This window comes from Rhinolophus sinicus, linkage group LG05 (assembly GCF_036562045.2).
Source record: "Rhinolophus sinicus isolate RSC01 linkage group LG05, ASM3656204v1, whole genome shotgun sequence".
NCBI classification, from domain to species: domain Eukaryota; kingdom Metazoa; phylum Chordata; class Mammalia; order Chiroptera; family Rhinolophidae; genus Rhinolophus; species Rhinolophus sinicus.
The window spans coordinates 72,297,996-72,442,174 of record NC_133755.1 but is presented as its reverse complement, the minus strand read 5'-3'; the positions used below and the strand labels follow the sequence as shown (position 1 = coordinate 72,442,174).

General features: G+C 38.9%; 1 protein-coding gene across 1 annotated transcript; it reads left to right on the top strand.

Annotated features, from left to right (window-relative positions):
• The first annotated feature begins 41,017 nt into the window (after positions 1–41,017).
• Positions 41,018–104,574, top strand: LOC141571778 (putative elongation factor 1-alpha-like 3). The gene is given in 6 exon segments (XM_074333919.1): positions 41,018–41,094; positions 49,752–49,980; positions 99,472–99,619; positions 103,705–104,184; positions 104,187–104,387; positions 104,390–104,574. Coding segments are annotated over 6 exon segments (1,320 nt in total).
• The last annotated feature ends 39,605 nt before the right edge of the window (positions 104,575–144,179 follow it).

Below are 144,179 nucleotides of genomic sequence, written 5' to 3'. Positions count from 1 at the left end.
ACAATCTCTTCCCAGTCTAAAATGTTGTACCTTTAATATTCTTACCATTCAATTAATAATGCACCAGTATGATTCATATATTTAAAGCAATTTTTTTTAAATTTAGCAACTTCCTTTCTAAAGTGAGGAATAGAAGTGCAGCTACTTGACAAAACCCTTGAGCATTAAAAATAGCTTACCGTCTCTTACGCGCACACACACACACACACACACACACACACACAAATACACACACCAAATTATCACAAGCCAGAGGAATATGTGTTGGGAGGAAAAAATCGACAATCCTTAAGCCAAAATGTAATATCATTTCAGTTCGTTATTTGGCATGAAAACTCATTCCTCAGAATTCAGAGTCATGAGAGGTATTAGAAATGTCAAGTGAGAAATGACAGCATAAAATGCAGATTGATTTAGGTTTTCAACATTGATTAGCAGTTTGGGGCCATGAGAGCAATTTGTGTGGTGTTTTCACTCTACTAGTTGCTAAAATTGATTAGCACTTTTTGAGGAAGGTATAGCAAATTGCTATGCTAATCACGGTAAATTAAATCATGAAACGACTTGATTACTAGACCCTTTGCATGCTCAGCAATGCTTCAATAAAATCGGCTTAGAAAACAGACTTCCATCAAGAGCAGCAGATAAATTTTACTCTTTTCCATTCTTTCCTCTGGAATTTTGGGATTTGTGATAGTGGAGGAAAAATACTTCACGTTTTTCACTTTTATGACTTCTCAGTCTTTCAGAAAAAAAAAAATAAAGCTATCCTTTGAGAAAGTGCAAGTCTCTATACTACGCTACATTGCAAGAAAAAAATTAATGTCTGCATTTTACCACTTTGGTCTTAAATAGCTCTCATTTGGTAAATGGTTTTAACTGTGACTATCTGCCTGGGGCAGCCATATCATTTGTGGATTACAGTCTGGATGTTGAGGTATATCTTCCCCATCAGATTGGAGTCTTGGCATGTCAAAGACTCATGATCTTTTGTGGTTGGCCTGGACACGATTTTGTATTAGCAAGAGTGCATTATTTCTCCCATTCACATTCCTTGTCTTATCCTCTAGTTCCATGTCCTTAGGCTATTTTGAACAGTTAATGGAATATTTAAAGTAAATATCCAACTTAAATCTATTCTCTATAACTAAGCAATTGTAACAGTGTTGGATCTAGTCTGTCAACAATTCAAATCAAGTTAATAATAATAATAATAATAAATAAATAAAACTATCTTGTGTAGGCTTGAGTTCATCTTAGGCCCCATGTATTTTTCAAACTATTGTAGGATGGCTGCCGAAGAATAAATCATTTGTTAGTTATGAGGCTTCTCAGACTTGACTTCCCTTTCATTCCCTGGAGAATTTGGGTTCATTAGATTTGGGTGAAGATCAGAAATCTGGACCGCCAATGAACTTCACGCATCTGACTGATTTAAAAACAACTTTGGGAACTAGTAATTTAGTCCAATCTCCTCATTTAACAGATAACTCAAGTCCAAAGAGATAAAATACAATGCACAGGAGAGGTTGATGGTAGATCATTATGAAAAAACTTAGATCTAGAGGAAGTCATCTCAGAAGACATCATGGAGAAGGTGACACTTACAGGTAGGCCTTGAAAGTTGAATCAAAATTTTTGATGTATCTGTGAATTTAAGGAAGAATTTTGGTGAGAAGTGGAAACTCAAAACCCAAAGCACAGTTGAAGGAGAATCTGAAAAGATTTATTATACTCAGGAAACTAAGTTCAAGGAATGGGGACTTTCTGGTATACCTGGAGAGGCCAGCAATAAGAAAGACATGTGTGCAGTGTGCAGTGGAAGGTGATACTAAAAAGGTGCACTAGCGCAGACCATGAAGGGTTGAAATACCAAGGTGAGAAGCTCAGATTTTTAAAACCTTTGCAGAGGTATGTGGATTTGCATTTAAATCCATCATTATGAAATAAAATGATTTATTATTTGTTAAAGATGTTTCAGATCTTGGAGATCATGTAAGGAAGTTAGTTTGGAACAAAATGTTCTGACAATACCCTGAAGGACATCAACACTTGAGTTAATGATTCTCCAGGTAAAAACTACCTGGCTGCCACACAGGGTCAAGTTGTGATGTTTTAAGAGAGAATTATGTGAAATTACATGAAGAGTGTTTTAAATGACCCCTATCTGCCAAGTGTTGGACTGGGCTAGAGGTTGTCAGGATTGGACATGAGGAAATAATGCAAATGATCTGGAATGAGGGTATTTCTGGCTATTGTAGACGTATGTTTAACTGCCTTCCTAATACCAAAAAGACTGAGATAAAAGAGGCTATTTGTTTCAACCCTTTAGGTCTGTTTGTGCTCTAAAATTCTATGAGCCTGAGTATATTAATTAGTTGTATAATGTCAAAAATGCAAGTGGTTTCAAAATCTGGATAGATGTTTTATTTTAGATTTTGACATTTTAATAAAAGCTATAGATATGTCAACGGTTTGATTACAAAGCTGAAGAAGAGATTTTGTATTACCCAATATTAACTTTCTGTGGAGATACTTCGTTACAAAATCAAGCACTTGTGTTAGATTCGGATGGCCTGGGTTCAAGTCCCTGTCCTGACACTCTTGGGAGACCTCGAATAAGTCACTTTACCACACTGAGCCTCTGTTTTCTTATCCATTAAATAAGAACAGTAATATCTCTGCTCATCTCACTGTCTTGTGGGATTTGCAAGTTAGGCAAATAAACATTCTAAGCCATTGTTTCAATTAAGATGACAATTAACTAGCTGAATATTTCCACCTCAGCTTTGCACAAGAACTAGAGTACACTTTCATGGAGCAGATGTGATAAGCTACCAATTTGAGTATCAGAGTAGATATTTGTACCTTGTGTAAGTCACAAAGTCATTGGGGAAATCCATGATAACACAATGAGATATTGAGTAGGAGACTCTTTCCACTGCAGGGAATAAATGAGGTTTCCAGGGCTCTTAAACCCATGGCTGGCATTATATCTCCCAGTGAGCCATCAACATACCTCTCACTGTTTTTCAGTTGTTGAAGCCCCAGAAAAAGCAACTCTGAAGGAGAGGCCTGAAATACACTTCTCTTCTTTGTTGTCTTTCAATATCACCATTTCTTCCAGGCACAACTGTCAGTCCACCAGCACCCATATCAGGTTGCAAAATAATCTGGAGCACAAATCCTGATTCTGCTGTTGGAAAATGTGTATTAAAAGTATGGTTTTTCCACTGGACCAATCATCACCTTTCTGAGTTTTATGTCCTTAAAAGTAAAATGGGAAAAACAATATCTGCTTCCCATATTTTCAATAATAATTAGGAGTATAACATCATAACATATGTAAAAGTGCTTTAGAGAGGATAAAACTCCTTAAATTTGAGCTACTACTGTAATAGTTAAATTATAGAATGTCTGTTGCTTTAAATATTGTGCTAAGTGATTTGAGATCAAAAAGAATCAAACAAATTAAACGTTCATCGGTCAGGGAAACTGAAAGAGAAAGGAGAAACTTTTTTGTGTATTTTAAATGTATGGAATTTAATATGTGGGATTGGTTACTGTGGGGACAGAGCCCCAGAGAGTAGTTTACAGGCTCTCGGCCTCATGTGAAGGGTGCTGGCTCGGGTGGTGAATGGCCGTTGGCTGTGGCTGATTGGCCGTCGGCTGTGGCCGGTTAGCCAATTGGCGGCTGGTATAACTGCTGCGACTATGGAGGACTGCCGAGGATTGCTGAGGAGCCGAGCAGAGCCGAGCAGAGCCGAAGAGAGCGGAAGAGGAGAGCCGAGAGAGAGGAACAGAGGAGAGAGTGGAGAAGAGTCGTCGGTCGGTCGGTTGGCGGAAAAGCGGACGGCAGGTCACGCGTCCGGTGGGCCCAGCCTCCAGTGAGACCATAGTGGTATGGCTCCCCTACCTATGGCTCCGTGGGTGTTCCTTGTTGGCCTCACCGTATCCTGCGTTCTTATGTGGGGAGCGGGACCAGAGACCCCGCAGGCCGCCCCGCACGACAAATGGCGCAGCAAGCAGGGTCTCCCGCACGACAAATGGCGCAGCGAGCAGGGTATGGTGCCGGCCAAAAACTTACCGAAGCATGGTGGAGCGGTTTGTGCCTGTGAGAGACCAGCTTCAGAACGCCCATGAGGAGCGACACCGGGAACGGGAGGCGCGGTCTGCCTGGGAGACTCAAGCCTGCAGCTGGCACATCACCCTCTTGGCCATGGATGGCATTGCGTTCATTTTGGTAATCTGCTGCGGCCTTAAGCTCCGAGGGTTGTGGACATCTTACACCGAGGCCTCCACCCACTCAGACACCTGGCACGGTGAGCAAGATTCCGACCAGGTAGGAATGGAGTCTGACTCTGGGCAGGAGGACGTGTGGCCCCCGCACAGTGTATGGTGTTCGGTGGCCACTGTTCTCAGGAGTTGGACCCCCAAGGAGGGGTGGGAGGACATGGATGGCTCTCCGGCCAGTGTGAGAGGGCCCTGCAGGCTCTGGCTGAGCAGTTGCCGGAGGAGGAGAAGGCTACAGCTGGCCACGTGGGCTGGATATTCCTCAAGGCCTTGAGTCTCAACACGGAAAATGGGCTTAATGAAATGGCCAAGGTGCCGGACCAGGTGTCCCAGTTGGAAGCGCTGGAAGCTCAGGTCCGCCTGTTAGAACAGGGGCCCCAAGGTGGAGACTCTGAGGCAGAGGCGGAGGAAGCAAGTGGAGACAATGTAGCTCCCAACCCCCAAGCCCGGCCAATCTTAAAGCAAAGGGTAAAACGTGAGCAACCTTTGGGCCCTGGGGGCATTGCTGCCGGCAACCCAGCTGTGACTGAGTTCACAACCTACACCCCATACACTCCCACTGAGTTGCAGGAGCTAGGGAGGCAGTACAGACAGCACCCTGGAGAGCCAGTCTCGACTTGGCTATTACGTTTATGGGATGAGGGAGCAGACAGCATTCTCTGCTCCCCAGGCGAGATGGAAAAGCTAGCCTTCGTGACAGTGCATCCGTCCCTGCGACAAAGGTTACAAAACTGCCATAGATTGGCCAACAACCAGGGCAACCATTCTCTAATGGCGTGGCTCACTGCTGCGGTATGCACCATATGGGAACAGGCTGGCGAGCTGCCAGAAAATGTGAGTCAATGGCAGTCATATACAGAACTTACGCAAATAATCCGTGAAATGGGTATGAGACATCCTATTTTTAACCTCAACATGCAGGGCCCAGATGACGAGCTTTTTACTGCCAGCATGAGAGATCTGGTTTTGGATACTGCACCTGCGAGTGCTTTTGGATCCTTGGTTGCTATTCTTACACCGTATGTAGGGCGACAGATCCATGAAGTTACAACTGCCATGGCCACCCTAGGGGATGTTGAAAGCCGGAGGCGAAGGAAGTTAAGACAGGAGGTCCGCACAGTTGAAACCTGGAAGCCCAAACCAAAGGTAAAGGGGCGAGGTCGCGAGCCTCAGAGAGTAACACGCGCACAGATGTGGCATGATCTCGTGGCAGCAGGGGTCGATAGGAAGAAAATAGACCAACAACCCAATGCACTCCTGCTTGAACTTTGGAAACAGTTGCGTCCGGAACAAAAATTCCGGAGAAGCATAAAGGAGGAGTCTGGGAAAGCGCGACCCGTGTCCCTCCAGGACTTCATGCAGCTGCTTGAGGCTGACCCCTTGCAGCTTGATTAGTGGTGGGGCCAAGGTACCCGGTCAGAGGGGACGAGCAGGGACCGGAGGCCCCACGTGGAACTGTCCATACATTGGTCCGCTTCGAATGTACAGAGGGTTTTGGCTCTAGTTGACACTGGTGCTGACTGCAGTCTCGTTTATGGGAACCCAGAACTGTTCCCTGGACCAGCAGTCTGCATTGATGGCTACGGGGGAAACACTGTGACTGTGAAAGCCGTTTCCTTACCACTGGGTATAGGAAGGCTTCCTCCTCGTACCTACAAGGTTTATGTCTCCCCCGTTCCGGAATATATTCTAGGGGTGGATGTGCTACATGGCCTCAGCTTACAGACGTCGGTAGGAGAGTTCTGTCTCCGGATCCGGGTGGTGAAAGCGGTGACACGCGGGCATGCTCACCACCCTCCTCAAGTGTTGCCACAGCCCTGGCGCGTGGTTACAGTGCGACAGTACCGCCTGCCAGGAGGACAGGAGGAGATTGGTCGTACAATATTGGAATTGGAAAAGGCACATATTGTGAGACCAATGCACAGTCCCTTTAACTCCCAGTGTGGCCTGTCAAGAAGCCAGATGGGACCTGGCGAATGACTGTGGACTATAGGGAGTTAAATAAGGTGACACCACCCTTGCATGCTGCAGTGCCTTCAATTCATGATTTAATGGGAGACTCTGTTAAAGCCAGGCTACGGCAGAAATGGGAACATTTTGCTGCCAGCACCCACATGCTTGAAAGCAGGGGAATGGCAGCAATGGACTTGGCCCTGGCAGGTCAAAAGCCCCCACTGTCGGTGGTTAGGTCTGATAGCCCCATGGGGGGCCAGTTTGACTCATGATTTGCAAGTGACGCCAGGGGTGGTGGCTGAGTGGCCACCGCAAGTGACTGTAGTATACAGAGGTCCCGATACCGGGATGATTTTGCGAGGAAACTATGTGCTCTCACTATGGCCTATTATGGGGTCCCCTGTTCTGTTACATGTTGAAACTATGCAAGGGACCCCAAGTACTGCCATAAAGGTCTGGTACCACAAACCGGGAAAGGTGCCAGTGGCAGCGACCCTCCTTTCCCAGGACAAAAAGCTAGCATGTATCCTCCCAGATGGGAGGGATTTGCCATTGTTGGTTCCTAAGACTACCGTTTCTTTTCGTCCGTAGGTGTCAGTAGGCTAATACGGCACAGGGACCCTCGTGGAAGACGCTTGTCGCATAGATTGTGAGGTGAGACCCTGTAGGGGTGGAGTGTGGGGACAGAGCCCCAGAGAGTAGTTTACAGGCTCTCGGCCTCACGTGAAGGGTGCTGGCTCGGGTGGTGAATGGCCGTTGGCTGTGGCTGATTGGCCGTCGGCTGTGGCTGGTTAGCCAATTGGTGGCTGGTATAACTGCTGCGACTACGGAGGACTGCCAAGGATTGCTGAGGAGCCGAGCAGAGCCGAGCAGAGCCGAAGAGAGTGGAAGAGGAGAGCCGAGAGAGAGGAACAGAGGAGAGAGTGGAGAAGAGTCGTCGGTCGGTCGGTTGGCGGAAAAGCGGACGGCAGGTCACGCGTCCGGTGGGCCCAGCCTCCAGTGAGACCATAGTGGTATGGCTCCCCTACCTATGGCTCCGTGGGTGTTCCTTGTTGGCCTCACCGTATCCTGCGTTCTTATGTGGGGAGCGGGACCAGAGACCCCGCAGGCCGCCCCGCATGACAAATGGCGCAGCGAGCAGGGTCTCCCGCACGACAAATGGCACAGCGAGCAGGGTCTCCCACACAACAGTTACATAGGTGCTGGAAATGCTGCGATGCCCAAAAGAGCTTGAAGCTGCGACCAGAAATCAGCAACAGCAGGACAGCTGCTATGATCCCTAATGCTGGAGTGACAAAGGAAAAGATGGTATTTCTGCAGCCTAGGAGCTGGGATCACCCAGCAGAAGCAAAATCATGGTGGGTCTATCCCATAGGAGTTTGGACGTTGGAGTTTAAGAGCAACTGCAGAGAAGATCCAGCTGCTGCTAAAATAGAAGTACCTCTCTTTAGACCAACCTTCCTGGACACCAGCTGATCAGCAGGCATGGGGAATGTAGCGTGACTCAGCCTTTTTGTAATACGAACAAAGCAGAGAAAGGCGGAGGGAAGTTTCTGGGAAAATCAGGCTACCGACTTACTTATAGTATGTCTTATTGGGGGTACAGAAGTAGTCTGTTTGTCACCTGTGCCTCACAGATTTTACACAGTGAGGTTCTTACTGCAAAATACACCTTCTGTTAATAGATTTCTTCATTTCCAGTAAAGGTAAGGATGAAGAAGATAATGACAGTAGTCAATTATTGAGCCTATTAGGTTATTCTTCTAGGTACTTTTCATAGGCTGGTTTTATGATGTCAATATTGTCCCCAGTTTATAGGAAGAATAAGATTAGAAAAATTAAGTAACTTGCTCAATGTCGGCTAGTAAGAAGCACCATTGGACTGGAACCCTGATCGCTGGTACCAGAGCCTTGGCTCTTTTGTGTACATATCCTGGGATCTGTGTTGCCTTCCATCCTGCTGGTCCTCTCTTGGTCTACTCAAAGGTCTACTCCTTCAAGTCAGACCTTCAGGTATCATTGTCACCTTTTCATATGCCAGACTTCCTTGCTTATTGAAATGGGCATAGAAAACATCTCTTAATTTTAGAAGCTTTGGTTTAAAAAATATATATACTTTAGATATTTGTAGATCTCTTACCTTTATGTATTTTACATGCTCTCTCATTTCCATAATTCTTTATAGAAAATACAAGCCTTTGACAATCTTGTGTTCAGAAAATATTAATAAATTATTAGCATTACAAAAGGTAAATAAGTCTCCTTAGAATTTGACCTGGACTACAATGACGGTCACTGTCACAAAATATGTATATAAACCATGTGAGTTATAGATTGTCCAACCCTGGTGTACTTCAATTCACACTCTATAATAGAGCTGAACACTCTTCTCAAAGACATCCCACTCTAACTGTCCAACCATGCAAATTGCTCTTCAGTTTAGTCTCATGAGACATTGGGAAATGTTATGCAAATTAAGCACACTTCATTGAATTTTACTAAGCTCCATTGTTTTTTCCTCTCATTGATGGCTGCTACTCAGTAACCCTGGATAATCAGATCAGTCAATTTATTTTGATCACTTCACTCTTCCAGGAGGAAAATATTTGGCACATAGTAGTAATTAGGTTGGTCAAAATACAGCGTGACAGGTAAGGGTTTTTGTTTCCCACAATTCTACCCAGTATGTGGTCTTATTTCAGGGCTAACCAGGCCATATTCCATGACATAGCTGAGTTTCAGGTGCAGATCACCTCTGTTTAACCTCTTGGAAGTTTTTTTTTTTTTTTTTTAATTAACTCCAACTACAGGTAAGTTCCAACTACAAGCTCAATTACAGGTAAATTCAGTCTTCACCAGCTTCCTGTCTTCATTCAGATAAGTTAACCAATTAGTTAGTGGCTTTCCTGAAAAAAGACACCTCAACTTCAACTGACTCAGTCAAAATGGGCAAAATAAATTAGAGATTGATTATCTGCATATAAAACAAGTATTTGCTTAATAAAGCAGTTCCCTTGAGCATTCTTTAGTTCTTTTAGATATAGAATGTTTACAATGTACTAGGTACTATTCTAGGGAATACAGTGGTGAACAAAATGAACAGTCTATGTTCTCTTGGAGTTTATATTCTAGTGGAGGAAAACACAATGATCAAATAAATAAACATACATATGTCATGTTTGTTATCATGACAAGTGCTTTGAAGAAAAGTAAAGAGTTACAAAATTACAGGATATGAGGAGCTGTAATAATTAGAATGTGAAGTTTCTCTGAGGTTGTGACCTTTGAGCAGAGAAATGAATGTAATCAGGTAGGGGCAGCTGTGCAAAGATCTGGAGCAAGAGATGGTGGAGGGCAGTGTTGGGCCCTGACTCAGGTCCACAGAAGGGAAGGCAATGTGGCTGAACCACATCTTAGAAAGTACTACCCTATAAAAATCAACAAGGTGTGAAAACAGTTAATTACTGGGGAAAAATAAGTAAAACAAACAAAATGGATTAGAAAACAAAAATGATAAACCAAGAGACCCTAGGACTCTAGTTGTCTATTTATAAGTGGAAAGGAAGAGATTAATGGAGGGAAGTAATTTGTCAGTAAATATTAGTTCTATATTGCACGTGACCACTGTCACTATCTGTTGGTGATAGAGTTGGTGTTTATTTTTTATGCCTTTAGACATGATATATATATAATGAAACTCATCTCTACATATAATTTTTCACTCATTCATTCATTCATTTGGTGGAAGTTTATAGTTTATAGTTGACAAACTCTTGAACAGGAGGTTGGAATTTAAGAGACATCTTTGAGCTGATCACCATTACAAAAACAAATAAACAAACAACAACACAATGAGTTCAGTAAGTCCATGTCACATTGTGCTGTGAAGCAACTACAAACTAGCAGCAGGGACTGCCTACGGTTTTATTTTTGAAGAGAAATGTAGATGTAGTTTGTCCAATAAAAGAGTCAGTGGGAAGATCTGCTAGGGAACATAGGCCCCTGGACTTTTAACTCATGATCTAATCCACCTAAATGATGAAATAAGTTGCTGTTTTGATTATTTTGGTTGCTTTTTGTCTGTGTGATTTCCATGAAAAAGAATATCCATCACTCATGGTTTCTCATGACCTTCAGGAGAAATCTGAACGCTTGATCCCACACAAGTTCTCACACTTCCTTCTTCTATCCTACAGCTCCAATCACGTCTCAGTGTCCTTTCCTGTCCCCTCACCTGCGCTTCTCCCACCTCTGTGCTCTCCTCAATGCTTCCAACTGTGTGAGGTGACTGTCTCCATGTTTCCCATACTGCTGTGAGACAGAGAACACTGATAGGGTTCAGTAGACCTGACTCTCCTGATCACTCACCTTCAATGAAATCACTATCTCTAAGTCACTGTTTTCCCACCTGGTAAGAAGGGGATGGAAAGTAGGATAAAATAGGATTCAGGATAAAGGTCAGACTCCACCTTCTCCAAAATCTTTAATTGCACATCCTAGAGTAGTATTACTATATCACCTTCTGTGTCTGATCCATTTTTGTCTTTGAGATTGATTTAGCAATGGATCACACTGAGGTGTGACACATCCAGCTTCCTCAGGTAAACCAAGCCTGCGTTGCTGTTCCTCAGTCATGGGTATCCCATAATCTGGCTTCTCTCATACCACTCCTTTTTCATCACTGTCCGTAGGTAAATCAGGTTGGTTAGTCCCTGGTAAAATTCCAATCATGTAGGCTCTGATAAAATCATTTCCCTGAGGCCAGGCTTTGTTAAAGAGAACTGCATGCTCTGGGCATATTTCAGAATAGTTACTTATACCTCTCACTGCTGGAAGCAGGAGGGAATTTTTCTCTGATCTTCAGATCTTTACCTTTAGAACCTATTACAGCTCCTACAAGTAAAATTCCCCAAATCTAGCCCCCCACTAAGATTGGACCCCCAGGAGTGTTTATGTCTCAAGCTAGTCCATGCTCAATTTCCAGCAGTTAGTCACTTACACTTTAAATGTTCCTACTAGTTGCTAGCTTCCGCAGCTGCGTTTGCTCCTAGTAAGTGGTGATTCTCTGTGCCTGTCTCTACAGTTTTCAAGGCGATGGTTTGCCCTGAGACCTCAATTCTAATGGATATAAGAAAAGTTTCTTTATCAGTTTGCTCAACATGTCTCTTGGGGTGAGGATTTCTGGGTGGTTAAGGCAGACTGGAAACCTTAAGTCCCTGACTGGCTTTTTTTCTGTAAATAAGTCTAGAAATTTTTGCATGTCATTATATACAAGTCTACTTTGTCAACCTTGACTGCATATTAAGGAGGGCGCAGCTCACAGTGGCCCATGCAGGCATAGAACCGGCAACATTGATACTACCAGCACCACGCTCTATCCAACTGAGCTAACTAACTACCCACTGGGGAGTTTTAACAAAGACCAATACCTGGTTCCAGCTGGAGATTCTGACATAAAAGGGCTTGGCTAGGTAATGGCATGGGCATGGGTTGTTTAAAAGCTCTGGGCTGACACTAATGTGCAAGCAGAGTTGAGAAACTGTTGTAGAATGACTGACCCCACATGGGGTATTATCCATTTGTCATTCAAAATGTAGATTTCTGTTTAACTAAAGATAAAGGACGTGCCCTATTGCTAGAGACCGACTTTCTTCTCCTGACTACATGTCTTGTCCCTTCTCAGGACTGCTTTGGCCCTCAGATCTTTTGTGAGTAGTTCCCAGCTGCTCATCATAGATGGCGGGATGACTGCTTTGTGGTTGAGGTTCCAGACCCTTATGCTGCTAGATCTTGCTTCTTATTTGCTTTGAATATGGAATCTTATTGATTAGTTATTAGGGCCATGATGACTTTTCCATGTGGGGTTGTAGCCCTTTGTTTCTTCACAGAATGTTTTGCAGGATAAATTTCTCTTTCACTTATGGGAAGGCAAGTAGAGTTCCTTCTATGTTGCACTATCATTGGTATGGTTTTGCCATTGCTCAGAAATAAAGACCCACATAATTATTTTAGCACAGCACTGTGAAGCAATATCCTAGAATCTCAACAACTCCTCTTCTCAACAACTAAACTAACAACAGAAACTTGTACACAAAGTGCTCATTATATGTGCTAAATTTTATTTTTACATACTTTAGCTATGGAATAGAGTCCAGTGCTATTTATTATGTGTGTTCAGCACTTTTGCAATGAAGGAAATATTCTATAACTACACTGTTGAATATAACAGCCAGTGGCCAGTATGACTATTGAGCACTTGAAATGTAGCAAACATGACTAAAGATCTCAATTTCGTATTTAATTTACTTTTAATTATTTAAAGTCAAAAATGTCCACAAAATGTATAGTAGTTATACTTGAGATCACAGGGACAGACAGATAATTAAAGTAACCCTCTTCTTCTTCAGTGATCCAAAACTTTTAAGTTTTTCTCTCTCTCTCCCCCTCTGTTTAGGGATGCTCTGTTTTCCTTTATATTCCAATATTTGGGCCCTGGATACCTAGTGGCCATCTTTCACACTGTTCTCTATTATCCCCATCCATCTAGTTTTTCTCATACCAATTTCCTTCTGTCCAGACATAAACGTTCCCTTCTCTCATCTCATTCTTATAGCTTCTCTGGGTGTGGTAATTGAAAAATAGGTGATTTTTTAATATCTAGAGTTGTCAAATAGGTTCAATGAAATACTGAAAATAGTTGTCAAAATTTGTCAGTCAGTTAAACAAAATCTACCTGACACTAGGGAGAGAAATGTATGGCAACCTACATCTCCTTGGGTACATTATATTAGATGGAAAAGTTTTTAAAAATCAATTATGTATTTAAAATAACTACCTTTCACATACAACAGAATAGCATATTTTAACATACATAGGAGAGATGTAATCAAGAGGACAGAGGAGGAGATACCAGCCTCCATCCCCAACAAAGAACCTGCAAAGAGATGGCTATCCTTGAACGAAAACAGCTCTCAGAGAGCTCTTGAGTCCACTTAAGAAAAACAGCAACACAGTGGAACAAAAACTTGAGGATAACTGCACAAAAAGGTAAGGAAAAATGGCTGCCTTGTGTCTGCATCATCTCATGCCCCAAATTGCCATTGTTCAGTGCCAACAGGGGATTCCTGGGTTAGAAAGTGGCTGCCAGAGATGTCATCAAAATGGAGGTGTGAGGTGAGCTTCTGTAAAGCTACCCTGCAATTTACAACTAATTGAACAACAATTCTCCACAAAGGACTCCCTGCACAGCAGACAGGCAAGAAGAAGAGGCCCACTACTGAATTCACCCAAAGGTGGGCGAACAGCGCGAGTGGAGGAGGAGGGAAGGGAGAAGTGCGGAGATGGAGCCCCGCGGGCACAGGACACAGACCTAGCTCAGTGCTCCGAGATGCTGCATCCCAGAACTACCGCAGCTGTGGGAGAGGGAAGAGCTCGGAATGTTAGGGCTCCGCTTATGGCCCACAGGGCTGAGGGGGCAGGATATAACATGGCTGAACACAATGCTCATAAGAGACCTCGGAGAAAAGACTGAGGGAAGAAGGCTGAAAATGGTGGTTTAAGCCCTCAGTGCTGAGCAGAGAACAGAAGCCTTAGACACTGAGACTAGCCGCCCCCCTCCCTACCATCGCAGAGCTCACCCCGCCCACACCTTCCTGGTGCTAGAAGCGGAAGAGTAGCAGTGTCAGATCAAAAGAACAGAATATTTGCTGTTCTGAGAACTGTGGACCACAGACACAGATTCGCAGCCCAACGAATTCCAGCAAAGGGGAGAGAGTTGTAGAAGCAGGACCACCGCCATTGCTCTGGACCATCTCTCTCAACTCACCCTGCCCCTGGCCCCACCTATCTGAGCAGATCCCAGCAGGAGTAAACAGAACTGCTAAAACATATGGGCTCTGAATCTGGTACAGGAAGAGCTTTGGAACTTCAAAAGTTCCCTGCATACTCACACAGACACTGAATTCTGTGACCCAGGTGAACTATTAACAGAGGAGAAGCCTGTCTCCCAGGGAATCCCCCCCATTGTGTGAGACGCTGGAATAGTGCAGAAAAAACAACAGTACCGTGTGAAAGACAAAAAAAAGGCTGCAGTCGGAGAGAAAATAAAACATTCTACCAACAAGTACTGGAAAACAAAAGAAAGACCTCTTCCTATCAACCTGTTGCAGAAGCCACTCCTGTAGATGTCTAGGAAGAGAAATAATAAATCGGTAATTGCCATGAATAACCAATGCAACAAGACAGCTCAGAAAGAAAGTGAAAAGTCTCCAGAAGAGGAACGTAAAGATATGGAAATATGTGACTTAAATGACAGAGAATTCAAGATTGCAGTTCTGAAAAACTCAACAAGATTCAAGAAAACACAGAAAGCCAGTTAAATGAACTCAGAAACACAATCAAAGAACAGCCTGAGCATTTTACGAAAGAGATTGAAATTTTAAAAAAGAACCAAATAGAATTTCTGGAGATTAAGAACTCAATAGAAGAAATTAAGAATGAAATAACCAGCTTAGGTAGTAGAGTTGACCAGATGGAGGAAAGAATCAGTGACATCGAAGATAGAAACCTGGAAATGACACAGATGGAAGAAGAAAGAGACTTGAGACTTAAAAGAAATGAAAGAACTCTACAAGAACTTTCTGACTCCATCAGAAAGAGCAATATAAGAATAATGGGCATACCAGAAGGAGAAGAAAGAAAGAAGGGAACAGAGAATATATTCAAACAAATTGTTGATGAGAACTTCCCAAACTTGTGGACAGAACTGGATCCTCAAATCCAAGAAGCAAATAGAACACCTAATTACCTCAATCCCAACAGGCCTTCTCCAAGGCACATTGTATTGAAGCTGTCTAAAATCAACAACAAAGAAAGAATCCTCAAGGCAGCCAGGGAAAAGAAGACGGTAACCTACAAAAGAAAGCCCATTAGATTATCATCAGATTTTTCAGCAGAAACTCTACAAGCCAGGAGGGAGTGGAACCAAATATTCAAACTATTGAAAGAGAGAAATTATGAGCCAAGAATAATACATCCAGCAAAGATATCATTTAGATAAGAAGGATGAATAAAGACCTTTCCAGACATACAGAAGCTGAGGGAATTTTCTAATACACGACGTGCACTACATGAAATACTAAAGGAGGTTATTCAACCACCATCAACACGGACAATTTGTAGGCAGCCGAAATATAAAAAGGGGGAGAGTAAAGGCCTAAACGAAAATATGGGAATGGAGAAAGTAAACGTGCTGAAGGAAATGGAATACTCTAAATATCAAACTTTCTTTTATATAAACTTAAGGGTAACCACTCAAAAAAAAAAAAATCCAGAACTGAAATATGTACTGTAATAAAGAAGAAACAGAGGGAAACATCATAGAATACCACCACACAGAAATAATAGACAACAACAAAAAGGCAAAGAAACAATGGAGACACAGCCTTACCAGAAAACTAAAGATAGAATGACAGGAAATCCTCACATATCAGTAATCACCCTAAATGTAAATGGACTGAACTCACCAATAAAAAGGTACAGAGTAGCAGATTGGATCAAAAAACTAAACCCAACCATATGCTGTCTCAAAGAGACATCTCAACTACAAGGACAAGCATAGACTCAAAGTGAAAGGGTGGAAATTGACACTCCAAGCACATGGTATCCAGAGAAAATCAGGTGTAGCCATACTGATATCAGAAGAAACGGAATTCGGGGTGAAAAAGGTAACAAGAGACAAAGATGGACATTTAATAATGGTGAAGGGGACTATACAACAAGAAGACATAACAGTCATCAATATTTATGCCCCCAATCAGGGAGCACCAAAATATACCAAGCAACTACTAACAGAACTAAAGGGAGAAATTGACCAAAACACAATTATACTAGGTGACTTAAATACAGCTATGGATAGGTCATCCAAATAGAAAATAAATAACAAAATAGCAGCCCTCGTGAAACATTAGATGAAATGGACATAATTGACATATATAGAGCACTTCATTCTAAAACATCAGACTATACATTCTTTTCTAGTGTACACGGAACATTCTCAAGGATAGACCATATATTGAGACATAAAATCAGCCTCAGCAAATTTAAAAAGATTGAAATCATACCGAGCATATTCTCTGATCATACGACTTTGAAATTGAGCATCAACTGCAAAAAGAAAGCAGGAAAAAACACAAATACATGGAGATTAAACAACATACTTTTAAAGAACGACCGGGTCAAAGACGTAATTAGAGGATAGATCAAAAGATACATAGAAACAAATGACAATGAAAATACATCCTACCAAAATTTTTGGGATGCAGCAAAAGCAGTTTTAAGAGGGAAATTTATCTCATTACAGGCCTATCTCAAGAAACAAGAAAAATCCCAAATAAATAACCTCATGTTACACCTTAAAGAACTAGAAAAAGAAGAACAAGTGAAACCCAAGGTCAGCAGAAGAAAGGAAATAACAAAAATCAGAGCAGAACTAAATGAAATAGAGAACAAAAAGACAATAAAAAAATTAATGTGACAAAGAGCTGGTTCTTTGAAAAGATTAACAAAATTGACAAACCCTTGGCTAGACTCACTAAGATAAAAAGAGAGAAGACACTAATTAACAAAATCAGAAATGAAAAACGGGAAGTTATCACGGACACCACAGAAATACAAAGGATCATCCAAGAATACTATGAAGGACTATATGCCACCAAATTCAATAACCTAGAAGAAATGGACAAGTTCTTAGAAACATATAGCCTTCCTAGGCTGAACCATGAAGAACTGGAAAATCTAAACAGACCGATCACCAGTAAGGAAATTCAATCAGTCATCCAAAACCTTCCCAAAAGCAAAAGTCTGGGACCAGATGGCTTCACTAGTGAATTCTACCAAACCTTCAAAGAGGATCTAATACCAATCCTGCTCAAACTCTTCCAAAAAATTGAAGAAGAGACAGTACTCCCTAACTCATTTTATGAGGCCAACATTACCCTGATACCAAAACCTCGTAAGAACAACATAAAAAAAGAAAACTACAGACCAATATCTCTGATGAATACAGATGCAAAAATCCTAAACCGAATTCTAGCAAATCGAATACAACAATGCATTAAAAAGATTATTCATCACGACCAAGTGGGGTTCATCCCCAGGTCACCAGGATGGTTCAATATTCACAAATCCATCAATGTGATACATCACATAAACAAAATAAAGGACAAAAATCATATGATTATATCAATTGATGCAGAAAAACATTTGACAAGAAACAACATCCATTTATGATTAAAACACTTAATAAAATAGGTATAGAAGGAAAATACCTTAACATAAGAAAGGCCACATAGGAGAAGCCCTCAGCTTATCTCATAATTAATGATGAAAAACTGAAGCCTTTTGCTCTACGTTCAGGAACACGACAGGGCTGTCCCCTATCACCTCTGCTTTTCAACATAGTGTTGGAAGTCCTTGCCAGAGCAATCAGGCAAGAGAAAGAAATAAAAGGCATCCAAATTGGGAATGAAGAAGTTAAATTATCACTCTTTGCAGATGACATGATGCTATATATAGAAAACCCTAAAGACTCCACCAAAAAGCTATTAGAAACAATCAACGAATACAGTAAAGTTGCTGGCTACAAAATCAATGTGCAAAAGTCCATTGATTTACTAACAATGAAATCTCAGAAAAAGAAATACAAAAAACAATTCCTTTTGCAATTGCAGCAAAAAGAATAAAATACCCAGGAATAAACTTAACCAAGGATGTGAAAGACCTATATACTGAAAACTATAAGACATTTTTGAAAGAAATTGAAGAAGACCACAAAGAAATGGAAAGACATTCTGTGCTCATGGATTGGAAGAATCAACATAGTTAAAATGGCCACATTACCCAAAGCAATATACAGATTTAATGCAATCCCCATCAAAATCCCAATGGCATTTTTTAAAGAAATAGAACAAAATAATCATCAGATTTGTTTGGAACCACAAAAGACCCCAAATAGTCAAGGCAATCTTAAGAAAAATGAACAATAATGGAGGTATCACACTTCCTGACTTCAGCTTGTACTACAGGGTTACAATAATCAAAACAGCATGGTATTGGCAGAAAAACAGACACGTAGACCAATGGAATAGAATTGAGAACCCAAAATAAAACCGCACAAATATGGACAGATAATTTTTTACAAAGAAGCAAAAAACATACAATGGAGCAAAGACAGCCTCTTCAATAAATGATGCTGGGAGAATTGGATAGCCACGTGCAAAAGAATGAAACTGGACTGCTATCTGTCACCATGTACCAAAATTAATTCAAAATGGATCAAAGACTTAAGCATAAGACCTGATACAATAAATTGCATAGAAGAAAACTTAGGTACTAAACTTATGGACCTTGGGTTCAAAGAGCATTTTATGAATTTGACTCCAAAGGCAATGGAAGTAAAAGCTAAAATAAACACATGGGACTATATGAAACTCAAAGCTTCTGCACAGCAAAAGAAACCATCAACAAAATAAAGAGGCAACCAACTGAGTGGGAGAAGATTTTTGCAAACAATGCCTCCAATAAGGGGCTAATATCCAAAATATACAAGGAACTCATGCAACTCAACAACAAAAAAACAAACAACCAAATTGAAAAATGGGCAGAGGACCTGAAGAGACATTTCTTCAAAGAGGACATACAAATGGCAAATAGACGTATGAAAAAATGCTCAGCATCACTAATCATCAGAGAAATGCAAATAAAAACCACAATGAGATATCACCTCACCCCAGTCAGAATGGCTATCATCAACAAGACAAATAGTAACAAGTGTTGGAGAGGCTGTGGAGAAAAAGGAACCCTCATACACTATTGGTGGGAATGCAGACTGGTGCAGCCCCTATGGAAGGCAGTGTTCAAAAAATTCATAATTCAAAGATTACGAATAGAATTACCATATGACCCAGCAATCCCTCTCCTGGGTATCTACCCAAAAATTCTGAAAACATTTAGAGATAAAGACACGTGTGCTCCAATGTTCACTGCAGCTTTGTTTACGGTGGCCAAGACATGGAAACAACCAAAATGTCCTTCGATAGATGAATGGATAAAGAATTTGCGGTATATATACACAATGGAATACTATTCGGCAGTAAGAAAAGATGATATAGGAACATTTGTGACAACATGGATGGATCTTGAGAGAGTAAGGCTGAGCGAAATAAGTCAGACTGAAAAAGCAGAGAACCATATGATTTCACTGATATGTGGTATATAAACCAAAAACAACAAAAGAACAAGACAAACAAATGAGAAACAGAAACTCATAGACACAGACAATAGTTTAGTGGTTACCAGAGGGTAAGGGGGATGGGGGTGGGAGATAAGGGTAAAGGGGATCCAATATATGGTGATGAAAGGAGAACTGACTCTGGGTGGTGAACACAGAATGGGATTTATAGATGATGTAATACAGAATTGTACACCTGAAATCTATGTAATTTCACTAACAATTGTCACCCCAATAAAAAAATAAAAAAAGTAAAAAAGAAAGGGGCTGCCTCCCACCACTATATAGTAAAGGAGTTCCCACCAGTAGAAAAGGGAGTAGTCAGTTTCCCTAGCCTTTGGGGGCACCACATGAAGAATGTGCTTCCATTGCACTCCACTCAGAGATGTATAGAGGCAGCTAGGAACAAGGAAGAAAAGCAGGGACCACCAGGATCAGCCATGCAGCCAGAGTGATTACAGTTCCCAGGGACCTGCTCCACAGCCAACCTCAGTAGCTGTCACTGAAGAACACAATGGCCAACACAGCTGCTCAGACACCTTGTAGATTTCACCAGTTTTCACCCCTCAGGTATTCTTAAGATCCCAGCCACCTGAGTTCCAGCCCTTGTGGAGCCGGGACCTGCTCTGGCAGCCAGCCCAAGGCTGTGCAGCTGTGTGACTGCAAGATGTCAGACTAGACCCCTGCAGCTGACCCCACCACCATGTGTGCATTCAGATTTCACCCTTCCAGCCGCCTGGAAGTGCATGTCAATGTCAGAGCCCCCACACCTATTTCTGGGCCTGGATTTGGCCCTATTATCTGTCACTGGCCTGCACTATTGGGCTCACCGATAGTCACACCTCTAACTGTGCACCTGCATACCCCTGCCAGACTCTGGTCAGTGGCCTCCACTACTCTGCACACACCCTTAGAGAGACTATGCAGCTATAGAAGGGCTTGCTGACAGCTAGAGCCACTGCATCACTTGTGGGCCCAGATCTGGCCCCATCTCCTGTTACTGGCCTATACCACCAGGCTCTTTCCATCTGTACACCTGCATACCCCCAGCCTATTTTTTTAACCCAGCCTTCACTGCCATGCACCCATGGTAAGAATCAGCAGACATGGTATTGCATACTGATAGTGAGGGCCTCCACAGCTGTCAGTGTGCCTACGGTTGGCTCCTGACTTTGCTGCTTGCCCTTTTCTCCACCACTCTGTGTGTGTTTGAAACTGGCTCCTGCCACTATCTAGGCACCCGCACTGGCCCCTAGAGCTAAGGGCATTCACACCACCAACTCCAGCCACCACACTGCTGACTGTGGTCCCTAACCATTGGACCTGGAGGTATTGCTGAGGATCCCAACAACCCTCGCATCTTCTGTGGAACCACTGAAGTGCTCATCAAAGACCACAGAGTAATTGATGCTATGGATCCCAGTGGCCTGAGCCAACAAGTCACTATGTTTTTCGGACTTGGGACTGCCATGTGTCCCCTTATTTTGTGATCAGCACCATTAAACCAAGAGTCATAACATGCTCCAGCATGCCACCATCCGCAGGTGAAAGTCTTTCTTACCTAAGTCAGTCTACAAAGTCTGGAAAAGGTGACTGTGTCTTCAAGTGAGCAGAAAGCTACGCAAGGCTGCAGGGATCATGCAGAATCAGGGGAGCATGACTCACTGGAAGAACACAATAAACTTCCAGTAACTGATCCAAAAGAAATGGAGATACAGGAATTTTCCAACAAAAAGTTCAAAATAATTTTCTTAAGATTCTCAGAAACCAACAAGAGGAGAACAGATAAAAATTTAACAGAATCAGGAAACCAGTAAAAGAACAAAATGAAATGCTCAATAGAGATAGAAACATAAAAGATCACCAAATATAAATTTTGAAATGGAAGAACACAATGAATGAACTAAATGGTTCAATTAAGGGCTTCAATATCAGACTCGAGCAAGCCAAAGTAAGATCCAGTGACCTCGAAGATAGATCATTTAAAATTACCTAATCAGAGGAACAAAAACAAAACATGAAAAGAATGAGAAATCATGAAGAAATCTTATGGGACATATGGTATACTATTAAGAGTAACAATCTAAGCAATTTTGGAGTCCCAGAAGGAGAAGAGAGGGAGAAAAGGGTAACAAGCTTATTTAAAGAAACAATGGCTGAGAATTTTCCTAACCTGGGAAGAGATTGGACATTCAAGTTTATGAAGCAAATAGGTCACCCCAAAACTTCAAACCAAAACAATCTTTGACAAAACATATTAAATAATAAAACTTCCTAATATCAAAGACAAAGAGAGAATCTTAAAATCAATGAAAAGAAAAATGATCTCTCATACAAGGAAAACTTCATAAGGTGAGTGAATTTCTCCATACACACCTTGCACGCCAGGAGAGAATAGGATGAAATATTCAGAGTGCTGAAAGAAACAAACTGCCAACATAGAATACTTGACTCAACAAAGATGTCCTTTAAAAATGAAGGCAAAATAGTTTCCCTAACAAACAAAAGCTGAGGGATTTTTATCACCATTAGATCTGAATTAACAGGAATACTGAAAGGAATTCTTCAAGCTGAAATGAGAGATGCTAATGAGTAATTTGTAACATATAAAATTATACAACATACTTTTAAAGGTAAGTAAATAGTCAGATCAGAATATTCTAATACAATAATATGGTCATGTTAACCACTTAACTGTAGTATAAAGATTAAAAGACAAAGGTATTAAAATAGCTATAGCTACAATAATTTGTTAATGGCTACAAAATATAAAAATGTAAACTGTGACATTAAAAAGATGAAATATGGGAGGAGAATAAAAAGGTAGAGTTCTGTATGTGATCAAATTTAAGTTATCAGCTTAAAAGAGACTGTTATTTTTATAAGTTGTCTCAAGTATGCCTCAGGTAAATCTATAGTACACACACAAGATAAAGAAAAAGAAATCAAAGTATACTAATTTGGAAAATGATCAATTCACAAAGAAAGACAGAGAGAAAGAAACAAATAAAAGAACTACAAAACAGTCAGAAAATAATTAACAACATGACAATTTTAAGTCCATATCTATCAATAATTACTTTAAATGTCAGTGAACTTAATTATCCAATCATAAGACATAGAGTGGTGAATGGATAAAAGAACGTGTCTCACCAATATGATTCCTACAAAAGACTCATTTCAGCTTCAAGGACACATGCAGACTGAAACTAAAGGGATAGAAAAAGATATCCAGTACAAATGGAAACCCAAAGAGAACAGAGGAAGCTACACCTATCTCAGAAAAAAAAAAAAATAGAATTTAAGTCAAGAGACAAAGAAAGTTATTATATAATGATTACGGTATAATACATCAAGAGGATAAAACAATTATAAACATGTACCTTACCAAAATTGGAGAACCTAAATATTGAGCAAATACTGGCAGATCTAAAGGAAGTAATAGACAACAGTACAATAACAGTACTGTACTTCAATATCCCACTTTCAATGATAGATCATTTAGACAGGGAATCAATAAGGAAACATTGGATTTGAACTACACTTTAGACTAAATGGACCTAAGAGACATATATAAAACCTTCCATCCAACAGCAACAGAATACACAGTCTTCTCAAGCACACATAGAATATTCTCCAGGATAAAGCATATGTTAGATAGCAAAAGAAATATAAACAAATTTTAAAAATTAAAATCATACCAAGTATCTTTTCTGACAACAATGTTATGAAACTAGAAATATATAACAGAAAGAAAACTGGAAATTTGCAAGTATCTGGAAATTAAACAGTCTCCTGAACAACCAATAGATCAAATATAAAATCAAAAGGGAAATAAAAAATATCTCTAAGCAAATTAAAATGGAAGCACAGCATACCAAAACTTTGGCCTTCCTGCAAAAGCAGTACTAAAAAGAAAGTTTATAGCAGTAATATCAATATTAAGAAAAAAGAAGGATCTCAAATAAACTACCTCACATTACAGCTCAAGAAATTAGAAAAAAAGAGAAAAAAACTAAGCCCAAAGTTTGCAGAGGGAAGGAAATAACAATAATCACAGCAGATAAGTGAAATAGAAAATAGACAAAATTAGAAATGTTAACAAAAATAAGAGCTACTTTTAAGGTAAAAACACAGCTGACAAATCTTTACCTACATTACCAAGACAAAAAATATAGTACTCAAACAAATAAAATTATAAATGAAAAGAGGACACATTACAATTGATATCACCTAAATTCAAAGGAGCTAACAGACTACTATGAAGAACATACCCCAACAAATTAGACAACCTGGAAGAAATTGATGTTTTTAAAAGCATATGATCTACTATGTCTGAATTATGATGACATAGAAATCCTGCACAAACCAAAAAGTCAGGAAATTGAATCAGTAATCAAAACCTCCCAACAAAAAAAAAGCCCAGGGACAGCTGGTTTTATGAGTGAATTTCAATAAACTTTTAAAAGAGAATTAATATCAATTCTTCTCAAACTCTTTCAAACAATTGAAAATAAGGGAATACTCCCAAATTCATTTTACAAGGCCATCATTACACAGATAAAAAGGAAGATAAGGATACCATATATATATATATATATATATATATAAACTACAGGTCAATATCCCTGATGAATATAGATGCAAACATTTTCAACAAAATAATAACAACCTGATTTCAATAGCACATTAAAAGTATCATACGCTATGATCAGGTGGGACTGATCTGTGGGGTATAAGGATCACCCAACATATACAATTCAATAAATGTGATACACCGCATTAATAGAATGAAAGATAAATATCATATGATCGTTTCAATAGATGCAGAAAAAACATTTGACAAAATTCCACATCTGTTCATGACAAAAACTTCCAATAAATTTGGTACAACAGGAGCTTCCCTCAATAGAATAAAGACCACATATGACAAATGCACAGCTAACATCATACTCAATGGTGAATGATTGACAGCTTTCCCTGTTAAGATCAGAAATAAGACAAGGGTGTCCCTTCTCGCCACAACTATTCAGCATAGAACTAAAAGTCCTAACCAGAATAGTTAAGCAAGACAATGAATTTAAAAGGCATCCAAATTGGAAAGGAAGAAGTAAATTTGTTTCTGTTTGCTAAGGGCATGATCTTATATACAGAAATTTGTAAAGCTTCCATGGAAAACCTGTTAGACCTAATAAACAAATTCAATAAAATATCAGGATACAAAATCAACATATAAAAATCAGTTGCATTTGTATACGCTAACAACAAAATATCTGAAAAAAATAAAGAAAACAATTATATTTACAATAGCATCAAAAAGAATAAAATACTTAGGAATAACTTTAACTAAGGAAGTGAAAGATCTATACACCAAAAACTATAAGACATTGATGAAATAAATTGACAATGCCACAAATAAATACTGCGTTTCTCAAAAAATAAGACCTACCCCGAAAATAAGCCCCAGCTAAAATCGTCAGCCAGATGAATGCATTTAGTATGTTATGACGATGTTCCAGAAGAAGATGACATGACTCTATTTGAGTAAATGTAGATTGTTGTACATGAAAAAATAAGACATACCCTGAATATATGCCCTAATGCATCTTCTGGAGCAAAAATTAATATAAGACAGAGTCTTATTTTCAGGGAAACATGGTAGAAAGCCATCCCATTTTTATGGATCTGAAGGTTTTATGTTGTTAAAATTTCCACACTACCTCAAAGTATCTATAGATTCAATGCAATTTCCCATCAAAATTTTAATGGAATTTTTCATTGAAATGGAAAAAGCAAACCTAAAATTTGCATGGAAAAAAAAAAAAAAAAGCAATCTTGAGAAAGAAAAAGCCTGGATGCACCAGGCTTCCTGATTTCAAACTATACTGCAAACTATAGTAGTCAAAGCAGTATGGTACTGGCATAAAACACAGACACATAGAACAATGGAACAGAATAGAGGGCCCAGAAATTAACTTATGTATATGTGATCAACTAGTATTTGACAAGAAAACCAAGAATACTCATTAGGTAAAGGATAGTCTCTTCATGGTGTTAAATAAACGATGTTAAAAATACTAAATATGGACAAGCAAAAAAATTAAATTGGATCCCCATCTTACACCAGTCGCAAAAATAAACTCAAAATAGATTAAGAAAAACATAACCTGAATCTAAAATTCCTAGAAGAAAACATAGGGGAAAATCTTCTTAATGTCAGTCTTGACAATGACTTTTTTGATGTAAAAAAAAGCTCAAGCAACAAAAGCAAAAATCAACAAGGGAGACTATACTAAGTAAAAAGTTTCTGCACATCAAAAAAAACAAAACAAAAAAAACTCAACAAAATGAAAAGGCAACCTACAGAATGGGAGAAAATATTTCCAAACCATATATCTCAGAAGGGATTAATACCTAAAATATATTTAAAAAACTCATACAACTCAATTAAAAAAATAAAAATCTAATTAAAAAATAGGCACAGGACTTGAATTGACATTTTTTCCAAAGAAGACTTACAGATGGTCCACAAATACATGAAAAGTGCTCAATGTCAGTAATCATCAGGGAAATGCAAATTAAAACCACAAGATTATCACCTCGCACCTGTTAGGATGTCTATCAAAAAGAGAAGAGATAATAAGAGTTAGTGAGGTCATAGAGGAAAGGCAACCCTGTGCAGTGGTGGTGGGATATAAATTGGTGCAGCCACTATGGAAAACAATATGGAGGTTCCTCAGAAAATGAAAAATAGGACTACCATATGATCTTGCAATTTCACTTCGGGAATATAGCTGAAAGAAATGAAATGACTATCTCTAAGATATATCTGCACTCTTGTGTTCCACTGTAACATTATTCTCAGTCATCAAGCATGGAAACAACCCAAGTGTCCACTGACTGACAGATGCATAGATAAATATGTGATGCATATAGGAATATTATTCAGTAATAAAAGAAAAGGAATTCCTGCTATTTGTGACAACATGGTTAGACCTCGCTCAGTGAAATAAACCATCCAGAGAAAGAGAAGTACTGCATGCTATCACTTATAGGATGAATCTAAGAATGAAATGTTGAATACATAAAAACAGACTGGAATGGTGGTTGCCAGGAGCTGGGGGTGGGAGAAATGGGAAGATGTCAGTCAAAGTGTACACACTTTCAGTTACAAGATGAATAAGTTCTGGCAATCTAATGTACAACATGTGACTATAGTAAACAATACTGTATTATATATTTGAAAGTTGCTATGAGAGTAGAACTTTAGTGTTCTCATCATAACAGTGACAACAACAAAATGGTAAATGTGTGAGGTGAACAATATGTTAACTAATCTTACAGTAAATATTATTGTAAGTATATGTGTATTGTCCTCACATTTTATACCTTAAACTTGCACATTGTTATGTCAATTACATCTTAATAAAGTTGGGAATAAAAACACATGTAATAACGATGTTTGTAAGAGTATTGTGTATATATATATATGTATATATATACATGTATACTTCAATTCTATTGAACTTTGTGTTTACAGTGTTTTATAGCCATTAGTCCAAAAACTATCACATTCTGACAATTAGCAAATTATGACATTTTATAATGATCAAATTATGACATTAAAATTGTTTCTGTATCAGATCTTGTCACACAAATTAAGATAGAATACCAATCAATTTTAATATGTTGGAATACTATGCATCAGGTTGGAAAGTATAAAATAGAGACATCTTTATTTTTAGGGTAAGGGCCATCATGCTGAAGGCATTGACTTTTTCATAAGGAGAACTTGCACACAGAAGGTATTCTTATTTCTAGGAGGGCAGTAGACTCTACGTTTCAGTAACTTTATTATAAGTAGGGTTTTTCTTAGGTTTAACCAAACACAACACACTCAGAATATCATTTACTGAATTTTAAGAAGGAAATGACATCTTCAGGGTGTGATCTCTTATGACACGTCCGTGCTGTGGCCTCCTCACCACCCAGAACTTCTCCACAGTAATAATGCAGCGCGCATCTTACAGAGACCACCATGGTTGCTTTCAACGAATTAGAACTGAATTATATTTGCCAATCTTTAATTGGGCTGGTAATGGTTAAAATCAACACAAGCACCTTATGTTGCAGTGATGTACATATAAAACTCGTGTAATTGTCCCTAACTGACAAATTGGCAAAACCCTAGTCTTGTCTGAAAGAGTGATTTGAAATACTTACTGACAAGCCACATTGTAACCTGGGAATGATATCCTGCTCTGTGGTTCAAAACTGAACACCTGGAAATCATTTAATGTCTCATTGCAAAAAAGCTCAAAAGAACCCCAGGAGATCTTCTATGCTGTCTAGGAAAACACATGTGAATATTAAACCATTTCCAGTGGCCCCAAATATTGGTTTCTTGTTGTAAATAAAATTGTGGGAAATTCAAGCAGGTTGGCAACTTGGCAGGATGGAAAATATTTCAAATACAGGCAGCTAGAAGTTAACGCTTGAGGTGATCAACCTTCTGACCAACTTGAACCTAAATGTAGGTCCATTGTTCCTTCCCACCCCAAGCCCACCAAATAATAATGAACACCACACAAACACTTCCTATTGAAAGGGAAATCAGACTGAAGCAATCAGCTCTTCACAAGTGCTTACCTCTTCCTCTCCCTTTGCCTTTCCGCCTCCCCTTGTTCCCTTCCTTTCCTCCATGTCACTGAGTTCATCCAGTGTACCAGGCACAGGGCCTCATTTGTCATACTTTTACAGAGAAGAGAGTGGTGAAGTCAAAGTCCAAACTAGGTAATATGTAACAAAACTAAAAGTTGTACCCCAGGTACGACCTTAACCTCAGTCTCCTCACTGGAAAAAATAAATAAAAATTGAGAAAAGCACATGTCCACTAATGCTATTTTTGAGTTTGCATATGCTGTGCCCTCTGCATAGAATGCCCTTTTCTCTTTTCTCTGAAATCTCTCATCCTATTCACCCTTTAAAGACTAGCTGAATTAAGAAACTGTGGTACATTTATACAATGGAGTATTACGCAGCCATAAAGAAGAAAGAAATCTTACCATTTTCAACAACATGGATGGACCTAGAGAACATTATGTTAAGTGAAATAAGTCAGACAGAGAAAGACAAATACCACATGATCTCATTTATATGCGGAATCTAAAGAAAAGAATAAGTGAATGAACTAATCAGAAACAGTTTTGGAGACATAGAGGAAAAACTGAGGGTTGCTAGAGGGGCAGGGGGTGGGGATAAGGGGAAGGTGAGTGGTTTAGAAAATAGTCGGTAACCACAAGATGGCCATGGGGTTTTGAAAATTAATTTGGGGAACGTAATCAATAATGTAATGATTTTGTAGGGTATCCGATGGACACGTGTCCCATTTGGGAGACCACCTCAGGGATGATGTAGATGCCTGATCTCTACACAGTACACCTGAAGCTGAACAATACTGAATGACAAGTATAATTTTATATAAATAAATAAATAAATATAAATATAAATATAAATATATATATATATGTATATTTATATATTTGTATGTACATTGTTACAGGAAGCGGAGTACAGCATTAGGGATAGAGACAGTGGAAATGTATTGGCTCTGTGCGAGGTCAGAGGGATAGTGGATAGGGGGAGGGGGTTCACACAGTGTGAGGGATATAAATGATAAACGTCTAAGTTTTGCTTTGTCTTGTGTACCTGAAACTAATAAAAAAAACAAACAAAAAAAAACGACTAGCTATAGTGTCCCTTCTGAGTCCCATGTGTCAGGAGCAGTCCTCGGTGGGCGCTATGTGAGTGTCCCCATTCTGTGGCACTTACCCAAGTCTGCCTGGCACTGCCTGTTCTCTATGTTGTGAGCTTCCGGAGGCCAGAAGCCATTTCTGACTCATCTTTGTAGCTCCCAACAACTAAACACAGTTTTCAAGGGTGGACACTTGATAAAAGTCAATCCAATTAACTATCAAAGGGAGAAACTGTTCAGATCTTGCAATCATAGCTTCTCAAGTAGTAAGTTAAAATGTACATTTTGTTTGTTTTCTACACACATTCTGTCATCAGTGGTGTCTGCAGTCAGTGTTAAGTGACTCACTAGAATGCTTGTGAAATGTTCCAGAGTTTTGTGAGACCGATGTTCAACACATCCAATACTAAACATTAAATGACAGAAACTTACAATCAAATGCATTTTATTGAAAACAAAGGTAATAAATATTTAAAAGTTGTCACTTCCTAATTAGTTTTCATTTTACTAATAGCTTTGCTCTTGAGATTGTTCATATTTATTGCCTATGTATGGCCGAAATGCTGTACGGTGATGGGTTTCTTGCTTCTCTTCTCAACTCTGCATTCAGCGATGTCAGGCTAGTGCTTGAAATCTGCCATGGTTGGAGTATTTGCCTCGTGAAAATTGGCAAAATTACCACCCGGGGTCCTCCCACCCGGTCAGTAACACACTACTGACTTATTCTGAAATCAGCCCTCCTTTATCCAGATTTAGGACTCTCATTTTCACGTTTTCTAATTAATTAAATATTACAACAGAATTTTTCCTACACACACAGATGGGTAGTATTCAAAAATCTGAAATATAAAAAATGCATTGTAGAACTAAAGAGGCACTTTCTGCCATTATCTTGTAGTACTGCTTTGGAAGTGAGTAGCCTCTTGCAACACCACAAGGTCATGGTGATGGCTTCAGGTTTTATTATACAACCTAGAAAAATAATCTCTGTTATTTGAGCTCTCAGGTTCTCTAGAGTTGAGAAGAACAGGGGTCACCCTTATAATTTTCCATCAGAGTATGAAATGAATAAAATAAAAGGCATTTTCCTGTCAGTTGAATCACTATGTTGAATTATTTTTTAAGAGAAAAATGCTTAAATCCTGCATTTAGTGATTTAATATAGAATCAAGAAGAAGCAATGAAAAGCCAGTATGTTACCTTATGGGATTATTTCTGTACCTGGTTAATTCTCTCTCTTCCCTTCCACATCCTTCTATATCTTCTTTGTTCTCACTTTTTAAGAAAGCCTTTCTCTGAAGTTTTAGACATTGAGCAGTAAAGCAGGTAGGGTTTTAAGAGAAGAAATGATCCACTGGCAGGTTATCTGTTGTAATTCACTTGAAATGTTTGTGAGGAGTTATTTGTGTGAAGTAAAGTATCGATCACTTGTGTACACTGAAGTGTGGCCTTTGAATTGGAAGTTGAGGTCTTCACCAAGAAAAACAAAGTGAGAACAACAACAGCAAACGGTCCTGTCATCTGTCTGAAAGTTGAGAGAAATTGAAGATCCCAAGATTCACTGTTGCCTGTGGTTATTTTTGATCATTTATTCTACTTTTTTCCCTAATTAATTCCCATTTTTGCCTTACCTTGCTATCTTCAACAATAATGTTTTCCTTTTCAAAATCTGCTTACTTACTAAGTAGGATGTGACCCAATTTGGAGTGATAATCTAGATGGGGATTTTATGAACATTGCTTATGAAAATAAAAGACATGGAGAGGAGTATGATTTACATAACTGGCATTTTTTATGAAGGACAGATTAGATTATTTTCTCAAAGATACAGCTGCTCAACCAACTTGGAACTTTGTAATTTTTTTAAAAAAAACCATTGATCAAACGCCTTTTCTCATAGTGGGACAGTGAAGGAAACTTTACTGTAATAAATAAAATTGTTTTTTATTCTAACTTTACAGTTCTCTTTCCAGCATGATATCCATTCATTTTTGTCCCCTATCAGTTTACCATTGAAATATTCAAAGATGCTACAATCCATAGAATTGTCCTTTGAGCAAATTTCTCAAAGATGTATTTTGTCTATGTCCAACACAGGGGTTATTCCTTGACCTTTAAGATAAGTAGGTAGATGATCTGGAGGGAAGAGAATGACACTCAAATAAACTGGGTGTTTTGGGTAAGTCCAACACCAAAGAGAAGCCAGCCGAGCCGTTGTCTCACACCAGACATCCTGTTTTCTAGGGCCTGAGTCTGTTTTGGAAAGTGAGGGCTGGTGGTGGCTTTGGGGGATACAATGCCAAGCAGTGGGATTAGGTTGCTCTACCTTAGGGGTCGCCAGAACGTGAGGAGAAGCCATTTTTCATTGGTTTGGATTGTTGAGCACAAGGGGAATAGTTTGGTGGTTGTATATAGAGAGGGAGGGGTGACTGGCCTTGTCCATGAATATTCCTACAATATTGGTAGTAAGGGCAGACAATAGACAGATACCAATAGCAAGATGGTTTAGATCAAATAGGCAGAGCTTTATTCCCAGCAGTGTGTACTGGCATGAAGAAAACTGCTCTGTTGGAAACAAAACCACCAGAGTTACAGTCTTAAGTCTGTGACCTTCAACAAATCATGTACTCTCTCTAAGCCTCAGTTTCAACATCTGTGATGTGGGGACAACAGCTCTATTACTTATGCTAGAAGCCCTGTGAGAGGAGGTACCTGGAAACTCTTTGTAAACAGGAAATTGCTGTCAAATCATAGGGTGTTCTCAAAAATTTGGAATCCATCTTCTAGAGGTATACCATGGCTAGGGGGTGGAGAGGGGGAATGAAATTGACTTTAGAGGATCAGGAGAGATACTGAATTCCTTCCACGCTTTCTACCAGGTGATTGGATAGGTTACCCTTGGAAGTGGCCATTTTAATCAAACAAGACCAACTAACTGGAAAGTTTTCAGGAGCTTAACAAGCTCAGTAGCCACTGAAATAAATGTCTGACCTTAGAGAACTCTTTCACCATGAAATTACAATGTTGCAATGCATGTAGAGTGTTGATGCCACAAAAGGTGACTTCTGGGTCCACGCTGTGAACTGCACAATAGAGAGGGTCACAATCGTGATAATGAGAATGAGTGCTCCAAAGGACAGTCATTTTCCTCATCTTCCAGGGCAGACAGGTGCAGCGTTCTGAAGAGGTGAGCAGATCTCTACCTTGTACACACCTGAGAAGGGAACTGAAGCCTCTCCTGCACCAGGAATGGATGGGAGTGACCAGGCATTCCCAGGAGCCGCGTTTGGAGGCTTCTCTTTCTGAGATTTAGTTCCAACTCTCTTTCCCCAGTCGGGATCTTGGGAAAGTGAGAGCTAATTACCTTTATATTCATCTTGAGTGGATTTCATCACCCGTTTCTCAGACAGCTTTCAGGGGGAAAAAAGAAGGAAAGAAAGCCATTTGCTGGAAAATTAAAGATGCACACACTCCCTGCTGCAAATGATTTTTGACAGGGAGCTATTTAGATTGAAAAATATCCAGTGCAGTCCGGAGTGACTGGAGGACAAAGTGGCCTCTTTGACCTAAGCTGTGTGTACTGAGTGTCTGGACGGGCTGTGTAATGGCAGTGTCTGTGAGTAAAGCAAAAGTGAGCAAACCAACATTGGCAGCATGGGACCCCGGGAGGACACGGAATCAGCGTTTTCTATGCGGGTTGTTGTCCCTTTTCTCTGAGACAGTGCCCACCAGGGTGGGATCTACCCAGCCCCCAACAGGCTCCCTCCTCCTTACAGCACTGCCTGGGACTCTGGGAAAATCAATTTTCCATTTTTCATTTTTAAATATAACACAACTCCTATTTTCTTGCTCCAAAGCTAAGCTTTATATAAAGTGCTGATGTGGACAACTAGTCTGACTAACTTCATTTCAATAGCTGTAGGTAATGGCCATGGGGAATTCAGCCATAAACACTTTCTATGTTCCCTCTGCCTCTCCTAGTGAATGCTTTCACTGCCAGATTCTTCTGTTAAACCCTGCAAAACTAACTCTGCCCTACCCTTTTTGAACAAGAATACGTGCAGGAGGAAGACACGGTAAAGAAACATCTGCTCATGATTTCTCCAAAATACCAACAAGAGAAGAGCTCATCCATGTCGGGTGTGTTAACTAGACAACAATGAAAAATAAAAAATGGAGGCACTTTGATCCAAGCATATTCAAGGAAAGAGATTTCAGACACACACACACACACACACACACACACACACACACACCCTTCAAACACAGTTTACTAAACCTCAAACTTAACTTTGATTAAAAAAAGAGAGAGAATATAACAGTTGTGAAGTATATGGTGTGATATTTAGGTCAATTCGTAGTGTCTATAACGGTGTCTCTGAATTCTTGCATATGTTGATTTTGTCTTTATTTTTCAAATCACAATTTCTAGTTTCTTGTTCAAACTGAAGAAAGACTGTCATTCTGCTAAGTAGATAAGCCTGCCTGGCTTGCTACAGGCTTTCTCTGTAAAACTGCACTTCTGACATTTGTCCTTCGGTGACCTTCCAAACCATAACAAAAAGCCTTTATTTGGAGCATTGGAGAAGAGGAGAGAGCAAGCATGGATATCACAATCAACCATCCTCCTTCCCTTGGCCGGTCCTTCCTTTTTTCTTGATCTAATGCCACCTAAATTCTGGTAATGTCTCATTCTAAATGAGTTTTGCAGAAATCAAATTCTAATCATTTAAGGGCCATTGCATTCTTAACCTTTTATTGTAGTGTACTGCATGTAAAAAAATTGCACATGTTATAAAGAAATTTTCACAAATAAAATACCCCCATGTGAACAGCACCTAAATCGAGAAACAGAATATGACCAGCAATTCCAGAAACCCCTCTAGAGTCCCCTTCCAGTCACTACTACCCACATGGGGAGAAGCCCGACTTCTAACATCTTAGATTAGCTTTACCTATTTTTTGTAGTTTTTGTGAATGTATGTAGTCTAGTTCATCTGGCTTCTTTCACCTACTACTGTATCTGTGACACTCACCCATATTGTTTGTATTCACATTACATTGTAGTATCCCATTGTGTGAATATACCACAATCTCTTCATTCAATCCATTGTTGATGGACATTTAAATATTTTCCAGTTTATGAATGTTACAAATAGTTACATTATGAACATTCTTGTGCATGTCTTTTGATGAAAACATGTACACAGTTTGGGGGCTTATTAACCTAACAGTGGGGGTTTTGAGTCATGGAGTATGAAAGTGTTCAGCCTTAGTGGATACTGACAAACAGTTTCCAAATGCGTACCAATTTACAGTGGCAGTGGCAGTGTCTGAGAGTTCCAGTTAAATCCTTAACAACATTTAATATCGTTTGTCTTTTTCATTTTAGTGGTATCACATTGTGGTTTTAATTCCCATTTTACTGATGACTAATAAAATTGAGCATCTTTTCAGAGGCTTAGTGGTTGCTTAATCAACCTCATCTGGCTTTTCTATTTCTTATTGATTTCTAGGAACTCTATATATTCTGGGTATGAATCTTTTGTTAAATATATAATATGTGGCTTACCCTGTCATTCTCTCCATAATGGCATTTGGTGAATCCAAGTTGTTTTTCTTAATGAGGTCTAACTTACTATACTTCTTCTTTTATGGTTAGCACTTCTCATGCCTTAGTTATGTAACGTTTGTCTTTTTTAAGTTGTGAAGAAGTTCCCCTAGGATGTTTTCAAAAAGCTGTATTTTTTTTCTTTCGTATTTGGATTTGTAATCCGCCTGAAAATGATGTTTTTGTATAGTGTGAGGTAGGATTCAAGACAATTAGATTTCCAGGTAAATATCCATTGAACCTAGCATCTTTTAGAAATTGTCATCCTTCCTCACTGTTGGAGACTGTTACCCTGCACATTTTTTATAAACTACCAAAGAATATCACATGGTTCCTTGCTTTTTCAAACATAAATGAGCATAATTAAATCATTTCTTTATATCTCAGGATCAATATTTATTATCAATGAAAGCTTATAGCTCCTTAAGGAATATTGAGTTATATAAAGCTACTTGTAGCTACACAAAGTGGCGGCCTTTAAAAAAAAATTGTATGTCTATGATCAATAGTTTTTAGTAATTGCTGTCCTGCTCTTACCGGCTAGGATTCTAGGTGACATTTCCCACTGGTAGAAGTACCAGCTTCATCATGCCAATATTTCACACGGACTGTAAATCAGATGGTGCAGGTCAGGTGCCCCAGGCTCTGAGACAGCGTTTTGTGTGCAGGGAGTTTTTTGAGGACTGTGGTTGGATCAACACGTGTGAGAGAATGAAGGCAGCAGTGAGGCACAGTGAAAAGCTGGGTGTCAGTACAGTCATGTCAGGGCCTCAGCAGGACCTACAGGGGCCTGGAGGTCTCAGTTACCCCCATCAGGGTCGAGGGGGCTGGGCCTTTATGCACTCGGATCCACCATTCGGTGGACGCTGACTGACGCTGAGCAGGGGCCGAGATGTGGGCAAGGCCCTGCAGGTGTAGGCTAAGTAAGGGCTGGCTGAGCTCCCTGAGCACCCGTCAGTCACGGAGGGCTCCCACAGCACACTGTGGTGTCCTCCTCGGCAGAATCCCAAGTTTCTATCTGCACATCTAACACAAGCGTTCGTGGTAAACTATGTAATTATACATGCATGGATTTGAATTTTGTGGAAGCGTTTTTGTCCTGCTTGAAGTTGCGTTTGTTCATACCAAAGGTCTTAGCTGTGTATTCTGATTATTAATGTTCTGGGGATGTGATCATATACATAAATGAGATTATTTCACTACCTATTCAGATTAATGAAATATCACTCTTTATATTCTATGTGTGATTTGTATTTTAGCTCCTGTAGCTGAAAGTGCTGATTAATTAGACTGCTTCATTCATTCTTGGAGAAATCTACTCTTTCAAGTATTCTTAAATTTATTCTTAAAGCTGTCCTGTGATCCCATAAATTCCTAGTGCCTTGAATGCCTCACCTCTCAACTTGGCTGTGTTCAGCGCTCTGGTGGCCTGCAGTCTCCTCTTATGTAGGAGTTACCCACGTGGCTCGGCCTGACCACTCCATCTTCTTCCACACCAGCCTCTCTGCTCCAATAGACTCAGCCCTGTGGTCCCTGGAGCATGTGAAGGCAGGAAGAAAAGACAGTCAAATGAGAACATGACAAGGATGATCGAGGTGTTGCTGTGAAGAGAACGTGGGGGTTGTACTGCTACCTCATCACATGGCAAGTGGTTGGAGACTAGACTGGTCTTGTCTCTTCTGATCAGAATGATGGTTACCATTGACTGCGAGCTTGCCTCAAACAAGGCGTTATACTAAAGACCTCACATGCATTCACAGTATCTTCTTAATAACAGCAATTACCTCAATTTTACAGACGAGGACTTGTCTAAGATCACAGAGTTAGTAAGCAATACAATGAAAAAATTAGCAGCCAGGTCTGGCTGATTTCAAACTTGTGTTTCATCATCCTTTTGTTCTGCTGTCTCTTGGCCTCTTAAACACACGTGCACACACACACACGCACGCACACACACACAAACACAACACACACACACTCACACACAAAACACAGACACACACACACTCACACACACACAAAACACAGACACAGACACACACACACTCACACACAAAACACAGACACAGATATACACACACACTCACACACACACAAAACACAGACACAGACACACACACACTCACACACAAAACACAGACACACACACACACTCACACACACAAAACACAGACACAGACACACACACATACATACACACACGCACACACACAAACACAACACACACACTCACACACAAAACACAGACACAGACACACACACACAAAACACAGACACACACACACACACACACAGACATATATGCAAAGTAGATTTTATCCAGTGCCTTGGTACAGTAAATTTTGAGATATAAATTTGGGATTTCTGTAGATTTAATACTTATCCTTTAATATATAGCAGAAGTTTGCTTCATTGTCTATTAATCAAACTATTTTTTAAATAATAATTTTGTTAGAAAAATAACAATACTCTCCATACAAATTTGGGAAATAGTAATTGAAAAAAATCAGACTAACTATAATTTCATCACCTAAAAGTTTTCACTAGTTTATTGTATTTCTTTTAATGTACTGTATTTTTTGTACAGTTGTATTTTTCCATAACTGGGATCACTTAGGTGCACAGGTTTGATTACTGTTTGTTTCACTATATATTATACTAGGGGCATTTTACATGTCATTCAGTGTTCCTTGAAGTCTATTTTTAATGGCTATAAAGTGCTTCTTTGTATGAATGCACCATAACATTTTATTATTCACATATTGCTGCATATTTTAGCTACTTCTATTTTTTGTTAGAGGTCTGACAATTAGGTTTGCAAACTCATTCTAGGAAAAGTGCTGCATACCTCATCGCTGAATATCACTATGGTCACCTTCGAAGTATTCCCCTGGGGAAGCTATGCACCGACGCTAGCGCCTAGTCCACTCTTCAAAGCAATTGTGGAACTCTTTTTCTGGAATAGCCATCAGAGCTGTCATCGTATTACCCTTGATGTCCTGAATGTCATCACAATGTCTTCTTTTCAATATTTCCTTTATCTTTCGGTAAAGAAAGAAGTCATTGGGTACCCGATCAGGTGTGTAGGGAGGGTGTTCCAATACAGTTATTTGTTTACTGGCTAAAAACTCCCTCACAGACAGTGCTGTGTGAGCTGGTGCATTGTCGTGATGCAAGAGCCATGAATTGTTGGTGAAAAGCTCAGGTCATCTAACTTTTTCATGCAGCCTTTTCAGCACTTCCAAATAGTAAACTTGGTTGACTGTTTGTCCAGTTCATACAAATTCATAATGAATAATCCCTCTGATAGCAACACGGTTGCAACAAGTTCCCGAACTTAATTGTCAGACCTCGTATAAATACCTATGATACATACATCGGCTTACAAATCTTTAATCACATGTCTGAATCTTTCCTAATGATATATTCCTTGGAGTAGACTGGCTGTGTCCAGCTTAGGACCCTTTTAAGGCTCGTGCGCTGCCTTGTCAATGAGCCAGTCTCCACACACAAGAGATGTAAACCTGTATCTCACACACAAGCTTGCAAGAACTTACACTGTCCGTTGGCCCCCAGCATTCACCTTCACTGCAGCATCCAAACATGGATATGGGGAATTTGTAATATGAGCTATAAAAAAGATAGGTTTGGGAGAATCTAGCAGAATCTTGGTTAATGAAGCAAAGAAAAAAATATCTATATTTTAAGCTGCTGAAAGAAAGGAGAAGTTTTAATGCTGTTTCAATCAAGTCTCTTGACACCATTTTCAGGAAAGTTTTTGTTTTCCCAGAAAATAAAACTTGGATGTAAGACTTCTGAAGAATTATTTTTGGGTTTTGTAGTTATGGAGGTAATATGTGAAATCTTTCAGAACAGATAAGGGCAATGCTTCCCATGCATAACACTTTTAATTAACTTTTTATTTTTGAACAAGGAAACACAAGATTATGGCTTACATCCTTATGGCATTGTGACAAAAATTCATCTCACGATGGATTATAGTGAAAAGAGATGATGAACACCAAGTAAGTATGTCTTTTCAGAACATCTAGTGTTTTATCTTTTTTTAAACACCATGTGACAATATGTATTAATGCCAACAGCACAGTATGACTATTCTTGGAGCTCCTAGAATGTTTTAATCACTTTGGCTGCTTTCAGAAATATTCAAGGAGAGGCAAAGTTACTACTTGTATCTTGGAAACCCCAGTAAGTTGAGATTCAGACACAACCAGGAATATATCTCATCCGATTTTGGGTGTATTCACTTCCTCGGGCCAGCAATCCTTTTCATACCCCAAATGCTTTGATCAGTCTCCTTGCCTTTGTTTTATTAACTCTTCTTTTTCATAGCATGGGCTTTGGGTCAGCTCCCCAGACTCGGGGGCTCAATTTCCAAATTGTAAAAGGAGGGTAATAGCACTTCCCGTTCCTTCAAAGACCATCATGCCTTGGGTTTAAACATCAGTACTCTTTTTCTGTGTAACTTTGTCTTTTTTATAATATATAGTTCACATCCAAATGTTTTTGAGCTTTAAATAAACAGAAACTGTCTTATTTTGTTTAGATATTCTTCATAATTCTGACACTAAGCCTTTGTCAGTTGTATGTGCTACAAAAATCTTCCTCTAGTCTGGGCGTGTCTCTCCTTTCTTCTTCATTAATGTGAATTAGTGCTTCCTTAACAGCCTGGCTCCTGCTCTCTCCTCCATGCACTTTACCTTCGCTACCCAGCATGAGGATATCCTCGGTGTGGCTGTGTGCTCAGCAGGGAGTGCAGATATTAGGTTCTATGTTAGAAATGCTGGGCAAATGCTCTGGGTATTTTCAACATATATGCATTTTAACATATGGGCATATGTGTAAACATGATTATGTATGCATATATGTACATGTCTACGTACAGAGGTTGCCAGAAAAATGTACACACATTTTAAGAAAGGAAAAAACTGTATTAAAATTGTAATAATATATACCAATAACAAAAGATGAACACAAGTCACGTTTGACTTCTGCAATTATAAGAGGTGCTCAAAGTGGTTACCATTAGCATCCAGACACTTCTGATTACGGTGAACTACTGCTTGAGCACAGATAGCATTTTTAAAAATATGTATACATTTTTGGCACCCCTGGTATATATGTGGTATGTATGTGTGTATAGATGTATAAACATGTGTGTGTGTGTGTGTGTGTGTGTTTGTGTGTGTATGTATGTGATGAAAGTGAGAGGAAGAGTGATAAAGTTTGCAATAGTTGCTCACTCAGGTATTCAGGAACATTAGGAAGTAGTTGTTCTAGATTTAAAAGGAAGAGAAATGTAAGTTCTCATCTCAAAGCTCATTTCTGGCACATGCTGCCGTTCTCTGGAGTACCTGATGGAACCCGAACTTGAACTTGGATATGGAACTGTTTAATCTTTTTCTTGATTTCCCCTAGAATTCTTGGGGCATACAGCAAAAAAGAGCTCCAAAATCCTTGCTTGGTTCTGTGGAATGTTGGTTTCTTTGCTAAAGTGAGGGAATCGCCACTTTAAAGGATGCATGGCTCATCCCATATCTCTGTCGAAAACATACAAGACTCCAAGTACAGCTGTAGTTACCTGGGCAGGTTTGGATTTCATAGGTTTGAGAAAATTTGTGGTTGAGACGTATTCAGTGCCTTGTGTGCATTAATGCTGTTCAATTCTGAGACGAGTACTTGAACGTATGCACCTTAATCCTCTCACCAATTCAGCCTTGGGTGATAAATTCATTCAGTTATGAATACATAAAGCCAATATGTGTTAGAAGTAAACATTTTGAAAACTGTTTGATATTTTATTCCATCCTTGCCTAACTCTACCAAATAATTTGTTTACAATTATAAAATACCTAGAAAACTCCAAACAAAAAAAATGCTTTCGAAATACAGGCTAGTAATGAGTTGTTGTTACTGAATTGAAGGCAGAGAATTAAAATGTATTTCATTCTTGTTATTATGGGTTTGGCTCTGTGATGGTCATTTTACAAAGGGTTGAAGTGGTAGGAATATAATTTAAAAGTATTTGATAGATTATTTTCTATCTAATGGATCTGAATTTGACAAGGGCCAAATGATCAGGTAGCTTTTAGCCACAATGAGTGTTGGACAGGTTCGCATTGCCCTTCTAGAGCGAGGAGGCCCAAGAATGGTGGAGGCTCAGATGGGCTCAGAGTGAGCCTTTGGAGGGAATTATATGCCCCATACCGGATTGCATGACTTGTCAGGGCATGCTGCCCCAGGAGGTGTGCTTGTGACTGACACTCAGAACCAGCACTGGGGAGAAGGAGGTTTTGATTACTGGTATCCTGGATTAAGGATCGTACAGGCACCCAAGTCTTCATGAGAGGAGCTCACAAATCACAGATTTGGTCCTATAAGGATGCATGGACAAGTGACTATGGCAGCAAGGCGTGTCACTGGATGGGATGCAGGATCTGAACAAACTCAGGCAGAAACCTGCCTGCCTGGTTCTCTTCTGTTCTTTTGTTCCAAACTGCTCAGCCAAAACACAGCATTATTTTTCATGCATGACATCTCTCAAGCTCTCAGAGGTTAGCAACCACAAGACCTGCATTTATTCAGTTTACTGGCAACAAGCCTAAATGATGTGAAAAAATATCCTGTGATGGTATTTTTCCCCCTGTAAATTCCATCTGCTACTTCCAAATACTCAGGAGGCTAATGTGATTGGAACCAACTGTCTCTCTTGCTCTTTTTCTTTGAAGTTGAAGCATGCTGTGTTCCATAAGCTCACTGGCGAACCATGGGTTTCTTCTGACTTGTTTACCTCTCAACCACAAGTTGCAGAACATTATAATGAAAAAAAAAAAATAACAAGAACAAAATTATGGTCAGGTCAAGCTACACTAGGAAGCTTGTTATTAGTAAAAGGAAATAGCTTTGCCACCAAAACAAACAAACCAAAAAAAAAGAGCAAATATTTTCCAAAGTACTTGATACAAATTCTAACTGAACTAGATTGATGGACAACTTGGCCTGCATAAAAGTTAACTCAGAAATTTGTCATATTTGGTTTCGTTGGCAGGACGATGATGTGTAGGACTACAATGGTTCCTTACACCATTCTCTAAATATTAGGAACACTTCCCGCCCCACACCTTACAGTTACAAATGTAGTACTGTCACCGAGGCCTCTGAAACACGGTGGTGGCTCCAAGCTATGCAGACTGACAGCACATGTGGAGCCAGCCTCAAGGGTTCCTGGAGGATGGACATGTACTTCGTTCTTGGGGTCAACTGATGACGTCAATCTGTTCTCCCATTGTGCTTATCCCCAGCTGCCTTGCTAGGGACCCATATCAGCACATAGCTCCTAACAGACGAAGTGCTAGTTAAACAGCAACTTGACAGTCACACCATCAGCTTTGTTCCGAAAATGAGCTCCTAGAAGCCATGCCCCAACCTTTGTACTGGGGACCAGTCTTATAGCAGCCGGACCCCACCCACCTGTGAGCCCTGGGTACACGTAGAGATTGTTCAGGACACTAATGTGGGTGCAGGGTTTCCCTGGCACCCTGGGGCCACGCGTGTCAGAGAGGCTGGCCTCATTCTGCTCCCTCAGCACCAACTTCTCAGAGGAGAGGGATGACTAATGACACATAAAGTAGCCTATGAGCAGACATGGCCCTTTTAACCAACATTCCACAGTCACTGGCTTAAATCTGTTCAATGTGCTGTGATTGGTCTCCACTCACTTCTCACAAAGCCAGAGAAACATTTCAGGGTATGCACATGAAATACACTCACCAGCCTCCAACTCAGGTTTATTTTGGGGCAAGAATTTCCAGTTTCCAAAAGCTATCCACTAGTAGGGACGGGAATCCCCATGTTCTGCACCTGATTGTGTACTCAGTACAATCAGCAAAGAAACTGAAGGAAAATGTGGTAGGTGTGAGGAAACAGAGATATTTGCAGGTTCAAAAAGCTGACACATTGTCAACCAGTTATGTTGACTATATTTCAGACTGAGAAGTGTATTCTGCTTTGCTCCCAAAAATGCAGAACAAGTCGGGTAGTCTTGTCATTGCAACAAGTCAAAAAACAGCAAATATATTTAGTTTGTCAATATTCCATATTTAATTGGCTAAAAGCAGCATCTTGCTTCTATATCTCCTTTTGTGGGGTTAACCATCAGCAGCTTCAGTGGAGGGTTAGGCCACAGGGCTCTGGATGGGGGAGCACAGCTTGTGTTCACACAGAGAGGCTCTGGGCCCAGAAGCCACTGAGAGCTGCAGAGTCTCACGCTTTCGGTGTTGGTGCCTGTAGTTCAGGCTGCTTCTCATACTCTACACGCCTGCCCTCTCCCCTCAGACCCTAGAAGCAACACACAGGTCCCAGACACACAGATGTGCCCTGAGCACACACCACAAAGTGGTACAACTCCAAGAACAATGAAAAAATTGCTGCCTAAATTGATACTTTGTTGCAATAACCAACATAGCCGCCTGCTAAGGCTATGTCTTCAGAAAGCAATCTGTTTGCAAACAAACATGCACCTTTTTAAGAAACCAAAATCAACAACAACAACAAAAAATCTCCAGAAAACAAAAATACAAAAACCCACAGTATTGTATCATTTTCCCTAAAAGACAGGAACAAAAAATACACTTTCTCTGGGGAATGAGGTCACTGATATGTTCATAAGGAAATTGTTTCTGTTCCTAGTGGGGTTTATGAGCAGAGCTCTCTCTATTTTGACCTCAAAGCTGATAGTTTAATGAGAGTCATTTTTAACACAGAATAGCATTTTTACTGGAATAGCCAGTTGGCTGGGAAGCTTACATTAGTAATGTCATGCATATATTATTTTATTTACAGCAAAAAACGTACATAGTAATATTTACCAATTAAGGGAGCAAGGATTTAATAAACACATAAATGTTCTTTGAAAATATGATTAAATGAGATGGAGTACTTAAATTTGTATGAGCAATTGACTGAAATATAATAAGAATTAAAAGTGCCTTTATAAATACACAGACTGCAGACGGAAGCCCCAGAGAAGCCATCAGATCTAAGGTCTGTTTCAAATGAAATAGAGTATTGGAAAATGTCACAACATCATTTTATTAGACAGATATTCAGGGGTTTTAACAATATTAAATCTACTACAGAGCTCCTTTATGAAAAGATCTTTCATCTGACAGCCTTTAAAAATCCTAGTAAGTGTAATTGAAAACGTTTAGCCTATATCTAAAATAAATGTGTGACTGTTTGGGGCTATATATCTTCAATAACTAGCTAGGAAGCAAATCCTTTCTGTCTCTGGTATAGGGACACAAACACATATCAGAGCACGTGCACCTGTGGGATGTGTGACTTGTAGAAACTCCCCTTAAGATGGTGTCATGATGGGTGTCATGCGGGGTCTCAGCTCCCGCTCTCCACATAAGAACGCAGGATATGGTGAGGCCAAAAAGGAGCCATAGATAGGGGAGTCATACTACTATAGTCTCCCTGGCGACTGGGTTGGAGACACAGGAAGCAGGAGCCACAGGATCCGCAACCCATGTCCACTTCTCTCTGCCAACCAACCTCACTTGCTACCTACAATCTTCCATGCTAACTGCAATCTGTTCTTGCTGGCTTAGCCACCATCTTCTTGCTAGCCCCCATTTTCTGCTAGCATAGCCAGCAGTGGCCAATGGCTCACTGGTTACAGCTGACGGCCAACTAGCCACAGCTGATGGGCATCCAATCACAATTGATGGCCATTTACTACCTGAGCCCCCACCTTTCCACATGAGGCCAAGAGCCTGGAAACTGCACTCCTGGCTCTGTCCCCCCAGATGGCCATGCATGTGCTAAGGGTAACTGACTGTAAGACCATCCCTCTTTAAATTATGTGCAAAGCTTTAAATCTATGTGCATTCTTCAGAGAAGAAAGTTCATAGCTTTAACCAAACTGTCAAAAGGTTCAAAATCTCTCACAAAAATTAAGAAAAAAATGCTGTTTGATTTTTGAGGATGTGAGCTTATCAGTGACAGAGATTTTGTTTTATTCATTGGTGCACCTCTTGTGCCTGACAAAAGGCTGAGCAGCAGTAGAGTCTATGATGGTTAGTTGTATGTGTCAATGTAGCTGGGCTATGGTGCCCAGATATTTGGCCAAACATTATTCTGGATGTTTCTGTGAGGGTGGGTTTTGAATGAGATTAACATTGAAATTGGTAGACTTTGAATAAAGTAGAGGGTTGTCCATAATGTGAGTGGGCCTCACCCAAGTATAATAGTTGAAGGCCTGAAGAGAACAGAAGGCTGACCTCCCAGAGCAAGAAGAGATTCTGCAGGCAGACAGCATTCAGACTTGAACTACAACAGAGTCTCCTCCCCAGGTTTACAGCCTGTCAGTCCACCCCACAGCCTCCACACTTCCATAAGCCAATTCCTTAAAATAAATGTCTCTCTGCCAGGTTGGACAATTAAGTTTGCAAACTCATCTTAGAAAAAGTGCTACATGCCTGATTGCTGAATATCACTATGGTCACCTTCGAAATATTCCGCTTAGGAAGCTGTGCACTGATGCCAGCACCTAGTCCACACTTCAAAGCAATTCTGGAACTCTTTTTCTGGAATGGCCATCAGAGCTGTCGTCGTATTACCCTTGATGTCCTGAATGTCATCAAAATGTATTCCTTTCATTATTTCCTTTGTCTTCGGGTAAAGAAAGAAGACATTGGGGGCCAGATCAGGTGAGTAGGGAGGGTGTTACATTACAGTTATTTGTTTACTGGCTAAAATCTCCCTCACAGACAGTGCCGTGTGAGCTGGTGCATTGTCGTGATGCAAGAGCCATTCATTGTTGGCGAAAAGTTCAGGTCGTCTAACTTTTCAGGAAGCCTTTTCAGCCATTCCAAATAGTAAACTTGGTTAACTCTTTGTCCAGTTGGTAAAAATTCATAATGAATAATTCCTCTTATATCAAAAAAACATTAGCAACATTATTGCAACAAGTTCACAAACTTAATTGTCAGACTATATATATATATATATATATATATATATATATATATATATATATATCCTGTTTTTTCTGTTTCTCTGGAGAACCCTGGACCAATACAGAGTCTCCTGAGATGTTTGTTAATTTCAGAGAATATCCCAAGGCTGAGGACAATTTCAAAGACAAATATATAGGGCTGGAATTGGAAGGATTCTTCCTAGGGCAGAGTGATAAAAATATTTTGAAATAGAGACATCATTTTTGAATATGTATTTTTACTTCTTAATCTAAAATCGTTAAGAGACAGAAACAAAGACACCACAGTTCCTCTTCTGTCGCTGTTGTTGTTATTATTATTATTATTATTATTATCACCAGCACTAGGTCAGTTCTGACCCCTTCCATAGGCTGCCTTTATTAGATATGTAAAGTGAATAGTCAATATACTATTTTGAGTGACTTGGAAGACACAGAAACTTAAGTAAAAGGAAATTCATTGTAATGACACTGACATTCATTGAATTCTAGTATTATTGTGGGTGCTTCTATACTCTTTCCATGCTATAACTCAGGGGCTGGGCATTTTTTTCTGTAAGCCCCCAATTGTAAATATTTTTGGCTTTGTAGCCATGTACAGTCTCTGTTGCTGCCGCAGTTGCTTCTTCTTTCTGCCTCCCCAACCCTCCCTTCTTCCCTGTCCCTATTTTAATTCAATTGACCCTCATATTCACCTTAATGGTCCTATTGTTTTCTCCATTTTAAAATGGAGACATTAAGACTTAGAGATATTACATAACTTGCCTGAAGTCACACCACAGATTAAGAATTGGAAGCAGGCAGTTTGATTTTAAAGCAGTAGTTCTCAAAGTGTGGTTCCCAAACCAGCATCACCTGGGAGCTTGTTAGAAATGGAAGTTGTTGGGCTCTATCAGGAGCTACTGGGTCAAAAATGACAGGGGTGGGACCAGCAATGAACATTTTGAGAAACCCTCTAGGTGAAATTGGTACCCTGACCAACTGCTACTCTATCACTTGGGAGGGAAAGTGTTAGAAATGCAGACTAGGGGCTGTACTGCGGACCCACCAAGTCAGACTCTGGTGCCCCTGTGACTGGGATGCACACCCAGGCAGGGAAACTGCTCTGCTCTAGAGGCTGGGCTCTAAACCACTGATGCTGTTGTACCTGAGGGAGGGCTGAGCTCTACTCTAGCCTTTTCCTTCTATCTGCTTAGTAACCATACCCTGTTCCTAAATAGAACCGTGATCATGTTTTACACTTCACGTCACTGACTCATGTATTCCTAATTTTCACATTTTATTAAATGACAATCAATTATAAAGCTTTACTTTTTCCAGTTGGATTATGGAACATTATGTTTGGGAGCAAGATCAGGGACGTTGGAACTATTGAAAAATTCACTACTATGCCTGCTTCCCACTAGATGACGATACTCACTTTCGATTTAGAAATTCTTATCTGCTCACTGAAAATTGTTGCATTACCACGTTAGCTTATCATTTGTATGTATATATATTGTATGTATATATATTCATTTCAGTTTATGCTAATTGCTTTGATCTAGTTGCTACAAAATGATACAGTTTCAAGGAAAAAGGCCTAAAAATAATTTCTCATGTACATTTGTATAATGTTGTCTTTGAATAAGCAAGGTTAAAAATGATATCCCTGAGGTTTCTTGTTCTGTGCAACTCTGTAAGGAAACCTTCATGTTTTGTCAATGAAGCTGTACCTTAGGCCATCTCAGTGATGAGTTCTGGGGAAAGCCTAAATGAGAAAAGAGAAGAAGGTAAAGCTGTGGGCAGAAAAAACAGATGAAACGCCCCAATAAATGAAAGAAACCACACTAACACATGGACAAGCTCAGTCATGAACTCTGTGATTTAGATCATGTTTCACTCATTCACTTTTCATTTAATAAGCTAAGCACTACACTGACTCATCAGACATTACTATCTAGTGGTTTAATCACGTTTAAAGACATATTTCTGAATTATTTTACTTTACAGGAATTCAGTACACCTTAGAACATGAGCCAAAGAGAGTAAAGCCATAATTCCTTATGATTTCTTCAAGAAGTTTCTAGGAAGAAACAGATGACCCAGAATTGCTTTGAAAACCTTCTTCCTTAAACCATTGTTAATTTCCCAATATTTGTCAAGGAATCGAGCTGAATTAATTACCTTACGTCTAAGGAAACAATCCATCCCATTTATTTTTCTTATTTCTGAAATAACCAGCTTCAAATGGGTTAGCCAATAATTATACAAGTTAGATAACACTATGAACATTCTACTAGCTACACAGGCTTAAAATATATTTTATATCTACCTCTTCTGTCATCTGCCATCACTAATCCAGCAATAAGCCACTTTGATTTCCACTTAAGTTAGCCATCTGTCATATCTACCCCAACTCCCCGTTTGTATTTCTACCACCTTACCACAGCTCCTTCTTAATGTTCTCCACATCCTTTGTCTCACCCTAATCCGAAACCCATAGTCTACATTTTCTTCTAAACAGAACACCTAATTGCTTCTCCTCTGTTCGAGATCAATAAACGCAATGCTATTTCTATAATGGTAATTTATATCAGCTTTGAACTGGTTCACTCTTTTCAACTTTTTCATGTAACATGAGTCTTAGGTTTTCTTTCCTGCTTCTTGAGCAAGCTAAGATCATACTCTTTTCCTTGTTTATTCTTAAGTTGTCCTTCATGTCAAGGGACATTCTCACCTTCTCCAGTTTTTCAAATTTTCTCTCTCTCGAGACCCATCTCAAATCATATCTCCTCAACTAATACTTTCTTAACAAACTTAGTCAATATTAATATCTTCCTCTTTTTAACATAACCAACATTTATCATTTGTAATACCATTTAAAAAGTTGATTATATTCAATATAAAATGTTGTTTCATTGTTGCACATATGTGACTTTATGACTATAGCGCCTTAAGGTAAGAAGAGTCTTATTTGTTGCTTTGTGGACTTAGCAACCTTGAGTAAGGTGAACTGTGTGCTGGACAAGTCCTCAATACCAAACACTCAAGAAATTAACCCACTCAACAAGTATTTGTTTCCTACTATGATCTAGTTATATTTGAAGTGAATCAAAACCAGTGTGTAACTTGAGGGGTCTTCCAGATTGTGGCATTTTCTCCCTTGTTTTTGATAACCTTGACAGTTTTGAAGAGGTCAGTTGTTTTGAGAATGCCCCTCCATTGGGATTTTTCTGATGTCTTTCTCATCATTAGAGTGATTATGTATTTTTTGAGGCAAGATCGCAGGTGTAAAGTACCATTTTCATCACATTATATCAAAGGTACATGCTACCAACATGAGTTATCACTACAATTTCACCTGGGAAAAAACAAACAAACAAAAAAAACCCCTAAAGGCTGTCTGAGCAATGCCAACACATCAGACAAAGGAGAAGAAAACCACATCGAAGTGAGTAGAAGAAGCTGGGACACAATCTCACCATAATCCCCACCCCTGGTGGGTAACCCACAATTGAAAGGAATTCAGATTCCAGAGCTTCACCCCGAGGAATGAAGGATTAAAACCCCACATTGGGCACTGAAATTTTTAAGACCTGCACCTGAGAGACAAGCCCCCAAAATATCCAGCTTTGAAAACCAATGGGACCTGTGTACAAGAGACCAACAAGACTGTAGAGATCTGATGAACAGCTCTCAAAGGGCGCCCGCACTCAGGCACACCCACCCCGGGGCCAAGCACAGAGGAGGCTGGTTGAGCTCAGACTTCAAGGGAAAGAGGCTCTTTTGTGTACATTAACTGGTGGCCAGGCATTTAATTTAACAAACACATCTAATTCCCTACTAGAACACTTTCTAGGGACAGAGACTGGCAGGTTCCATCTTTGCGTTCATTCTCTGCCACGCTCCAGAGCACCAGTATCTCTCAGAGGGAACTTGCACAAGCATCTGGTGCCCTGGTTATTGCAGCTAATGCCCACAGTGCACCCCCTTATTGCCTGACTCTGGAGGGCAGGGATACTTGTGTGCCTGGGTCCCATGGGACTGTAACAATTGAAGAGACAGTTCTTGGCAGGGTACCACCACAGGGCTGCACAAACAGGAGACAGAAACCCTCAGTCTTTCTCTGAAAGAGTCGTATATGCTTGTCCAGGGACTTTGGCCTGAGGGGCAGGCCTCTGGTTTGACATACATTTAATGGCTTAAGAGATAATTTCAGGAAACAGAGGTTGGTTGACACAATCCTCGCTCTCTCCCTTTGCCTCGGCCCAGCTTGCTAGTAGTCTCTCCCAGAAAGGAGCTCACCCCTTTTTGGGACCCAAATTTTTGCAGCTGTTTTCAGGGGACACCTCTACATGGCCTGGCTCTGGTGGTGATAGTAGCTTATGCTGGCAGGTCCCACAGGACTATAATCAATGTAAAAAGAATTTTTAAATAGCTACCACCCTCAGGGCACAGCTGGAGGCAACAGACTCAGGAGGTAAGTTTTTCTGGGGAGAAAGCTTATTAGCGAATCATTATGGCTGCAGCCTGAGGGGTGGGCTTCTAATTAAACATACATCTAAGGGCTGACTGTAATCCTCTCCAGAGACCTGAGATGGCAGCAGCTATCTTTATACTCTCTCTCCCCTGTACTCCAGAGCACCAGTATCTCCTAGAGGTAAGCTCTTACACACATCTGGTGTCCGGGTTTTAACATCTTATGCTCTGGTTTTTGTGGCAGCCACCCAAGGGAAGTCCCTGGACCGCCTACCTCTGGTGGCCAGGAGAGCTTGCACTCCTGGGTCCCACATGACAGTAACAATTGGGGGGAACAGTTTTAGGAAGGCTACCACCCCAAGGACTGCACAGACATAGACTGAAGCACACCCTCAGTCTTTCTGTGGAAGAGCCCAATTTGCTTGACCTAGAGCTTTGGCCAGAGGGGCAGGCATCAGGTTTAGCACACACCTAGAGGGCTATAGAAGTACATTTAAGGAACATCGGCTAGTGGATGCTGTCTTTGCATTCTTTGTCTGCCTCACTACAACTCACTGGTGTCTCCCAGAAAAGAGCTTATATACTTGTCTGGAGCTGTGAGTTTTGTGACTGTCTCCTAGGGAACACCTCCAGATCACCTGGCTCAGGTGGCAAGCAGGGCTTATGCTTACAGTCCCATAGGACTGTATATATTTTCATACTTCAACAGCTACAGCCTGGATGCCTGGCTTCCAATGAGCCTAAATCTAGGTGATGACTGAGATGCTCCCTTTTGGAACACTGGCATGTCTTCACACACTCTCAAATACTGGGAGCTGTTAAAAACATAATAGGCTGCTTGGACAATCACAAAGGTTTGAAAAACAACCAAGAGCTAGGGCAGGGGTGACTGACAAGTTTCATCTCTTACATGAAGCCACTACGTCAAGACTAGAAAGTGTACTGGTATAGAATTAACCCCCAGTCATTCGCAGAAGATGAAAGAATTCACAAGACTCAAACAGTAGGAAATCAAGGAAAGGGTTTATTAAAATTAGGAAGCCAGTGGCTGCTAGGTAGTAAGGAGAGAAATACAAGGGTGTGGGTGGGGGCTGCTGGGGGCAGAGTCTCAGAATGGACAGCTGCACCCAACTTTAGGTTAGCTTTTTCCTTATATAGGAAAGGGGGAGTCAGTCAGGCAGGTCTGAGGGCTGACATTGCTTCGTGGGGTCTGGTCCATTTTAAGATAATATTATCTCCGACTCCAGATTCAGACTCACCACTACAGCCTGGGGCTCTATGCATCACCAGTAAAAATTGCAAAGGAGTTGCAAATTGGATTCCTGTGTCTGGATGCCTAAGGATTAAAAAATTGCTCTTTTCAGGTTAGGATTCTGTTAATTAAAAGTATTAATAAGGTATGGATAGTCTTGAGAAAGGGAACAGAACAGAGTTCTTCAGTTAATCAGTGAGGGGAGAAACAAAGAGAAAACAGGTGAATATCAGGGTGGATCAAACTGCAAACGATGTCTAATTACAGGTGGCTGGATAGCGAGCTATGCGGTGAGTCAAGCTGCAAATGAGCTAAGTTTAACTGCATTATTGATTTCCTGAATTTCACTCTTACAGAGGTAGTATTTTCATCTGCTGTATTAAAAACTAACACAGAGAGATAAGCAAACTAAGAAATAGAGGAATATATTCCAAACAAACAACAAAAAAAGTTAAACCTCAGAACAAAATCTTAATGAAACGGAAATAACTAATTTACCAGATAAAGAGATCAAAATAACCATAAAGTGACTCACTGAAATCCAGAGAAGAGTGGATAAAAACAATGAGAACTTCAAGAAAGTAGACACACAAAAGAAAGAAATCTAAGCATACAACCAAAGAAAATTATCAGGAAAAAAAACGTCATCAAAATGGCGGTGTGAGGTGAGCTTCTGTAAAGCTCCCCTGGAATTTACAATGAATCAAACAACAAAAACTCCACAAAGGACTCCCTGCACAGCAGACAGGCAAGACGAAGAGGCCCACTACTGAATCACCTACAGGTGGGAGATTCGTGCGAGTGGCGGGAGGAGGAAAGGGAGAAGTGCGGAGAAGGAGCCGAGCGGGTGCAGGACGCAGACCTAGCTCAGTGTGCCGAGCTCGCTGCTTCCCGGAACCACCGCAGCTGCGGGAGAGGAAAGAACTCGGACTGCTAGGGCTCCGCCAGGGCTCCACAGGGCTGAGGGGGCAGCATATAACATGGCTGAACCCAACACTCACGGCAGAGACCTCGGAGAAAAGACTGAGGGAAGAAGGCTGAAAACGGTGATTTAAGCCCTCACTGCTGAGCAGAGAACGGAAGCCTTAGGCACTGAGACTAGCCACCCCCTCCCTCCCCTCCCAGAGCTCGCCCCGCCCCCACTTGCCCGGTGCTAGAAGCGAAACAGTAGCAGTGTCAGATCAAAAGAACAGAATATTTGAAGTTCTGAGAACTGTGGACCGCAGACACAGATTCGAAGCCCAACTAGTTTCAGCAAAGGGGAGGGAGCTGTGGAAGCAGGACCAGCTGTGGTGGTGCTGGCCGCCATTGCTCTGGGCCACCTCTCACAACTCACCCCGCCCCTGACCCCACCTATCTGGGCGGATCCCTGCAGGAGTAAACAGAGCTGCTGAAACACACAGGCTCTGAATCTGGTGCAGGGAGAGCTTTGGAACTTCAAAAACTCTCCGCATACCCACACAGACACTGCACCTGTGACCCAGGTGAACTATTAACAGAGGAGAAGCCCATCTCCCAGGGAATCCCCCCATTGTGTGAAAAGCTGGAATAGTGCAGAAAAAACATAGCACTACCATGTGCGAGAGGAAAAAAAATGCTGCAGTCAGAGAAAAAAATAAAACATTCAACCAACAAGTACTGGAAAACAAAAGAAAGACCTCTTCCTATCAACCTGTTGCAGAAGCCACTCCTGTAGATGTCTAGGAAGAGAAATAGTAAATCAGTAATTGCCCTGAATAACCAAGGCTACAAGACAGCTCAGAAAGAAAGTGAAAAGTCTCCAGAAAAGGAACTTAAAGATACGGAAATATGACTTAAATGACAGAGAACTCAAGATTGCAGTTCTGAAAAAACTCAACAAGATTCAAGAAAACACAGAAAAGCAGTTTAATGAACTCAGAAACACAATCAAAGAACAGCATGAGAATTTTACGAAAGAGATTGAAATTTTAAAAAAGAACCAAAAAGAATTTCTTGAGATTAAGAACTCAATAGAAGAAATTAAGAATGAAATAACCAGCTTAGGTAGCAGAGTTGACCAGATGGAGCAAAGAATCAGTGACATCGAAGATAGAAACCTGGAAATTACACAGATGGAAGAAGAAAGAGACTTGAGACTTCAAAGAAATGAAAGAATTCTACAAGAACTTTCTGACTCCATCAGGAAGAGCAATATAAGAATAACGGGCATACCAGAAGGAGAAGAAAGAAGAAGGGAACAGAGAATATGTTCAAACAAATTGTCGATGAGAACTTCACAAACTTATGGACAGAACTGGAACCTCGAATCCAAGAAGTAAATAGAACAGCTAATTGCCTCAATCCCAACAGGCCTTCTCCAAGGCACATTGTATTGAAGCTGTCTAAAATCAATGACAAAGAAAGAATCCTCAAGGCAGACAGGGAAAAGAAGACGGTAACTTACAAAGGAAAACCCATTAGATTATCATCAGATTTTCCAGCAGAAACTCTACAAGCCAGGAGGTAGTGGAACAAAACAAAAACAACAACAAAAAAAAACAGACCCATCTATATGTAGCCTACATGAGACTCACTTCAGATGTACAGACACACACAGACTGAAAGAGAAGAAATGGAAAAAAATATTTCATGTAAATGAAAAAATAGGCTTTAATACAAAAACTATAATAAGAGACCAAAAAGGATATTATATAATGATAAAGGGGCCAATATTACAAGAATATATAACATTTGTAAATATTTAGGCACACAAGATAGGATCACCTAAATATATAAAGCAAATATTAACAAACCTAAAGGGAAAAATTGACAGCAATGCAACGACAGTAGGGACTTTAATACCTCATTTACCTCAATTGAAAAATCATCTAAACAGAAAATCAATAAAGAAACAACAGCCTCAAATGACATGTTGTAGCATATGAACTTAATAGATATATGCAGAACATTCCATTCAAAAGCAACAGCATACATGTTCTTCTCAAGCATACATAGAACAATCTCCAGGATAGATCATATGTTAGGCCACAAAACAAATCTAAATAAATTGAGCAGGATCGAAATCATATTAAGTATCTTTTTCAACCACAATGGCATAACTGGAAATCAATTAAAAGAAAATTGGAAAAATCACAAACATGTAAAGATTTAACTACATGCTACTGAACAACCAATGGGTCAAAGAGGAAATCAAAGAAATGCTTTTAGATAAATAAAAATCGAAATATAGTATACCAAAATTATAAAATGCAGTTTATGCAGTTCCAAGAGAAAAGTTCATAGTGATAAATGCCTACATCAAGAAACTTGAAAATTTCAAATAAGTCTCCTAACTTTACTCCTTAAGGAACTAGAAAAGGTACAAATGATGCTCAGAGGTAATAGAAGAAAGGAAATACAAAGGTCAGAGCAAAAGTAAATAAAATACAGACTAAAAACACAATAGAAAAGATGAATGAAGCTAGGAACTGGTCCCTTGAAAAGATAAAATTGACCTTATCTTTAGCTAGACTCAACAAGAAAAAAAGAGAGAGGACTCAAATAAATAAAATAAAAAATGGAGGAGAAGTTTCAATTCATACCTCAGAAATACAAAGGATCATAAGAGACTACTGTAAATAATTATACAACCCAAAATTTAGTGCTCTAGAATTACTAGAAATATACAAGTTATCAATAATTAATTATGGAATAATAGATAATGTGAACAAACCAATTACTGTTAAGGAAGTTGAGTCAGTAATGCAAAACTCCCAACCAAGTCCAGGACCAGATGGTTTCACTGGTGAATTCTACCAACATTAATAGAAGAATTAATACTAATCCATGTCAAACCTTCCAAAAACTAGAAGAGGGACGAACTCTTCCAAATGCATTTTAAGAGGCCAGAATTACCCTGATACCAAAATCAAACAAGGATGCCACAAGAAAAGAAACTTGCAGGCTAATATCCCTGGTGGACATATGAGGTTGGACAAGTAAGTTTGTGAACTTGTTGCAATGATCTTGCTAACCTGTTTTGATATCAGAGGGATTATTCATTATGATTTTGTACCAACTGGACAAACAGTTAACCGAGTTTACTATTTGGAAGTGCTGAAAAGACTGCGTGAAAAAGTTAGATGACCTGAACTTTTCATGAACAATTCATGGCGCTTGCATCACGACAATGCACCAGCTCACATGGCACTCTCTGTGAGGGAGTTTTTAGCCAGTAAACAAATCACTGTATTGGAACACCCTCCCTACTCACCTGATGTGACCCCCCAATGACTTCTTTCTTTACCTGAAGATAAAGGAAATATTGAAAGGAAGACATTTTGATGACATTCAGGACATCAAGGGTAATACAACAGCTCTGATGGCCATTCCAAGAAAACAAATTCTACAATTGCTTTGAAGGGTAGACTAGGCGCTGGTGTTGGTGCATAGCTTCCCCAAGGGGAGTACTTTGAAGGTGACTGTGGTGATATTCAGCAATGAGGTATGTAGTATTTTTTTTTTTTTTGGATGAGTTCACGATCTTAATTGTCTGACTTCGTAGATGCAAAAATTCTCAACAAAGTATTAGCAAACCAAATTCAACAATAATTAAAAATGTGTATGGTCATACACAATCATCAAGTGGAATTATGCCAGGAAGGTGAAGCTAGTTCAATATCTGTAAATCAATCAATGTTATACACATTAACAAAATAAAAGATGAAAATCATATGGCCATCTCAATAGATGCAGAAAAAGCAATTTATAAAATTCAATACTCATTTAGGATAAAAAACTCTCATCAATGTGGCTAAAGGAACATACGTCAACATAATAAAGTTCATATATAACAAGCCTACAGCTAATAGCATATTCAATGGTAAAAAAACTGAAATATTTTCCTCTAGGATTAGAATCAAGATAGTGATGCCCACTTGCACCACTTTTATTCAGCACAGTATTGGAAGTCCTACTCAGAGTAAGTAGGTAAGAAAAAGAAATAAAAGATCCAAGTTGGAAAGGAGAAAGGTATAACTATCACTATTTATAGATGACATAATATTATATATACACATGAAAAACTTGTTAAGACTAATAAAAGAATTCAGTAAAATGGAAGTATAGAAAATCAATATACAAAAATCTGTTGCATTTAAGAAATTATCAGAAAGAGAAATTTTTAAAATCCCATTTATAATCAAAAAGAATAAAATACATAAGAATAAATTTAACCCAAAATGTGAAAGACCTGTACACTAAAAAGTACAACACATTATTCAACTAAATTAAAGAAGACACAAAAGAATGGAAAGATATTCTGTGTTCATGGATTGGGAGAATTAAACTTGTTATGATGTCCATACCACCTAAAGTAATCTACAGGTTAAATGCAATCTATCAAAATTCAAGTGGCATTTTCACAGAAAATAGAATAAACAATCCTAAAATTTGTATGAAACCAAAGTAAGCTTAAGAAAGAAGAACAAAGCTGGAGGAATCAGGCTCCCTGATTGCAAAGCTAAACAGCATGGTATCCGCATAAAAGCAGACGCATGGAAAAATGGAACAAAATAGAGAGCCCAGAAATAAACCATATGTGGCATATGTGGAGAATTCATTTGGATCCAAAATATACAATAGGGAAAGGACATCCCTTCAATAAATGGTGTTGAGAAAACTGGAAAGCCACCTGCAAAAGAATGAAACAGGACCATCGTCTTACGCCATCCACAAAAATTTACTCAAAATGGATTAAATACTTGAACATGAGACGTGAAACCAGTAAATTCCAAGAAGGAAACAGGGGTAATCTCCTTGACATAGGTCTTAGCAATTATTTTTTAAATCTGACACTGAAAGTAAAAGCAACAAAAGCAAAAATAAACAAGTGGAACCACATCAGACTAAAAAGTTTCTACACAGCAAAGGAAACCATAAACAAATGAATGAGGGAAATATTTGCAAATCACATATATGACAAGGAGTTAATATCCAAAATATGTGAAGAACTCATACAACTTAATAACAAAACACAAACTATCCAATTAAAAAGGGGGCGTGTCAGTGGATCTGAATAAACATTTTTCCAATAAAATACATATAGATGGCCTAAGGTATATTAAAAGGTGCTCAACATCACTGATCATCATCAAAATACAAATTTAAAGCACAATGAGATATCACCTCACACCTGTTGGAAAGGCTGTTATCAAAAAGACACAAAATAACAAGTATCAGTCAGGATGTGGAGAAAAAGGAACCCATGCTCTTCTGGTGGGAATGCAAATTGGTGCAGCCACTATGGAAAACAGTATGGATGCTCCTCAAAAAGTTAAAAATAGAGCTACCATATGATCCAGCAATCCCACTTCTGGGGATTTATCTAAAGAAAATGAAAACACACTAATTTGAAAAGATATATGCACCCCTATGTTTATTGCAGTATTATTTATAATAGCCAAGATACAGAAACAACCTACGTGTCCATTGATGGATAAATGGATAAAGAAAATGTATATATACATACATATATATATATATATATATATATATATATATATATATATATATACACATACACACACACACACACCAGGGGTGCCAAAAAAATGTATACAAGTGTACATTTTTTATCAATGTTGCTCAAGCAGTAGTTTCCCATAATCAGAAGTGTTTGGACGCTGATGGTAACCACTTTGAGCTCCTCTTGTAATTGCAGAAGTCAAACGTGACTTGTACTCATTTTTTTTTTAGTAGTATATATTGAGTATTATATATATATTTTTTTTTAGTATTATAATTTTAATACAGTTTTTTTCTTTCTTAAAATGTGTATACATTTGTTTGGCACCCTCGGGGTGCGTGTGTGTGTGTGTGTGTGTGTGTGTGTATAAAATGAAAAGTTATTTAGTCATAAAACAGAATGGAATCTTGTCAATTGCAACAACATGGATGGATCTTGAGCTCATTATGCTAATTGAGTAAGTCAGACAGAGAAAGAAAAATGCCATAAATCTCACTTATATGTGGAATCTAAAATAAAATAAAAGGAAAACAAGAAAACAAGCTCATAGATACAGGGAGGATATTGGTGGTTTCCAGAGGTGGGGGTTGGGGGTGGAAGAAATGAGTAAAGGGGGTCAAAACGTAAAAACTTGTAGTTATAAAATAAAGTACTGAGAATGTAATGTACAGCAGTGTAACTATAATTAATAATACTTTATTACATATTTGAAAGTTGCTAAGAATGTAGAACTTAAAAGACTTAATCACAAGAAAAAGAAAATATGTAACTATAGTGCTAGTCTTGTATCCTCTGGGGGATACGTTTCAAGAACCCCCAGTGGATGTCTGCAACCACAAATAGTAACAAACCCAATATATACTATGTTTTTTACTATATATACACACATATGATAAAGTTTCGTTCATAAATTAGACACAGTAAGAGATTAAGAACAATAACTAATAATAAAATAGATCCATTATAACAATATACTATAATAAAAGTAATATGAATGTAGCCTCTCTCTCTCTCTCTCTCTCTCTGTCTCAATCTTTCTCTCTCTCTCAGATAAGCTGGACAAAGTGTTGATCCTGGAGAGAATGCAGGTCCTGCGGCCATTGGAGTAGGATGGCATGACATTTTACCACACGACTCAAAATGGCATGCAAATTTAAAACTTATAAATTGTTTATTTCTGAAATTTTCCATTCAATATTTTCAGACTGTGGTTGTCCACGGATAAATGAAACCATGGAAAGTAAAACTGCAAATAAGGGAGGAATTACTGTATGTAATGTGATGGATGTTAACTAGACGTATTGTGGTGATTATTTTGCAATTTATGAAATATTGAATCAGTATGTTTATACCTTAAACTAATATATGTTATATGTAAATTATACATCAATTAAGAATTAAAAATGGGGGCAGCCAGATGGCTCAGTTGGTTAGAGCACGAGCTCTCAACAACAAGGTTGCCCGTTCAATTTCCACATGGGATGGTGGGCTGGGAACCCTGCAACTAAAGATTGAAAATGGCAACTGGACTTTGAGCTGCTGCACCCTCCACAACTGTATGGAAGAACAACGTCTTGAAGCTGATGGGCCCTGGAGAAACACACTGTTCCCCAATAAAATGTATTTAAAAATAATTAAAAATAAAGAAAGGAAGGCAAACAGGGAATAAATCAATTATCAAAAGGCAAAATATAGATCTTTTCACTCTTTTTACTTCATGATGTAGAAAAAGCAAGCTCTTTCCTATTCCCCTCATAAATTTAGCAACAATATAAAAGATAACATAACTTCCAATAATTAAGAGAATGTATTAAATTAAAACTTTCTATCTTGATTAGGCTTCTTAGCCCTTACCTGCCTCTTGTCAGTATGTGATTTGGGACATTTTCCTGACGTCGGTTTTCCTATTACTGATTATTCAGGTAAAAACAGTGATGGGCGTCAATATGGTGGATGCATTGTGCGCAGTCCAGACCCTCCTCCTCCTGGAAGGGGTCACTGCTTCCCCCAGCTCAGGGGTTCTTTACAACTGGCAGCTTGCCTTTGGGCCTACTCTCACAGAAACTGCCTTTGACTAAGGAGCTGCCTCGCCCAAGGTCATGCCAAATTTGGGCAGCAGCCTGCATTCAATGTGCTTGATGTGAGGGTGTAAGGCCTGAGCCTCCTGCCCCAACGTAGGGCACCTCAGGGCTCCTTTCAGCTGCAGACCTCCCCATAGGATCGGCAGACACTTTCATGAGATGGCTTGTGGCAGGAATCTCAATGCTTTTCCACACACGCTGGTCTCCAGCACACTCACCATCAACTTCTTTCCTGCACACTGTGGTCAAGGCTGCTCTTCCAGGTGACTTGAAACACATACCACTGACTGAGAAATCAACTCCTATTGCTTTTCTATTGAGCTTATTTGTTTTAAGAACCAATTCTGGGTCACAGGTGAAAAATGGCAAGAGAGTGATACTTCTTAAAATCTTCACTGTATATCATGAAAAATGTTAATAATCATTTCTAGGTAGTTACCCTTGTTTTAATGTGCACATAATCTTGTGTGCCCCGGTCAGCACATACACCATGCTTGCTCAGTGTATGCAAATGTTGAAGGGCAGATGCTACAGTTCAGAGCTTACACATTCGTAGAGGTGTTGCCTGCAAAATATACTAGGTCTTTAAAGCAAGATTTTTTTTCCCTACAATTTTAAAAATTGGAAAGAACTTCAATGGAAAAAATGCTTTTAGTGCCTGGGAGACCAATGGTGATAAATGATTGTCTCATATTTCAGTGCTTTTTGCAAATATAGTTTGCTTAAAATGCATTGTAGGTGTCTTTCTTTTCTTCTTCTTCTCCTTTTTTATTTAATATAAAGGAAAATAACACTACCTGCATATACAGATATTGGAATATAAGTGACTATAAAATGTGTTCTATAGGAGAATCAGAAAAAATAAGTAAAGGAGCTGGGAAAGCTGTGGCCATTCTCCTGCTTTGAGAAAAAAAAAAATTGTGAGTAAATATTGTTGGATCAGATACTCATTCAACTTCTGAAATATTTTAATTCTTACATTCATCTTTTTCTCAACAAGTCCTGCTCATATATAGAAATAAAGAAAAAACACTAGATATTTTAGAGCTCAGAATTAGGAGAAACTCATTCAGCTTTGCTTTTTATCTCTAACACACGATCCTTCACCTGGGTCCACAATTCAGGGCATCTGTGAACTTGAACAGGGGGGAAAATTACACCTTTATTTTCACCATTTGTATATGAAATTGAGTGATTACAGCAATTACAAATGTGGGTAACAAATCACAGTAGGATTATGACAGATGTGACTTTGTCATCACTGGAAATCATAGATAATTTTTTATCACATTGTAGTTGCGGCAGATATCTCAAAATAGTTTTTCCACTCATCACCACTTTAAAATCACAGTCGTTCCTTAGCTCTCTGCTAGATCTTATTTATATTCATTAATAATGAAACATATATGTGCCCATCTGTTTTTTTTTAATATTTTAATAACATTTTACTGTATTTTTTTCTTATCCCATGTATTTTATTTTATTTATTTAAACACACACACACATGCTTAAGAGCATCTTACAGTGAATGTCGACTTTGGATCCAACTTCTTTGAAATATTTACACAGGGCTCTCAGTGTTCATGCTAAATTGCCTAATTTGTTAAGTATATTGAGTCAAACTACCAGTTTGCTTCTGCCCTGAATCAATCCCATAAAATTAATGGTACAGGCAAAACCTTTTTCTTTCTTTTTAATGTGGGTAGTAATCCCTCCCTGGTTATGGTTTTGGAAGAACTGAATAGAAGGGCATGCCTGAGAGCCTCCTTGGAGTCAAGTTTGGGGCCAGAGGAACGTGCTATGACCATATCAGAGTTTGTATCTGCTATGGGTTTGTACGGATAGTGTGTCTTCCTCTGACTGGCAGCTCACCTACCAGCAGGAACACAGCAAACAGCACAGATCTCCTAGGATTTCCCAGGAATTATATTCAGCTGCATGAGTTAGAAGAGCATCAAGGTAATTTGCATGTAATTTGCACAAGAGTTGGTGTTTGTTCACAAAATGATATTGGCAACTTTCAAGTAATTTTCAGGTTCGTTTGCTATTGCTGCACTGAGGGCTATGGGATCTTGATTCCCTCCTCTGGCTTCCTTTTCTCCCATGACTGTAATTAACATAAGGAACTGAATTGGGCCACTGAGAGAAGAGAGAAGCACAGGGAGGATGACCCAGGATTGTAAATCTTGCTCCCATGTCCCTCTGATAATACCCTTTAGCCCGTTAACAACATAGAATAGCTAAGACAGCAGGCTACTGTTTCTTGATATTTTATGAATTCACCAACTATAAACCCATCTCCTCAGGCCTTTGTAGTTGGTATTTGCTCTTCCTGGATGTTCTTCCTGCAGATATTCATGCATTCATATTGCTCATGTCTTCCTGTTAATGTTGCCAGATATTGCAAATAAAAATATAGGGCATCCAGTTAGATTTGAATTTCAGATAAACAACAAATATATTTTTGTATAAGTCTGTCCAATGCACTATTTGTGACATATTTAAACTAAAAATGTATTCGTTGTTCATCTGAAATTCCAATTTAACTGGACATTCTGTATTTTATCAGGCAATCCTACTTCAAGTCATTCATGACTTTGCCAAATGTCACCTGGTTTGCTGACCACTCTCAATCTAAAAGAGCATTTCCTAGCACTATACCTCGTTCTGCCTCAGTTTTGAATTCACAAGACTTTCCACTGCCTGGCATAATAGTATATCTTTCTTCATTTGGTGTAATAGCAGTAAATAGATGGCACATTCAAAGGAGTCAATTTAAGAAAGGTTAGGGGACTATTTATAAGACATGGGCAGCATTAATGGAGACCATGGAATGGTCAGCAACCTGAGGCAGCCAGCTTGAGGCACCACCATTATAGCCAGGCCTATGGGAGCCAGGGACAGAGCCGTTGCCGGAAACCAGATACAGCTGTGGCTGTAGGAGAGAGCTTTCTGCCAGGAGCTGTGGCTGGAGTTAGAAGAGGTTGGCCTGGCAGGGAGGGAGCTGAGGGAATAAACACCCCATCTCTCTTTCCCTTATTCTTCCATTCTCCTGTCTGTACTTCCCATTGTCTAAATCCAACCGGAAGCCTGCAGACAAAGCAATCAGTTGAAGCAGAGTTCACTATTAGGGAGCATACGATGGGTTGAGAGCGTGGAGAGCAGATTTGACAGGGCTAATGGAAAATACCCAACACATCAGGCCATTGTCAGTGTCCTTCACTAGAATGTCAGCTCCATGGCGGCAGCAATTTTCTTTTGTTTAAGGCTCTATCTGTAGCCCCTGAACAATGCCTGCCATATAGGGCACGCTTCATAAACATGTAGTGAAAGAGTGAATACATTTGACCAGTGTATCCAGCTAAGACATGGTCGAACTGATGAAACAGCCCTGGTTAGAAATGGCTCCTTCCCTTCACTGGAGTGAGGCAATCACTTCAGAGACATAAGCAGCATTATTTTCTAGAAATATGTCAAATCCATCCCTTAGAATCTGGATATCAAAGAGTAAAAACATGATAACTTTTATGTTTCCTATCTCTTTGTTGAAGTTCTCACTGAGATCATTGAGCATCCTATAACCAGTGTTTGGAACTCTGCGTCTGGTGGATTGCTCCATTTAGTTTAGTTATTTTTCTGGAGATTTGTTCTGTTCTTTTATTTAGGACATGTTTCTTTGTCTCCCCATTTTGGCTGCCTCCCTGTGTTTGTTTCTATGTATTAGGCAGGGCTGCTATTCTTCCTGGTTTTAGTAGAGTGGCCTTATGTAGTAGGTGTCCTGTGGGACCCTGTGGTGCACTCTGCCTGGTCATCAGAGCCAGTTGCTCCAGGTGTGTCCCTTCTGTGGGTTGCATGTGCCCTCCTGTTGTAGCTGAGACTTGATTTCTGTTTGCATGTCAGTGGGAAGGACTGACCCTCAGACTGATTCATTGTGAGGACTGGCCATGAATATAGTGGAGAACCTACTGTGCAGGGGCTGACCCTACAAAGCAGGGTTCACTTTAGCAGGGCTCTGGTGGCTGTGCAGTCTGCCATTTGGGTGTGTCATCCTTGTAGGTGGCTGGGTGATGCTCTGGCCCAGTTCAAAGCTTGCCACTGGGAATGCCAGCCTTGGGGTCACCTGGGAGGGGACCCGTTGCAGGCCAAGTTCACCTGCAGTGTGTGCCCTGCCCGGGGCTACCTGGCATGAGCCACAAAGCAATTCACAGATGACCACCGCCCATGCTGTGCTTGGTGGTGCCTTAGAGGCCAAGCCTCGCATCAAGGCCAGTTGCTGCTAGTGCTGAACTTAGAGCTGCTCAGCCAGAGGTATGGGACGTGCCGAAGTCAGATGCTGCTTGTTTGGGGTTTGTGAACCTTTGAGAGATTTTAGGAAAGTCCCCAGCATGAGCTAAGGCAGGCTGTTTATACGGAAAAGCCACCGGAAGCGGCATGGGTGTGCCTAGAATTTGAGTGGGGAATGGTCTTAGGGAATCACTAGGGCAGGGCTGATGAAAGGTGATAGCCGGTTTGATGGCAACTCACATATTGTGTCTGCCTGCACGCGGGGAGGGGGAGGGCTCGACAAAGAAACAATGGCTTCCACCAGCTCCTCCATCCTGGAGAAAGCTGTTCCTTCAGCCCTCACCCTGAAATTAGACAATTCAGTTTCTCCCCATATGTTCCTGGTGCCTTAACCCCAGTGCTGGAGCTAAGAGTGGGTGAATCCATCTACAAGTAAGTCCATGTGGGATCTCTTTAAGAGGGATGCCCGGGACTGCAGCTACCCTCCATCACACTCAGCTATAATCTCTGCTGGTTTTCACAGCCCTAAATTATGAGGACTTCTCTCCCTGGTACTGAAACTCTGGGCTGGGAAGGAGCTGGGACTCCTTGCTCCTGGGGGGGGGGGGAACGCCAGAGGCAAGATATCCCTCCTGATGTTTAGTGGTTACACATGCATGTGGGACCAGCCCATTCCACATCTCTGCCCCTCCTACTTCTCAAAGTGGCTTCTTCTGTATGTCTGTAGTTGTAGGGCTTTGGTTCAGCTAGACTTCAGGCAATTCCCAATAATAGCTGTTATTTAGTTGTAATTGATGTGGTCCTGAGAGGAGGTGAGCACAGCGTTTACTTACTCCACTATCTTGACCAGAAATCCCCACAGGTGTTTCTTCATTGAAGAGTAAGATATTTTTCTTCTGGTACTTTCTTGTACCCATTTCTGCTGAAATGAAGCTGTTTGTTTTATCATAACAACAGGCTAGATAACAAAAGGTTCTTTCCTGAATGTATTAAATAATGGTAGAGTAAAAGGGCATGCATTGAAAGGATTGCTTAAAAGATTTCCTGCCACTGATTACAGGTGATTTATAGCAAAGCATGTTCTTTCTGTATTGCATTAATGAGATAATTATACTCTAAAATAACCTGATTAAATGACTATTGTCAGGGAAGAATTATTGTTTGTTTAGAATGGATTAGGGACCTACCTGACACTTGGGATCCTAGTGTCTATAAATATTGAATGGTGGGTTTTGTAACTTACAGCCTGGGAAACACTGTGTGAGTGGTTTTAAGTTCAGCTCAGAAAATAATCCTCCAAATCAATCGACGTGGTTCTTCAGGTCTCCAGATCACATTTTTGAAAGTTTCCATTTTAAAACAGCCTCTAAAACAAAATGATGATTCCTCCCCATCTGTAGAATACAGAAGACCGCCTGTATTCTGGATACTTTTAAACCTTGACCTCCCCTCAAATAAGGAAAACAAGCTGAAAGGGAATTGTTTATTAAAATATCTGCTCAAGGTATTGTAAGCTCAAGGTAGCCACCCGAATGTCTCCAGTCCTCTGTGACTTGTAAATAATTGGAGTTAACACAGCACTAACCGTGCCAATGATGGAAACAATGATTATTTGGTCTTTTAGAGAACCATTCATTTAAGCTCTTTTACATTAATCAAGATAGATTGTTTTTTAAAAGACCTCTAATTACTTTCCTGTTAATTATTTATGTTCACCAAGTGTTTTCTGCCTGCTTGTTAGTTGGTAGCCTTGTGCAGTATGTGAGGGTATTAAATATTGACTTACATGTCTGGCGACTGTGAACCAGAGCTGACTTCCTCTGCCCCATCCTTGGCTTAGGTCACTCATCCTCCACATGGGTCTTCATCTACAAGGCTCATCATTAACGATATGATAAAAATGGAACAATAATATCTTGTGTTTCCATGGTACCTTCCATCTAAAAATTCTTTTTTTTTTTTTATCACAGACACATGCGATTTATACTTCTAAGCATTATTTAATATATACCTACCTCATTCTACACAAAGTTTCTTTAGCATCACTGGCCCAGAGAAATTGATTTCCTGACACCTCTCTCCCCATTCTTACTCTCAAAGCAGAAATTACTAATCCACATAGGAATTATCCATCTGGGCTTTGATCCAATTATAATATTTCTTAACACAGAGCTCTGAGCAATTTCCTCCAATTGACTGGTTTTTATCTCCAGTGCCATCTGATATTTACCATCTACTATTCACACTTTGAACCTTAGTGAGGTTAGCTTATTACCTCTCAAGACAGCTCATTCTACTATAACTCTGCGAGAACAGTTCTTCCTAAATTCTCTCAATAGTATAACCTATTAAGTGACATTCTAAAATTCCTGCCTCTTACTTATCACTCTTTTATCTACCTTTTTATTTTCTACTTTATTTGTTTTACTTCTCTTTATCCCTTAGCTTGAAAGTGTCAACTCAATCATGGGGGAAAGAAAATATAATACAACTGCTCGTATTTTATAGGATGTTTTGTTTAAAATCTATTCAAGTTTTAAAATAAGCAATTTATGTTGTAAGCTTTTGAGTATATGGAGGATCATCCAGCCAGGTAAACAAAGGCTCACAAAACCATCTTTAAAATTATGATAAAAGGTCACCATGAGAACACCAAAGGTGAAGAAGTATTAGGTTGGTGCAAAAGTAATTGTGGTTTTTGCAATTGTTTTTAACCTTTCAAACCACAATTACTTTTCCCCCACCTAACAGAAAGGCATTTAGAGTTGAAATTCGAGCTGCATTTTTGTAAGGTCAGGAGCAGTTTTTCCAGATGGATAATAGGGACGCACATTCCAAAGAGAGAAATAGGACAGGGCTGCTGTGCCACCTATAAAAGGGCTTTTAGACTAGTGATTCTAAAACTTAAACTGGAGGGCTTGGCTCTTTTGCCAGGGTGTCTGGTTCCATAGACCTGGGATGAAGCCTGAGAATCTATATTTCTAACAAGTTTCCATGTGATGGCAGTGCTGCTGGTCTAGGCACCTCACTTTGAGAACTGCTATTTCTAGCCTTAGCATAGTCCTGTGTGCCTGCCCCCAGTTACACAAGGCTATGTCTGTTTTCTGTCTGTCTTGCTTTCTGGGCAGTGAGCACAGAACAGTCAGATGGAACACACAGTTCAGGCAAAATCTTGACGGCTTGTCAGTTTGGCGAGGTGATCTGTGTCATGTTGGCCAACGTGTGCTCACTATGGGCCAGACTGGTAGTTGTCAGGAGTGAGGCTGTGGCAGTGGAGAGAAAAAGCATAACTAGTGAGGGAGGTGGGGAAGAGACTCCAGAGGGCAGCACTGGGCCAGGGTGGGGAGGAGCCTCCCCTTCCAGCTCTGCAGTGGCACTACGGACATTCCCAGTAGTGACTGAGATCTGGGGCTCCAAATCTTCAAGGGGCACGTAGGATGTGGCGTTCTCCTAGAAGGCATCACTGCCCTACTGGAAACAATCTTCTGTGCACCTCCATCCCTCCTTCCCTTGAAGGATGGCACTTGCTTTGACTTATATAACCAGTCACCAAAATATCTTTTCAAACCAAATTCCTTTATGTTCCTTTCTGTATCTCCCCAGCACCCTTCTTGTTTTAATTCTCCCTGTTCCTGTCCTTAATGGGATTCTGCATTTAAAAAAATCCTATTACAGTTCTCTACACTGTCACTGTTTTGCCAACACTGATGTAATGAGAAATATTTTTATTTCATTTGAACTTAGACCACTCTGTGCATTGGCTTGGTGTTTGATATCGTGGAGCAATTCACAAGTAAGCAGCCCAGCCGTGGGTGTCAGTCCATATTTGCAAATCTGTAGGATGCGCTTTACTCTCTCTGAGCCTCATCATGGCAGCAGCTCTAGAATTTCAATTTCCTCAAATAATTCTTTCCTTCCCTCAATTCTGGTCCTTACTTCAAAGACCACAGTACACTGATAAAGACGATGCAGATCCATCAAAGAAAGAGAGAGAGAAAAAGAGAATTAGAAATGGGAGAGAGAAGAGACAAGGAGGAGGGAGGCTAAAGGAGCTGCTTACGCTATTTCTGGACATTTGTTTTGGGGACACTTTTAAGAACACACTTGACATGTTCCTAAAGGACAACTTTGCAAAGCCTTCTTCTTGCCGTGCATTTTTCTTAGGAGGGAACTGCTGGGGTACGTTTATTCCTCTGACTGAGGGGAGCTTGAGAAGCCACATGCCCTCTCACTGGAGGCTTGGTACTGGGGACTGTCCTATGTGTTCCGGTGAAGGCTTTGTCCTCCCGGTCCAGGGTGATGGTCTTTCCTCTGGGAGCCTCAGTGTGGTCCCCTATTATTTCCAAGGCTTTTTCGATTCAGAGTTGATTTGAGCAAATGCTGTCAACATCTACTCCTTCTACCTAAAGGCATTTATACTTAAACAGAAGAATCATGTATTTACAAACCAAGAGGTCAGACAGCCATAAGGGAGTTGGAGAGAAGAGCAAACATTCTCAAAATTTTGCAGAAATGTTTTTCTCTCTCAGAGAAATAGTTGATTTAGTTTGTGGCTCAGAAATCATGTATTTGTTCTTCTTTATTCCCCTGCCCTCATTATAGTGATTTCTGTATTTCTCAATACATCACCCCAATCCAAATGAGTTTTAAATATTCTGGTATTTACCATTTACGAGACTTTATTATTACTTGTTGATTCCACCAGACCTTTTGCTCCTTCCCTAAATATCAAAGTGATACTGGGTATATATTTACTGGGTATACATTTTTCTTTAAAATGAAAGTGTATTTTTATTGGTTTTGCTCTCAGCCTTCATACCCTCCCTTAAGTGAACTAGAGATGCTCTGGGTTGATGGAAAACCTCAGTCAGGACATGCTAGTCAATACAGTTTGTTTTCTAAGGCCGTCCTTTTTTTATTTGCTTTGCCTGACTAATTACAAATTGGTCCAAAACAAAAGAAAGGCCAAAAAAATTAGGACAGGCCAAAAACAAGAGTGAAGTCTGAGAAGAAACCCCTTAGTCACTGGGCCTTTTGGGGAGGGGACGGCTGCAGCAGAGAAAAGGGACACAGGGGAAATGCTGACTGGAATCCTTTAGTTGGTTTTGTTCAAAATCCAAGCAGCTTATCTTTTCTGAAAGTTCCCCTGGGTAATAAGAAGTGTGCTTAATATTGCAATTTCTGCTTTGCAAGTGCTTTTGTCTGGTTTCATTTAAAATTGTGTGAATGTTCTTTCTCTTCTCATCACCATCCGCGCACATCAAGCAAACCCAGCACACGTCTGGCGCTCAGTCAGTTCTTCTCTGGGTGTCTAGTCCTGGCATTTGTCTCAGTTTTGGCTGTAGGAAGGAATGTTTTTCACTAATGCTGCTGAAATGCTGCTTTCTCTACTTCAGTGTTTTATCTGGCAAGCGGGTTTGCTGGGACTAGACCCAAAGAAAAGGGAAAAAGAAAGGAAACATGGCTTTGGGAGGCAAGATGCCAACCCTTCCTCTCTTGGGATTCTGCAGCTCATCACTCCTCTTTCCACATTCCCAGTCCTTCGCCCAGAGAGTCTTTCATTCTGCATGGGAAGGGCTATTCTATCCTGCACCGACCTCTGAAACTCTTTTTCACTACACTGTCTTCTCATGTCAAACACTGGAGGGTGTGACAATCCTCCTGCCAAGAAAAAGCAATCACTCAGGACAGACTCCAGTTACACAGACATTACAAAGCCCCAAAAGGAGGACCTCAGCCAAGGTCCCTGTGGAAATTGGACTCCCAGGGACGTGTCTAAAACTATGTGAAGCAACATGTCCATCTCACTGACCTCCAGGGACATCCCGCAGTCTTTGCTTTGTGCCCCTCCCCCGCCCCATGGATTTCCTCTTCCTTTCTCTCAATTTCTACTCAGTGCGTTCTAGTTGTTCTCCCAAACAGGGTTCTGCTTTCCGGTGATTTTGGACTGCTCACAGGCAGTGGTAGAGAGAGAGCAGAGTGGTGGGGGTGAGCTGCTGTCCTCATTTTCCTGAGAACACCTACATTCTCCTACATGAATGAGCTGAGATCCTTTACCATTGCACCATTGTGTCTTTGAGCTCCATTTCTGCTTCTGCAATCTGAGATGCTGCTCCCAGCTGGTTCTTCTCCCCTCCTCAGTTACCACTACCACTCAACTGTAAGGCAGTCTCTCGGATGTCCAGGACTTTGGAGGCTTTCTAAGGTCTGTGGCTACCGGTTCATCAGAGAAAGAGTAAGGAGATAAAAACACATGTGCTGAAGTTTCAAAGGGTCTCATCTCACAGAATTATTCTTGGTGAATGTAGCTGGGCCCTAATTTCATTTTTATATAAGAACCTTCATTTGTTTTTCTCCACAGTTTCTAATAGATAGATGTTTATGATAATATATGGCAACACACGTTGTTCTATCCCATTTCCAAAACATTATATATCAATTCTTACCCGAAGACTACTTTTGTAAATATCTCAGTATATTTCTAGGCATTTACGCAATGGTTGTATCTTGGAAAACCTGTGTGTTGGCCAGGAAGGGAACTACAGCCTAGGACTATGATTCTGACTATCCCTCTGAGTAAGTGTCTGTCTGTGTTCCATATAAAAGTTGAAAGAGCCTGCAATTGTATATTGCCTCTTTAAACTAGGCTATTTAAGAGAGTTATATGCATTTTATAGTTTCTAAATGGTTAGCATTTGGGGGCTTTAAACATGTCTAATAAATTCCTAGTTTTCTTGCATTTTAATTAAATAATGTGGCCTATAACTCCATGACTTGGGATGTTTACTGAAATTATCTTTGGACATAAGTAATGTATGTAAATATCCCATAAACCTTTGGAAAGAAGGTGTTTTCTATTTCTAGGATACAAGTATCAAATATGTTTACTAAATAATTATTAATGATAGTATTCAGACTATGTCCTTGCTTTTTTATTGTCTTCTTGAGATATTAGATTCAGAGTAATGTTAAAAGATACTTACTGCTACCATTTCAACCAATAAACTGTTCCTTTTACAATTTTATTTACTTGTCCGTGTGTTATTTTCTAATTATTACCACTTTTAAAAAGATTAATAGACTTTATGTTTTAAGCAGTTTTAGATTTACAGATAAACTGAACGAAAAGCACAGAATTCTGCTATGTCACCCTCCACCCCAATTTTCCCTTATTATTTAGATCTTGCATTAGGGTGGTAGCTGTATTTGTAACATTTGTTATGTGTGTATCACTCCTTTTTTTAATGTACCGCAGTTCATGGATATTCTGCTCTGTCTTTTCCATTATTTTCCTCTCTACATTTCAGTTTTAGATGTTTCTATTGACATTTCTTCAAGTTCATTGTTTTTTTTTTTCCTCTTTGTTTCTTTGTTTGGCTGTGTCCAATCTACTGATGAGCCCATCAAAGGCATTCTTAACTGCTGTATGGTGTTTTTAATTTCTGGAATTTCTTTTTTGATTCTTTCTTAGAGTTTCCATCTCTCTGCTTACGTTTTCCATCCGTTTTTACATGTTCTCCAGGTTTTCTATGACTACTCTTACCATATTAGTCTTTGCTATTTTAAATTCTGCGTCTGATTATTTCAATCTCTGCCATATCTGAGTCTGCTTCTGGTGGTGCTTGCTCTATTCCTCAGATTGTGTTTTTTTCTTTCGCTATGCTTTGTAATTTTTTTTCTTGAAAGCCAGACACGACATACTGGGTAAAGGAATTGAGATAAATAGGACCTGAATGTGATGCTTTTATGTTTTGCACCTTGATGTTAAGTGGTGTTTATTGTTTGCTTTAACTATATATTTCAGAGGCTAAAATTTCCCCTGGTGTCCTTGTTTTTGTTGCCTCTGTTTTCTTTAAGTTTCTCTAAAGCCTGAGATATGCAGATCTTTTGGTTGTATTACCCTGTTATTATCTGGGAGCTCTATTGATGTGGTGGTAAGGTGTGGGAGCAGGGGAAATATTCTATTTTTTATGATTAGGCCTTAGTTTTTCAGTGATCCAGTGCCCTGGGCTATGACCCTTCAGAAGTGTTTCTCATGTTTGCTTGCCCGCCACCTTATGTATAACAGGAAGGTTAGAGGAGGCTGGATTTGGACATTTCCCTTCCGCCATGTTGGTTAGGCTCTGGTGACATCCCAGTTAGCCATATTCTGGTAAAATAATTTCTCTCGAGGGGAGGGGCCCTTTAACAAGAACGGGATGCTCTGGGTATATTTACAAGTGGCTGCTTTTCCATTGTTCTTGGTGAAAGCATAAGGAAATTTTTCTCTCATCTTCGTTGTGAGAATCAGATAGGGATCCTGGAGGTAACACTCTCGAAAGTCTGGGGAGTTTCCCTGGAGTTTTTAACTCTCAAATTAATCAGCACCAACCCTCTTGCAATTTGTCAATGAAGGAAACGTCTTCCGCACTGGTCGCAGTGCCCAGGGTGGCTTCTGGTCCTATCACTCTGCCGAGAAGTCCTGACTCTGTCTCTGCCTGTCTACCTCTCCAGTTCGGGAGGCTGTAGCTTACCCTGTGAGCTGAGTTCTTGATGGATCTAAGAACAGTGTTGATTTTCCATTTGTTCAGTTTTTCTTTTGCTGTGAGGATGGCAGTGATGACTACAAAGCTCCTTATATGTGAGACTGGAAACAGAAAGTCCCTACAATTTTATCTTGTATGACAAAATTAATTCTTATCCATTTTATTAAGTAAGGAAACCCATCTTTAAAACATTTTTAAATACCTGAATCTTTTTTTACACTTACTAAATTATTTTTATTTTAAAAATTAAGTCTATTGAGGTAACAATGATTAGAAATGCACACTTGAAAACTATGTAATTTTACTAACCAAATACCTGAATCTTTACATCCATTTTAGAAAAGGCCGTTAGTTATAGTTGTACTAAATATAATCGTTTTGCATGCATAAATATGTTTTAACAACAAGAAATTGTTCTAAAAGATTATTTTTTGTCAAAGATTTTTTTTTTCTGAGTTTCAGAATAATACACTGCAGTTTTAAACAATTCTTTATATTCTGGATATATACATATAGATATATAAATGCTTAAGACAACAGATCTAGAAGGATATATAGTAAATTTTAAACAGTAATAACCTTTATGGAGTTAATGGTGTTAGTGATAGAGTTGTGAAAAGGCAATTACACCTTTTCACTCCATATAATTCTGTATTTTTAATTGTTCAAAGAATAATGATTTACTATTATAAAATATTATAATAATTTTAACAAACATATTTTAGCTTTGAATCGGTTCTTTTTTTCTTTCCTTCACTTTACTCACCAAAGATTCCAAATCCTAGGTTCTGGTTGATGTCGGGGTGCTGAAGACTCACTTCGGGGACCTCACAGTCCACAGTCCTATTAAGAGGTCTAACCTTCTTCCTAGTCAGTGTCTCCCACCTGCCTTCAGACTCGCTCTGCACCACACTAGCTCCTAATGCTTTATTGTTGAATAAAAAAGCCTAGGGAAAATAAATGTGATGTCCGTGCCACCCTGTACTATAATGGGAATGCTGTGAATTAACAGTTGTAAAATTCTTGCTGTTTTCCTGTGGAAATTGTGTTTTCAATCCTGGGGGAAAATGAAAACCTATTAAAAACAGGATTGACAACCGTGGAGAAGCTGATTCCAAATGATCCTTCTTCCTCCTTGGGACCCTGCCTGAAATCCCACCAGTTAAGAATGTATTTGGGTTGAGAGATGGAGGACAGAGCATCTAAGGTAGTGTTTGGCTCCTATAGAATGGAGGCGTTGGAGCACTGTAGAAATAGTCCTGGGTGGGGGAGGTGGAGAGTGGAGTGGTGGTCCTTACTGTGAAAGGATGGGATGCAGAAGAGGAAATGCAAAGCAGGGTCGACACAAGAAAGAGCTGACAGAGCTGAGGAAGGCAGCAGCTTCTAATTCCAGCAGTGACCAAGAAATACAGGTGTATGGAGAATGATGACAATTCTGAAAGGAGCACTGGCCTTCACTTGGTGACATCCACAACTGACTAGTATCATATTGGTACCTGGGTATGGTATTGGGCAAGGTGAGACATACTCTACCTGCAACCTGCAGTATCATGTAGAAAACCATATTTAAGAACCTAAGCACCTTCTATAGGTTCCGTTTTGTAAAATGAGACCTGAAGAACTTGAGTACTTCAAGTTTGATCCCACTCACAGAGAAGACCAGGGTTAATCCTAACTGGATTAACCCCAGTCGACTAGCCCTGCATTTATTACTATTATTCTTAATATTACTATTAATAGTATTAATATAATCTATAGTTACATTAGCTCTTTTGGTATATCATTCTGTTAATTAACATTAAATTTACAATGTATTTAAGTTTCTTGTATATGTTTCATATGCAGACATTGAGTTAGGTCAGAGATTGATAGTTCAGACCGTGGGTCAAAGGGCTTGGGTTGAATTTTGGCTTACATTCTGGTTTCAGTTTTCTCTTTAGCAAACTGAAGAAAAATAACAATAGTATTTTTTTTATAGACTGTGAGGATAAATTATCCAAGTAAAGCGTTGATTAGCACAGTGCCTGACCCGACAAGGCTCTACAAATATTAACTAGTGCTATTGTTACCATTACTAGAGTAATACTATGATTATTATTCTCCTCTCAAACTCATCTTTTAATTCAAAATATAACACACGATTCATTGTTCAAGCACATAGATCTCTATGCTTCTACATATTCATTCATCTTTACAACATGTTGGCAATCCTTGTCAATGTCATATAAATAAAGCAGTTTAAGAGCATTTCTTTCAGGTTTTTTACAACTTTTCTATCTTGAATAGAATGTGTTACAGTGGCATCACAGGAGTGGCCGGTTAAAAATCAAAAGCCTGAGAAAATGCAGACAAAAAATCTTGGCCAATCATTTACCAAACATAAAAAACCTGGTTCTTGTGGAGGTTAACAATTTTGTGTAAAATGCAAATCTTCAAGAACCCAGGGAACCTACGATTCATAAATAATCTAGGTTTATAAGAAAGACAAACTCACTTTTTAATCCCTCATTGAGCTGCAGACATGCTGCAAAATGAAAAAAACAAAGCAAACAAAAAACCCCGTAAGATTCAATAGTACTTATATTTCCACTCTTAAAATGATTCCAAACTCTGATTCTTAGGTGGTTTCAGTTTCCACTTTATAAATCCGTCTTTCAGTTTTTGTTTTTATTAAAATGGGTAGTTAGATGCTTTTTCTTTACCCTTCCTATTTGACAAATCACTATACATCCTTTAAGATCCAGGTCAAATATGACTTTCAAGTAACACCTTAGTGAATTGTTTTTCCTTGGTGCCTTAATCTTTTGGACACACATTAGCTTTAGAACTTATCATATTGCACTGCAATTTTGCATGTCTTGTTCATTAAACTGTGACCAAACTTGAAAGCTGGAATTCTTTATTAATCTCTGTGTGCCCACTGTCTGGCACATTGTAAGGCCTTAAATAATTCTTGTTGAGAGTAGAGGGGAAAGAGAAATCCTATTATAAAATGCTTTGGGCCAGTAAAGTACATTGCACACAACCACCACAAATAATTGAATACACAGTCCGCAATTCTTTAATTCCTACTGGATTCTTCAATGTAAAATATATTTTAAAAGTTGAACAGGAAAGCTAAGACAGAGAATTGTGAATAGAAGAAAAATGAAGACCATCTATTTTGTAATTTTGCCAGGGTGAGATGGTTTTAAAAGAGTTGCTGTAATACTTGAGGAGTGACAACTGATTAATAACTACATAGTTTTAGATGGGAACATTTAAAACCATTATGGTTATGAAAGTACCTGAAAGGGGCACACACACACAAAAAAAAACAGTGTCAAGTAGCTGACAACATAAGGATAAACACTTAATAAATAAGAAATTCATGTTTTACACCTTATTTTTTTGGTATGGAATTTAACAATGGAAATGAAGATTGATCGAAAGTCTCAGCCCCTTCAGCATCTGATTCAAAATAATGAGAAAAATAGGTGGATTTAAAGATATTAGAAAATCAAGTGTAATTTCATAATCTATGCATATTCATCGATATATGTAGATTAATTCTTAATTTAAGGCATAAAATAAAATTAATCAAATCCCAAGCCTGCTGTCATTTTTACCTCTTTTCTCTCAGTTAAAATGTCAAATGTTCTCTGCTAAATAAAATGAACAAAATTTAAATATTTTGAGAGCTTGAATAAACAAAAAGCATGGGTTGATATTTGCATATGTGCATAACATGAATAATTACGAAGATGAAGTAGACCAGCCAAGTTTCAGAGGCAGATAAATCCTAAGTCAATAGATGAACTTTGTGCTGTGTTCTTAGCATTCTTTGTGACCTCAGGAAGCCACTTCTCTCTGAAAGAAAGCCATTTCCAGTTCTTACATAAAAATGTTTTATGTCAATCACAAAATAATAGTATGCAATTTAATAAACCTTACTTTAAGAAAAACTGAAATGTAAAAATAGAGTATTAGAGAAAATATGAGTAAATGGATGTTTTCTTACAGTTTAAAACAGTGTAATAGTATTTATTACTAAATATATACATTTATTATCTAATTTATATAATATTAAATATATAAAGTACTAACATAAATATGGTTTGATTTGACATAAAAATCACATAGAATTTTTCAGGAACACACTTTTCGTACAAAATCTCAGTCTCCATTTAAGCTTTGCTCCATCAAGGTACAATTATTAAAAACCCACAACCATCTAGTGTTGTGATTCTTGATGTGAGGACAAATATTTGCATAGTCCCTTAATGTAAGGACTTTAAAAGTGTGAAGTGGTAGACTAAGCATGTGTAAGAATTACAGAAAGGTATGAATATAAATAAGCCGCAGCAGCTCCTGTAGTGCTCTTTCCACTTGTATCCATGCAGTGTATTTACTTGCTTATTTTGGCTTATCAACAAGTGCATGTTAGCCATCAGTCTGAAACATGAGTTGTGTATGTGGTGGGGTTGGCATGGGGCTCAGGGTGGAAGGTAAAGCTATCTCCTGAACTTCTGCTGTTCGGTGCTCTATGGTGGACGGTTTATTTCATTTCATTCACACACGTCTCCATGTGGAGGCATTACCCCTATTTTAAACAGGATGCACATGAAACTCAAAGAAGGTAACTTAATTAAATAATTAATGACAAAGACAAGGATAGAACCCTAGTCCATTTGGAATTCACAAAACCAGATTTTTCCAAGATCTGTAAACCATCATCATCGTCATCCTCACCATCATAATGACCTTTCTTGAAGGAATTCTGCATCCCAGAAACTGTGCTAGCTGTTTTCACGTAAAATCTCATTTAGCCCGTAAGTCACTGAGGTATGTTCTGTCTTACAGAAGGGGACCAAAACTTAAGTAACTTAAAAAAAATCATACAGATTGTGCCTGGATGAGGTTTTTACCACTGGGATTTACTGCCAGCCTCAGATTTCTTTAGTTCTAAATCTGACGTTGTCAGCTAGTAAATTACACTGTCTCACATCAAGTAGGTTCACCCCTGCCTTTCTCCCAGTTTACTTTCTGTTCCTCCTCTTATAATAAATTTGTAATAGCTGCAGATTAGAGCCTATTTGCACACTTCCCTCAGGAATTGTGGAATTTCACAAATGAACACTGGGGCTTAATTTGCATAATGACACATGAGCTATATAAAATACGGAGAGATCCTGATCATGGTAGCTCTCCACGTCTGAGTCCAAGAGAAGGAGACCCTCAGCTCTTTCCCTTTTCCAATCCACATTGTGTCTCCTCAATCCCATTGTTGGGGGCTGAGGAAAGGAGTAAGGTTAAACTTGAGTTGACAAGGTCATTGGAGGTGAATAATTCAAAGACCTGGCAGGTCAATGTGTTGGGCGGTATTTCCTTGTGGGCACAGACATCACTCTATTAAGGGCAGCACTTAAGGTATAGAGAAGGACTGTACACCTTGGGCCCAAGTCTTCAGTGAGTGGGAATCATAAGAGGCTTATAATGAAAAGGGACTCAGAGTGACACAGAATTGCATGGATCTCAGAGGAGTGATTTTCATTCCCCCAAGGTGGAGCTGTCAATTCCTTCTTCATGGAACCAGTCTTTATTGAATAATATAACTAATTACATAAAGAAATTCTGTGCCACACACTACCTTAGAAAATACCATAAGAAGGACTAAAAGCACTTTTTGCGTGAGAGATTGGAAGGGATGGGGTGTCCTCTATAGAAAAGCAGGTTTCCTGCTGAGGTCAGAAGTTAAAAGGAACATTTAATAAGGAATTGAGGTGTTAGGGGAGTGTGTTGATCATGAAACAGATATTCTGTAGGGTATTGTGAAATGTTTTGAAGGTAGGGGAGGAGTAGGAGATAGGTCATCAGAGAATAATATGGCATGACACAAGGGCTTCCATCTTAGACCAAGGAAAATAAGTGTGTGTGTGTGTGTGTGTGTGTGTGTGTGAATGTGTGTGTGTGTGTATGTGTGTGTGTGGGGGGGGGGAGTATGATAGAGAGATTGAGAGAGAGAAATGGGGCATTTAGATGGACACAAGCTTACAGAAGTAACAAACACTAGTCCCTAATTGGAAGGGAGGTTCTCAAACTTCTCTCTAGTTAGTTGTGATCCAAAGCATTAAGCTTGGAAAGGGTTAAATTTTCTTAATCTGGAGTGTCTTTCTTTTTTGTAATGAGTCAGCTGTGGTCTCATTTCTGTGGTCTGTTCCCTCTCCATGGCTATAACTCTAAATTACTAAACTTAAAATGTTAGGGAGCTTGGGTGGGGGTGTAAACCAAAGACCTTTTTTATTACATTCCAGACCCATGATCCTCCCTTCTGGTGAGTCTGGTAAAGACAAATTGGCATTGTCATTTCCATGGAGGCTCACATTTCTATGGGGAGTGGGAGAGGAGGATTTCTCTACACGACTTTTGTTTGCCAAACTACATTTTTAACCCAAATAGTTTAGTTTGAAAAATATTATTTGATACAGAAAGCAAACAAACAAAGAAACAAACAACAGCAGCAAAACCCTTGTGTTCTACAAGGGCTTGGCAAGGATATTTTTCCAGAGATGGAGAGGAATGTTGAAAACATTCTCAAGTTCTTAAAATATTGATACACTATCCTGTAGGGATGTCTAAAGGTCAAATCAAGAAGTAAGAAGACTACTTTAGGGGGTAGAGAACACTGTTATTCTTAGTAAATATTCCTTACTTCAACCAGATAAAATAGTTTGAAATCTAACAATGCCTCAGCTCTCAAAAGACATCGTTTTGTTTTCTTTCCCCTAAGCAGAAGTGGCTATACTTTCCAGGGAGCCTCCATAAGAGCCTTACACACTGTGTTTTCCACACTTGAATACTGGGCGTACAGAAGGATATCACCACTTTTTGCTGACATGAACAAAGAGAGGGAAAGTGGCTTAACCCCAAGAAACATTTTTTGTTTTTGGCAAATTCTTGAAGAAAATCTGAAGGAAATGTGTCTCCTCACTCCTTACTCTTCTGATTTATAGAGATCAAATTTATTGCACATTCAGCTTCTCTCTCTCTCTCTCTCTCTCTCTCTCTCTCTCTGTCTCTGTCTCTCTCTCTCTCTCTGTGTCTCTCTGTCTTTATTAAGATGTGGCCGAAATCAGTGTGAGAGTGTAGAAATTATGTTGTTTAACTGCTGTCTCCAGTGGAGAAAGCGAAGATGTTTTCTTTTTGAAGAAAGTAGTTATATAAACATTGTATATTGATGTGCTGTTTGGCAGCGTGAAATCTTTAAATTCTGTGTCCCCAATCTTCCAAGCTCCTTTTTTCACTTAGCTATGTGATTTCACTGACCCATGTGACTTCCTGTAACTTCCACAGCCCCTGTAGTTTCCCACTGAGCCTTTGCTTAAAATATGCAGACCAAGAGATGCATGTATTCACACACACAGACGTACACAGACACACACACACACACACACACACACACACACTCACACACTGACCATGCTTTGCTACTTTCAGGATAGAAACCTAAAATAATCATATACTAACAAAGTGAGCTTATGTTATAATTTAAAATGTTGAATTGTACATCTCTGAAATGACAACAGGGGTTGGCAATCTCTATCACCACTTAGACAAAGTTTCTCTTATTATAAGAAAGGAGACCAAATTAAGTAATTTTTGAATTAAGAGGAGAACAACAAAGTTAGCTGCTAACATTTCTTGGAGGCTTACTACTTGATGGCTCTACTTACGATATGCACTCATTTAATCCTCACAGAAACCTTAGGGTGCATCTCAGAGATGAAGCAGCTAAGATGTGATCCGGTTAATACCTCAACCATCGTCACACAGTTGTTACGTGGCAGAGCCAGCATTTGAATCCAGTTGGTCTGAGGGTATCAGAGGGTAACAGGAATTAAAAGATGTAAAACAAAGTGCAACCAAGCTTCAAACATTTGAAAGGGACCAAAGCCATTATTCTCTAACACTGCAGATAATTCACTGCTCACCCATTTGCCATAAAATACAATGTTTTCCCTAACTCCCAAGGCCACGTGAGTTTTTGTAACTCTGTACTGGGTTGAACAGTGTCTCACCAAGATTCATGCCCTTCCAGACCTGTGATTATGAGCTTATTTAGAAATCGGGTCCTTGTAAATGTGATCACGTTACGATGAGGTCGTGCTGGGGTAAGGTGGGCCCTAACCCAATAACTAGTGTCTGTATAAGAAGAGGGACATTTGGACACAAACATTGAAAGAGGGAAGATAATCATGTGAACATGGCGGCAGAGATTTGAGTTAAGCTGCCACAGGCCCAGGAGAACCAAGGACTGAAGGCAACCATCAGAAGCTACAAGAGGCAAGGAAGGATTCTTCCCGAGAGCCTTCGGAGGAAGCATGGCCTTGCTGACACCTGAGTTTCAGATTTCTAGCCTTCAGTACTGAGTGAGAACAAGCTTTTCTGATTTTAAGCCACCTAGTTGAAGGACATTGTTACAACAGCTCTAAGAAACAAATATAGATGCTAAACACCAGGATTCAGTTTAGGTAACAGAGAGACTGCTTATGGTAGGTTAATAACAGCTCCCTAAGAGATGTCCATATCCTTCTCCCCGGAACCTATGAACATTACCTTATTTGGGAAAAAAGGTATTTACAGATATAATTAAATTAAAAATCTTTACATGAGTAGGCAGAGGGGTATTTGATACACACACAGAGGACAAGGAGATGTGAAGACAGAGGTAGAGATGTGAGCGATGCAGCCAGAAGTCAAGGAATGTCAGCCCTCAGAAGCTGGATGAGGCAAGGAATAGATTCTCCTCAGGGACTCTGTAGGAAGAACCACCCTGCCAACACCTTGGTTTTGGACTTCTGGTCTCTAGAGGCTGTGAGAGAGTAAATTGTTGTTTTTAAGCCACCACATTTGTGGTAATTTGTTACAGTAGCCAAGGGAAACTAATATACTATTCCAGATATTTTACGCAGATAGGTAGGTCGATGCAGAAAATGGGTACTCACAAGGTCATCCAAAGGGCTTTAGGGGCAGATGTTAAAGGGCTGCCACTAGGTCACCCAGAGGTCTGGAGACTGCAGGAGAGTGTTGCCTAAACTGCAATGGCCCCTCCATTCTGGAACTGGTGACTAGATAGTAGAGCATGGAGTCTAGCAGCTGCACATATTAACTGCCACCATTACAGAGGGAAAGACAATTAGAAAGGACTTGCAGGAAGAAGGGACCTACAAGTGGGAGAAAATGGATAGAATATGCAGCAGACAATATCAAGCAGCACACAAAGGATGATATTCTAAATAGTTCACAATTAGTGGCCATGGGCACCACAAATTAGAATGGACACTAGTCCTAGGCAACTGGTATGTACATAATAGTGCATACCAGATAAATATTAGCTTTGATGACAACCAATTTTAATCTAATGGGAAAGATACTATGATTTTTCCCAGTTCTTTATTTTGAGCAAAGCTATGGAAATTTTGGGTCGGCTTATTGATGGGCCTACCCCCTTGGTCAGGTGTTCTCACTGCCTAACTCTACTCTGGTTGGAGTAGGCAGTAAATAATGAGCAGAGTCTATAATGTGAGAAATTCCCCTAAAAGAGGGTAAGTGTGGTACATGTTTCTCAAATATATACCATCTTTTACCAGTTTTAAGATGACATCAATTTTAAGACATGCCATTATTTTATGCACCACTGAGGAAGAAAATAAGTGCTGCCAATTTAACCACGGTGTGACATTTACTGTAATATGCATTTCAAACTAAGAAATGTTAAAGTGTGAAAAGGTGCTTGCTGGAGAATCAATGAACTCTAGTAACTCAGAAGGCAGAGTGGAATGAACTGTCATACGACTCACCCTTTGTAGGCACATTTTCATTACAAATTTTGATGATGGAAAAGTCAAATAAAATATAAAAACACATTATTCTGTTTTAATTTTCTTTCAAGTCCTATTTCTATGATTATAAATGTAACAGCTTATTGTAACAATTGCAGAAAATTATAAGGAACTAATCAAAATCATATATAGAGGCACGTGGACAGCACGGAAACTCATTTTAATGAAAGCAAGATCTCGGGGAAAAATATAATTCTTGTCAAATTGACTCCTTCTCTACTATCTCAGAAAAAGGTTTTCTAAAATTATATAAAGATTGTTGCTACTTTCAGTTTTGCTTATAAATTCTTCTTGACTCCTCTGATGCTGTGTAACGTAGGTTGTTCTTCAGATTATTTTTATTTTAATGAATAGTCAAGTTTAAACACATTTATACTATACAATTAATGGGATTTGACTGCATTGTCCGTTTTGAAAACATTTGCTAACTTGGCATAGTCACTTTTTACTAGAATTATTTCTACATACTACATGATTTCCCTTATCTCTGCCTAGCCATGCTACAATTTTAAAAAAATAATCTGTTAGTGAAATAATGTGTGCAGAATATCTAATTCCATGTATGTTACATAGTTACGTGCACAGAAAATGCTAGTTAATATTCACATTCTTAACAAAAATGTAGGATTTTAACTTAGTAGCACTTCTGCAAATGAGTGATATAGAAATAAATAAGACAGACCTGAGTGGCTTGTAGGTCTATCATTTATTAACTGCCGAAACAAGTATAAGCAACGACAATTTTATGAGCTTCCTTATACATAAAGAAGAGAACATTTTCTTATAAATCTCAAAGATTTGTATTAACTGAATAAAATATATGAAAGGTGTAGAAAATTCCTTAGCACCGTTGGCACTCAAGTATCAGGTTCTCTTTCCTTCCGTTCTGTATTTGTCCATTCCTTTCTCCTCAGCAGAGAAACCTGCTGTTTTATAGCAAATGGAATAAATTGACTTTAAGGACCATCAGGATTGAGACTGGTTCATTGCTGCTTGCCCAGCTATAGTAAAAAGTACAATTGGGAGGAAAAAGTAGAGTGAATGAATGAATGAACTGCTCACACACTTGCTGCTTTTATCCCAAGTCTATGGCATCAAAATAGAAGGATGGTGAGGACAGTCAGAGTGATGTACCTAGATATATTAATTATACATTACTGCATGACAAATTACCCAAAACTTACTGGCTTTAAACAATAAACATTATTATTGCACCGTTTTTATGGGTCAGTATTTCAGGTGTGTATTAGCTGTATACTTCCGGCTCAGTGTTTCTCATGAGGTTGGCCCGGGCTGTGGTCTCATCTGAACTCTAGTGTGTCACTGTGTGTCTGCTTTTGAGCTGGCTCGAGTGGCTATTGGGAGGCTTCAGTCCCTTGCCATGAGAAACTTGGTACAAGACTGCTGCATGACATGGCAGCTGACTTGACCCAGGAAAGGATCCACTGGGTGTCTTAACATAACAGAAATTTATCCTCTCACAGTTCTGTAGGATTGAAATCTGAAATTGAGGTTCAGTGGGCCATGTTCTCTCTGAAGGCACTGGAGAAGAATTTTTCCTTGTTTCTTCTAGCTTCTGAAAGTTGCTGGCAATTTGCGGCATTCCTTGGCTTGGAGATGCATCATTTCAATATCTGCCTCCATATTGATGTGGCCTTTTCTCTGTGTCTCTGTGTCATCTTTTAAGGACACTAGTCATGGGATTCGGCCCACTCTAATTCAGTATGGCCTTATCTTAACTTGATTACGCTACAAAGTCCCTATGTCTAGTCACAGATTTAAGGCTTCAAACTGTGGAATATACTTCTGGGTGACACAATTCAGTTCTTAACAGGGGTAACAGGGATACTTTGGCACATGTATACTTCCTGGGCTCTTCCTCAAACTACCCACAGGTGCTGAATTTTGGCAAGAACTTTTCTTGATAATCGATGGCATTGTTCCTTCTGCATGAGTTTATCTCCTAGTAATGAGACCAAGGGAGAAAGTGAAGATGACAATAAATCATGCAAAGGACTTCAACTAGAAGCAAAACTGTCAGTGTAGGATGCTTTCCCATTTGTCACAATGAGCGAAAAATAGGCCCATGGGTCTCTCCTGCGTCATTTGGATCAGCAGAGACCAATCAACCAATTTCTGACACTCTGTCTCTCAACTCTTACCTATACAGCAATATGTACATTCATAGATATCCATAATAAGAGGAAGCACACAGAAAATAATCATTATGTATATGACGAAATACAACAATTCAAAGGAGAGAAACATTATGAAAACTCACAATACATAATTCCCCCTGAAATAGAATTACTCTAAGAAACAGGAGGAAAAAAAATAAACTGCTGATTAGTCTTTTAACTAAAAATATTAAAGAGCATTCATTTTAAGGGGGACAAAACCTGAGATCAGATAAATTCAAAAGAAAAATTTTAAAAAAACCTCTATTCTGCATTAACACTTAAAGAATTTAAAGGGATTTAAACAAAATTAAATGAGAGAAAAAGTGAGATCTACAGATCTTGGAAATACAAATTAATGTTTTATAGGTCTTTCAAATTAATGGAAGAAACATTTCCAGTAAAGCATAGAACACAAAGGCTCACAAAGTACCAATTAAAATAAATAAATTAGTAAACAATTTCTAATCTACATTTTTTAAATTTTAAAAAGAAAAAACCTCTTGATATCCAATTTTAATTAAACAAGCTGTTCTTAGACTTTTCTTTATTACTAAATAGTACCTATACTGTTGTAAATTGGTCTATTTGTTCCAATGTAAGATTTCCAAATTGTTATTCATTTGTTATGCAAATCAGAGAAACATAATATTTCCCATCGGAGGGTGCATAAAGCCTAAACAATGGACCCTTCTTAAAAAGATGTACATTTTAGATAACTGAAATAATAAACTAATTCAAGAGTGTGGAAATATAGTAGGGAAAATGTTAACGAGACCAAATAAAGTCAGTTATATGAAGAGTAAATTATAAATATTTGCTTATAGAAAACCATGCAAAAGTTTTTTGAAAGAAAATTGCATAATTTGATATAAATAATGATGCTGTTTATTAAGGGCTTATAATGGGTTAAATACTTTAATTATATAATCTCACATAACAATTTGGGCCTAAAAGCCAAGATAATAGTAATGAGATAAGAAAATTGGTAGGGGAAGTAGAAGAAGGAATGAGAGAAAAAAGACAAGCTAAATTTCCTTTCGCAAGTACAGTGAAGACAATATATATTGTTTTTTTTCCTTGTGTTGCCAATTAGGTAAAAAATATATTTTATATATATATATATATATATATATACACATATATATACACATATATATACATACACACACACACACACACACACACACACATATATATTATACCGGCAATGCCAAAAAAATGTATACACATGACTTGTATCCATCTTTTATTATTGGTATATGTTGAGTATTACAATTTTAATATAGTTTTTTCCTTTCTTAAAATGTGTATACATTTCTTTGGCACCCTGTGTGTGTGTGTGTGTGTGTGTGTGTGTGTGTGTGTGTATTATATATATGTATAATATGTGTGTGTGTAAAAACAATTAGACTCATACATTCCAAATCACTATGTCAACAGAATATTAAGGTAACAGTGCACCTTCTCTTTTTTTCCTCAGAGGTACCTGGTTGTTGCTAAGATGTTTCATTCTTAGATGTTTCTGTAGCTTGTACCTCTAGTCCAGCTCAGACGTAATGAATAGTAAAGATTAATTTTCATTAAGTCAGGTTAATCTTCAGCATGGCAGAAAAATGACCCTGGCTAGGTAATCTGTCTGAATGGGACAAAAATATTGAGTTATATCAAGCAATTAAAAAAAATAATTACTAAAACCTCCACAGTGCAAAATCCAGGAGTCAAGCAAATGGAATCCAATGACTGCAAACCAGTTAGCATAAAATATATGGAATTTTGAATAGTGAACCAATCTATTTCTGGTTAGAACTGCATTTAAAACGTCTCTAAAGAACTGATAACTGTAAACTATGGTGGAGATTTTATACTACTCCAGTGTCCAGAAATTTTATGTTGAGGATTTCAAATTATTTATGTTACATATTAAATATGATGCTTTAGTTTATTGTCAGATGAGGTGAAGAATGGCTAGCTGTTATCTTTGGAGTCAAACATCAACTCTAAATGAAGTTTTGTTATTATTTTTATTCTTCAGTCACCAGTTGGGTGGAGCCTTACAGCCATCCTGGTAGAAAATAGTTTTTAGAATTCATCTTCCATTTCTCTCTGTTGGTATTAAGTCTATATATATATATATATATATATTTTTTTACTGTTGGTTTATTATATGCTGTCTTCTTCAATCTCTGAGGATAACTCTAGATAACTGAATAAGAGAAACAAGGTGGAGAGATGACTTCTTGAGATGAGACCATGAGCAAACAGGGGAATGTCTAAAATTGGCAACCTGAGCCAAGAAGTGCAAACTTTTTCACCTTATTCAGAAGAGAGCTACTCTTTCTGTTCTTGTAAGAAACATAGAGATGGGTGCCCCTCACAACTGAAATTGGAATTTAGTGGGAGCCCCAACAAGGGCAGAGCTTTGGAATGAGAAGATATGGGTATTGGAACTATTTATGAAAGTTGATTAAAGCAGTCAGAATCACAGGATACCACATAGATTGTAGTGAAATAAAACCCAAGTGGCAACTTCATGAATAGTGGAGATAAGCTAAGGTCCATCTACAGTAAAGATACACAAAAGAAAAGAAATCCAAGTAAGAAAAAGAGGACTTTAAGAGGTAGGGGTCATTTAGACTTCAAGGAGTAATTGCAAAACTAATGAGTTCTAAAGACAAAAGTTCTGTTTGGGGACTAGAAATTTATGGTTGTGATTTAATCCTTTTGAATCTCCAGCACTTAGTATGGTGTCTAACATGCAGTGGATACTCATTAACATACATGAATCCAAGTGTAATATGTCTGCAGTGTGAACAGGTGGTACTACCTGAGACAGAGTATTATCTGAAGATCCTGTAAAAATTGTTAAACAGAAAACTCATTCTAAATGAAGTCAAGAATCCAGAAGGGGGCGTTCTCATGCCCTATGTTGATCTCAGAGCCCAACAGGAAGAACTCTTTGTGTATAATAATAGCTCTCCCAACTTCATCTTCTGCTCTCTAAAAGTTTCCGCTTTTTGATTTCTCAGGACAGGCAAGTGGTTCACCATTAGATCACATGTTCCAAATTGCAATTCTTTGTTCCTGAAAAAAAAAAAAAAATCATTTTGTTGGAGAAATATCTGGCGGCATATTTGTTTAAAGTCAGTGTATTTTGGTGGGCCGGACTGTGATCCAGAGAAGACCTCTGACAGCTCTGAGGCTGGAGAGTGAGGAGGTGTAGCACTGAGCTCACTACTCCCTTACTAACTCTAGAGCTTGAGGGTAAACCTTTCTCCTGAATCTAAGCCCTGACTCTCTTTGCATTTCTTGTTTCATTTTGTTTTATATTGATATTCAATATTATTTTATATTAGTTTCAGGTGTACAACATAGTAGTTAGAGACATATAATTTATGCAACATTCCCTCCGATTAGTCTAGTACCCACCTGGCACTATTCATACTTGTTACAACATTATTGACTATGTTCTCTATGTTGTGATTTACATCCCCATGACTATGCTGTAACTACCAATTTGTACTTCTTAATCCCTTCATCTTTTTCACCCAGATCCCCAACCCTCCTCCCTCCTAGCAACCATCAGTTTGTTTCCTGTATCTATGAATCTGGTTTTGTTTTGTTTGTTTGTTTATTTTGTTCTTTAGATTCTTCATATCAGTGGGGTCATATGGTATTTGTCTTTCTCAGTCTGACTCATTTCACTTAGCATAATACCCTCTAGGTCCATCCATGTTGATGCAAATGATAAGATTTCATTCTTTTTTATGGCTGAGTCATATTCCATTATATATCTATATCTATATCTATATCTATATCTATATCTATATCTATATCTATATCTATATCTATATCTATATCTATATTGGGTAAAGAAGACATTATATATATATATATATATATATATATATAATGTCTTCTTTACCCAATCAATCATCTATTGAGAGGCACTTGGGTTGCTCCCATATCTTTACTATTGTAAATAATGCTGCAATGAACATAGGAGTGCGTATCCTTTTCGAATTAGTGTTTTGGATTTCTTTCGACAAATACTGAGGAGTGGAATTTCTGAGTCATAAGGTAGTTCTATTGTTAATTTTTTGAAGGACCTCCATCCTATTTTCCATAGTGACTGCACCAATTTGTAATTCTATCAACAGTGCATGAGGGTTCTGTTTTCTCCACATCCTTGCCAAATATGTTGTGCTGATTTATTGGTGATAGTCATTCTGATAGGTGTGAGCTGATATCTCCTTTTGATTTTAATTTGCATTTCTCTGATGATTAGTGACATTGAGCATCTTTTCTTATGTCTATCAGCCATCTGTATGTCCTCTTTGGAGAGATGTCTATTCAGTTCCTCCAACCATTTTTTTAATTGAATTGTTTATTTTTTGGTGTTGAGTTGTATGAGTTCTTTATGAATTTTGGATGTGAAACCCTTATCAGATGTATCATTGGCAAATATTTTCTCCCATTCAGTAGACTGTTTTATCGGTTTTTGGATGTGAAAAAACTTTTTAGTTTGAGGTAATCCCATTTGTTATTTTTTCTTTTGTTTATCTTGCCCAAGGAGAAATATCAAAATCAAAATAAAAAATTACTAAGGGTAATGTCAGAGATTTTTCTGTCAATATTTTCTTCTAGGAGATTTATTGTTTCAGGTCTGATATTTAAGCCTTCACTCCAGTTTGAGTTTATTCTTGCAATGGTGTAAGAAGGTGGTCTAGTTTCATATTTTGGCATGTATCTGTCCAGCTTTTCCAACATCACTTATTAAATAGAGTGTCTTTACCCCATTGTATATTATTGCCTCCTTTGTCATAGATTAATAACCATATAAGCTTGGGTTTATTTCTGGGCTCTCTATTCTGTTCCATTGATCTATGTGTGTGTTTTTATGCCAGTACCATGCTGTTTTGATTACTATAGCCTTGTAGTATAGTTTGGCATCAGGTAGTGTGATAACTGCAACTTTGTTCTTCTTTTTCAAGATTTCTGCGGCTATTTGGGGTATTTTGTGGTTCTGTATAAATTTTAAGATTATTTTTTCTAGTTCTGTGAAAAATGCAATGGTGCTTTGATAAAAATTGCATTGAGTCTATAGATTGCTTTGGGTAGTATGGACATTTTAGTGATGTTACTTCTTCCTATGCATGAGCATGGTATATACTTCCATTTATTTGTATCTTCTCCAATTTCTTTCTTCAGTGTCTTATTGTTTTCCAAGTACAGATCTTTTATCTCCTTGGTTAAATTTATTATGCAGTATTTAATTTTTTGATGCAATTATAAATGGGATTTTTCCTTAATTTCTCTTTCTGACAGATATTAGTAGTGTATAAAAATGAAACCAATTTCTGAATATTAATTTTGTTTCCTGCTACTTTACTGAATTCATTTATCAGTTTTAATAGTTTTAAGGTAGAATCTTTAGGGTTTTCTCTCTATATATAGTGTATCATGTCATCAGCATATAATGACAGTTTTATTTCTTCCTTTTCAATTTAGAAGTCTTTTTTTTTGGAGGGGGTGCTGTTTTTTGTTGTTGTTGTTATTTCTTTGTTTGTTTGTTTGTTTTTCTGATTGCTGTGGCTAGAAGTTCCAAAACTTTGTTGAATAAAAGTGGTGAAAGTGGGGATCCTTGTCTTGTTTCTGATCTTAAGCAGAATGTTTTTAGCTTTTCCTATTGAGCTGATGTCATTGGGTTGGTGCAAAAGTAATTGTGGTTTTTGCAATTATTTTTAACTTTTTAAACTGCAATTACTTTTGCACCAACCTAATAGCTGTGGGTTTGTTGTATATGGCCTTTATTATGTTGAGGTATGTTCCCTCTATTTCCACTTTGCTGAGAGTTTTTACCATAAATGGATGCTGAATTTTGCCCAAAGCTTTTTCTCCATCTATTGATATTATTTTTATTTTTAATTTTGTTTGTGTGGTATATCATGTTAATTGATTTGTGCATATTGAACCAACCTTCATCCCAGGAATAAATCCCACTTGACTATGGTGTATGATCTTTCTAATGTATTGCTGAATTAAGTTTGCTAATATTTTGTTGAGGATTGCTGCATCTATGTTCATCAGCGATATCAGCCTATAATTTTCTTTTTCATTACGTCTTTGTCTGGTTTAGGAATCAAGGTAATAATAGTGGTGTCATAAAATGAGCTTGAGAGCTTTCTCTCCTATTGAATGTTTTTGGAATAATTTGAGAAGGATAGGTATTAATTCTTCTTTGAATATTTGGTAAAATTCACCTGTGAATCCATTGGATACAGGACTTTTGCTTGTTTGGAGTTTTTTTTATTACTGATTCAATTTCATTAGTAGTAATCAGTTGGTTCAGATTTTCTGTTTATTCTTGATTCAATCTTGGAAGATTATATGTTTGTGGGAATTTATCCATTTCTTCCAGATTGTCCAATTTTTGGGCACATGATTGTTCATAATATTTTCTTATAATCCTTTGTGTTTCTGTGGTGTCACTTGTGCTTTCTCCCCTTTCATTTCTGATTTTATTTATTTGAGTCCTCTCTCTTTTTGTCTTGATGAGCGTGGTTAAATGTTTATCAATTTTGCTATCTTTTCAAAGAACCAGTTCTTGGTTTCATTGATATTTTATATTATTTTGTTAGATTCCACTTCATTTGTTTCCACTCTGATTTTTATTATTTTCTTCTTTCTACTCACTTTGGGTTTTGTTTGCTACTCTTTTTCTACGTCCTTTAAGTGTAAGGTTAAATTGTTTTTCTTGTGATTTTTCTTGTTTCTTGAGGTAGTCCTGTGTTGCTATGAATTTCTCACTTAGGACTGCTTTTATTGAGTCCCATAGATTTGGGGTCGTTGTGCTTTCATTTTCATTTGTCTTTAGCTATCTTTTGATTTCTCCCTTGATCTCATTGTTGGCCCACTTATTATTTAGTAACATATTGTTTAGCCCTCAAGTGACTGTGTATTTTTCTTTTCTTTTTTTTTTTTTGTAATTGATTTCTAGTTTCATACCATTGTAATTAGACAATACACTTGAAATGATTTCAGTATTCTTAAATTAGAGACTTGTTTTGTGGCCTAACATGTGGTCTATCTTGGAAAATGTTTCATGTGCACTTGAAAAGAATGTATATTCTGCTGCTTTGTGGTAGAATGCTCTAAAAATATCAATTAAGTTCATCCAGTCTGTGTCATTACCTTGTTGATTTTTGGTCTGGAAGATCTTGTCCATTGGTGTCAATGGGGTATTGAGGTTGCCTACCCTGATTATATTACTTTTGATCTCTCCCTTTATGTAAGTCAATATTTGCTTTAAATATTTAGGTGCTCCTACGTTGTTTGTACAACTGTTTACAAGGGCTATATCTTTTTGTTGGATTGATCCCTTTATAATTATGTAATGTACCTCTTTGTCTCTTATTGTAGCCTTTGTTTTAAAATCTATTTTGTCTGATATATGTATTGCTATCCCAGCATTTTTTTTCATCCCATTCACATGAAATATCTTTTTCCATCCCTTTACTTTCAATCTGTGTGTGTCTTTTGATCTGAAGTGGGTCTCTTGTAGACAGCATATGTATATGTCTTGTTTTCTTATCTATTTAGCTATCTTATGTCTTTTGATTGGAGCATTTAATCCACTGCACTTAGCACCCTCAAGTCTCAGGTTTAGTCAAACACACTAACAGTATTATTAAGATTAAATGGAAAACTTTACAGAGGCTCTCCAACTACCTTTGCCAAAAAATTGCTGTTGCTCTCTCTAAATCTCAGCTCCACCCCCTTTGGAATACATAAACTCTTACCCTTTGAGACAGTCACAGGATTCCCACTGCACCTGGCTTCTGCCTCTTTTATCATATTCTAGTAGAACAATCTTTTCACAGTGTGCTCCAGGGAGATGGAGACCTTCAGCCACACACTTTTCCACCTGGAGGTTTTGTCTATTGAAAAAGACACCTCCAGAAAGATGCTTTTCAATCTTGCTGGAAAGGTCCTGATCAGATACCACTAACCAACCACTGTGCAGCCTAACTCCAGGGAATAGACCCCTGGATTCATCTGACACATTTTAAAAAAGCACCTAACCCTGACTTGACCTGCATACCATCTGGTGACTTGAAGGTAAAGATTTTCCCCAAATTGAAGCACACATCTGATGAGAGAGCTTTCCCAAGATGTCTAGGCCAGGCCTACTGAAAGTTGTCTGCAAACCTTTGTTGCTGACTTCATACTTCAGACTATCTCTATTGCTAATGATCTTAGCAACATATGGACTTTAGATAAAATGTACCAGAAAGTTCTCCCTTCTACCACACCTTGTTATTCAAACGTGACCATAATAGGTTTCTAATTTGTGCACCTTACCTTTGATGTGGGACACAACACCCAGGAAAGTCCTTTCCTGGCATTGAGTGACAAAGGCTGTTGAAACCAGAAAAATCTGACCCTTGATCAGCAATGCTTTCAGAGAAAGCTTTTATCAAAAGGGGGAAATGTAAAAATTAATTAAAAAAAAAAAAAAAACTCATTTAAAATGAAATCAGGAGACCAGAAGGGGGTGCTCTCATGCCTTACACAGATCATGGAGCCCGACAGGAGGAACCCTTTGTTTATAATAGCTCTCCCAACTTCCTCTTCACCTCTACGAAAGAGTTTCCACTCCTTTGTTTCTCAGGACTTGCATTGTTTGCCATTAGCCCCCATGTCCTGAATTGCATATCTTTGTTTTTCCCAAATAAACCCATTTTGCTGGAGAACTATCTGGCTGTCTATTTGTTTAAGGTCAACAATCCTTTCTCAGATATAAGTGAATTAGTAAATCACCATCTTGTAAAAGTACCAACCAGAACCAAAACACACAGGGTTAGTCAGGCTTATCACACATATCTTAGAAATTTCCTACACCACAGAAAGGTGTCTAAGAAGGGGTCCTCAGGAATGCATATCTAGCCATATCAACTTTAGTGCAGATGTCTATGGTACTGTGTAAGGTTTTCTATACTTATTCAATTTTACTTACCCCAGAATAGTACCTTGTATTAAAATTTAAAAATAAATAAATGAATAAACTCTTCTAAAACCTAAAACAACTTATGCTTATTTCAGAGAGCCCTGCTTGGGGGAAATCTGGAGAGCCTCTTATTCTAATCTGCAGGCATTAAGTTGGGGTTCAAATAACCCAGGTGGGAAAGTAAGAGATGGGAGTTAGGAAAGAGAAGCAAGTAGGTCAAAACCTGAGTACCTGGAAGAAAAAGCAGTGAACTTTCAAATAGCCCCATATATGAATCAAACTGAAGTATTATTGCAGGAAGCCTGCTTTGCTCAATAAATATGCAAATGTGTTTTCACTTCCCTTCTAAAAATTTTTGTGACAATAAATTAAGGGATGGTGATTTATTTGATTGTTACAGTTGTGAGGATAATAATTAGAATTATATACAAATAATTATGATCCAGAAATATGCTTAGTGATATAGGCATTGAAACCCCTTATGCTTTATTTTCCTTTAATATGACAGAAATGTTCATAAGAAGGAAGGGGCACTCAACAACAAAATGTAAATAACTTGATTTAAAAGTGGGCAAAGAGGCTGGTTATTTGCATTTTTTTCTTTCAGATCCATTCTCTGTCCCACTTCTGCCCTGTTCTGCATTGCAGGAAAATGCATTTCTCAGGCTCCCATCTCACACATCATTCCTTACCATGTCCTGCAAGACTCTCTACCTCCCCTAGCTCCTTCTGATTTAGCTACACTAGCCTTTTGCTATTTTTGGACACAACAGCTAACTGCTGCCACAGGACCCAGGCACTTGCTAACCCTCAGCCTGGAAGCTTGTCTCCCAGATATGGGCATGGCCAGTTCTCTCCCTTTCAGGTTTTAACTCAAAGTCACTTTCTCAGGTGCTTTCACTTCCCATCCTTGGTCACAGTATCTAAAACTTGACCCCCACTTCCAGACACTTTCTATCCTGCTGCCCTCTTTATTTCTCCTCAGTATAATACCTACCATCAAAGAATATACTATAGTCTACATTTTATCTTGTTATTATCTGCTCATCTACTAGAATGTAAACTCAAGGCAGGGGTTTATTTCTATATATTTTTGTTATTACTGAATCCCCAAAGGTTAGAATAGTACCTGGCACACAGTAGGCATTCTATAAATATTTGTTTAATAAGGAATACGTGATGGCATTGTTTGTCATAGCAGGGAGTAGGTGAAACCTGGTATCGACCTTAGAGGAAATAAAAATAAAATGGACTAAATGAGCACACAGCAATATGGCAGACCATAAAAATGGGCAAAGGATAGATTCAAGTCCATCTTTGGCATTGCTCCAAAAATGATATACAAATGTCCAACCAGCATATGAAAAGATACTCAACATCACTAAAAATTAGGGAAATGCAAATCAAAACCACAATTAGGTACCACCTCACACCATTATCATGGCTACTATTAAGAAAAAAGCAAAAGCTGGTGAGGATGTGGAGAAATTGGAACACTTGTACTCTGTGGGTGAAAATGCAAAATAGTACAGTTGCTTTGGAAAACAGTATGACTTGTCCTCAAAAAATTAAAAGTAGAACTACCTTAATCTAATTCTGGGTCTATAACCAAAAGAATTTAAAACAGGGTTTCAAAGAGATATTAATTTTGCACACCCATGTTCACAGCAGCAGTATTCACAATAGCCAAGACTTGGAAGCAATACAAGTGGTCATTGAAGGATGAATGAAAAGGCAAAATGTGGTATTTACATACAGTAGAATATTATTCATCCCTACAAAGGAATAAAATTATGACACATGCTACCACATGGATGAATCTTGAAGACATAACATAATGTGAAATATGACATTCACAAAAAGACAAATACTGTGTGATTTCACTTATATAAGTTATCAAGAGTAATTTACCCAACTCAGGTTCATAGAAACAGAAAGTAGAAAGGTAGTTGTCAGGGGTTGGATAGAAAGGGGCAATAGGGAGTTGGTGATTAATGGGTATAGAGTTTCAGTTTTGCAAGATGAAAAATGTCTGGAGATTGGCTGTACAAGAATGTGATTATACTTCACATCTGACCTTTACATTTAAAAATGATTAAAATAATAAATTTTATGTAATGAATTTTTTTTTTACCAAAATGAAAAATAATAAAGAAAAGAAGAAAGGGATGAGTTAAGCCTATTCCAAATAAATATACTACTGAGACATGATAATTTGTGATTCCTGGTGACAGTAGATGGCTTCCTTTTAAGTATCCCCTGTGTGGTATTTAGAGCCACTGGACCAGATATTATTATGCTAAACTCATCAGCAGATGCCAGGCATCCTGAATGATTGCTTTAAGTATGTGGCATGGAGACCCATGCCAATAAATAGTAAAAAGGCATGACCAAAAATAGTGAGATAAACAAATTCAAAGGTCTGCATGCAGATTATGGATTTATCTTTTTATTAGAATTCAACCAATTAGCATCTGGTAACTAAAATTCTCCTCTTGTTTTGAGGATGAATGAACTTTAGCTTCTAGCACATAAGAGGGGTGGGAGGTAGTTGTTTATTTGAAGAATCAACCATGTAACACCCTGCCTGGTTCCTACTAGACCTGGCCTAAGCATGCACAGTAAGTCCAAATTTACTACCTGGTGAAGTTCCAGCTCAGGATGAGGAAAATTACAGAGGCTTACAGAGAATTAGAGAGAATTCCAAGAGGAAGAGGGTAGCTAACAGAGCCGCACATCTTAAGGGTGGCAAGTCCACTTGCTTTTCTCGTTAGTACTTTTGGAAGAGGAATTTGTCTTCTAATTTTACACAGTGGTTACAACTTGGCTTTGAAAGTGAAATTCCCTCCTAGCTGTTTGATTAAATGCTTGGAAGACAGGGAATATTAAGAACTTACTTAGAACTTTCTAGGGTCACAGGAAGAACTCATTCTGTTGTTGTCCCCCTCCACGTTAAAAGAAAAACCAGGTGACCCATTTTAGAGGGTGATCACGTCTAAGAGGCTCACTGGCCTCTTTTCGTGTTAGTGGGAAATGTGTGTTTCATAAAGAAAGTATAATCGGGTTGCACGTCGAGTGTGCTGTCAATCCTACAGCCTGTCCGGAGTAGGCCTAACCTAGTTTCTGCCCACCTTCTTGATTTGGCCCTGACAGTCTAGTTTGGCCTAGAACATTGCCTAGAAAGTCTCCAATATCCCCAACTAAACTCTGTAATTCCAGGATAACCTGTTTGGAATGAGATTGCCAGGGCCGCTTCTAATCCCAGCTGGCCTTGTCCCTGCATCTTGCCTTAAAGTTAAATTGGATAGAGGTGACAAAATACTACTCTAACTGCTTAGTGTTAGAGTTTTAAATTTGGAGGGCCAAACATTTTGGGGTTCTGGTCTGAAAAAAAAAAGAAAGATTTTCAACAGAAGAGCACTAATGGAACTCCATTGATTTGAGTACTCTGTTGGATCACGTTGAAAGACCTCTCTACCTAGGAGACTACTATATGATTCCCTAACAAGAACAAATGTTGGAATGCGTAGGCTTCTAAAGGCTTGAGAATCCATCCCCAAGAGGTAATTTGTGAGGTACCATTTGGGCATCGTTCTGCCCCACCAAGGACATGAGAGTTTCAATTTACAGCTACCTTAATTTGCAGCTTCACTCTTATCACCTATTAGATTTGTACCAGAGTTTTCTTTAAGTCTCAATTTCCTTATATTTAAAATATGAATGATACTATATCATATGTAATTTTAGTAGTAATGTTGGACACACATTAGATGTGCAATATATTCCTATTTCCTTTTCTTCTGTTTTGGGTTTTTTTTGTTTGTTTGTTTGTTTTTGGTTGTTATTGTTGTTTTCTTTGTTGGATTTTTTTGTTAGATCTCTAGGTAAATTTTTAGTTGCATGTCATATTTCCCCTTTAATTGATAATGTTTATGAATATCACCTAAACATCTGGATGGATTTATATTTGTTCTGACATCTGTCTCTCTATCCTGCCCATCTTTTAGGGCCCAGATCAAGGTATCGCTCCTGACCAATCTCACTTATATGAGTCTTGTTCTACCTGTGACCTTGACAATCACAGCTGGGCACTGATGGGCTACTGTCCTTGGATGGCTGAGACTAAGAAAGGCTAGAGCCTACAACTCGCCCTGCCAAGTATGTCAGGGAAAATGCTGGAGGGCATTTCCAGCTGCACGCCCACTTGCAGGGTCAGTAAGGAGAGGAAGACCTCAGATACATGGGGTTGATAAGGCTGTCAAGGAAAATGCTAGCAAGCAGGAGGTAGGAGGGAGGTCCATGATAGTTGATTCTAGCAAAGAGTAATCAAGAAGATAGAAATAGAAAGATATACAGTACAGGCAGACTATCAGCATTAAGATGTCAAACAGGAAATTTCAGTCTCCTTCACAGTAACAGGTTTTAGTTCATGTCCATGGTAGAGAAGACATTGCCACACTCATTATCGAGATGACCAAGGCAGAGAGGCAGGCATAGGGGGACAGGGTCCCTGAGGAACCAGGAGGACATCCAGGTTCTGAGACTTAAATCTAAGTTCAGATTTCGAAGTATAGCAATGCTCACCTTAGGACTGTTCATTAGAGATGAAAAACAAAATGGCTGGTTAGTTGACTAGGTTGTCAGGTCTTCTAGTTCCTGTATCTCTCTGATCTCTATTGACTTACAGTCATTTAGGTATATTGTTCCAAAGCAAAACACTTATTCTCTATTTTTTATTTGCATCCTTGATTATGGAGTAATCTAAAAGCAGAGACTATGTCTTGTCCTTTAAATAATGAGCACCCACTAGGTGCCCAGTAAATTGTTGGTGCAAATATTAGGTTGGTGGAAAACTAATTGCGGTTTAAAAGGTTAAAAATAATTGCAAAAACTGCAATTACTTTTGCACCAAACTAGTAATACTGAATTGTAGCTAAATTTCAATCAATTCACTGCGTATAAACAAATTCCTTTTATCTGTGCACTGTTTTTCCTCTCAGAATTTACCTGTGAGATCAAACTCTAAAGCAAAAGATTGCACATCTTTCATGACATGGACTAGGAGGAGAAGAGTCCTCCTGAACTTCTCTTCAAACACAAGCAGCAATTTAATTTCCTCTTTGGGAAAGTGTTGAAGCAGTTTTATTGAACTAGGGCAGCCTATTTTTCTAAGTGTACATGTTCCATTCTGGGCAAATTACTGTTTACACTTAGATGCTTTTGAAATATATACACGTATCTATGTAACTGTGCGCTCCCTGAGCCCAGCAGAACAGAAAGAAACAGAAAAGATTCTACATCGTCCTGGACCTTCTTGCCTTGTCTGCTGTTAGTGACTATTAACTGCAGCCCCCACAGCACCATTTATTGGGGCATTTCTCTGCTTTCCAGAAGCTGCTACTTGGAGCTGGGAACAAAAGACCTCAAAAGGCAGGCAGCAGCCCATTTTCCAGCCCAGCAAAACCATTATCTGCAGAGCAGATTTTGACAGCAGCTTCAACAGGAGTGATTGAAACCCATGTACCAGGCTGGTGCAGTGGTGAGAGCAAGGTGGCTGCATTCTGAAGAAAACAGGAAGGTGCCTCACCCCTTGTGGCAGCACCTTCACCAAAGCAAGGTTTAAATTAACTTGCTAAACCAAGGTCTAGCATGACTCTGTAAAAAAGGCAAGGATTGTCCTATACATGTAGTGCTTTTAAGATATAGCCAACTCAAAGCAATATGCTTAAGAATATACTCCATAAATGTCTTCAATAATCATGGATTATAATATATTAAAATAAAAATTATAAATAAAAAAGGCTATTACCTAGGTAACCTTGCAGACAGCGATGCTGGCCAAACATGTCTCCATGTCCTGTCACCAGATCATCTGAGCCCAGACCTGCTTCTTAGCTATACTTCTACCCTGCTAAAATATAAAGAGGTGAAGTTTATATCTAACTGGGCTGTTGTCCCCAGTCTTCTGGGTGACCTCGTACAAAGGACTCTCTGGCCCACAGTCCACATTGTCCCTTCAAAGCTGTGAACTGCCTGTCCATTCTTAGTACTTGGGGACCAGGACACCCAGCACGGGATGGCACTGATGACAAGCTACACCCTCCCTCAGCTTTAGTTTTCCTCTTCATACGGGTTACTTTCTGGTTCCTTGGTGGGCTTAGGTTCACATTTATCTTTTCCAATGAGGAATCCTGCTTGAATAAGTGAGTGGTGAGTATCTTCACCCTCCCAGTGACAGCCGGCTGACCTGTCTCTAAGGCCCAATCTCACACCACTTCCCCTAGAATTTCTAAAGAAACTCCATGTGGACCTAGAAGTTGAAAAAGGACAAATGGAAAAGGAGAAAGGATCTTAGGCTGTCAGCAACTTATATTCAATGATACAGGATTTGGGATAAATGAATATGTCTGTAGTTAGGTGGTAGTTTCCTGAGAATGAAAAGTGATTGAAAAAATCAATATGTTAATAAGCTTCTTTTTGTAAAAACTTGGTTAGTTAGGTCATTTCCGTACATCACCTTATTTGTAAAGGTGGAAAAGCAGAAACCTGGGTCAATAATTGGGCTACTTAAAATTATGACCATTGATCACAACATACATAATTGTTTTTGCTTCTATAATTGTCAAAACACACTTGGTTCATAATTATCACAACATACATAGATGGTTTTCAGCTCATTACCTACTGACTTCTTTCAACAATATGGTAACAACCTTTAGTACGTGCTGAGATGTCCCTAAATTTAGTAAGTAGATATTGAAACAGATATCCACTATTACTAAACCTATTTCAGTGTTGCTGATTTGATAGTAATATGCACAGAATTACTGTGTTACCTCGTTAATTGAAATTCACCCTGAAAGGTCAGCGCAGCTGAGATGCTTGTTAAAAGCAGATTGTCAGGCCCCACTTACTGTCTTCCAAAGCTCTGAGGTACACTGTTCAAGTTCTGTCACCCTCATCTGCAATGCTCTCTCCTCTCCAAGGAAGAGCTACTTGAACCTTATCTACCTTCAGGAACAACATTATTGAATTGTGACCTTCATTGTGTTGATTTTGATTTCACAACAAAGCAAAAATCACCCAGTTATATAGCTATGAAAATGGGAGCTGCAGTTCATATGGCGTCTATTCATTAGATGTTATCTATGAAACTTTTATGAAAGAAGTTTCAATCTAGTGATTCTTTCTTTTTATTTTCAGCTGCTTTGTTTGTACATATGATAACTGAGGTATTAAAAGAGCTAAATATTTCAGATAGCACTGTTTGAGCTATTATAATTGGCTTCTCTTTGGTATTCCAGGGATGTCCTCATCCCAGACCTGTGGATAAAATATAATTTCATTGGAAGTATCTGTATTGTTTCTTGGGGTATTGTGGTTAGAGCAGTGAAGGAGCCAATTGACTGAGTCTCAGTCTATTTAATTTAGACTCCTGCATTCATCTCTAGACTCCAACTACTCATCCAACTTGCTTTATGTTTCTTCATCCAAGCTCAGTCTGGAGGTCGGCTCAATTTGTCCTCCAACTCTTCCCCGTATTTAGTATCACTGGACCTCTACTCATGCTTTTTCCAGTACTTAACAGACTGCCTTCCTTGCTTATATAAATTACAATTGTTCTACCCTACAGCAAACACTGTTCTCTCTTGAGTCTGCCAGATTTATTATCTATAACCTATATTATTTTGTTGGCATTTAATCATATTTCCATGCATTGCATCTCTTGCATTATTTAGCTTTTTAACATTCTATAAACTCTGAGTGCAGAAATCATATGTTCTATTTCTTTGTTTTCACCCACAGCATGTAGGGCATGCAAATCATATATAGTTAAATGGCTATTCACTGTTTTACCTCTGCAAATTATATTTCAATTCTGAAAGATTGATAGCATTTAAACAGGCTGTTAATTTTGGGGAAATCTATAAGATTTTATGAAATATAAAAAAGAAAGTCATGCTCTTGAATATTGTTATAAATTTAAAATGTCCAATTTCTTTAGAAATCATAAACATGATGTTTTTCACTTATATTTTTATGTATTTTGAAAATATATGCATATGGATTGCATAGGTTGCTCTTCATGAATAAGATTTTTTCCTCTATAAGATAACACAGATCTTATAAAAATTCAAAACATCTTCTCTCCCTAAAGGGAAGCTGATATCTGTTCTTAGAGGTTGGTACTCAATCCCACAGTAAAGAGTGGCTTATTTTTAGTGATTTTCACATCTGCCTCACGTTGCTCTTCTTTTATTTCACTTTGTCCTTTTACTCCCCTGTAGATTGTCTGGAGATTTGAGAATTTCCTGTAGTTGTGCCTGATGTTGATATTCCCTACTGGTTATTTAGCTTCTGCTAATAACACTTTGATCTCTTTTAGGTTTCTTCTACCTCCTTTTAGTCTTTTTACCAAACAAATCTCATCTAGTATTTAAATTATTTTTATGTGTTTGGAAAAAAAGGATGAGAAATGTAATTTGTCACTCCTGGAAAAAAGAAACAAGGACCACTGTCGTAAACATATAAGGTACCGAGTACTAGACCCTCTTCCTCCACTTCAGCGACAACATTTCTCTAAAACCAAACACAATATATGATTTCTGAATTTTTTCTAAGCCATTTATTCATATTAAAACCTTAGCAGAATATGAAGTGAAAGAACTTGTATTAATGTAGTAAATTTGTTATACTGCAAAGAACAAAATTACTTAGCATAACAACCATTCTACAAAATTCAAGCTGTATTATCTCAGAGTATATGAAGTTGGCCAAACAGAGACATCTCCTGCTCTAGGAATGAATGATTAAGGGTAATAGTACTCAATACAGAAGACAAAGGACAACTGAGTAAGCAATAAACAAGTATTTAAATGAGATATGCAAAGCCTTAATATTAAGAATAAGTTTGTAACCATGAAAATGTTATTGAGACAAGGTATGCCATTAGAATTATGGGAAATCCATATTGAAGTTGGTATTGTTGGCTGAGGTAATTGTTTCTTTGTCAGTTTGAAATTCAAGGGTTATTTAAAATTTCGTTAGATTAAGGTGGGCCAAAGTTACCAACTTCCCCTTAGAAGATAAATAAGTACTGAGAATGTAAGGTACAGCAGGATGCCTATAGTCTATAGTGCTGTATGCTATATTTGAAAGTTGTTAAGAGAATAGATCCTAAGAGTCTTCATCACAAGGGAAAAACCTTTTTTTTTTAATTTGTGTCTATACGAGATGATGGATGTTAACTAAGTTTATCGTGTTACTCATTTCACAATATACATAAGTTAAATCATTATGTTGTACACCTTAAACTTATACAGTGCTATAGATCAAATACATCTCAACAAAGCTGGGAAAAAAATCATGAGCTTTAGTCATGGCTAATATGTTCGAGACCTTGATAGTAAGAGTAGTCTCCTCAGTCAAGAGGGGCCACAGCAAATAAACCTACCCAGAGTCCTGTGGATTGAGGGGAAGGCTTGGTATGGTGAAATCAGTGCCATTCACTGAAAATAGGATCTGGGATGTGAAAATACTATGCAGAACTTTTTAGAAAAAAAAAAAGTATTCTAGGTTTGCTGCCAGAACACAGGTGTCATGAAAAGCACTGCTAAATCTAAGCCACAATTGGAAAGGGAAAGACCCATATCAACATTGTTATTACTAGACACATAGATTCTGGCAAGTCTACCACTACTGGTCATCTGACCTACAAATATGGTGGGATCGACAAAAGAACCATTGAAAATTTTGAGGAGGCTGCTGAGATGGGAAAGGGCTCCTTCCAGTATGCCTGGGTCTTGGAATAACTGAAAACTGAACATGAGTGTGGGATCACCATTGATACCTCCCTGTGGAAATTAAGTATTAAGTATTATGTGACCATCATGGATGCCCCAGGACACAGAGACTTGATCAAGAACATGATTACAGGTACATCTCAAGCTGACTGTGCTGTCCTGATTGTTGCTGCTGGGGTTGGTGAATGTGAAGCAGGTATCTCCAAGAATGGGCAGAGCCAAGAGCATGCCCTTCTGGCTTACACACTGGGTGTGAAACAACTAATTGTTGGTATTAACAAAATGGATTCCACTGAGCTGCCTCCAGCCAGAAGAGATATGAGGAAATTGTTAAGGAAGTCAGCACCTGCATTAAGAAAATGGACTACAACCCTAGCACAGTAGCATTTGTACCAGTTTCTTGTTGGAATTGTGACAACGTGCTGGAGCCAAGTGCTAACATGTCTTGGTTCAAGGGATGGAAAGTCACCCATAGAAATGACAATGCCAGTGGAACCACGTTGATTGTACTCTGGATTACTTCCTGCCACCAACTTGTCCAACCGATAAGCCTTCGTGTCTGCCCTTCCAGGATGTCTACAAAATTGGGGGTATTGGTCCTGTCCCTGTGGGTGTAGTGGAGACTGGTGTTCTCAAACCCGGTGTGGTGGTCACCTTTGCTCCAGTCAGTGTTACAACTAAAGTCTGTTGAAATGCACCATGAGGCTTTGAGTGAAGCTCTTCCTGGGGATAATGTGGTCTTCAAGGTCAAGAATGTGTCTGTCAAAGATGTTCCTGTGGCAATGTGGCTGGTGACAGCAAAAATGACCCACCAAGGCAGGCAGCTGGCTTCACAGCTCAGGTGGTTATCCTGAACCATCCAGGCCAAATCAGTGCTGGATACTCACCTGTGCTCGGTTGTCACACAGCTCACATTACTTGCAAATTTGCGAAGGAGGTAATTGATGGTCAATATGGGAAAAAGCTGGAAGATGGCCAAAAGTTTTTGAAATCCAGTGATACTGCCATCCTTGACATGGTTCTGGCAAGCCCATGTGTGTTGAGAGCTTCCCTGACTACCCTCCTCTGGGCCGTTTTGCTGTTCGTGACATGAGACAAACAGTTGTTGTGGTGTCATCAAAGCATTAGACAAGAAGGCAACTGGAGCTGGCAAGGTCACCAAGTCTGCCCAGAAAGCTCAGAAGGCTAAATGAATATTATCCCCAATTCCTGCCACCCAAGTCTTAATCGGTGGTGAAAGGACAGTCTCAGAACTGTTTGTCTCAATTGGCCATTTGGGTTTAATAGTAAAAGATGGGTTAATGATTATAATGCATTGTAAAACCTTCAGAAGGAAAGGAGACTGTTTTGTAGACCATTGTGTGTGTGTGTGTGTGTGTGTGTATGTGTGTGTGTGTGTGTGTGTGTGTGTGTGTGTGTGTGTGTGTGTGTGTGTGTGTGTGTGTGTGTGTGTGAGAGAGAGAGAGAGAGAGAGAGAGTTTTTATCAGTTTTAAAAATCAGTACTACTTAAAATTCTGTCACAGAATTTTAAGATCCATTAAAACAGAGTTTAATGAGAATCTTCTGTGTTGTTTTGCTCAGCACCTTAAAATCCTATAGTACTACTTAGGTAAAAGACTTAAAAAGAGACTTGTTTATAACCAATTTCTGGTGTTATATCTGCTGAAGCTTTATAATTTGATAATTCTAGGTTAATCTTTTTTACTGGGTGGGAACTGTGGGGTTCTTTTCACCTTGCTTTAAGGGGAAGAATCATCTGTTTACATAGTGAAAAGCTATGGCAGGGGGTCTGTTGGTGCAACACCTCATAGGTTAGGACAGAGAAGCAAAGAGTTACTTTGTTTACATGTAAACTAGTTTACAAAGACCAAATTCTGTAATACTAAAGTATGTATGTTGCATATAAAATTTTGTGTAGTTACATCAGTATTGAATTAATTTGTTTTTATGTCAAATTTTAGTTTACCAGTTAGTAGAATGTGAATTCTCACATTTACAATACTGAGGTAGTTTAAAGAACCTAAAATGAGGCTTAAATAGTATTCAGCACTGTCTTGCTACAGCTAATTGTATCCAGATTCTAGAAAAAAATAAATGATACCAGAAGTTGAAAAAGAAAAGAAAGAAAGAAAATACTGTACAGGAAAGAATTAAGATCTAGCTCTGTAAGTTCAGACAAATGCTCCGCCCAGAGTGGGTTGTGTGGCATATTTGGTAGAATGCTGGTCATGAGACCCAGGAGGGAGTGGGCACTGTTAGACAAACTGCATCTTAAGCAGGAACCGTTCTTAGAAGAAAGACAAGGAAAGAAAGCTGTAGCCCCTACATAGCTGTGGGGACAGAACCCCAAAAAGCAGTTTCCAGGCTCTCGGCCTCACATAGAAAGGTGTTGGCTCAGGTAGTAAATGGCCATCAACTGTGATTGGATGGCCATCAGCTGTGGCTAGTTGGCCGTCAGCTGTAACCAGTGAGCCATTGGCCACTAATATAACTGCTGTGGCTACGCTAGCAAAAAGAGGAAAAGAATGGGGCTAGCAAGAAGATGGCGGCTGGGCTGGCAAGCGTGGATGGCGGTTTGCGGACAGTGTGGATCCAGCCTCCAGTGAGAGTATAGTGCTGCCAGAGAGAATATAGTGGTATGACTCCCCTACCTATGGCTCCGTGGGTGTTCCTTTTTGGCCTTACCATATCCTGCGTTCTTGTGTGGGGAGCGGGAGCAGAGACCCGCATGACTCCCTGCATTACAATAGCACGTGGCAGTCAAAGGACTGCCATGTAGATTGAATAGTGCCAGTGCTACCTACTACAGAAAGAAAAGTCAACATCCATGAAACAAAGGGCCTGGCTTATGAAAAGTAAGTTACTTTTCTTCTTTACTTTTGATTTATCAGTTGGCATTAACAGCATGTTATTACATAAACAGTGAAAGTGACTAGAGTGTCTTTGGGGATTTCTCTGTGCCATGGGTTTTTACCTATGTGGTAATCTATCTGGGCCGCTATAACAGAATACCATAAACAGGGTGGCTTCTAAACAGTATAAATTTATCTCTCACAGTTCTGGAGGCTGAGAAGTCCAAGATCAAAGCATCAGCAGATTTAGTTAGCATCTGGTGAAAGCCAACTCCCTCACGTGGTGGAAGAGGCATCTCTTTTATAAAGGTACTGATCCCACTCATGATCTAGTACCTTCCAAAGGCCCCACTTCCTAAGATCATCACATTGGGGGTTAGAATTTCAACATATGGATTTAGAATTTCAACACTTCAAATCAGTCTATAGCATTCTGCTTCTGTCCTTCCCCGCCCCAATTTATAATTTTCTTGTTTACAAAATACATTTATTCCACCCCAATATCCCCTAAATCTTAACTTGCTTCAGCATCAACTCTAAATTTTAAGTCTACAGTCTCATTTAAATATTATCTACATCAGATGTGGGTGACCGTTCAGCTATGTGATTCATCTTCAGGCAAATCGCTCTCTATCTGTGAACCTGTGAAATCGAACATGTTATATGCTTTCAAAATGCAGTGGTAGGACAAGCATACAATACACATTTTTTATTTCAAAAGGGATAAATAGGAAAAAAAGAAAGGAGTAATGAGTCCTGAGCAAGTCCAAAGCTCAATAGGGCAAATTCCATTAGACCTTGAATGTCAAGAATATTTCTTTGGCTCCATGCCTTGCCCTTCAGGCCCACTGGAGCAGTTGTCTGGCCTTCACACACACCGGGTTGACAGTCCTGACCCTGACACTTTACCAGGCAGGAATAGGGTCCCCTACACTCTGTGTGGCCTTACCCCATGGCCTGGATGGATGGCCCTTCCCTCTGCTTAGGCCCTGGCTCTTCAGTGACTCTGTGCCTGAGTGTCCTTGGAAATCTAGATGGAGTGAGGCATGCTCACAGGGCTCCTGCACTCTGACACCAGCAGATTTAGTGCTACGTGGACACTGCCAAGCTTTGCTGCTTGAATCCTCTGGCAGGATGGCCAATACGGGCAGCACTGTACCAGGTCTGCCAGAGCTGCACCCTGAGCAGCCAGGGGCATGGCACTGGTGACCCCTACTATGAAACTGCTCTGCCCCAGGGTCCTTACACTCTGCGCCTGTGATGGCAGGGGCATCCCTCCTTCTGTTGAGCTGGCTGATAGTGTGGTTTATAATGAGAAAAGCATATTTGATCTTTGTCTCTCTTCCTGGCAAAGAGCTCCTAAAACCCTTGGAATTTGCTAAGTGAAGAGAGCAATAAAGGTGAAAAGAGAAGCTTTTATTATTCCTAACAAGCTCCTTTCCACAATACCTGAGTATATGTTAATAAAATGACTTTAGTCTCTAAATAACAACAGGGTGGGCTGGTTTCCTTGGGGAATCATCCATGTGATCAGAAGGTTGGATCTTTCAGCCCCTCCCCTGGCATTTGGAGGAGGGGAGAGAGCCTGGAGATTGATCAATCAGCAATGGCTAATGGTTTAATCAAAATGACTGTGTAACAAAGAAGCTTCCAGTAAAACCCTAAAGTGAGGGGTTCAAGAACTTCTGATTGATGAACACACGGAAGTACTGGGAGCCGGCTCCCTGGAGGGGGCTCCATGCCCCTTCTGACATTCCTTGTACTATTCATCTTTTCTACCTGGCTCTTCTTGAGCTGTATCTTTTTATAATAAACTGGTGATCTAGTAATTAACTGTTTTCCTGGGTTCTGTGAGCCATTCTAACAAGTTTTTGAACTGGAGTGGTCTTGAGAACCTCTGGTTGAGAGCCAGTTGGTCAGGGGTACAGATGACAACTTAGGCCTGAGACTGGTGTCTGAGGTGGGGGAAGGTGTCTTGCGGACCTGATACTAACTCCAGGTAGATAGTATCAGAGTGGAATTGCATTGTAGGACACTCACACTTGGTGTTACAAGATTTTGTGAGTAGTCAGTGAAGGAAACAAGTGTTTCCCTGTCACACACCAATCTCCTTTTCAAAAGTTCACTTGACAACACCCTTCATATCCTTTCCCAGGCACTCATTCTTATTCCTTTCACTATGGGAAGGCTGAGACTTTTCCAAACTTTAAGTTTTGCTTTCCTTTTGGTTAACAATTCCAACTTTGCATAATTTCTCCCTTCTTGCATTTTACTATAAGCAGTCAGGAGAAACCTGGCCTCTCCTTCAACACTTTGCTTAGAAATTATTTCAGCTAAATATCCAGTGTCATCTCTTGAAAGTTCAACCTTCCACAAAACAAGGGAACACATACACAATTCAGCCAAGGTTTTATCGCTTTATAACAACGATTGCCTTTCCTCCAGTGTCCAATAGCACTCCAGTCATTTCCATGGAGACCTCATCAGAATGGCCTTTATCATCCATATTTCTATGGACATCCTGTTCAGGATTACTTAGGTATTGTTCTTAGAGAACAGTGCTTAGAGAATTCTTTCTCTAAACTCTCTTTCCTTTCTGGGCCCTCACTAGAATCACCCTTCCATTTATGGCAACATAGGCCTTTTCTAGCATGAACCTCAAAACAATTCCAGCCTCTCCCCATTACCCATTTCCAAAGATATTTCCACATTTTTAGGTATTTTCTACAGCAGTACCTTACTTCTCACTACCAATTTCTGTCTTAGTATGTTTGGGCTGCTGTAAAAGAATACAATAGCCAGATGGCTAAACACACCAAAAATTCGTTTCTCACAGTTCTGGTACTGAGAAGTCAAGGGTAAGGCACCAGCAGACTCAATGCCTAGTGAGGGCCTGCTTCCTGATTCATAGATGGTTGTCTTTTCATGTGGCAGAAGTGGGGAGGATACTCTCTGGAGTCTCTTGTATAAGGGAAGGAATACCATTCATGGTGACTTCCTCAGGAATTAATCACCTCCCCAAAACCCCATCATCTAATCATCACATTGGGGGTTGGGATTCAACTTATGAATTTGGGAGGGGGGGCTTGCAACCATTCATTCTATAGCAATCTATGAACCAAAGAAATAGGAGGCAGAAAGAGAACAGAGAAGAAAAGCAGAGAGGAAGAAGCTTGATCCCAAATCTCAGGATCCTGTAAGTCAGTGTGGAGCATGGATCACAAGTAAATGAATAGTAAGGAAGTAGAATGGGTGGCCCAAGAGGAAGAAGAGTGGGGAGAGCGGGACGAAAGCTGGCCTTGGAGGCCACACAGCTCTGGTGACACTGTCTTCAGCCAGGATAAACCCTTGCCCACTGGAAAGAGAAGGACAAAGCAAATTTAGGAAATATAATGTAGAGATAAGTACCATCTACTTATTTCAGCTTGCTCTTTTGTATCTCAGATATCTTGAGAACTGAAGGCTGAACATATGAATAAGCAAATCTACAAAAGTAAATTGTGCCTTAGGCACTTTATGCACCTATATAAATTGCAACCCTCTAATAAAATACAATATTAGACCTTTTAAATATTCAAAATTCCCAAGGTGCGCACAATCTCCAATCTTCCTGATTATTTTTGTGATCGCTAACTAATCTGTCATGGTTAGCTGGTTACTGGGTTGGTGAATTTCTGCTTCGATTTCAACAAACATATAATAAGGTTCAAAGAGGTCCATGTTAGTCTAAGCCTAATGATCTTAAAGCAGTTAATATAAACTAATATTTTCTTCTGAAGATTTTGTCAAACCAATGAAAAACCAACCTTAATAAAGAAATAGAATTCCAAAGTATAAAATAAATTTCTGAAGGATTTGGGTTTGCATTGCATACCTGTACACTTTTCTAACACTAGGTGGTCAAGTTAGAAGCTTAAGCAGAGTTTAAAGACTTAATCTCTTGGTATGTGGAGTTTTTTATCTATTAATAAAAGTAAGCTCCACCTCTTACACTCATAAGTACATATGTTAATAAAATCCTGTTCAATTGTTTTAAAGTTTATAAGAAGTTAGTTTATAGATGGCCACTTAGTGAAACTCAACTAAGACAAAATAGATTATATTGAGAAATTAAGGGGAAAACTATCACTTCCTCCTTTATTTATTTGTGTGTGTGTGTGTGTGTGTATGTCTGTGTGTGTGTTTGTGTGTGTGTGTGCACCATATCCTAGATATAAAAACAAATCTTAGATACGACAATGGAACATCTGAAGCAGATGCCCTTTAGTTTTTCAAATTCAATAAAACTAAGATAGAAGTTATTTATCTTTTCATATTCTTTCTGATATGTAAATTTTCCTATATTGTTTTTGCGGTTACTATAGTCAACTGACAATTACATTTCGTTCCCTTTTTTTCTCTGATTATCCCTCCAGTATTTAGTCTAGCAATCTCCAAAGCAGGGTACACGAATCCCTGGAAAGGCACAAAATGATCCCTTGAAATAGGAAAGATAAGTATTACATAAAATGAGGGAAATAAATGTTAAATATTAGAACTTAGATTTCATTTTAATTTATCATTTTAATTTCAATTATTTTGGGTTATGGTTTATAGCATATATATTTATATCATGGTCAGTAACTTATAAGATATTTATTTTAGAAATTAGTGGATAGGTTGATCAAAATGGCAGCGTAAGGTGAGCCTCTGTAAATCTGCCTGAGAATTTACAACTAATCGAACAACTATAACTCCACAAAGGACTCCCTGCACAGCAGAGAGGCAAGACGAAGAGGCCCACTACTGAATTCACCTAAAGGTGGGTGAATCGTGTGAGCGGGGCAGGAGGGAAGGGAGAAGTGCAGAGACGGGGCCACAATGGTGGAGGATGCAGACCTAGCTCAGTGCTCCGAGCTGGCATCATCCCGGAACTACAGCAGCTGCGGGCGAGGGAAGAACTCAGACTGCTAGGGCTCCGTTATGGCCCACAGGGCTGAGGGGGCAGCATATAACACGGCTGAAACCAACACTCAAGGCAGAGACCTTGGAGAAAAGACTGAGGGAAAAAGGCTGAAAACAGTGGTTGAAGCCCTCACTGCCGAGCAGAGAATGGAAGCCTTAGGCAGTGAGAGTAACCACCCCCTTCCTACCCTCCCAGAGCTCACCCTGTCCCCACCTGCCCGGTGCTAGAAGCGTAACAGTAGCAGTGTCAGATCAAAAGAACAGAATATTTGCTGTTCTGAGAACTGTGGACCACAGACACAGATTTGCAGCCCAATTAGTTCAGGCAAAGAGGAGGGAGCTGTGGAAGTAGGACCGGCTGTGGTGGTGGTGGCCGCCATTGCTCTGGGACACCTCTCACAACTCACCCCGCCCCTGACCCCACCTATCCGGGTGGATCCCTGCAGGAGTAAACAGAACTGAATCTGGGCTCTGAATCTGGTGCAGGAAGAGCTTTGGAACTTCAAAAGCTCTCCGCATACCCACATGGACACTGCGCCCTGTGACCCAGGAGAACTATTAACAGAGGAGAAGCCCTTCTCCCAGGGAATCCCCCCATTGTGTGAGAAGCTGGAATAGTGCAGAGAACACATAGCACTACCGTGTGAGAGAGAGAAAAAAAGGCTGCAGTTGGAGAGAAAATAAAACATTCTACCAACAAGTACTGGAAAACAAAAGAAAGACCTCTTCCTATCAACCTGTTGCAGAAGCCACTCCTGTAGATGTCTAGGAAGAGAAATAATAAATCACTAATTGCCATGCATAGCCAAGGCAACAAGACAGCTGAGAAAGAAAGTGGAAAGTCTCCAGAAAACGAACTTAAAGATATGGAAATATGTGACTTAAATGACAGAGAATTCAAGATTGCAGTTCTGAAAAACCTCAACGAGATGCAAGAAAACACAGAAAGGCAGTTTAATGAACTCAGAAACACAATCAAAGAACAACATGAACATTTTATGAAAGAGATTGAAATTTTAAAAAAGAACCAAATAGAATTTCTGGAGATTAAGAACTCAATAGAAGAAATTAAGAATGAAATAACCAGCTTAGGTAGTAGAGTTGACCAGATGGAGGAAAGAAGCAGTGACACGGAAGTAGAAACCTGGAAATGACAAGGATGGAAGAAGAAAGAGACTTGAGACTTAAAAGAAATGTACTCTACAAAAACTTTCTGTCTCTATCAGAAAGAACAATATAAGAATAATGGGCATACCAGAAGGAGAAGAAAAAGAGAAGGGAACAGAGAATATATTCAAACAAATTGTTAATGAGAACTTCCCAAACTTGTGGAGAGAACTGGATCCTCGAATCCAAGAAGCAAATAGAACACCTAATTACCTCAATCCCAACACGCCTTCTCGAGGCACATTGTATTGAAGCTGTCTAAAATCAACGACAAAGAAAGAATCCTCAAGGCAGCCAGGGAAAAGAAGATGATAACCTACAAAGGAAAGCCCATTAGATTATCAGGAGATTTTTCAGCAGAAACTCTACAAGCCAGGAGGGAGTGGAACCAAATATTCAAACTATTAAAAGAGAGAAATTATAAGCCAAGAATAATATATCCAGCAAAGATATCCTTTAGATATGGAGGAGGAATAAAGACCTTTCCAGACATACAGAAGCTGAGGGAATTTTCTAATACACGACCTGCACTACAAGAAATACTAAAGGAGGCTATTCGACCACCATCAACAGGGACAATTTGTAGCAACCAAAACTCAAAAAGGGGGAGAATAAAGGCCTGAACCGGAATATGGGAATGGAGAAAGTAAGCGTGCTGAAGAAAATGGAATACTCTAAATATCAAACTTTCTTTTACATAAACTTAAGGGTAACCACTCAAAAAAAATCCAGAACTGAAATATATACTGTAATAAAAGAAGAAACAGAGGGAAACATCATAGAATACCACCACACAGAAATAATAGACAACAACAAAAAGGCAAAGAAACAATGGAGACACAGCCTTACCAGAAAACTAAAGATAGAATGACAGGAAATCCTCACATATCAATAATCACCCTAAATGTAAATGGACTGAACTCACCAATAAAAAGGCACAGAGTAGCAGACTGGATCAAAAAACTAAACCCAACCATATGCTGTCTCCAAGAGACACATCTCAGCTACAAGGACAAGCATAGACTCAAAGTGAAAGGGTGGAAATTGACACTCCAAGCAAATGGTACCCAGAGAAAACCAGGTGTATTCATACTGATATCAGATGAAACAGACTTCAGGGTAAAAAGATAACAAGAGACAAAGATGGACATTTCATAATGGTAAAGGGGAGTATACAACAAGAAGAGATAACAGTCATCAATATTTATGCACCCAATCAGGGAACACCGAAATATACCAAGCAATTACTAACAGAACTAAAGGGAGAAATTGACCAAAACACAATTATACTAGGGGACTTAAATACATCATTGACAGTTATGGATAGATCATCCAAACAGAAAATAAATAACGAAATAGCAGCCCTAAATGACACATTAGATGAAATGGACATAATTGACATTTATAGAGCACTTCATCCTAAAACATCAGACTATACATTCTTTTCTAGTGTACATGGAACATTCTCAAGGATAGACCATATATTGGGACATAAAATCAGTCTCAACAAATTTAAGAAGATTGAAATCATACCAAACATATTATCTGATCACAAGGCTTTGAAATTGGATATCAACTGCAGAAATAAAGCAGGAAAATCCAGAAATATGTGGAGATTAAACAATGTACTTTTAAAGAAGAACTGGGTCAAAGAAGAAATTAGAGGAGAGATCAAAAGATACATAGAAAGAAACAAATAACAATGAAAATGCATCCTACCAAAATTTTTGGGATGCAGTGAAAGCAGTTTTAAGAGGGAAATTTATACCATTTCAGGCCTATCTCAAGAAACAGGAAAAATCCCAAATAAATAACCTCACCTTACACCTTAAAGAACTAGAAAAGAAGAACAAATGAAACCCAAGATCAGCAGAAGAAAGGAAATAACAAAAATTAGAGCAGAACTAAATGAAATAGAGAACAAAAAGACAATAGAAAAAATTAATGTGACAAAGAGCTGGTTCTTTGAAAAGATTAACAAAATTGACAAACCCTTGGCTAGACTCACTAAGATAAAAAGAGAGAAGACACTGATTAACAAAATCAGAAATGAAAAAGGGGAAGTTATCACGGACACCACAGAAATACAAAGGATCATCCAAGAATACTATGAAGGACTATATGCCACCAAATTCAATAACCTAGAAGAAATGGACAAGTTCTTAGAAACATATAGCCTTCCAAGGCTGAACCATGAAGAACTGGAAAATCTAAACAGACCGATCACCAGTAACGAAATTGAATCAGTCATCCAAAACCTTCCCAAAAGCAAAAGTCCGGGACCAGATGGCTTCACTAGTGAATTCTACCAAACCTTCAAAGAGGATCTAATACCAATCCTGATCAAACTCTTCCGAAAAACTGAAGAAGAGACAGTACTCCCTAACTCATTTTATGAGGCCAACATTACCCTGATACCAAAACATGGTAAGGATAACACAAAAAAAGAAAACTACAGACCAATATCTCTGATGAATACAGATGAAAAATCCTAAACAAAATTCTAGCAAATAGATACAACAATGCATTAGAAAGATTATTCATGAGGACCAAATGGGGTTTATCCCCAGGGCACAAGGATGGTTCATCATCCGCAAATCTATCAATGTGATACATCACATAAACAAAATAAAGGACAAAAATCGTATGATTATATCAATTGATGCAGAAAAAGCATTTGACAAGATACAACATCCATTTATGATTAAAACACTTAATAAATTGGTTATAGAAGGAAAATACCTGAACATAATAAAGGCCATATATGACAAGCCCTCTGCTAATCTCATAATTAATGGAGAAAAACTGAAACCCTTTGCTCTACGTTCAGGAACACGACAGGGATGTCCCCTATCACCTCTGCTTTTCAACATAGTGTTGAAAGTCCTTGCCAGAGCAATCAGGCAAGAGAAAGAAATAAAAGGCATCCAAATTGGGAATGAAGAAGTTAAATTGTCACTCTTTGCAGATGACATGATGCTATATATAGAAAACCCTAAAGACTCCACCAAAAAGCTATTAGAAACAATCAACGAATACAGTAAAGTTGCTGGCTACAAAATCAACGTACAAGAGTCCATTGCATTCCTACATACTAACAATGAAATCTCAGAAAAAGAAATACAAAAAACAATTCCTTTTGCAATTGCAGCAAAAAGAACAACAACAACAAAAAACCAACAACATAGGAATAAACTTAACCAAGGATGTGAAAGACCTATATGCTGAAAACTATAAGACACTTTTAAATTAAATTGAAGAAGACACAAAGAAATGGAAAGACATTCCATGGTCATGGATTGGAAGAATCAACATAGTTAAAATGGCCACATTACCCAAAGCAATATACAGATTTAATGCAATCACCATCAAAATCCCAATGGCATTTTTTAGAGAAATAGAACAAAAATCATCAGATTTATTTGGAACCACAAGAGACCCCGAATAGCCAAAGCAATCTTAAAAAAAAAAAAAAAAAAGAAATGAAAAGAAAAATACTGTAGGTATCACACTCCCTGACTTCAGCTTGTACTACAGGGCTACAATAATCAAAACAGCATGGTATTGGCAGAAAAACAGACACATAGACCAATGAAATAGAATTGAGAACCCAGAAATAAAACCACATAAATATGGACAGATAATTTTTGACAAATAAACAAAAAACATACAATGGATAAAAGACAGCCTCTTCAATAAATGGTGCTGGGAGAATTGGATAGCCACATACAAAAGAATGAAACTTGACTGCTATCTGTCACCATGTATCAAAATTAATTCAAAATGGATCAAAGACGTAAGTATAAGACCTGACAAAATAAACTGCATAGAAGAAAACATAGGTACTAAACTTATGAACCTTGGGTTCAAAGATCATTTTATGAATTTGACTCCAAAGGCAATGGAAGTAAAAGCTAAAATAAACGAATGGGACTATATGAAACTCAAAAGCTTCTGCACAGCAAAAGAAACCATCGACAAAATAAAGAGGCCACCAATTGAATGGGAGAAGATTTTTGCAAATAGTGCCACTGATAAGGGGCTAATATCCAAAATATACAAGGAACTCATGAAACTCAACAACCAAAAAGCAAACAACCCAAGTGAAAAAATGGGCAGAGTACCTGAAGGGACATATCTCCAAAGAGGACATACAAATGGCAAACAGACATAGGAAAAAATGCTCAACATCACTAATCATCAGAGAAATGCAAATAAAAACCACAATGAGATATCACCTCACCCCAGTCAGAATGGCTATCACCAACAAGACAAATAATAACAAGTGTTGGAGAGGCTGTGGAGAAAAAGGAAGTCTCATACACTGTTGGTGGGAATGCAGACTGGTGCAGCCGTTATGGAAGGCAGTGTGGAGGTTTCTCAAAAAATTACGAATAGAATTACCATATGACCCAGCAATCCCTCTCCTGGGTATCTACCCAAAAAATCTGAAAACATTTAGAGATAAAGACACGTGTGCTCCAATGTTCATTGCAGCTTTGTTTACGGTGGCCAAGACATGGAAACAACCAATATGTCCTTCGATAGATGAATGGATAAAGAAGTTGTGGTATATATACACAATGGAATACTATTCGGCGGTAAGAAAAGATGATATAGGATCATTTGTGACAACATGGGTGGATCTTGAGAGTATAATGCAAAGTGAAATAAGTCAGACAGAAAAAGCAGAGAACCATATGATTTCACTGATATGTGGCATATAAACCGAAAACAAGAAAAGAACAAGACAAACAAATGAGAAACAAAAACTCATACACACAGACAATAGTTTAGTGGTTACCAGAGGGTAAGGGGGGTGGGGGTTGGAGGGTGGGAGATGAGGGTAAGGGGGATCGAATATATGGTGATGGAAAGAGAACTGACTCTGGGTGATGAACACACAATGGGATTTATAGATGATGTAATACAGAATTGTACACCTGAAATCTATGTAATTTTACTAACAATTGTCACCCCAATAAATTTTTTTTAAAAAAGGAAATTAGTGGAGAAATGGATTTTTCAGATTGAATGCATAATGTTTTTACATGATAATGGTTCATGACCAAAAGGCATATGGATCTTTAGTGTCTGAAGAACCCACAGACTTTCAAGGCATTTGGACACAATTGTATTTTATTTTGAGGAAAAGGGAGAGAGATCTAGGAAGCTTTTCCTTGAGACTGAGTAGTGTGAAGCCTCAGAGTAGATATTGGGGGTTATGAGCTATACATACCAGTGCTGTGTGGTCAATTTCAGTTGATGGAGACAACCATGGGATTTTCCATAAGTTTATTTTTCTGTGTCTACGATATGTGAAGCACACAAAAGCAGGCAGCACAGGCAGGGACCCCTCTTGCTTGGTTGTACTAATGGTGCTAGGGATCATACAGAGACAGTAAGGAGCCTGTTTTGTTTCAGTGAAAGGTATAAACAATGAGAAATAAATTAAAAATGAAGAACAAATTGAATTCTGATTTTTAAAAAATATTTAATACCAGAGTGAGCTTTTCATTTAAAGTATTATTCTGCAGGTAGTGGGGAGTCAATGCAATTTCTATCTGTATAACTGATAGGCAATAATCTGCTCGCATTTAAAGTGCACAGTTTGATAAGTTTTGACATGTTTATATACCATATTCCAATGAAGCCATCAACATAATTAAAATAGTGAACACACAAGGTATTATCAAAAACTGCGGTGAATGCTGCTATGGAGTGCCATTCAACAGAAAGGCAGGGACCTTCAATAAGGGAAGCGGCTCATCAAACCTCAGTAACAGTGTGTGACAAGTTTCAACTTGTTTGGTGCAGTCAGTCGGGTGTGAGCTATGGTTGACAGAAGGTGTGTTTTAAACTGTGCCATAAATTATGGATCAATAACAACGCATTAACATGAAATTTTGTTTTAAATGGCAAAAAAGTGCTAAAGAAACACAAAAAATGTTAAAATTTGTTTATGGTGATGCTGCAGTGACCATGAGAATGGTTTACAAGTAGTTCAAGTGATTCATAATGGTTGTGAATCGACTAAAGACGAGGAGAGATCTGGACGTCCTTTAACATCCAAAACCCAAGAGAATGTTGAAAGAGTAAGTGAAATGATATGATCAAAAAGGAAATTGACTATTAGGGAAATTTCTGAGGATCCAAACATCTCTTATGGTTCCATTCAAAGTGTTTTTGTTTTTGTTGTTGTTGTTGTTTTTAATTAAATTTGTTGGTGTAACAATGGCTGTTAGTAAAATTATACAGGTTTCAAGTGTACAATTCTATAATGCATCATCTACATATCACACTGTGTGCTCACCACCCAGTCAGTTCTGCTTTCATCAAAGCATTTTAACAACAGATTTGAACATGAGGAGAGTGAGTGCAAAATTTTTCCCACTTGTTTTGGATGTCGAACAAAAGCAACAGTGTTTGTCAATTTTGTTAAGTTGCACAATCATGCCACTTCAGATTCCAGCTTTTTAAGACATGTCATCATGGGAGATGAAACTTGGGTCTATGATTATGATCCTGAGACCAAGGTTCAGAGTTCTCAGTGGAAGTCACCCAGGTCTCCTTGTGCGAAAAAAGCACATCAGTCAAGATCTCTGGGTAACATCAAAGTGTTGTTAATTGTGTTTTTTTTTGTGTGTGTTTTTTTTTTTACTTTGATGGAGTTGTGCAAGCTGAATTTATAGCCAGGACCACTATAGTGAACTCTGAAATTATAAGGGCTTATTAGAGCATTTAAGAAATGATGTGCATAGAAAAATGGGCAAATGGTTTCATCCTCCATCATGACAATGCTTCATGTCACACATCATTTCTGATATGGCAATTTCTGTCAAATAAAAACATGACGGGTTTTCCGGAAAAATGGCGGCATGAGGTGAGCCTCTGTAAAGCTCCCCTGAAATTTACAAAGAATCGAACAACAAAAACTCCACAAAGGACTCCCTGCACAGCAGACAGGCAAGACGAAGAGGCCCACTACCGACTGAAATCACCTACAGGTGGGAGATTCACGCCAGTGGAGGGAGGAGGAAAGGGAGAAGTGCGCGGAGACGGAGCCGCGCGGGCGCAGGACGCAGACCTGGCTAAGTGCGCCGAGCTCGCTGCTTCCCGGAACTACCGCAGCTGCGGGAGATCGGACTGCTAGGGCTCCGCCAGGGCTCCACAGGGCTGAGGGGACAGCATATAACACGGCTGAACCCAACGCTCACGGCAGAGACCTCGGAAAAAGACTGAGGGAAAAAGGCTAAAAACGGTGGTTTAAGCCCTCACTGCTGAGCAGAGAACGGAGCCTTAGGCACTGAGACTAGCCGCCCCCTCCCTCCCCTCCCAGAGCTCGCCCCGCCCCCACCTGCCCGGTGCTAGAAGCGAAACACTAGCAGTGTCAGATCAAAACAACAGAAAATTTGCTGTTTTGAGAACTGTGGGCCGCAAACACAAATCCACAGCCCAACTAGTTCCGGCAAAGGGGAGGGAGCTGTGGAAGCCGGACCGGCTGTGGTGGTGGTCTCCACCATTGCTCTGGGCCATCTCTCACAGCTCACCCCGCCCCTGACCCCACCTATCTGGGCGGATCCCTGCAGGAGTAAACAGAACTGCTGAAACATACGGGCTCTGAATCACGAGCTGGAAGAGCTTCGGAACATCAAAAGCTCTCCGCATACCCACCGGGACACTGCGCCCTGTGTCCTAGACGAATTATTAACAGAGGAGAAGCCCATCTCCCAGGGAATCCCCCCATTGTGTGAGAAGCAAGAATAGTGCAGAGAAAACATAGCACTACCGTGTGGGAGAAGAAAAATAAATTGCAGTTGGAGAAATAATAAAACATTCTACCAACAAGTACTTGAAAACAAAAGAAAGACCTCTTCCTATCAACCTGTTGCAGAAGTCACTCCTGTAGATGTCTAGGAAGAGAAATAGTAAACCAGTAATTGTCATGAATAACCAAGGCAACAAGATAGCTCAGAAAGAAAGTGAAAAATCTCCAGAGAAGGCACTTAAAGATACAGAAATATGTGACTTAAATGACAGAGAATTCAAGATTGCAGTTCTGAAGAAACTCAACGAGATACAAGAAAACACAGATAGGCAGTTAAATGAACTCAGAAACTCAATCAAAGAACAGCATGAGCATTTTACGAAAGAGATTGAAATTTTAAAAAAGAACCAAATAGAATTTCTGGAGATTAAGAACTCAATAGAAGAAATTAAGAATGAAATAACCAGCTTAGGTAGTAGAGTTGACCAGATGGAGGAAAGAATCAGTGACATCGAAGATAGAAACCTGGAAATGACACAGATAGAAGAAGAAAGAGACTTGAGACTTAAAAGAAATGAAAGAACTCTACAAGAACTTTCTGACTCCATCAGAAAGAGCAATATAAGAATAATGGGCATACCAGAAAGAGAAGAAAGAGAGAAGGGAACAGAGAATATATTCAAACAAATTGTCGATGAGAACTTCCCAAATTTGTGGACAGAACTGGACCCTCGAATCCAAGAAGCAAATAGAACACCTAGTTACCTCAATCCCAACAGGCCTTCTCCAAGGCACATTGTATTGAAGCTGTCTAAAATCAACGACAAAGAAAGAATCCTCAAGGCAGCCAGGGAAAAGAAGATGGTAACTTACAAAGGAAAGCCCATTAGATTATCATCAGATTTTTCAGCAGAAACTCTACAAGCCAGGAGGAGTGGAACCAAATATTCAAACTATTGAAAGAGAGAAACCATGAGCCAAGAATAATATATCCAGCAAAGATATCCTTTAGATATGAAGGAGGAATAAAGACCTTTCCAGACATACAGAAGCTGAGGAATTTTCTAATACACGACCTGCACTACAAGAAATACTAAAGGAGGCTATTCGACCACCATCAACAGGGACAATTTGTGGCAACCAAAACTCAAAAAGGGGAGAGTAAAGGCCTGAACCGGAATATGGGAATGGAGAAAGTAAGCGTGCTGAAGAAAATGGAATACTCTAAATATCAAACTTTCTTTTACATAAACTTAAGGGTAACCACTCAAAATAAATCCAGAACTGAAATATATACTGAAATAAAAGAAGAAACAGAGGAAACATCATAGAATACCACCACACAGAAATAATAGACAACAACAAAAGGCAAAGAAACAATGGAGACACAGCCTTACCAGAAAACTAAAGATAGAATGACAGGAAATCCTCACATATCAATAATCACCCTAAATGTAAATGGACTGAACTCACCAATAAAAAGGCACAGAGTAGCAGATTGGATCAAAAACTAAACCCAACCATATGCTGTCTCCAAGAGACACATCTCAGCTACAAGGACAAGCATAGACTCAAAGTGAAAGGGTGGAAATTGACACTCCAAGCAAATGGTACCCAGAGAAAATCAGGTGTAGCCATAATGATATCAGATGAAACAGACTTCAAGGTGAAAAAGATAACAAGAGACAAAGATGGACATTTCATAATGGTGAAGGGACTGTACAACAAGAAGACATAACAGTCATCAATATTTATGCCCCCAATCAGGGAGCACCGAAATACACCAAGCAACTACTAACAGAACTAAAGGGAGAAATTGACCAAAACACAATTATACTAGGGGACTTAAGTACATCATTGACAGCTATGGATAGATCATCCAAACAGAAAATAAATAACGAAATAGTAGCCCTAAATGACACATTAGATGAAATGGACATAATTGACATTTATAGAGCACTTCATCCTAAAACATCAGACTATACATTCTTTTCTAGTGTACATGGAACATTCTCAAGGATAGACCATATATTGGGACATAAAATCAGTCTCAACAAATTTAAGAAGATTGAAATCATACCATGCATATTCTCTGATCACAAGGCTTTGAAATTGGATATCAACTGTAAAAAGAAAGCGGGGAAAAAACACAAATACATGGAGATTAAACAACATACTTTTAAAGAAGGACTGGGTCAAAGAAGAAATTAGAGGAGAGATCAAAAGATACATAGAAACAAATGACAATGAAAATACATCCTACCAAAATTTTTGGGATGCAGCGAAAGCAGTTTTAAGAGGGAAATTTATCTCATTACAGGCCTATCTCAAGAAACAAGAAAACTCCCAAATAAATAACCTCATGTTACACCTTAAAGAACTAGAAAAAGAAGAACAAGTAAAACCCAAGGTCAGCAGAAGAAAGGAAATAACAAAAATTAGAGCAGAACTAAATGAAATAGAGAACAAAAAGACAATAGAAAAATTAATGTGACAAAGAGCTGGTTCTTTGAAAAGATTAACAAAATTGACAAACCCTTGGCTAGACTTACTAAGATAAAAGAGAAGACACTGATTAACAAAATCAGAAACGTAAAAGGGAAGTTATCACGGACACCACAGAAATACAAAGGATCATCCAAGAATACTATGAAGGACTATATGCCACCAAATTCAACAACCTAGAAGAAATGGACAAGTTCTTAGAAACATATAGCCTTCCAAGGCTGAACCATGAAGAACTGGAAAATCTAAACAGACCGATCACCAGTAACGCAATTGAATCAGTCATCCAAAACCTTCCCAAAAGCAACAGTCCAGGACCAGATGGCTTCACTAGTGAATTCTACCAAACCTTCAAAGAGGATCTAATATCAATCCTGCTCAAACTCTTCCCAAAAAATTGAAGAAGAGATAGTACTCCCTAACTCATTTTATGAGGCCAACATTACCCTGATACCAAAACCTGGTAAGGACAGCACAAAAAAGGAAAACTACAGACCAATATCTCTGATGAATACCGATGCAAAAATCCTAAATAAAATTCTAGCAAATCGAATACAACAAAGCATTAAAAAGATTATTCATCACGACCAAGTGGGGTTCATCCCCGGGGCAAAAGGATGGTTCAACGTATGCAAATCCATCAATGTGATACATCATATAAACAAAATAAAGGACAAAATCATATGATTATATCAATTGATGCAGAAAAAGCATTTGACAAGATACAACATCCATTTATGATTAAAACACTTAATAAAATGGGAATAGAACGAAAATACCTGAACATAATAAAGGCCATATATGACAAGCCCTCTGCTAATCTCATAATTAATGGTGAAAAACTGAAGCTCTTTTCTCTACGTTCAGGAACATGACAGTGATGTCCCCTATCACCTCTGCTTTTCAACATAGTGTTGAAAGTCCTTGCCAGAGCAATCAGGCAAGAGAAAGAAATAAAAGGCATCCAAATTGGGAATGAAGAAGTTAAATTGTCACTCTTTGCAGATGACATGATGCTATATATAGAAAACCCTAAAGACTCCACCAAAAAGCTATTAGAAACAATCAACGAATACAGTAAAGTTGTTGGCTACAAAATCAACGGACAAAAGTCCATTGCCTTCCTATATACTAACAATGAAATCTCAGATAAAGAAATACAAAAAACAATTCCTTTTGCAATTGCAGCAAAAAGAATAAAATACCTAGGAATAAACTTAACCAAGGATGTGAAAGACCTATATGCTGAAAACTGTAAGACATTTTTGAAAGAAATTGAAGAAGACACAAAGAAATGGAAAGACATTCTGTGCTCATGGATTGGAAGAATCAACATAGTTAAAATGGCCATATTACCCAAAGCAATATACAGATTCAATGCAATCCCCATCAAAATCCCAATGGCATATTTTAAAGAAATAGAACAAAATATCATCAGATTTGTTTGGAACCACAAAAGACCCTGAATAGCCAAAGCAATCTTAAGAAAAAAGAACAATAATGGAGGTATCACACTTCCTGACTTTGGCTTGTACTACAGGGCTACAATAATCAAAACAGCATGGTATTGGCAGAAAAACAGACACATAGACCAATGGAATAGAATTGAGAACCCAGAAATAAAACCACATAAATATGGACAGATAATTTTGACAAAGAAGCTAAAACATACAATGGAGCAAAGACAGCCTCTTCAATAAATGGTGCTGGGAGAATTGGATAGCCACGTGCAAAAGAATGAAACTGGACTGCTATTTGTCACCATGTACCAAAGTTAATTCAAAATGGATCAAAGACTTAAGCATAAGACCTGACACAATAAACTGCATAGAAGAAAACATAGGTACTAAACTTATGGACCTTGGGTTCAAAGAGCATTTTATGAACTTGACTCCAAAGGCAATGGAAGTAAAAGCTAAAATAAACGAATGGGACTATATGAAACTTAAAAGCTTCTGCACAGCAAAAGAAACCATTGACAAAATAAAGAGGCCACCAACTGAATGGAAGAAGATTTTTGCAAACAGTGCCTCCGATAAGGGGCTAGTATCCAGAATATACAAGGAACTCATGCATCTCAACAACAGAAAAACAAACAACCCAACTGAAAAATGGGCAGAGGACTTGAAGAGACATTTCTCCAAAGAGGACATACAAATGGCAAACAGACATAGGAAAAAATGCTCAACATCACTAATCATCAGAGAAATGCAAATCAAAACCACAATGAGATATCACCTCACCCCAGTCAGAATGGCTATCATCAACAATAGTAACAAGTGTTGGAGAGGTTGTGGAGAAAAAGGAACCCTCATACACTGTTGGTGGGAATGCAGACTGGTGCAGCCATTATGAAGGCAGTGTGGAGGTTCCTCAAAAAATTACGAATAGAATTGCCATATGACCCAGCAATCCCTCTCCTGGGTATCTACCCAAAAAATCTGAAAACATTTAGAGATAAAGACACGTGTGCTCCAATGTTCATTGCAGCTTTGTTTACGGTGGCCAAGACATGGAAACAACCAATATGTCCTTCGATAGATGAATGGATAAAGAAGTTGTGGTATATATACACAATGGAATACTATTCGGCGGTAAGAAAAGATGATATAGGAACATTTGTGACAACATGGATGGATCTTGTGAGAGTAATGCTGAGCGAAATAAGTCAGACAGAAAAAGCAGAGAACCATGTGATTTCACTGATATGTGGTATATAAACCAAAAACAACAAAAGAACAAGACAAATGAGAAACAAAAACTCATACACACAGACAATAGTTTAGTGTTTGCCAGAGGGTAAGCGGGGTGGGGGGTGGGAGGTGAGGGTAAGGGAGATCGAATATATGGTGATGGAAGGAGATCTGACTCTGGGTGATGAACACACAATGGGATTTATAGATGATGTAATACAGAATTGTACACCTGAAATCTATGTAATTTTACTAACAATTGTCACCCAAATAAATTTAATAAAATAAAATTGAAAAAAAACAAACAAAAAAACATGACGGTGTGTCCTCTTCCACCTTATTCACCATATTTGGCACCATGCAACTGCTGGCTCTTCCCCAAAGTCAAATGACCATGACACGTAAATGTTTTGAATTAATTCGGGACATCAAGGCAGCCATGGCAGCACAACTAAAGACACTCACAAAAGAGGATTTCCAGAACTGCTTCAGAAAGTGGCAAGAACAATGGGATAAATGTGTTTGAAGCAAGTGGGATATTTTGAGAGGGATGGATGGCAAAGTGTTTTTTACTGTAATAATTTTTTATTTAATCATTCACCATATTTTGTAATCACACCTCGTCATATCTCTTGTTGCCAAAAGTGTCCTCATGACCTTTTGTGATCCCTTCCTCATTCTCTTTTCATTCTCCCATGTCTCATCCCCAGGCAACCACTGATCAGCATTCTGTAACATCAGATTAGTTTGCATTTTCAAAATTTTATGTAACAGAATCAAACAATATAAGTCATCTTTATATTTTGGGTTTTTTTCAACCAGCGTAATTATTTTTGACTCATCTTTGTTCCTATATGTATCCATAATTCATTCTTTTTTATTGTTGAGTAGTAGCATTCCAACTGCTTGAATATATCACAATTTGCTTATCAGTTCACCTGTTTGATGATATTCTGGATATTTCCAATTTGGGGTTTTGGCAAACAAAGCTGCTGTGAACTTTCAGGCACACGTTATTGTGTGGAATGTAGGTTAACTGTTGTTTTGGGTGAATAGATAAGAATGAAATGGATGGATCATATGGTAGGTATGAATCATAGGTATGTTTCTTAACATTTTAAAAAAACAAACTGCTTTCCAGATGGATTGTGCCATTTTATATTTTTGTGGCACTGTATGAGAATTAATTCACATCCTCACGAATGCTTGGTATAACCAGTCTTTGTAGTTTTTTCGATTTTAGTATGTGTGTAATGTGTCTCATTGTGATTATAGTTTGAATTTCTTTGATAACTAATAATGTTAAGCATCTTTTCATTTATTTACTCACTACCTATATACCTTTGTCCATCTTATGTCCGTTCAAATGTTTTATTTGATTGTATTCTTATTTTAGAGCTTTGAAAATTCTTTATATATTCTGTATAGAAAAGTTTTACAAATACTGGGTGTGCCAAAAACATGTATAGACATTTTAAGAGATGTTAACACTTCAGTCAACATTGCTCAAGCCATAGTTCGCCATAATCAGAAGTGTCTGGACTCTGATGGTAACCACTTTGAGCACCTCTTGTAATTGCAGAAGTCAAACGTGAACCTTTCTTAAAATGTGTATACATTTTTTTGGCACCCTCTGTATTTTCTTCCAGTCTCTGGCATGTCTTTCCATTCTCTTAACAGTGTCTTAAAGAGCAGACATTTCTAATTTTGATAAAGTCAAATTTACCAATCTATTTTTTATGAATTGTGCTTTTGGTGTTATATTTAAGAAAGCTCTCCTAACCCAATGTCACAAATATTTTCTCCCATTTTCTTCCAGAATTTTTATAGATTTGGGGCTGTACATTTAGATATAAAAATGTATTTCTAATTAATTAGTGATGTGGTGTGAGGTAGGAATTAAAGTTCATCTTATCTTTCTCACACTGTTTATTACAAAAACTATCACTTCTTCACTGAAATGTCTCTGAATTGTTGTCAAATATTGTTCTTTTATGCTTGCATATATACTCTATTATATTTTGTTTATTGATTTGTCTATTTTATATCAATACTATTCTGTTTTGATTATTCAGTACTACAATAAGTTTTGAAATCAGGTGGTATTAGTAGTTGTTCCTCTTTGTTTTTTTTCTTCAAAGTTGTTTCAGCTACTCTAGGTTCTTTGCATTGCTGTATGAATTTTATAATTAGTTTCAATTTGTCCAAAAATCTAGAATTTTGACTGGAATTATGTCAAATCCACAGATATATTGGGCTAAGACTAACATATTAACAATACAGTCTTTGACCCATGGACAGGGTATTTCTCCATTTATTTAGATATCCTTTGATTTCTTGAAAGAATATAATTTTGTGGTTTTCAGTGTACAGTTCTCCCACACCTTTGGTCATTTTACCCCTAAATATCTCATATTTTATGCTGCTTTGAAGGGTATCTTTAATTTAATTTTATTTTGTTTCATTTATTTAACTTTATTTTCAGTTTGTTGCAAGTATTGAGAAAAACGACTGTATTCAGCAACCTTAACAGATTCCATCAGTTTTCTAGACAGATCATCTTATCTGTAAATTAAGATGTTTTTGCTTCTTTTTTTAATCTGGATGTGTTTTATCCTTATCTTGTTCCTGATCTTAGAGGAAAAAGAATTCAGTGTTTCACCATTAACTATGATGTTAGCCATAGGTTTTTTTTCATATATGCCCTTTATTACATTGAGGACGTTTCCTTCCATTTCTAATTTCCTCTCAAATTCTTTTTGTGATGATTGGTATAACTGCATGGTTTTCCTTTTTCAGTTTGTTAATATGGTCTATTACATTGATTGGTTTTCAAATAATAAATCAACTTTGCATTAGTAAGATAAGCCCCACTTTGTCATGATGAAATATCGTTTTCCTGTACTATTGGATTTAATTTGTGAATATTTTGTTTAGAATTTTTTTTTGTATGTCTCTTTTTTTTATTAGTTTCAGGTGCACATGACAAAGTAATACTTAGACGTTTATCATTTATATCTCTTACACTGTGTAAACCCCCCTTCCCCCATCCACTATCCCTCTGACATCACACAGAGCCATTACATTTCCACTGTCTCTATTCTTAATGTTGTACTCAGCTTCTTGTAAGTATATACTTACACACACACACACACACACACACACACACACACATACACATACACTTATATATATATATATATATATAAGCTTGTAGTTGACATTCATTATTGTTCAGCTTCACCTTCCGGTGTACAATGCAGTGATCAGGTATCTACATCATCCCTGAGGTGGTCTCCCTAATGGGACAAGTCTCCATTGGTTACTCTACAAAATCTTTACAACATTATTGATTACATTCCCCAAATTAATTTTCAAAATCCCGTGGCCATCTTGTGGTTACTGACTGTTTTCTAATCCCCTCATCTTCCCCCTTAACCCCACCCCCCTCCCATCTAGCAACCCTCAGTTTTTCCTCTATGATTCCAAAACTGTTTCTGATTAGTTCATTCACTTATTTTCTTTAGATTCCACATATAAGTGAGATCATATGGTATTTGTCTTTCTCTATCTGACTTATTTCACTTAACATAATGTTCTCTAGGTCCATCCATGTTGTTGCAAATGGTAAGATTTATTTCTTCTTTATGGCTGCGTAATACTCCACTGTATAAATGTACAACAGTTTCTCAATCCAGTCATCTACTGATGGGCATTTCGGTTGTGTCCATGTCTTGGCTATTGTGTATAGTGCTGCAATAAACATAGGAGTGCATAAACCTTTTTGAATTGGAGTTTTAGATTTCACTGGATAGATACCTAGGAGTGGAATTGCTGGATCATAAGGTAGTTCCATTTTCAGATTTTTGAGATAACTCCATACTGTTTTCCATAGTGGCTGCACCAATCTGCAATCCCACCAACAGTGCACAAGGGTTCCCTTTTCTTCACATCCATGCCAGCACTTGTTGTTTGTTGATTTATTGATGATAGCCATTTTGACTGGGGTGAGGTTGTATCTCACTGTGGTTTTTATTTGCATTTCTCTGATGGTTAGTGAGGTTGAGCATTTTTTCATATGTCTGTTTGCCATCTGTATGTCCTTTTTAGAAAAATGTCTCTTCATGACCTCTGCCCATTTTTTAATTGGGTTGTTTGTTTTTTTGGAGTTGAGTTGAGTGAGTTTTATATAAATTTGTGATATTAACCCCTTATCAGATATATCATTGGCAAATACCTTTTCCCATTCAATAGGTTCCTTTTTGTTTTATTGATGGTTTCCTTTGCTGTGAAAAAACTTTTTAGTTTGATGTAATCCCACATGTTTATTTTTCTCTTACTTCCCTTGTGCGAGGGGATATATCATTAATAATCTTACTCCAGGTAATGTCTGTGAAGTTTCTTCCTATATTTTTTTCTAGGAATTTTATGGTTTCAGATCTTACGTTTAAGTCTTTAAGCCATTTTGAATTTATTTTTGTATATGGTGTAAGGAGGTGGTCCAGCTTCATTGTTTTGCATGTGTCTGTCCAGGTTTCCCAGCACCATTTATTGAATAGACTGTCTTTACCCCACCGTACATTTTTGCTTCTATTGTTGTAGATTAAATGGCCATATAGGCATGGATTTATTGCTGGACCTCTATTCTGTTCCATTGATCTATGTGTCTGTTTTTATGCCAGTACCATGCTGTTTTGATTACCGTAGCCTTGTAGTATAATTTGATGTCAGATATCATTATACCTCCCACTTTGTTCTTATTTCTCAAGATTGCTGAGGCTATCCGGGGTCTTTTATGGACCCATATAAATTTTAGGATTATATGTTCTATTTCTGTGAAAAATGTCGTTGGTAGTTTGATAGGAATTGTGTTGAATATGTATATTGCCTTAGGCAGTATGGACATTTTAACTATAGTAATTCTTCCTATCCATGAACATGGTATGTGCTTCCATCTATTTGTATCTTCTTTCATTTCTATCTTCAGTGTCTTATAATTTTCTGAGTATAGATCTTTTACTTCTTTGGTTAAATTTTTTCCCGGGTATTTTATAGTCTTTGAAGCAATTATATATGGGATTTTTTTTTAAATTCTCCTTCTGATGTTTTATTATTGGTATATACAAATGCAACTGATTTCTGAATATTAATTTTGTATCCTGCTACTTTACTAGATTCATCTATCAGCTCTAATAGTTTCTTGGTGGAGTCTTTTGGGTTCTCTACATATAGTATCATGTCATCTGCATACAATGACAATTTTACTTCCTCCTTACCGATTTGGATGCCTTTTATTTCTTTTTCTTGTCTGATTGCTGTGGCTAGAACTTCCAGCACTATGTTGAATAGAAGTGGAGAAAGTGGGCAACCTTGCCTTGTTCGTGATCTTAAGGGGAATGGTTTCAGATTTTCACCATTGAGTATGATGTTAGCTGTGGGTTTATCATATATGTCCTTTATTATGTTGAGATATGATCTCCCTATTCCCACTTTCTTAAGGGTTTTTATCATAAATGGCTGCTGGATTTTATCAAATGCTTTTTCTGCACCTATTGATATGATCATGTGATTTTTATTTTTCATTTTGTTAATGTGGTGTATCACATTAATTGATTTGCGGATGTTGAACCACCCTTGCATACCAGGGATGAATCCCACTTGATCATGGTGTATGATCTTTTTAATGTATTGCTGAATTCTGTTTGCTAATATTTTGTTGAGGATTTTTGCATCTATGTTCATTAGCGATATCAGCCTATAGTTTTCTTTTTTTTGTGGTGTGTTTGTCTGATTTTGGGATCAGGGTGATAGTGGCTTTGTAACAAGTGTTTGGGAGCCTTCCCTCCTTCTGGATTTTTTGGAAGAGCTTGAGGAGAAAAGGTGATAATCCTTTTTTGAACGTTTGTAAAATCACCTGTAAAGCCATCTGGTCCAGGGCTTTCGTTTGTTGGGAGATTGTTGATTACTGATTCAATTTCCCTGGTAGTAATCAGTCTATTCAGGTTTTCTGTTTCTTCTTGAGTTAGCCTTGGAAGGTTGTACGCCTCTAGAAAATTGTCCATTTCTTCCAGATTGTCAAATTTGTTGGCACATAGTTGCTCATAGTAGTTTCTCAAATTTTTTTGTATTTCTGTGGTGTCTGTTGTCACTTTTCCTCTTTCATTTCTGATTTTATTAATTTGGGTCCTCTCTCTTTTTGCTTTAATGAGTCTGGCTAAAGGTTTGTTGATTTTGTTTATCTTCTCTAAGAACCAACTCTTGGATTCATTGATCTTTTGTATTGTTTTTCTGGTTTCTATTTCATTTATTTCTGCTCTGATCTTTATTATCTCCTTTCTTGTACTCCCTTTGGGCTTATTTGGCTGTTCTTTTTCCAGATCCCTTAAGTGTGAAGATCAACTTTTGATTAGTGATTTTTCTTGTTTCTTTAGGTAGGCCTGCAATGCTATGAATTTCCCTCTTAGGACTGCTTTCGCGGCATCCCATAGATTTGGGTAGTCATGTTTTCATTTTCATTTGTCTCGAGATATCTTTTGATTTCTTCCTTGATCTCCTGCTTGACCCATTCATTATTTAGTAACATGTTATTCAACCTCCACGAATTGGTGTGTCTTCCAGTTTTTTCCTGTAGTTCATTTCTAATTTCATAGCACTGTGGTTAGAGAAGACAATTGGTATGATTTCAATTTTCTTAAATTTATTAAGACTTGTTTTGTGGCCTAACATATGGTCTATCATGGAAAATGTTCCATGTACGCTTGAGAAGAACGTGTATTCTGCAGCATTGGGGTGGAATGCTCTGAAAATATCGATTAAATCCAAGTGGTCCAATGTGTCATTTAAGGCTGTTGTTTCCATATTGATTTTCTGTCTGGAAGACCTGTCCCTTGTTGTCAGAGATGTGTTGAAGTCCTCTACTATGGTAGTGTTACTGTTGATCTCTGTCTTTATGTCAGTCAATGTCTGTTTTATATATTTAGGTGCTCCTATGTTGGGTGCATAGATGTTTACTAGGGTTATGTCCTCTTGTCAGATCGATCCCTTTATTATTATATAGTGCCCATCTTTATCTTTTAATATGTTCTTCATTTTAAAGTCCATTTTGTCAGATATAAGTATTTCAACTCCAGCTTTTTTCTCATTTCCATTTGCGTGAAATATCTTACTCCAAGCCTTCACTTTCAGCCTGTGTGTGTCTTTTGATCTGAGGTGAGTCTCTTGTATACAGCATATACAAGGGTCTTGCTTTCTTATCCACTCAGCCACCCTATGTCTCTTGATTGGAGCATTTAATCCATTTACATTTAAAGTGATTATTGATAGGTACATAGTTATTGCCATTTTAAAATTTGTAGTTAGATTGTTTCCATCTTTCTTCTATTTACTCAAGTCCTTTTAGTATTTCTTGCAATGCTGTCTTGGTGTTAATAAATTCCTTTAGCTTATTCTTTTCTGGGAAGCTCTTTATCTCTCCATCAACTTTAAATGATAGCCTTGCTGGATAAAGCAATCTAGGTTGTAGGCCTTTGTTTTCCATCACTTTCAGTATCTCCTGCCACTCTCTCCTGGCCTTCAATGTTTCTGTAGAAAAGTCATTTGATAGTCTTATGGGAGTTCCTTTGTATGTAACCCTCTGTCTTTCTCTTGCTGCTTTTAGGATTCTCTCTTTGTCTTTAACCTTTGCCATTTTAACTATAATATGTCTTGGTGTGGACCTGTTTGGGTTTATACTGGTTGGAACTCTCTGCACTTCCTTGGCTTTTATGTTGCTTTCTATCATCAGGTTAGGGAAGTTTTCAGACATTATTACTTCAAATATGTTCTCAATCCCTTGCTTCCTCTCTTCACCTTCTGGTATTCCTATGATGTGCATGTTGCTGCCCTTGATGTTATCCCATAGGTCTCTTAAACATTCTTCGTTGTTTTTTATTCTTTTTTCTTTCTGTTGTTCTGTTTGGGTGATCTCTGCTAACTTGTCTTCTAAGTCACTGATTTGATCCTCTGCTTCATCTAACCTGCTGTTAATTCCTTCAAGTGAGTTCTATATTTCAGTAATTGTGTTCTTTAGTTCTAACTGGTTGTTCATTATGATTTCTATATCCTTCTTTATGTCATCTCTAAGCTCCTTAAACATTCTTATCATTAGTGTTCTGAACTCTGTCTCTGATAGGTTGGTTACCTCTGTTTCATTTGATTCCATTTCTGGAGGTTTCTTCTGTTCTTTTATTTGGGATATGTTTCTTTGTTTCCCTGTTCTGGCTGACTCTCTGTGTTTGCTTCAATGTATTAGGTAGATTCCCTAGGGTTCTTAGTTCTTGCTGGGTTATCTTATATAGTATGTGTCCTTTATATTTGACTTGCACTACTTCGTTCTTCTCCTCTGCGTATGCTCCAAAGGTGACTCTTGTGTTGTGTATATTGTCCTGTTAAAGAAGATCTTTAATTGCTTTTCGCTTGTGAGTAGGTGGGGTTAACTCCTAGGCTGACTAGTTGTGAGACTTGGCTCTGCCCACCGCAGGGTGTTCTGTTGCGTGAGGGTTGACCACTTAAATGAGGTTTGGACTCTATGTGCTCTTGTGCCTGTAGAGAATTCCCTCTGGGTGTGTCACTTGTAGGTCAAACCCGGTAGTACTCTGGTTTGGTCTGGAGTTGGCCTCTGGGTGTGTTGAATCTTGTGCCTCTTAAGCTGGGCCCTGGTAGGGCAATTTCAGAACAAAGCAAATCACCAAGCACCACAACAACAACAAAGAAAAAATCAAATACATACTCATGTAAAAACAACCGACAACCCACACTCAACACAGGCAAATATATCAAAGATGTAAAGAGAAAACAAAACAAAACAAAAAAGCAGCACCAATCTTGGCTTAAGCCCACCAAGTAATTTCCAGGTTGTCCTCTGCTGTACCAAAGAGTCCTCTTTGTATTGTGCAGGCAGAGCCGGTCACCTGGTACCCAGAGTGACGTTGGGACTGCGGATTTAGATGAGTGGGGCTGAGGGGTCTGGATGGTAGTTTCTACAAAGTCAGTGCAGTTTCTGCCCTTGCCTGCACATAATGCGCACTGAGAATAGCATCACCAGCCCTGTGCCCAGTTCTTCTGAGTCTTAGGGCATTTCTTCCGTGTGTGTGTGTGTCCCGCGGGAGATTTCTGAGCTGCTAAAAGCCCAGAGCTGCATCTGCCACCTACTGCTGATCCCTGAGAGTGTCTCCACAGTTGTAATTGCCCTGCCCTAGGCAGGCCAGAAAGGGTGGGGGCTAGGGATGGAGGGTTCTTCTGTCTCCCAGCCCAGCCATGTCACTCTTCCCCCAGGCCAGAAAAGGTGGTGGCTGGGGGTGAAGGAGTCTCTTCTCTCCTAGCCCAGCAAAAATCACACTCTTCCCAGCCTCTTCTCTGAGTCAGAGCTGCACGCCGGTCTTCCCAGAGCCTGAGCACTAAGGCTCCTCTGTAATCTGACACTACTCCTCAGTTCAGGGGCCAGTTTAATTCTGTGGAAGGGCGAGGGTAGGATTGGGAGAGCGGGGGAGAGGGGGCCAGGTATGGAGTTTGTGTCCTTTGTCCAATCTAGGGCCCAACTAGAGGTCTCAGCTGAAGGTATTGCCTCAAATGCTAGATATGCTACCCCCTTGGTGGGAGAGATCAGCTGTGGGACGCAGGGAAAAAGCCCACCTCCTGGCGTTTGTGTTCTCTGTTCCGTCCTGGGATCCCCTGCATCTCTGCAGCTGAGGATGCCGGCCGCGTTTCCACAGCCGCAGATGTGGGCCACGTCCCCACAGCTGAAGGTGCGGGCCGCGTCTCCACAGCATCGGATGAGGGCCGTGTCTCCACTTCACTCCCTTCCCTCTTCCCCTGCTCGCCCAATTTGCCCACCTTCAAGTAATCCTTGCATGAGTCTCTTAGCTGTTCTGGGTGATAAGCAGAGTCCTTTGATGAGTTACAGATTGTCCGTTTGTGATAAGATCCAGAGGAGAACTCAAAAAGTGCGCCCCACTGCCACCATTCCTATGATGTCACTCTGTTTAGAATTTTTGAGATGTTGGTGTGTAGTATTTTCTTGTACACACCATCATTTCCTGGTATAGGTAATTTTGTTTTCACAATAGATTTTTTGAGATATGTTCATATATCATATAATCCACTTTTTTAAATATATAATTCAGTGTTTTTAATACATTCATTGAGTTGTGTAACCATCACCACTATCTAATTTTGAAACATTTCATCACCTCCAAAGAAACTCCGTTCCCATCAGTGGTCAGTCCTCATTCCTGTAACTCCTAGTCCCTGGCAAACACTAATATACTAACCGCCTGTATGGATTTGCCTGTTCTGTACACTTTATATAAATGATATTATAAAATATATATCCTTTTGTGTCTGCCTTCATTCACTTAACATAATGTTTTAAAGATTTATCCATGTAGTTTTTATTATGTATCAGTACTTCATGCCTTTGTTTCTGGCTGAATATCAATTGTATAGCTATGCAGTATTTTATTTATCTATTCAACCAATGGTCACTGGAGGTTTCCTTTTTCTTTTTCTTTTTCTTTTTCTTTTTTTTTTTTGTTTTGTTATTATGAATAATGTTGTGATGAACAAGTTTTTGTGTGTGTCTGTAGACACATGCTCTTAATTATGTTGGGTATCTATATCTATATCTATATCTATATCTATATCTATATCTCTATACCTAGAAGTGCAATTGCTGGTCATGTAGTAACTCTATGTGTAGTAGTTTTTAAGGAACTGCCAAACTATTTTCCAAAGGGGCTACATTCTCAACAGGAATGCATGAGACTCCCAATTTCTCCACATATTACCAACACTTACGATTTTCCATTTGTTTGATTATAGCTATCCTAGTGGGTATGAAGCATATCTCATTATTATTTTGTTTTGCTTTCTCCTAATGATTAATGATCTTAAGCATCCTTGCATGTGCTTATTGGTCATTTGTATGTCTGCTTTGGAGAATTGCCTTCATGTTTGAAAGGTATTTTTTTCTGGGTATAGATTTCTAGGTTGATAAAGTTTTCTTTCAGTGTTTTAAAGATGTTGCTCCAGTGTTTTTTCATTTGCAATGATTCCAACAAGACATCTGTTGTCATCCTTAAATTAATTCTTGTATGTAGGATGCCTTTTTCTCTGGTTGCTTTTAAGATTTTTTTTATCATTGCTTTTTAGCAATATATTTTCATGAGTTTAGTTGTTTTGATATTTTCATATCTCCTATGTTTTTATTTACCTTTTGTACAAATGTAATATAGTTGTACTAGCTGTTTTAAAGTCTTTGGCTGCAATCTCTAACCTCTGTGTCATATCTGTGTCAGGTTGAATTGATTGATTATTCTCCTAATTATAAATTGTATTTTCCTACTCTTATATGCCTAGGAATGTTTGATTGAATGTCAGACACTGAATTTTACTCGATTTTGTGTGGATATTTTTTAAGTTTTGTAGATTTCCTTGAGGTTTTGTTTTCCCTTTCACTTTACAGCTTAAGTCCCTTTTCATCATCTTCCTAGTCAAAAGAATGCCTGACTAGGCACTGCACTTAGGGAACCCAATTAAGAACAGGTAAATGCAAACTTTCTGCAAGGGTCAGAGCTCCCATAGTGCAGTGCATTATCCAATGTAACCACCAAGTGGGAAGCAGAGACCATTGTGCACATCAATCCACTCACCATCATTGCTTATATTTATTCTGCTTAAAATCCACAGGTTCATAGATAATCTGCTTTGATGAAGCAAGCAAGGCAATCTTTAGTCAGACCTCAGGTATTTTCTGTTTTAGATATTAAATATATACTTTGTCATATTCTTCTAAACTGTTATGCATATTCAGCCTCCATCTTCATTCATAGGTTTCTGGAAGAATCTCAGTGCTATTTTCAGTACAGATGAAGTATTAAATCCCACCGTGATTGAACAACAGGGGCAGAGGCATGGCTCCACTGTCCTCTACCCTACTGTGGTTTTTCCTGAGCTTTAGAAATAAGACAGAGTAGTTCTCCTTTTTGACACAGTCTATGCAGTGTCTCTCATTTCTGCAGGTGTCAAGTATGAACAAATTAAAGTTCCTTTATTTTTTATCAGACGCAAGCAGCCTTGGGATATCCTTGGCTTCCTTGTTTTCCCTTGCCTTCAGTTTCCCACGATCAGTCAGCCTTGCCTGCCGTTGTAGTCCTTATCCACAGAAAGACCCTCTCACCAGGCTTCTGCATGTGGTGGGGAGGTACAGAGGATGGAGGGAAGGCAGGCATGTGTGACGGATTTCTTACCAGGGGTCATACATATTGACGTGGTAGAGATACTGCATAATTATTCTCTTTTCCTTCAAGTTACATCTTTGGTCCTGTGCTTCAGCCCTCCTCTCCTACATGCTCATTCATTCTGTATGCTTCTCAAAAATGCACACACAGACTTAGGCTATGAAAGCATGATCACTTCCATGGGAATAAAACATTTTAAAAGGTTTGTTTTCCCCTTTCACTTTATAGTTTAAATCCTTCTTCATCATCTTCCTGACTTACCATGCCCACATCTTCTCACATTTTATCCCTAAATCCACTCCTTCATCTATGGATCTTCCATCTTTTAGGATCATGTAGCAGGATTGCTTTGAGGATCAAATGATGCAATAGACATGACACTGCTTTGAAAGTGACAAACAGCCCTTACAGGCACATGCCATTTGTATTGCCCTTTCATAATTTCCATAGTTCATGCATTTTGCCTGGCTTCAGAGCACAATAAGGAATTCTCAGCTCACTCCCCTTCATCTAATGCCTTTGGGAATCATACCTCATCAAGAATGCTGGGAAGAGAAGGAACAGGTGGGAGAGGGCTGATGCATATTAAGCACGGTGCCTTACATACACTCCAGCTGTTCCAGCCTCCTCACATCTTGTGATGTTAGTACGATTGCCTTTTCTGCTATGAGGACGCTAAGGTTCAGGGTAGGACGGCTAAGATCATAGAATCAGAATGTGGCAGGATAATGAAGAGCATGATCATTCCTCTGCAATTCCCACTACGTATTCTGGACCATACTTTTCTAAGAGCCCCGTGGTACTACCTCTGTGATCCTGCATTATTGAGGTGTGTCCACATGTGTATAGACAGTTTTCTCCAGGGGATCTAACTTGACAGCTTCCCCGTGCCCTTCCTTTCTCTCACCAGTGCCCTTAGCCAAATGGGTTTGTCCCTGGGTTGACTGAAAAAAGTTATTGCTGATGTAGGGGAAGAAAAAACTTGCCCTTTACTCTCTTAGAGTCAGTGACTGGGGCCAGTGAATAAAACTGATAAAACACAGCAAAAGGAAAAGAAAATGTTTGTCATGCAGGAGACCCTGCTCGCTGCGCCATTTGTCATGCAGGGAGGCCTGCGGGGTCTCTGCTCCCGCTCCCCATACAAGAACGCAGGATATGGTGAGGCCAAAAAGGAACACCCACGGAGCCATAAGTAGGGGAGTCATACCACTATATTCTCTCTGGCGGCACTATACTCTCACTGGAGGCTGGATCCACACTGTCCGCAAACCGCCATCCATGCTTGCCAGCCCAGCCGCCATCTTCTTGCTAGCCCCCATTCCTTCTCTCTTCTTCTCCTAGCGTAGCCACAGCAGTTATATTAGTGGCCAATGGCTCACTGGTTACAGCTGACAGCCAACTAGCCACAGCTGATGGCCATCCCATCACAGTTGATGGCCATTTACTACCTGAGCCAGCACCTGTCTATGTGAGGCCAAGAGCCTGGAAACTACTTTCTGGGGCTCTGCCCCCACAATGTTTATTTATGCATGCAATGCACATACATTTGGGAGAACGCCATCCTGTGTAACTCAAAGGGATGGTTAGAATTTGGAGCTTATATACATCCCAACAAAAGGCAATACATGTGGAGAAGTGGCAAGCAAAGGTAAAAGGGTAGTTTTTTTAGGTACTTGGGCTTCTAGACATGGAAGTTGTGGGAAGATAAACATATGGGGAAACTAATTGAAAATAAGGGTGTTGTTTTTGTTTTTGTTTTTTGTATGTTTTTAATATAGATCCAACTTGGTGCTGACTTTCTGTCTCCAGTGTAATGGTCACTCTCATCCTAGCACGGGAAAGCGGGGGAGAGACATCTTCCCAGGGAAATGTATGCCTTGCTCTTCTGCAGAAAGAGGGAGATAGAGAGGTTTTCCTGCATCTGCTGATGCTCAATTGCCTTTGGCTCAAAATAATCCTTATTCGAAAATGGTATATTTTGGGGTAGCATGTTCTGATGCCCTTCACTGCTTCCCATATCCTGCAGAGGGAAGGTGAGCCGAGTGTTATTGAGGATGATGAGAGTGCCCTTAAGTCACAGAATTTTTTGCCAGCTGCTGGCTCCTTTGAGATACTAGTTCTTCTCTAAGAGAACAACAGGCTGATAACCTTTGTATTAATGGAGATTTATTTATTTATTTATTTATTTATTTATTTATATTTATTTATTTATCAAATGGGGAGTTAATTTTAAAATTGTTATTATGGGAATATTGTTTGGAAATTGACCAAAGTAATGCTCTGTGAATTACATGTTCACATAGGTTTTCCTGATCAAAGTAAATATATTACCATTGTATGCCCTCACAAGGGACATGGGATTTCTAAAACATATCACATTACCCTTTGATATTATAAAAATAATTTTTCAGCTATCTTGGCGTATTCAATATGTCTTTTAAAACTTCCATCCTGTATTTCATTTGGTACATTATCTGTGACTCCCCACCCCAAAAATAATCTAGCTTGGTTTTCTCTCTAAGACTTAATTAGTGAATACTTAGTGAAGCAATTGATTTAATTATTAACATATGATGGAGATCTACTAAAAAAAAAGTCAATTATATCAAGATCAACTAACCAGAATCTTTCATTAATGAGATATTAACATATATTCTGTTGTTTTGAAGAAAGTGGTAACTTGTAAAAAAAAGTATTGACAGCATGGCATTAAGAAAAGGAAATTCAGAAAACTTAATTTCCTTTTCTTAATGCCATGCTGTCAATACTTTTTCTTATAAGCTACTGAAAGCAACAAAGGAACAAGACAAATAAAGAAACAAAAACTCATAGACATAGACAATAGTTTAGTGGTTACCAGAGGGTAAGGAGGCAGGGGTGGCGGAAGGGGGTCAAATATATGGTGATGCAAGGAGAACTGACTCTAGGTGGTAAACGCACAATGCAATATATAGATGATGTAATACAGAATTGTACACTTGAAACCTATATAATTTTACTAACCAGTGTCATCACAATACATTTAATTTTAAAAAAAAAAGAAAAGGAAATTCAGCATATATGAACTAAGACCTTCACAGTCCCCACTATTTGCATCCCTCTGCCCATTCCAAGGTCACTGATGATGGCTTAGAATCATTTACTTGCTCATTTTTTTTCTAGCGTGGACTCTGAGTTCCTTAAAGACTGGAGTATCTATTGGGTCCTTACAGGCCCAGCCCACAGCACAGTACCTGGATCAGAGTAGGTTTTAGGAATGAACTGATGGTAAAAATGATGACCCAGAGATTCTGCCTGATTCTCATTCATCTAAAAAAATATTAAGTCATTTCTGGTAAGTACCATGTTTATTAAGTTAGGTGGCAATATCACTCTAGGGAGAATTGCAAGGAAACCTCACTATGTTGAGGTGGGAATTCCAGGGGGTTGTAGGGACCTGCTGTTCTCTGGGATCTTCCACGATTGGACCAGTAGCTCAGGCGTTTTCTACCCTCATCACCAAGGACTACACCTCCCTCTGGGAGAAATCCTGACTCATTACAGTCATGGGCCTCAATGAGGAATGTGGTATGTTTGCATGTGTGGGATTCTTTTGCCCTAAAAGAAAGTGGTTAAATACTTAAGCCCTGGACTTGAAAAGCCTGGGTGCAAACCTGTGCTCTGCTAACCAATAGCTTGTTACGTAGGTTTCAATTAACCTTTCTGTGCTGTTTGTCAATCGGGAAATGGCAATAGTAATTGTCAGTATTCCATAGGGCTGGTGTACAGACTGAAAGAGAGAATGCCTTCCAAAGTTCCCGACACATGTGTACATGTTGATTTCCATGTCTGCCTAAAGACACATTCGTACAATGGCCTGTCAGCACAGATAAATCACTGATTTCCTCCTTAACTAACTGGTGACTGGGCTGCCACCGTTGTAAAGCTTTAAGTTTGCAGGGGAGCAGCAGTGTCTCAGAGGCTTCAATGAGCATATGGTTATTGAACATCTGTTCATATGTTGGGCTTGTTCCTTGAGCTCGATCCTCGGAAGTAGACTTCGTGAGTTGAAAGTCAGCACCAATACAAAAGCTGCAGACTGTCCCAAAAGTTTGCTCCGATTAACCCTCCGACCAGAGACCCTTGTATTTCTGCATCCTCACTAATTGGCTCGCCATAAAGAGAATCCTATGTGGAGATGTGAGGAAAAAAATAATCTCAAATCTATACAAAGTCCATTACACGCTCTTGTTGACTGTGCAGGGTGAATGGCAGCAGAGATCAGTCTGAGCAAGTGGACACAGGTGAAGTTGAAAGTGAGGAGGTGTCAACTGCACAGGCTGCCCTAACAGCCTGCACACCTGGAGGACCCAACAGATAGCCCCGTCCATCCCCTCACCCACAGCAGGAACTTTCTCTAATCCATAACACTTCCTGACCCTCAGTATATTCTTTTCATTCTATTTTAACTTTATAGTTGAACCAATTCCTTCAAAGAGAGCTGACTGTTTCTGCCCCAGAGTCAGATGAAACCTCTTGTTCCCTATGTTTAGATCAATAAAATGGGCAAAAATAATTTAAGAACTATTGACCTTCTTTGTTGTTGGCACAGATTATTTTCATCTTTCTGTATGTTTACAGCCATAGGGGTATTGACAAAAGAAGGAAAAGGTTAGAACTATACTTTTGATCTCACCAGAATCTCCTTGTTGCAATACTTTATATATTTGCCTGCCGAGAAAATGCGCTACCGCTCTTCATGACAGGAATGAAGATTTATATGTCTTGTCTTTGTACTGTGCGCTCCAATCCTGGCTCATGTCTTCAATATGCTACAGCGGTTAGAAGTTTTGGAAATGGTCAGCTGGAGGCAACAGATTTCTGAATTCCGTCAAAAGGCAAGCCAATCAGAGGCGTTTGGAGTTCTCTGAAGCCTATGCAAGCTTCCTCAGACTGTGCTGAACTAATAGAATAATTTCTCTCCAAATACAGAAGGCCAGAGTCCTTGAGTTCCCAAAGGTTTATGCCTTAGGGATCCCAACAACCCCTTTGTAAGGCACTATGCGGCTAATTTATAAATTAACAACCCCTGGTTTGATGGCCTGTCAGTCATGTGTAATCATATGGTGCCTGGAGGCTCCAGAACAATGGTCTCAGGATGAAGTCAGCAGAAAACCTTCTGTTCATAATCAGAAGACGCCATCAGCTCATTCTGTTTTTGTGTCAATGGTTTGATAATCAGACTTTTTGTTCTAAATAGTGCTGGAATAGAGAAATGGGCAATCAATCATTTTGTTCACTCTCTCATCTGACACTTCATTGATACCTTGAATATGCAGTTTCCATGAATAGCCCTGGGTCCAGACAAAGGAACAAGTCAACTGGGGTTTCTGCCTCCCTGAGTAGTCATAGATCGGTGTTGTCAGTGCCTGATGGATGAGGGGCCAGAATGAAGAGGATGGGAGAGGACTGAATCTGTTTTGCAAATCATGGGGGGATCCTAGAGACAGGGAGTGCTGCTCCAATATTGAAGCTGAGTGAGTGGTGCAGGGTCCTCGTATTTCAGTGGGGTGTTTGATGCCTTATTTAAGCTTTCACTAAGCCAGACAGTTTCTAAACTGAAAGCACTATTTTTCACTAAGCAGAACATATTTGACCTTTAAAAATTTACTGAGTACAGTTTAGTTCAATGAATATTTATTGGGCATCTGCTATATGCAAACTGATCTTTAAGCCTCCAGACAGGAATTCAGTGATGAGGAGAAAGCAGAACACATTCTCAGGTAGTCCCCAGCCTGGGGGAGGGTTAAATTAGTGTATACATGTGGGGACAGAGCCAGGAGTGCAGTTTCCAGGCTCTTGGACTCGTGGAAAGGTACTGGCTCAGGTAGTAAATGGCCATCAACTGTGATTGGATGGCCATCAGCTGTGGCTAGTTGGCCCTCAGCTGTAACCAGTGAGCCATTAGCCACTAATACAACCGCTGTGGCTACGCTAGCAGCAAATGGGGGCTAGCAAGAAGATGGTAGCTAAGCTAGCAAGAGCGGATTGCAGTTAGCACGGCAGGTTGCAGCTATCAAGTGAGGTGGGTTGGTAGAGAAGCAGAGTGTGG